The sequence below is a fragment of the Salmo salar genome, chromosome ssa13 (genome assembly GCF_905237065.1).
Source record: "Salmo salar chromosome ssa13, Ssal_v3.1, whole genome shotgun sequence".
NCBI lineage: Eukaryota > Metazoa > Chordata > Actinopteri > Salmoniformes > Salmonidae > Salmo > Salmo salar.
In genome coordinates, this window is record NC_059454.1 from 36,234,319 (window position 1) to 36,356,214 (window position 121,896).

General features: G+C 45.1%; 8 protein-coding genes and 1 pseudogene across 17 annotated transcripts in view; 6 read left to right on the top strand and 3 right to left on the bottom strand.

Moving 5' to 3' along the window:
* LOC106567215 (DNA (cytosine-5)-methyltransferase 3A) overlaps positions 1–17,026 on the top strand; it is a 30,141-nt gene extending 13,115 nt beyond the window's left edge. The window contains exons 7-25 of one of the 4 annotated variants that reach the window (XM_045693224.1): positions 2,684–2,751; positions 3,801–3,812; positions 3,920–4,069; positions 4,719–4,796; positions 4,897–5,049; positions 5,144–5,251; positions 5,518–5,653; positions 5,908–6,027; positions 6,144–6,185; positions 6,309–6,388; positions 6,551–6,663; positions 6,771–7,039; positions 7,243–7,388; positions 7,516–7,606; positions 8,042–8,190; positions 12,389–12,474; positions 13,469–13,538; positions 13,752–13,870; positions 14,144–17,026. In XM_045693224.1, coding sequence (XP_045549180.1) covers positions 2,684–2,751; positions 3,801–3,812; positions 3,920–4,069; positions 4,719–4,796; positions 4,897–5,049; positions 5,144–5,251; positions 5,518–5,653; positions 5,908–6,027; positions 6,144–6,185; positions 6,309–6,388; positions 6,551–6,663; positions 6,771–7,039; positions 7,243–7,388; positions 7,516–7,606; positions 8,042–8,190; positions 12,389–12,474; positions 13,469–13,538; positions 13,752–13,870; positions 14,144–14,285 — 2,132 coding nt within the window. In that variant the 3' untranslated portion in view covers positions 14,286–17,026. Of the gene's footprint in view, positions 1–2,683; positions 2,752–3,800; positions 3,813–3,919; positions 4,070–4,718; positions 4,797–4,896; positions 5,050–5,143; positions 5,252–5,517; positions 5,654–5,907; positions 6,028–6,143; positions 6,186–6,308; positions 6,389–6,550; positions 6,664–6,770; positions 7,040–7,242; positions 7,389–7,515; positions 7,607–8,041; positions 8,191–8,333; positions 8,540–12,388; positions 12,475–13,468; positions 13,539–13,751; positions 13,871–14,143 lie in introns of those variants that run through there. The other 3 variants (XM_014136242.2, XM_014136239.2, XM_045693223.1) reach the window with 3 other exon arrangements.
* A 4,253-nt stretch (positions 17,027–21,279) lies between these two features.
* Positions 21,280–30,403, top strand: mare1 (Microtubule-associated protein RP/EB family member 1). Of its 3 annotated transcripts, none has more exons than XM_014135584.2 (8): positions 21,280–21,452; positions 21,927–22,054; positions 24,152–24,297; positions 24,395–24,587; positions 24,708–24,755; positions 28,619–28,731; positions 28,927–29,079; positions 29,239–30,403. In XM_014135584.2, the coding sequence occupies exons 2-8, from the start codon at positions 21,934–21,936 to the stop codon at positions 29,287–29,289; spliced, it is 825 nt and encodes a 274-aa protein (XP_013991059.1). In that variant the 5' UTR covers positions 21,280–21,452; positions 21,927–21,933; the 3' UTR covers positions 29,290–30,403. The 3 variants fall into 3 exon arrangements, with proteins under 3 accessions (XP_013991059.1, XP_013991060.1, NP_001167105.1); XM_014135585.2 differs by having other exon boundaries at positions 21,321–21,452; positions 21,931–22,054; NM_001173634.1 differs by lacking the exon at positions 24,708–24,755 and having other exon boundaries at positions 21,373–21,452.
* A 6,251-nt stretch (positions 30,404–36,654) lies between these two features.
* On the top strand, positions 36,655–41,399 carry LOC106567213 (WD repeat-containing protein on Y chromosome). Its single transcript, XM_045693225.1, has 10 exons — positions 36,655–36,776; positions 37,604–38,757; positions 38,916–39,120; positions 39,195–39,374; positions 39,457–39,540; positions 39,839–39,991; positions 40,114–40,317; positions 40,561–40,711; positions 40,918–41,086; positions 41,264–41,399. Exons 2-9 carry the CDS (start codon positions 38,672–38,674, stop codon positions 40,953–40,955), a joined length of 1,101 nt encoding a protein of 366 aa, XP_045549181.1. The 5' UTR covers positions 36,655–36,776; positions 37,604–38,671; the 3' UTR covers positions 40,956–41,086; positions 41,264–41,399.
* Positions 41,400–44,013: 2,614 nt separating this feature from the next.
* On the bottom strand, positions 44,014–70,206 carry LOC106567212 (protein SOGA1). 2 transcript variants are annotated; one of them, XM_014136235.2, is made up of 10 exons: positions 69,208–70,206; positions 67,927–68,151; positions 66,244–66,282; positions 51,336–51,494; positions 49,145–49,210; positions 47,861–49,045; positions 47,587–47,727; positions 46,918–47,004; positions 44,778–46,055; positions 44,014–44,566 (listed from the first exon to the last, which is right to left on the bottom strand). In XM_014136235.2, the coding sequence occupies exons 1-10, from the start codon at positions 69,958–69,960 to the stop codon at positions 44,396–44,398; spliced, it is 4,104 nt and encodes a 1,367-aa protein (XP_013991710.2). In that variant the 5' UTR covers positions 69,961–70,206; the 3' UTR covers positions 44,014–44,395. The 2 variants fall into 2 exon arrangements, with proteins under 2 accessions (XP_013991710.2, XP_013991711.2); XM_014136236.2 differs by lacking the exon at positions 66,244–66,282.
* Positions 70,207–71,199: 993 nt separating this feature from the next.
* Positions 71,200–77,376, top strand: LOC106567211 (oxysterol-binding protein-related protein 2). 3 transcript variants are annotated; one of them, XM_014136233.1, is made up of 14 exons: positions 71,200–71,291; positions 71,684–71,810; positions 71,956–72,070; positions 72,163–72,238; positions 72,471–72,605; positions 72,724–72,821; positions 72,992–73,174; positions 73,298–73,405; positions 73,519–73,608; positions 75,098–75,221; positions 75,513–75,632; positions 75,732–75,855; positions 75,966–76,056; positions 76,193–77,376. In XM_014136233.1, exons 2-14 carry the CDS (start codon positions 71,774–71,776, stop codon positions 76,293–76,295), a joined length of 1,404 nt encoding a protein of 467 aa, XP_013991708.1. In that variant the 5' UTR covers positions 71,200–71,291; positions 71,684–71,773; the 3' UTR covers positions 76,296–77,376. The 3 variants fall into 3 exon arrangements, with proteins under 3 accessions (XP_013991708.1, XP_045549182.1, XP_013991709.1); XM_045693226.1 differs by having other exon boundaries at positions 73,519–73,530; XM_014136234.2 differs by having other exon boundaries at positions 71,239–71,291; positions 71,684–71,831.
* A 3,511-nt stretch (positions 77,377–80,887) lies between these two features.
* LOC106567210 (proteasomal ubiquitin receptor ADRM1) lies at positions 80,888–85,686 on the top strand. The gene is made up of 10 exons (XM_014136232.2): positions 80,888–81,015; positions 81,257–81,472; positions 81,597–81,713; positions 83,464–83,587; positions 83,783–83,869; positions 84,049–84,130; positions 84,290–84,534; positions 84,755–84,912; positions 85,129–85,231; positions 85,458–85,686. Exons 2-10 carry the CDS (start codon positions 81,266–81,268, stop codon positions 85,553–85,555), a joined length of 1,221 nt encoding a protein of 406 aa, XP_013991707.1. The 5' UTR covers positions 80,888–81,015; positions 81,257–81,265; the 3' UTR covers positions 85,556–85,686.
* A 1,974-nt stretch (positions 85,687–87,660) lies between these two features.
* On the bottom strand, positions 87,661–113,643 carry LOC106567209 (CDK5 and ABL1 enzyme substrate 2). Of its 2 annotated transcripts, XM_045693227.1 has the most exons (9): positions 113,061–113,643; positions 112,049–112,144; positions 94,740–94,817; positions 94,498–94,603; positions 94,248–94,419; positions 94,006–94,103; positions 91,662–91,768; positions 89,672–89,876; positions 87,661–89,509 (listed from the first exon to the last, which is right to left on the bottom strand). In XM_045693227.1, exons 1-9 carry the CDS (start codon positions 113,633–113,635, stop codon positions 89,369–89,371), a joined length of 1,578 nt encoding a protein of 525 aa, XP_045549183.1. In that variant the 5' UTR covers positions 113,636–113,643; the 3' UTR covers positions 87,661–89,368. The 2 variants fall into 2 exon arrangements, with proteins under 2 accessions (XP_045549183.1, XP_013991705.2); XM_014136230.2 differs by lacking the exon at positions 94,740–94,817 and having other exon boundaries at positions 87,662–89,509.
* On the top strand, positions 107,104–108,398 carry LOC106567310 (deoxynucleotidyltransferase terminal-interacting protein 1-like; annotated as a pseudogene).
* Positions 113,644–115,242: 1,599 nt separating the features above from the next.
* Positions 115,243–121,311, bottom strand: LOC106567208 (XK-related protein 7). Its single transcript, XM_014136229.2, has 3 exons — positions 120,760–121,311; positions 118,299–118,498; positions 115,243–117,710 (listed from the first exon to the last, which is right to left on the bottom strand). Exons 1-3 carry the CDS (start codon positions 121,290–121,292, stop codon positions 116,752–116,754), a joined length of 1,692 nt encoding a protein of 563 aa, XP_013991704.1. The 5' UTR covers positions 121,293–121,311; the 3' UTR covers positions 115,243–116,751.
* Positions 121,312–121,896: the final 585 nt, after the last annotated feature.

Sequence of the window (121,896 nt, forward strand, 5' to 3'; positions counted from 1 at the left end):
CCACCAGCTTTCATATGTTCTCATGTTCTGAGGAAGGAACTTAAAACGTTAGCTTTTTTACATCGCAGATACTGCACTTTTACTTTCTTCTCCAACACTGTGTTTCTGCATTATTTAAACCAAATTGAACATGTTTCATTATTTATTTGAGACTAAATTGATTTTATTTATGTATTATATTAAGTTCAAATAAAAGTGTTCATTGTTCATTCAGTATTGTTGTAAATGTCATTTGTTACAAATATATATATAAAAATCGTCCGATTAATCGGTATCGGCCTTTTTTTGGTCCTCCAATAATCGGAAATTGGTATCATAAAATCATAATCGGTCAATCTCTAATTCCAATGCAAGAACCCAAAAAAATGTTGCCCCCTCGCCGGTTTCAACTTCCCCATTAGTCACTTTATCATGGCCGGGCCTGGTGTGTGGTGCCATTAGCATTGTCTAAGCATTGTCTGGAATGCACAAGCCTTGAGATCAAAAGTGCATTTTGGCATGATACCCTAATCAGCACTAAACAGAAAAAAATCTCATGGCTTCCAATTGCATCATATAATATGTTGTAGTTGTGGTGGGTGGCACATAACAGTAGTAAATGGCAGCCATACTCAACAGGCGGATAGTAGAATAACAGTATAATTGGCAGTGCATGGGCAGTTTTCCTCTTGTTACTGTATGTCATTCACTGACAGACCTTAGAGAGCTGTTTATAACCTGTCAGAAAATTCCAGTTGATCAACTAGCCCATGTTCGCTAGGTAGGTCAATTAGGTTAACCAGCTATCTAAATCTTGTAGTTATCATGGCAAGATTATGTGCCAATGGGAGCCTCAGGAATCATATGAACACACATAAGACATAGCAAAATTAAAATTGCAGGAATTTAGCTAGAAAACTGCAAACAAATTCCCCCCCCCATGGGAAAATGTATAGAATTGCAGAAAATGAGCTTATAAATAGCAAAATGTTGATTCCGCCAACAAAAGGGGTGTGAACAGTTTGGGGTTGCATGGGTCGTGAGGTGAGGGTTAATTACTACGTCGATAAGTGACAATATCCATACGGACCTTTCCCACCTAGGAAATGTCCCACTGGGCACATATGTCAATTCAACGTATATTCCATGTTGGTTCAATGTAATTTCATTGAAATGGCATGGAAACAACATTGATTCAACTGTGGGTTGTGTGACTGGACCTTCTTAAATAGTAGTTGAGTACCCCTGGTATATGGGTTGGAGTCTATCTATACATACAGTATCCCTTATGATAACCTCAATTTAATTTTACACTGTCCATTGATTCTCTCAGGGTTTCACATACATCTATCATAGGATCCCTGTTAATTACGGAAGCATCAATGTGTTGTTTTCCAGAGGTGAATTACCTTAATGGGACAGTGAAGCCATGCACAGTGCGGCTGCAGAAGATAATCAGTAAGAAAAGATATTGACAGTTAGTGAAGATGATCATTGGTATTCATCTATATCACTTAAGGCCAGTCACCACAGGCCAAAATGACTTTTGTTTTGCATCTACTCGTCCATTTAAAGAGTTTGGGGTATTTTTGTCCATTAATGTTAGTATTTTCAAAAAGTAAAAAATTCAAATGTCAAAATGTTGATGAAAATTTATATTTTCTTTAGTTTATCATACAACTGTCATCAACATTTCATGAATTGTAATTTATTTGAAATGGTCATACATCTTTAATTTCAAAGTTCACTACATTGAATCACACATAATTTAAAAGCCAATTTCATAGAGAATGTTACAAACTGGACTATATGTAGTAACTTACGGTGATTGGGTCTAAATAAGGTTTTGGCATTTGGTAGTTTAAATGCATTGTAAGTTTGTCTTTAACTGCCATTTCCCCAAAGTCAGACTCTTCCCACAAGCCAACCATTTTTCTCTGCCTCAGAAGCATCTTCATTCATCAACTTTCTTGTGGTTATCCTTAGACATATTCTTTAGACTTATACATAGGGAATTGTTGATATGTTGTCATGTTTTTATTCTAGATGACATTTTCTTTAAAAACATTTGCCAAAAATGCATTTTACGTATCTTTCTGTAGTATTTTACAGATAGAAAGATGAAAAGATATTTATCCACAATCTGCTACATGTAAGTCAGCTCCTGGGAGTGTATTAACAAAATGAAACCAAAATATTTGGGCTGACTACATCCAGTGTCCAGAAAATTGGATTTGTGTGATATGCTCATATTTAATGACATTACCTAATTTGCATATTTATGTATGATATTTCAGAAACATTTTAATATAAAAAAGTATTATATTTGTGTCCACATTCTACTGGTAAAAGTTGATTATGATATGATTAAGGGGAACAAAATACCCTATTAGGGTGTGGTGCCTGGCCTTAAACTCAATTGAATTGATGTACAGGTGACACATTACCAGAGAATGCTTAACAATCCACCTTCCATGGTTGAGGTCAAATCAATTCCATTTCAATTCAGTCAATGCAGGAAGTAAACTGAAATTGGAATTTCAGTTTACTTCCTGCATTGACTAAATTTAAATGAAATTGACCCCAACCTTGCCTTTTTACTTATATATCTGCTGTCTTTTCACCTTTTGACAATTTCAGGCAAAACGCTTGTATTTTCTGCATCAAAACATAGATTTTGTTTCTATGAAACTTGTTTATGTAGATGGGCCAAAGAATGAGGACGATACTGTGTTCGTTGAGGACAACGTCCTTTGGACAAATTCTATGGAGGTAATGTTTTAAATTATTTTGTTGATGTTTTTTTGTATCACATTTCTTGCCTAGTAGGATTGGGTGAATCAATTAAATAAATACGGTAACTTAAGATTTAACTAAGTGGGGCGTTATTGTTTTCTTGTGACTCATAATCAACTACGCATAACAGAGCTTTAAAAGACAGCCAGGCCTCCTGAGTGGCGCAGCGGTCTAAGGCACTGCATCGCATGGTTGCGGTGACACTATAACCTGGGGTTTGATCCCAGGCTGTGTCACAACCGGCTGTGACCGGGAGACCCATAGGACGGCACATAATTGGCTCAGCGTCGTCCGGGTAGGGGAGGGTTTGGCCGGGGGGGATTACTTGGCTCATCGGGCTCTAGTGACTCCTTGTGGCGGGCCAGGTGCCTGCAGGCTGAATTCGGTCATCAGTTGAGTGGTGTTTCCTCCGACACATTGGTGCAGCTGGCTTCCGTGTTAAGTGGGCAGGTGTTAAGAAGAGCGGCTTGGCGGGTCATGTTTCGGCGGACGCATGGCTCGACCTTTGCCTCTCCCGGGCCCGTTGCAGTGATGAGACAAGATTGTAATCATGAAATTTACATGCTGTAGACATGCTGTAGATATTGTAGCCTATGTTTGTTTTTACCTGTTCTGCTTTTACGTGTTCTTACCTTGCTATAGTGGGGGTGTGACAGATCAAAATAAACTGCACGTGACAACACCTGACAATGGAAACAATATCATTCTTTGGAATCAAACAAAGCAAAACATGCATGGATCTTTTGCATGTCTCCAAAGCTTGACATTATGACAAAACTTTCTATGCAGGTTTTGTGAAGTAGAGTCACTAGTATGCTTTGCTTTGCTGTTGCTTGTGCAATCAACCATTCTCTATGCTTTTAAATCATTTTTATTAAAACCGTAAATGCTTGGGACAAGTTCATACTAGCATCTCACCTGTGTCTAACAAACTAACCTTGTTAGTAACTTTTTTATCCTGTCCTTTATCTTTCTTCTTCTTCTTCTTTTTTCATGTTGGTCTACTTTATGCTTGGTTGTCATAGCAATTCTCGGATGTGAGTGCATGACTGGGTGTGTGTGTGCTTGTGCCCACGTGTGTGCGCTTGTACAATGTCTGTGAGCAGTGTGCGTAATAGGTGTGTGCATGTGTGTTGTCCCTCAGGGCACCATTAGGGGCATTTATGGTTGGGAGAGCAGCTTACGCCAGAAGCCACAGGCGCGCACTGTGTTTCAGGCTGGTGCCGGCACCTGGGTCAAGCCACAGGCGCTTGACAACGACAGCAAAAAGGACCAGGAGTCCAAGGCTGCATCGGTAGGTACTCTCAAAACACCTACCAGTGATGGCTGGTGCGCTGAGATATCGGATGACGGGCTCATTGTAATGACTAAGATTTAAACTATGTGTTTGATACCGTCCCATTCATTCCATTCCAGCCATTACAATGAGTCCATCCTATATATCTGCCCACCAGCCTCCTGTGGCTCCTACGCTTGAGGGGAGCCCTTCTGACCTCTGGCGAATAGGACAGTGAAAGGCGCAATGCAATCAAAACACAAAACAAACCATATATTTTGCTCTAAAGGTGTGCGTGGCTGTCAACGACACGTCATTCTTTCTGTGCATGGCTCTTGTGATTTGCTTCTAACGTTCTAATTTCCTTTTTAACCCTTTATATGGACTTACGTGGTCTCCCATTTTCTTAACTCATTCTCACTGCTCTGAAATTGGGTCACTTGAATTAATTTTGACAAAACCTGACAAACCTTACAAACAAAGGGCCAATATTTGCTATTACATGTAAAGAAGGATATGTACAATTATAGTCACCCATAGGAAAACCATTATTTCTTCCAATTTTCAGGTTCATCAGATATCAGTGGATGTGTTCGTCACTGTCTTCAGGCATGCATTGTCAACTATTTTATCTGTGTATTCAAGCATAAATATTTTTGACTTTCAGCCCCCGAAGAAGGAGAATCATACATCCAACGTGTCTACAACGAGTCCCAGGGGAGCAAAGAAGGGCATTGATTACCAGGTTCCTACTTTCACAAATATTTGCTATGCATGCCAACATGCGTCCATATCATATAAACCCATGTGAATAACCCTCCATCTCTCTGGTTTTCACCCTGTAGGATGGGAAGGGTTTCCCCACTGGAGAGCTGGTGTGGGGAAAGGTGAAGGGCTTCTCCTGGTGGCCTGGACTGGTGGTGCTCTGGAAGTCCAACAAGGCACCGCCTGTATCCAAGCGCCGGGTAGAGTGGTTCGGTGACGGCATGTTTTCCGAGGTGAGGACTTGACTTGACTCATTGTAAATAGCAAGATTGACTTGCAGCACAGATTGGTGTTTGGACAAAATTGTTCCTTTGTTTTGTGTTGCAGATCTATACAGAGAGGCTTCTGCATTTAGCAGCTTTTGCAAAGTGCTTCTGCAAGAATTCCTATTCCAGCTTGCCTACCTACAAAGATGCCATCTACCAGGTTCTTGAGGTGGGACATGAATGCTATTATCTATCACGACCTTAACATTTTAATGTACGACTCTGTAATATACTAGCCTGGTCCCAGATCTGTTTGTGCTGTCTCTCCAACTCAACTTTCATGGTCATTGCGTGACATTGGCAAGACAGCACAAACAGATGTAGAACTATGTTACTACTGCACTGTTACATCCCATATATCACAATATTCCATACTGTATAATACCACAAAGCACCACATCACTCACTCACCACTCATATTTCATGTCTATGCAGTTGGCTGGGGAACGCTGTGAGAAGTCCTTTCTTGCAGCAGGGAATAAGCAGGAGTTGCTTAAGTTGATGCTGGACTGGGCCTACAGTGGATTCCTGCCCACAGGACCAGATGGGTTCAACCCCCCACCACCTGCAAGTATGTGTGGTTTAGGGTGAAGTTTCCCCTAGATGCTTATCTTGGGTCAGTTTAGCATTTTCCCTACTAATGATTAAGGTCAGGATTGGGGCCGGGGAAGTTGATCCTAGATCTGTACCTATGGGAAATTTCACCCTGGCGCGTTTTGTGTTGCTTCCATTATATTTCCACAACAGAGTAACACTTATACTTGTATAGTACACTAGTAACAACAGGTGTTCTCATGTTCCTTTTATTTTGTTTCATTACCAAAGATGCCAAAGACTCAAAGGCAGAATCTTCAGACTCGTCTCTGGCAGACTACCAGCCCCCAGCTAAGAAGAAGTATTTGAACAAGAACAGACCATCCTATGGGAATCAGAGCTACAGCAGAGGTAAGCCCTACACCTACAGCAATCCATATTCATTCATATGGGCCGTTTTTCTAGTTCCTCTGTCACTATAGAATTATATTTGCATCAATTAAATTCCTTTATTTTGTGGTTCACAGAGGCAATGGTACAAGAGGTTATGAAAGGCAAACATGTTAAAGGTATTTAACATTCTTTGAGCTGTAATTGTACTTTTTTGCTCTCTATTTGTCTACACTTTAGAAAAATAGTATATACTGGAATCAGTCATTTTACTAATGTATACAATTCATTATTCACCTCAGAATTCTGTTTATCATGTGGAACCCCCCACATCCACACCTTCCACCCACTGTTTGAGGGGAGTCTTTGCCTGAAGTGCAAGGTAAACTAACTACATCTTCTCATAAATTGAATGACTGTTCAGTTTATTTATGCAAGTGTATCCACGTATACATGTTAGATCATGTCTGCTTATCATCTGAAAGATTGTTGACATGAATGGCCCTCGTCCCCATGGTAAAGCTGTCCCTCCTAACCTTTGCAGGAGAACTTTATTGAGACTTTGTACAGATACGACGAAGATGGCTACCAGTCCTACTGCACGGTTTGTTGCGCTGGCCAAGAGGTCATTCTGTGTGGCAATGCCAGCTGCTGCAGGTTAGCACTGCTCAAGAGTACACTTTCCCCTCTCTCTTCTTTTACTCCCATTTCCTCTTTCACTCGCTTATCCTCTCTGTCGTTCTCTCTCTCTCTTCCTCGCTCAGGTGTTTCTGTAAGGACTGCCTGAACATTTTGGTTGGTGATGGAACCTTTGACAAGCTGAAGGATGTTGACCCATGGAGCTGCTTCATGTGTTTACCATCCCAGTGCAACGGATCACTCAAGCTGCGAACTGACTGGAGCGTGCGAGTCCAAGAGTTTTTCGTCAACAACAGTGCTCTAGAGTTTGAACCCCACAGGGTGTATCCCTCCATTCCTGCCCATCAACGCAGACCCATCAGGGTGTTGTCTCTCTTTGATGGGATTGCCACAGGTTTGTACATTCTCAATATGGGCTTTCATTTATCTTTGGGAGATGGTTGCAGATAAGTGATTGTGATGTGTTTTATGAGTATGCAATGGCTTGTGTTTCTTCTGTATTCTGGCAAATTACTGTGTGCAGAAAGGTCAGGATTCAGTCGTTTTGGTTTGTGTGTCAGTGACTGATAATCTTCTATGCCCATTGTGCTCTTGCAGGATACCTTGTGCTCAAAGACCTGGGCTTCATCGTAGAACGCTACATCGCCTCTGAGATCTGTGGGGACTCAATCGCTGTGGGTATGATAAAACACGAGGGCAAGATAGAGCACATCAATGACGTACGCACCATCACCAGGAAACATGTGAGTTCAGCATACACACACACATTCATGTTCAAACCAGTTACAACACACCCACAATCACACACACACACACACACTCCTATGATCATTCTCTAACCTGTGTGTGTCTGTGTTTGCTGTGTTTCAGCTGGCTGAATGGGGTCCCTTTGACCTCCTGATTGGAGGAAGCCCCTGCAACGACCTGGCCTGCGTCAACCCTGCTCGGAAGGGCTTATTTGGTAAGGTACCTCCTGACTTCAAAGTAAATGGAGTGTTTCCACTTGACCAGTGGTTCTCAAACCTCTCCTCGAGAACCCCCAGCCGTCCATGTATTTGATATTTTCCAGAGCTAGCACACCTAATTCAACTTGTTAACTAATCAGCAAGCCCTTGGATAGTTGAATCGGGTGAGCAAGTTCAGGGCTACAACAGAATTGTGAAACTTCTGAGGTAAGGAGGAGAGGTTTTAAGAATCACTGTGCTAGACAATGTAGAGAGCTAATGTCTGGAGAACTTTATCAAGTATGTTATCACATCGTTTTATTAGCAGTTAACATGGTAGCCTACTGGTAGATGCATGTGTCTGTACACGCTAACCTATCCATTGGCCTAGTAAATGGGTTTAAATGGGTTTTTAATGGTGTTTCATTGGTTTTCTCGGTCTCTGTTTCCAGAGGGCACAGGCAGGCTGTTCTTCGAATATTACAGGATGCTGACCATGATGAGGCCAAGGGATGATGACGACCGTCCATTCTTCTGGCTCTTTGAAAATGTGGTGGCCATGCGCGGTCATGACCTGGCCGACATCTGTCGCTTTCTTGAGGTAAAGACACTAGCAGCTATTTCATGGTCAATGAGGCCTCTCCCTCTTCCTTTCTCTCTCTTCCTTTAACTCTCTTGCTCTTTCTCCCTCTCTCTCCCTGGTCAATGCATTTGGGCGGTATGTTTGCGTCTTCATTTCATTAGTACTAATACAGTTGAAGTCGGAAGTTTACATACACCTTATACCCTGACTACACAGTTTGCGTCGCATGCGCAAGCGTTGCAAAATAAATGTAGAAGGCCTCCAGTGCGTCAGCCCAGTCCAGCTCGTCCTGCTCCTCGCACTAGCCCTGTGGTGCGTGTCCCTAGTCTGGCGCCTCCTAAGCCAGCCCCACACATCAGGCCTTCAGTGCGCAGTCCCCGTCCAGAGCTTCCGGCAACAGTGCCCCGTCCAGAGTGTCCGGCAACCGTGCCCCGTCCAGAGTGTCCGGCAACAGTGCCCCGTCTAGAGTGTCCGGCGACAGTGCCCCGTCCAGAGTGTCCGGCAACAGTGCCCCGTCCAGAGTGTCCGGCAACAGTGCCCCGTCCAGAGCTTCCGGCGACAGTGCCCCGTCTAGAGATGGCCCACAGTTCGGAGCCTGCAGAGACGGCCCACAGTTCGGAGCCTGCAGAAACGGCCCACAGTCCGGAGCCAGCCGAGACGGCCCACAGTCCGGAGCCAGCAGAGACGGCCCACAGTCCGGAGCCGACAGCGACGGCCCACAGTCCGGAGCCAGCAGAGACGGCTCACAGTCCGGAGCCGGCAGAGACGGCCCACAGTCCGGAACCGACAGCGACGGCCCACAGTCCGGAGCCAGCAGAGACGGCCCACAGTCCGGAGCCAGCAGAGACGGCCCACAGTCCGGAACCGACAGCGACGGCCCACAGTCCGGAGCCAGCAGAGACGGCCCACAGTCCGGAGCCAGCAGAGACGGCCCAAAGTCCGGAACCGGCGCAGCCAGAGTCGCCCTCCAGTCCGGAGCTCCCAGAGTCGCCCTCCAGTCCGGAGCTCCCAGAGTCGCCCTCCAGCCCGAGGTCTCCAGCGACGCGCATCAGCCCGAAGTCTCCAGCGACGCGCATCAGCCCGAGGTCTCCAGCGACGCGCATCAGCCAGAGGTCTCTAGCGACGCACATCAGCCCGAGGTCTTCAGCGATGCACCTTAGTCCAGAGACTTCGGGAGGGGTCAAATATAATCAACAGTTGTTAGCGGGGGTGGACAGGTTAGGTTGGGGAGTAAGGCCGGAGCCTGAGCCACCTCCGTAGTAGGAGGTTGGGGGGGGGTGTAGCACAAGAACCGTGGCCACCCTCCCTTCCCTCCCTTTAGTTTAGGATTATTTTTTGTTTTGGGGTTTATTTTTTGTGTTTATTTTTTGTGTGAGGTGCTTCCGGGGTCTGCACCTTTGGGGGGGGGGGGGGGGGACTGTCACGTCCTGACCAGTAAAATAAGGTGTTTGTTATTGTAGTTTGGTCAGGGGGTGTTTGTTTAGAGTGTTTCGGGGTTTGTTGGGCAATGTTCTTTGTTAGTCTATTTCTATGTTAGTTCTAGTATGTCTATTTCTATGTGGTGTTTATTGTGTTGACCTTCAATTGGAAGCAGCTGCTTCTCGTTGCTTCTAATTGAAGGTCCTATTTAAGAGGTGTGTTTTTTCTATGGGATTTGTGGGTAGTTGTTTCCTGTTTTGTGTTCGTGCACCTGACGGGACTGTTTAGTGTCATGTGTTGTTTTTGTATACGTGTTTCTTTTGTTTTCCTTCTTTAATAAAATAAGATGAGTTTACACGTTCCCGCTGCATTTTGGTCCAATCCTTACGACACCCGTGACACACATGGGTGATTGACAGATTAAAGTTTAGATGCCAATCACCAAGTTCAAAGAAGAAAAAGCCTAGAATGAGGAGAGATGACTAGAAACGATCCAGTTGACCGTTTTATGTGTGGATTAATTGTCGGAGTGAGGACCTTTCAGGTAAAATAACATCAACAGCCAGCTAGCTAAATAGGACAAATTAGCTAGCAAGTGCAAGCTAGCTAGCTAAATTGCCATAAATGTTTAATGCTTTTCGACCTTTTCCCAAATTAATGTAATTGGTTCAGAGTTTGTTTTGATATTTTAACCTGCGTGTCGTGATCGCGTTTGGTGTCGTGGAACAAAATACATTTATGCACGATGGTGCACGATGGGGCACGCGCGCAGCCGGTTTGGGTTCCGTGTTAGCCAAATACATTTAAACTCAGTTTTCACAATTCCTGACATTTAATCCTAGTAAAATCCCCTGTTTTAGGTCAGTTAGGATCACCACTTTATTTTAAGAATGTGAAATGTCAGAATAATAGTAGAAAGAATGATTTATTTCAGCTTTTATTTCTTTCATCACATTCCCAGTGGGTCAGAAGTTTACATTTACTCAATTAGTATTTGGTAGCATTGCCTTTAAATTGTTTAACTTGGGTCAAACTTTTATGGTAGCCTTCCACAAGCTTCCCACAATAAGTTGGATGAATTTTGGCCCATTCCTCCTGACAGAGCTGGTGTAACTGAGTCATGTTTGTAGGCCTCCTTGCTCGCACATGCTTTTTCAGTTCTGGCCACAAATTTTCTATAGGTTTGAGGTCAGGGCTTTGTGATGGCCACTCCAATACCTTGACTTTGTTGTCCTTAAGCCATTTTGCCACAACTTTGGAAGTATGCTTGGGGTCATTGTCCATTTGGAAGACCCATTTGCGACCAAGCTTTAACTTCCTGACTGATGTCTTGAAATGTTGCTTCAATATATCCACATATTGTTCCTCCCTCATGATGCCATCTATATTGTGAAGTGCACCAGTCACTCCTGCAGCAAAGCACCCCCACAACATGATGCTGCCAACCCCGTGCTTCACGGTTGGGATGGTGTTCTTCGACTTGCAAGCCTCCCCCTTTTTCCTCCAAAATAATGATGGCCATTATGGCCAAACAGTTCTATTTTTGTTTCATCAGACCAGAGGACATTTCTCCAAAAAGTACGATGTTTGTCCCCATGTGCAGTTGCAAACCGTAGTCTGGCTTTTTTATGGTGGTTTTGGCGCTGTGGTTTCTTCCTTGCTGAGCGGCATTTCAGGTTATGACGATATAGGACTCGTTTTACTGTGGATATTGTCACGTCCTGACCATAGAAAGCTGTTATTTTCTATGGTAGAGTAGGTCAGGGCGTGACAGGGTTTTTTTCTAGTTTAGATTTTCTATGTTGTTATGTTCTAGTTTTTGTATTTCTTGTTGGTTTTTTGGGATGATCTCCAATTAGAGGCAGCTGGTCATCGTTGTCTCTAATTGGAGATCATACTTAAGTAGTTGTTTTCCCACCTGGTTTTGTGGGAGATTGTTTTTGAGTTAGTGTATGTTGCACCTCTTCATCACGATTTGTTGTTTTTGTTCTTTAGTTTATTTGTATATCTTGCATAGTTTCACAGTGAAAATAAAATGTGGAACGATACACACGCTGCCCGTTGGTCCCATTCTTCAGACAGCCGTGACAGATATAGATACTTTTGTACCTTTTTCCTCCAGCATCTTCACAAGGTCTTTTGCCGTTGTTCTGGGATTGATTTTCACTTTTCGCACCAAAGTACGTTCATCTCTAGGAGACAGAATGCGTCTCCTTCCTGAGCGGTATGACGGCTGTGTGGTCTCATGGTGTTTATACTTGCGTACTATTGTTTGTACAGATGAATGTGGTAGCTTCAGGCATTTGGAAATTGCTCCCAAGGATGAACCAGACTTCTGGAGGTCTACAATTGTTTTTCTGAGGTCTTGGCTGATTTATTTTGATTTTCCCATGATGTCAAGCAAAGAGGCAATGAGTTTGAAGTTAGGCCTTGAAAGACATCCACAGGTACACCTCCAATTGACTCAAATTATGTAAATCAGAAGCTTCTAAAGCCATGACATCATTTTCTGGAATTTTCCAAGCTGTTTAAAGGCACAGTCAACTTAGTGTATGTAAACTTCTGACCCACTGAAATTGTGATACAGTAAATTATAAGTGAAATAATCTGTCTGTAAACAATTGTTGGAAAAATGACCTGTGTCATGCACCATGTAGATGTCCTAACCAACTTGCTAAAACTATAGTTTGTTAACAAGAAATTTGTGGAGTGGTTGAAAAACGAGTTTTAATGACTCCAACCTAAGTGTATGTAAACTTCCGACTTCAACTGTAAATCTCATCTCATCTGTTTCCAGTGTAATCCCATCCTGATCGATGCAGTAAAAGTGAGCCCAGCTCACAGAGCTCGCTACTTCTGGGGAAACCTCCCTGGCATGAACAGGTAAACATAAATACGACTAACACATAGACACATCCCCATATCCCTTCACATACTCCTACTGATAAACACTAACACATAGACTCATCCCCATATCCCTTCACATACTCCTACTGATAAACACTAACACATAGACTCATCCCCATATCCCTTCACATACTCCTACTGATAAACACTAACACATAGACACATCCCCATATCCCTTCACATACTCCTACTGATAAACACTAACACATAGACTCATCCCCATATCCCTTCACATACTCCTACTGATAAACACTAACACATAGACTCATCCCCATATCCCTTCACATACTCCTACTGATAAACACTAACACATAGACTCATCCCCATATCCCTTCACATACTCCTACTGATAAACACTAACACATAGACTCATCCCCATATCCCTTCACATACTCCTACTGATAAACACTAACACATAGACACATCCCCATATCCCTTCACATACTCCTACTGATAAACACTAACACATAGACTCATCCCCATATCCCTTCACATACTCCTACTGATAAACACTAACACATAGACTCATCCCCATATCCCTTCACATACTCCTACTGATAAACACTAACACATAGACTCATCCCCATATCCCTTCACATACTCCTACTGATAAACACTAACACATAGACTCATCCCCATATCCCTTCACATACTCCTACTGATAAACACTAACACATAGACACATCCCCATATCCCTTCACATACTCCTACTGATCAACACTAACACATAGACTCATCCCCATATCCCTTCACATACTCCTACTGATCAACACTAACACATAGACACATCCCCATATCCCTTCACATACTCCTACTGATCAACACTAACACATAGACTCATCCCCATATCCCTTCACATACTCCTACTGATCAACACTAACACATGCACTCTCAATATCATGTTGTTTTTCTTATGTTCAACTCATCTACATGAGAGAGTTCACTTGTCTGTATGTGTTTCTCTCCTTAGACCTCTAGCTACCTCTCTGGATGACAAGGTGAACCTGCAGGATTGTCTGGAGCCTGGACGCACGGCCAAGGTAAGACTGATAAGCTCTTGCTTCTAGATTTTCTTATAATTCAGTACTTTACTGACAAGAGAGGTTGAAGTTAAAGGGTTGTTTAGGTTACTTCTGTTGTCTATTTTGTTATTTCTGAATGAGTTTCTAGCATCAGGTGTGACTGGTGAGTATGTCCATATTTGAAATATGGTTAAAGCTGTGATTGTTATCTGTTGGTTCTTTCCCTTACAGTATAACAAAGTTCGTACCATCACCACCAAGTCCAACTCCATCAGACAGGGGAAGATGGGATCACTACCTGTCGACTTTAATGGCAAGGAGGACTACCTTTGGTGCACAGAGATGGAGAAGTAAGTCTTTATTATTGTGTAAAAGGGTAGAGGTGGAACAGCATAGAATATAGAAGTGATCACAGTGTAATTGCATTGTTTTAAAGTTTTATAGTTAGCATTATTCCTATACCGTGACTGATCATGGATACTGCTCTCTTGTAAAAGTCAATGTACTTACAGTGTGGTAGTTAAGTGAATGTAATCTGTAATTTCTAAAACAAATACACTTACCCTCAGGTTGTTTTGAAATTGTTCTAACATTTTCCATGTTATGTGATTGACTTACTGCAGGATCTTCGGCTTTCCAAAGCATTACACTGATGTCAACAACATGGGTCGGAGCCAGCGGCAGAAAGTACTGGGCCGATCATGGAGTGTACCAGTTATCCGGCACCTCTTCGCTCCACTCAAGGACTACTTTGCCTGTGAGTAGGAACCCCACGTTCCTGTGTGCTGCACTGTCGTCAACAACAACAGCAACATGAAATGGCTGATTGTTGGAGAGCGCAGGGTAAAAACAGGATCATTATCCTGCCCTGCTTTTCAGTGAACGGAAATGTCCTGTGTTTCTCAGACTGACCTCACAGAATCATCTTAGTCTTTTTATCACTGGCTGTATTGGCTGTTTTATTAGGTTTTAGATAATGAGCATCTGTTTCAATGCAGTGTGGTCATATGATCATAATATTACCAGAATGCACTGACACTTTTTGGTTCTTTCAGTTTGTCTGGAATAGTTCGCGTTTGTCTATCATTTATTTGGTGTTTGGTTTTGTCAACTTTTGGTCAATGATGGTGAGATCAGACCTCAAACCCTGCCCACTATCTACCTCAATACTAATCTGTGATCGGTCTGACATCTGCAGAAACACAGTTTTATCTCTATTTAATTTAAGGATTTTTGTATCATTTATTTTATATATGAATGTTATAAATAGTCAGATAAATCATGTTCACGTGTAATTATGTGAATAAACCTAATGTTTTGTCACTTGTTTGGAAAAATAGATCTTCCAAGATAATTAAAAATCTAAAAGTCAGATTCAAACCAAGGCAGAAAATGTGCCTTGAGTGTTTGTTTGTATTTTACCTTGGCCAATATTCATCATGGTTACAGTCTGTGCTATGTCTGGTGCTATGTTAAGGTTTTTTATTATATTCTTGTCAAAGAGGTGGTCACAGGACACATATTTTCACTAACTATATGCAGGTTTCCATTGACACAGGTTAATTAGACAAAAGCAATGTCGCAAAAACATCATTGCCACATGTGTAATGGAAACGGCAGATGTAGGAGACATTTTCTAAAGATCTAATACATTTTTATACATTCGACAGGGGTGGATTTTTCTTTCTTGTCTTACGAATAAATTAGGATTGCCGAATAATTTTGAAGGTAGGCCTACGCAGGGCATTTGATGTCCACTCCACATTTAATTCTAAATGCCTACTGCTTGCAAAATCCATTTATTCAACTATAAAAAATAATGTTTCTTTGCATGATGTCCCCTTTGAAGAAACCCTTTTGGTTCCAGGTAGAACCCTTTTGGGTTCCATATAGAACCATTTCCACAGAGGGTTCTACCTGGAACCAAAAAGGGTTCTATCTGGATCCAAAAAGGGTTATCCAATGGGGACCTTTATTTCTAAGAGTGTACAGGCTGTCGCCACATTCTTTAAGCGCAATTTGCTAATTTTACCACATTTTCATTCGACATTCTAGGTTTCTACGAAAAGTGTTATTTTGATCTGGATATCATAAGGTGAATGCACCAATTTGTAAGTCGCTCTGGATAAGAGCGTCTGCTAAATGACTTAAATGTAAATGTTAAGGGGAGACGTCATTACGTCCAGCTGTTTTCATCGACACAAGACAGTTGAATGGAAACGCAGCATTTTTAAATGTCGACAACAAAAAAATGACTGTACAAGTTAATGGAGGCATAACTATTGTCTCACTTGTTAGAACATGCCGCTTATAGGCTTTAATTTAGGTGATATAGTCAAGCATGTGAATGCTATATGTACATGCATGCTTTTTCTCTTCAAAGAAAAAGTTGCTGAAACCAGTCCTTACCAGTTTGATTTAAATAGTAAGATGTGTGCCTTCTCCCTTTCTTGGAGCAATGTGGAGAAGAACGGTTGTAATCGCAAGTGCCTACTAAACAACTGTTAAAACCTAGATACAATATACGTAGAACTATTTTTCTTCTGTAATTATTATTAATTCTTAACTATTTTAAAGGGAGCTGGACAAAGTTCCGAGGAAAGGAGTACATCATCAATGTCTTCACGTAATTTTTTCAGTAAAACAGACAGGCAACATGTAAGTTTGCCTTTAAAGTGGGCACTTTTTCTGAAAGCAACTGTTTTAAACTGACCTTGTATGTTCTTGGAGTGTTGATGAAGGTCACATGGAGGGCCTAGTCATAACATACCCACTTCAATTTCATGCATGTGACGTGTGTTGTTATGACAGGTAATCTGTGTGTTAAGTTGAAGTGATGGCTTTAACTGCAGTGTTCTGTTCATCTCGCTCTCAACAAGTTTGTCGATGATACCACAACACAACCAGCTTTCATCAAAAACTTGAAGTGACGCTACATTCAAAAATGAGTACTGTTTGTCATTTGGGGTTATTGAGATTTTAAACTCATCAGTTTTGAACCCTTGTTCCCCTCCACCACCCATACCTTCCTGTTGTACTGTATGAAGTGTGTCAGTGTGGTGACTGATCTCAACTCAGAGGCAGAACAGATACTGTATACCAAATGTGTTTTTCTTGCCATTTCTATTTTTAATAAGCACAACCAGGTGAACACCGTCTGGACAGTGATATACATAGGATGCTGGCCTTATGAATAGTTTTTTTAAATGAAACAAAAGGAATGAACAATTGTTTTGTGTACTGTATGTTTTCTACAATACTTTAATAACAATACCTTTAAAATGATGTTATTCGGGTCATCACTAGACTCCTATTGGTGCTATATTGTTTTCTTATTTTTCATATTTTTTTTGCATGGTATGTTAATATTGAGTCAAGCTGTATATAACATGTTTAGCTGTCCCCCGGCTTGTTTAGTGTATAGTTGTCATAGTCTCATAACCACATGTAAAGCTTTTGATCATGTTAGAGATGAGAAATAAACTGCCCTAATTGTATTATTTGTACTTTGTCTCTGTTGTCAGTCTGTCAATTGATGTATATATTATACTGTGAATACTGTGTGTCCGGTGTGTGTGAGCTTGTGGGCGGTCTCTGGCAAGCTTTTGACAATACGATATTTTTATTTAGCCTTTATTTAACTAGGCAAGTCAGTTAAGAACAAATTCTTATTTACAATGACGGCCTACACTGGCCGAAGCTGGGCCAATTGTGCGCTGGGTCTCCCAATCACTGTCGGTTATGATACAGCCTGGATTCAAACCAGGGTGTCTGTAGTGACGCCTCTTGCCCTGAGATGCAGTGCCTTAGACCGCTGTGCCACTCGGGAGGCCGAGTGATGCATCCTATTGCTGAGATTATGGAAGTGTCTGTAAATTCAACAGGTCATAGTTCAGGTGGTAAAAAACTAAATCCTATTTCTCCTAGTGGGGCCTATAAGTGGGAACCATGAGTGGTCGTGCCGAGGTACCATGGAGGGAGAAAATGGCGGAAGTGGATGTTCTGTTTGAACCAGATTGTGTGTCGAGTGGAGATGAGAATAATTGTATTACAGTGGCAAATGCAAAAGGAAATAAGAGAAGTAAAGTGGTAGTGGAATCTAGTAAATCCAACCTAGTTCTGATTATTTTTTGGAGATCCGATTAAAACCTCAAAAAATATAGTGGATGCGTTGGATGAGGTGGCGTCCATGAGAGTAACGAGAAGTGGGCTTGTTTAGTTTTTTTGTGTATCTATGGAACAGAAGGAGAGTGCTCTGCGCTTCAGGAAGATATCAGATTGGAATGTGTCTTGTGTGGATCTTTGAAACAGGGCACCTATCAAGGGTTTTATCTCTGGGGTGGCGCTAGAAGTAAAAGGAATCAAGTGTTTGGTGCACACCGACTGACCCATATACTTTTTTGATGAAGAATCTCTCCCTTCTCACGTGTATTTGGGTTTTACTACATATCCTGTGAGAGCCTTCGTGCCCAAACCAATGCAGTGTGATAGATGCAAAATATTTGGTCACGTGTCAAGTGTATGTAGACGGGAGAGGTATCATATGCCAGCTGAGCCTAAATGTTGCAATTGTGGTGTGCATGCACCCACATGTCTGAAGTGTCCTGTCTGACACTGGTGAATGAGACAGAGGTGGTAAGAATAAGGGGCGAAAAGCAGGGCCCATCGAGCTTGCCTGGACTTGAGACGCTTGGCGGTGCGGAGATATTCCAGGTTCTTGTGGTCTGTCCACACAATGAACGGATGTTCCACCCCCTCCTCCAGTGCCTCCACTGCTCCAACGCCATCTTCACTGCGAGAAGCTCACGATTCCCCACATCGTAGTTCCTCTCCATGGCGTTGAGGCAATGGGAGAAGAAGGCGCAGGGATGTAACTTGAGGTCCAAGGCAAAACGCTGGGACAGGGCAGCCCCTACTCCGACATTTGAAGCATCGGCCTCCACGAACTGGCGGGACGGGTCAGGATGAACCAAGATGGGAGCTGTGGTGAAACTTTGTTTAAGATCCCACAGCTGGGGACCACGTGAATGGAACCTTGGGAGATGTGAGTGCAGACAGGGGGGAAGCTAGGGTGCTGTAACCCTGGATAAAGAGGCGATAGAAGTTGGCGAATCCCAGGAAACGTTGCAGTTGCACTCTTGATGTAGGCTGGGGCCAATCCACCACCGCTCTCACCTTCCCGGGATCCATCTGTACACTCCCTGCAGCGATGATGTAACCCAGGAAGGGGATGTTGGAGTGATGGAATTCGCACTTCTCTGCTTTCACAAAAAGCTGGTTCTCCAGGAAGCGTTGGAGAACCTGTCGGACATGAAGCACGTATTCTTGGGAGGAGCGGGAGAAAACGAGGATGCCGTCTAGGTAGACGAAAACGAACCAGTTCAACATGTCGCAGAGAACATCATTCACCAGAGCCTGGAACACAGCAGGGGCATTGGTAAGGCCAAATGGCATGACCAGATACTCGTAGTGACCGCTGGGTATGCTGAAGGCAGTCTTCCACTCGTCCCCTTCCCGTATCCGCACCAGGTGTTAGGGCAGCTTGGAGAACACGACGGCCCCCTGGGGCGTCTCCCCCGGAACGCTTCAATGGTATGTCGGGCGTTTCTCTCTGTGTTCCCTCATCATCGCGCTGCAGCCCTCCTCCTTCCCCTTGGACCGCTCTAAGATAGCGTACCTCATCTGGAAATGCCCAGCTCGGACGCCAGTGTAGCGTCCATAAAGCTCTCATCGGCCCCAGAGTCGATGAGTACACGGAGCGATTTCGACTAGTTCCCCCAGAGCAAGATTGTATGAAAAGGGGTGTGAGTAAGGGGAGAGGAAAAGTTCTCCGTATGGCCCACCAGACTACTTGCTCCTACCGGTGAGCCTGGTCTTTTCGTGGACAGGTGGCCACAAAATGACCAGTAGTCCCGCAATACAGGCAACTCTTCGTGTGAAGGCTGTATAGCCGTTTGGCTGGGGACAGCCTAGGTCTGCCTAGTTGCATTGGCTCGGGAACTCAGGTAGCCTCGGGTTCTCTCGGCAACGGAACAGTCAGGGACTTCCGGGATGTCTCGGAGGCGAGGTGGAAGCCTTGGGCGGGCAAGAGAAATCAAACCTCCGTTCCTTCCTTCGCTCCCGTAGTCTCCCATCTATCCGAATGGTCAAGGCGATGGGCAAGTCGAGATCCGTTGGTAGTTCCTGGGCTGCAAGCTTGTTCATTACTTCCTCTGATACTCCGTGCAGGAACATGTCAAACAGAGCTTCCAGGTTCCAGGCACTCTCAGCTGCCAAAGTGCGGAAATCCACCGCATAGTCTGCCACACTGCGGGAGTCTTGCCGAAGCTGAAGTAACTTCCAGGCAGCCTCTCTCCTGGACAATGGAGCATCTTCACCTACGCCACGAACTCCTCCAGACTGAAGCATACGGCCGACTGTTGTTCCCATACTGCCGTAGCCCAGGAAAGAGCTCTCCCGGACATCAGCGTGATGAGGAATGCTATCTTAGTGCGGTCCGAGGGGAAGGAGGAGGGCTGCAGCTCGATGATGAGGGAACATTGAGTGAGAAACGCCCGACTCTCCATCGAAGCGTTCTGGGGGAGGTAAGCGGGGTTACTGGGAAATCGGGGTGTCTGGGGAGGTGGCGCTGCTAACAGCTGGGTTACTGAGGGGCTGGGAAGTTACCATCGTGGTAGGCTGCCTAACAGACAACCCGCAGAATTGCTCCAGCAATGTGTTCACCGCTCGGTCATGGCGTTCGGCCAAGGTCTGGACCCCTTCCATAAGGTCATGAAGCTACTCCCTGTGCCTTCCAATGGTGGCTCCTTGGGAGGAGATGGTGTTGCGTAGTTGGTCCGAGTCTGCTGGGTCAGTCATGGCCAGTTCATACTATCACGTTTCAGGGAAGACCCAGATGCAGACAATGTCAAAGCAACAAAAGTTTATTACTAGAACAAGGGGCAGGCAAAACGACAGGTCAAGGGCAGGCAGAGGTCAGTAATACAGATCAGAGTTCAAAAGGAACATAACGGAAGGCAGTCTCATGGTCAGGCCAGGCAGAGGTCAATAATCCAGGGAGAATGGTCAAAACAGGAACTAGAAACAGACAGGCGCAATGGGATACCACTGGTAGGCTTGACGAACAAAACTAACTGGCAACAGACAAACAGAGAACACAGGTATAAATACACTGGGGATAATGTGGAAGATGGGCGACAGCTGGAGGGGGGTAGAGACAAGCACAAAGACAGGTGAAACAGATCAGGGTGTGACATGTCCAGCATGTCTCCTATGCAGAGGGGATGAGAAGGCTGGAAGAAAGGAGTGAAGTTGAAAAAATAATGGCAGTAGAAGTAGAGACCCTGGATAATATTCCTTGTCAAAAGAGCGATTCTGACATGTTGCATGTTAAGAAGGTCGACTTTGTAACGTTTATTACATTGGTTATCAACTGCACAGCGCAAACAGAGAGGAAATCTGAGAAAATAGGGATCATTGTGAGTGCGGTTGATTGTTTTTTGGGACTCAGGGATTTTACAGCAGAGGCATTACAATGAATTCTGTCGATGAATGCTCCGTCCTCACAGGCAGCTAAACCTGTTTAGGGATGTGATTTGAACTGTTACTGAAGGAGTGAGATGTTTGCCCCTCCCCCCTCAGTGGGATATTTTTGGGTTCAGTAGACCGTACAATAGGTGGCGGCAGTAGACCAATAGGTGTAATCTGCTATAAAACCTTAAAGAAGAAGAAGTGGGAGCCAAAGCCTGTTGTGTATACTCCAAGCCTTTAGGTGGCAGCAACGTTAATGTTCAGCTACCGTCTAACAAGAGCCAAGAGGAAGGAACAAGGCACGTAAGAATTAAAACGCCGGTGAACGGCGAGAAAGTTTGGTGTATCCACAAGTTTTAACCTTTTTGTAATTTGATTCAACCAGTGGAAGATTAAGAAAATGTAAGTTCAAAAGCGTGTTTCACGGAAATGGATAATGCACAGTAAAACTATCCAGCTAAAATGGATAGCGTATCTAGTATTAGCGATGATGTCGTTGTTGACGGATAGGTGTGTTTGATAGCTAACAGCTAGCTATCGTATTGTTAGGTTAGCTGTTCCGGATTAGCTCAATATTAGCTAAGCTGGCAAACTCTATAACGTGATGCTAACATTATATGACTAACGTTAGCTGGGAATGATCACTGTCAACTACGTCAAAGTTGATGGTTAACACGGTAATTTAGCTAATAGGGCGTAAAGTTAACAAACGTTAAGCGGAAACGTTGACTAGCTACTAGTAGCTGTCTAGCCATAAAGAACATTGATCGTGCGTTTCTTAGCTAGCTAACTAAGATGTAAATTAGCTAGATGTTTCTTTGTTTGCCCCTTCTTCCCTAAAACTTACATTATTCTCATGTCTTCCCATATACCAAGCTAGAAGATGGCTGTCAACGTTTACTCCACATCTGTGACCGGCGACAACCTTAGTCGCCATGATATGCTATCTTGGATCAACGAGTCTGTACAGATGAACTACGCCAAGATTGAGCAGTTGTGCTCAGGTCAGTAAGAAAGAACCTTAGCTAGCTAATTTAGCTGATCTAGATCAAACCAGAAATATGTCCATCGGCATAGCTAACTAGCCTGTGATGGCCGTTCTGATGGTTCATTCAAAGCGTGGTAACGTTATTTTCGACACACCTTTATTTGGAGATGCATACCTTGTCTTTTAAACTTCTGTTTCCAGTTGCAGATGGAGAAAAAAAAAGAGAATATAAAGAAAAAATATAATTTCTGACTCAATACAGAAAGTGCATTTAATATTTAATCAGAATATTAAATTGCAAGTTCCACCTGCAACTGGAAACTGACGTTTTATAAGACACCTGTGGCATCAGAATCGAGAACCAAGAAAGTATCACCAGGAAAAGGTTGGATGGAAGTTTTTTTTAAATCGTATTGTCAATGCATCCTTTAAGCGATCAATTAAGACGTATATCTATAACGAGTCTGCACTATGCTCAATTAAGACATAACTATAACGAGTCTGGACTATTTTAGCTATGTGCTGGAGGTTCAAGCCCGCTTGGCAACTAACTACAACACCACCAGCCTGTATGTGTAGGCCTATACCATGCATTTGAAAGTATTCAGACCCCTTCATTTTTTCCCCAACATTTTGTTACGTTACAGCCTTATTCTAAAAGGTATTAACATCTTATCAAAATACCCAGAATGACAAAGCAAAAACAGGTTAGAAATGTTTGCTAATTCATATTAAAATAAATGAAATTACATTTACACAAGAATTCAGCGACTACAGCTTCAAGTCTTCTTGGGTGTGACGCTACAAGCTTGGCACACCTTTATTTGGGTAGTTTATCCCATTCTCTGCAGATCCTCTCAAGTTCTGTCAGGTTGGATTGAGAGCATTGCTGCACAGCTATTTTCAGGTCTCTCCAGTGAGGTTAGATAGGGTTCAAGCCTGGGCTCTGACTGGGCCACTCAAGGACATTCAGAGACTTGTCCTGAAGCCACTCCTGCGTTGTCTTGGCTGTGTGCTTAGGGTCGTTGTCCAGTTGGAAGGGGAACCTTCGTCCAGGTTTCCTCCAGATGTGACGCTTGGCATTCAGGCCAAAGAGTTCAATCTTGGTTTCAGAATCCTTTAGGTGCCCTTTGGCAAACTCCAAGTGGGCTGTCATTTGCCTTTTACTCTACCATAAATGCCTGATTGGTGGAGTGCTGCAGAGATGGTTGTCCTTCTGGAAGGTTCTCCCATCTCCACAGAGGAACTGGAGCTCTGCCAGAGTGACCATCTGGTTCTTGGTCACCTCCATGACCAAGAATGGGGTATTGTGTGTAGATTGAGAAGGCTGTAACGTTAGAAAATGTGGAAAAAGTCAAGGGTTCTGAATACTTTCCAAATCCACTGTATATTCACCTACCGCCATCTTGGAAACTACTCCTCGTATAGGGAAATTGTACTCCCTACAGGTAAGTGGCTTGGGCTGTCATTGGACATTTAGGCAGGAGGTAATGTCAGGAGCAGAAGAAAAAGTACCCCGATTTCTATACTTGAGTAAAAATAAAGATGCCTTAATAGAAAATGATTCAAATAAGTGTCACCCAGTAAAATACTACTTGAGTAAGTTATAAATTATTTGGTATTAAGTATCAAATGTGATTGCTAAAATATACTTATGTATCAAAAGTATGGATCATTTCAAATTCCTTATTAAGCAAACGACACCATTTTCTTGTTTTTTTCCCCCTTTATTATTTACGGATAGCCTGGGGCACACGCCAAAACAGACATAATTTGCAAACGAAGCATGTGTGTTAAGTGTGTCCACCAGATCAGAGGCAGTTGAGATGACCAGGGAGGTTCTCTTGATAAGTGTGTGAATTGAACAATTCTCTTGTACTGCTAAGCATTCAAAATGTTACGAGTACTTTTGGGTGTCAGGGAAAATATATATGGCGTAAAGTACATTTTCTTTACGAATGAAATAAAAGTTGTAAAAAATACTGAAGTAAAGTAACCCCACAAAAAATGACTTAAGGAGTTTTACTGAAGTACTTTACACTGATTAAAGCCTATAAAAGTTGAGACATGATTAGCTGGTAATTTAATAAATGATCTTATCACATTCACACAGGTGCTGCTTACTGTCAGTTCATGGACATGCTTTTCCCTGGATGCATCCCTTTGAAGAAGGTAAAATTTCAGGCAAAACTAGAGACTGAGTTCCTCCACAACTTCAAACTTCTGCAGACCAGTTTTAAGAAGATGGGGGTTGACAAGGTGAGTGTTTCCGAGTGTAACTCGATGTGTACTTTCGGCTATTGCAGTATTCCTAAAAGATCACGTTACAGACTGACACTTTTTAATCATTTTCCAGATCATTCCTGTTGATAAACTGATAAAAGGCAAGTTCCAGGACAACTTTGAGTTTGTGCAGTGGTTCAGGAAATTATTTGATGCCAACTACGATGGGAAGGATTATGACCCACTCGGTGCTCGCCAGGGCCAGGACACTGCTCCTACGCCCAACCCAGGGCAGGTCGCATCCAAGCCAAGGAAGCCCACCACTGGTGAGTAAGGAAAATGTATAATTTCCAAGTTACTCCCAGTCAGCCGGTGGGACAAACAGTTATTCCTGCGTCTTTGATGCTTGATCCCTTAAATGCATACTGTATGCATCTCTATTTCAGTACAGTTCCACAGCTCCCCACCTCTTATCAGACCAGCGGCGAGAGTCGGTAAGGTGGTTTAATGGTCAAACTGGGATCTCCAATGGGCACCTATGGTGGGCTTTCACAGTCATGGTCACACTGTGGAAAGGACTTTTTTGTTGTAAGGCTAGGTCATAGATGGCCTCGTAATTTAGTAGGGTATGTCATAAACATCAAAGTTCCAGAATGGGGTGAAAATGGCAGCCATGTTGGTCAGGGAGAAATCCAATAATCCTGATTATACTTATGCAGGAAAACAAAAGGAGTGATCTATCATCAGCTGTTAGTGGCGGTCTCAGACGATCCTGCAGGTGAAGAATCTGGATGTGGTCCTGGGCTGGTGTGGTTACATGTGGTCTGTGGTTGTGAGTCCTGTTGGACGTACTGCCAAATTCTCTAAAATGACATTGGAGACGGGTTATGGTACTGAATTGAACATGAAATTCTCTGGCAACAGCTCTGGTGGACAACCCTGCAGTCAGCATGCCAATTGCACTTTCCCTCAACTTGAGAGATCTGTGGTATTGTGTCGTGACAAAACTGCACATTTAAGAGTGGCCTTTTGATTTCCCCAGCACCAGGTGCAACTGTGTAATGATCATGTTTAATCTGCTTCGTGATATGCCACACCTGTTAGGTAGATGGATTATCTTGGCAAAGAGAAATGCTCACTAACAGGGATGTAAACAAATTTGTACACAGCATTTGAGAGAAATAAGCTTTTTGTGTGTATGGAACATTTCTGGGATCTTATTTCAGCTCATGAAAGGTGGGATCAACACTATCCGTGTTGCGTTTTATACACTGCTCAAAAAAATAAAGGGAACACTTAAACAACACATCCTAGATCTGAATGAAAGAAATAATCTTATTAAATACTTTTTTCTTTACATAGTTGAATGTGCTGACAACAAAATCACACAAAAATAATCAATGGAAATCCAATTTATCAACCCATGGAGGTCTGGATTTGGAGTCACACTCAAAATTAAAGTGGAAAACCACACTACAGGCTGATCCAACTTTGATGTAATGTCCTTAAAACAAGTCAAAATGAGGCTCGGTAGTGTGTGTGGCCTCCACGTGCCTGTATGACCTCCCTACAATGCCTGGGCATGCTCCTGATGAGGTGGCGGATGGTCTCCTGAGGGATCTCCTCCCAGACCTGGACTAAAGCATCCGCCAACTCCTGGACAGTCTGTGGTGCAACATGGCGTTGGTGGATGGAGCGAGACATGATGTCCCAGATGTGCTCAATTGGATTCAGGTCTGGGGAACGGGCGGGCCAGTCCATAGCATCAATGACTTCCTCTTGCAGGAACTGCTGACACACTCCAGCCACATGAGGTCTAGCATTGTCTTGCATTAGGAGGAACTCAGGGCCAACCGCACCAGCATAGGTCTCACAAGGGGTCTGAGGATCTCATCTCGGTACCTAATGGCAGTCAGGCTACCTCTGGCGAGCACATGGAGGGCTGTGCAGCCCCCCCAAAGAAATGGCACCCCACACCATGACTGACCCACCGCCAAACCGGTCATGCTGGAAGATGTTGCAGGCAGCAGAACGTTCTCCACGGCGTCTCCAGACTCTGTCACGTGCTCAGTGTGAACCTGCTTTCATCTGTGAAGAGCACAGGGCGCCAGTGGCGAATTTGCCAATCTTGGTGTTCTCTGGCAAATGCCAAACGTCCTGCACGGTGTTGGGCTGTAAGCACAACCCCCACCTGTGGACGTCGGGCCCTCATACCACCCTCATGGAGTCTGTTTCTGACCGTTTGAGCAGACACATGCACATTTGTGGCCTGCTGGAGGTCATTTTGCAGGGCTCTGGCAGTGCTCCTCCTGCTCCTCCTTGCACAAAGGCGGAGGTAGCGGTCCTGCTGCTGGGTTGTTGCCCTCCTACGGCCTCCTCCACGTCTCCTGATGTACTGGCCTGTCTCCTGGTAGCGCCTCCATGCTCTGGACACTACGCTGACAGACACAGCAAACCTTCTTGTCACAGCTCGCATTGATGTGCCATCCTGGATGAGCTGCACTACCTGAGCCACTTGTGTGGGTTGTAGACTCCGTCTCATGCTACCACTTGAGTGAAAGCACCGCCAGCATTCAAAAGTGACCAAAACATCAGCCAGGAAGCATAGGAACTGAGAAGTGGTCTGTGGTCTCCACCTGCAGAACCACTCCTTTATTGGGGGTGTCTTGCTTATTGCCTATAATTTCCACCTGTTGTCTATTCCATTTGCACAACAGCATGTGAAATGTATTGTCAATCAGTGTTGCTTCCTAAGTGGACAGTTTGATTTCACAGAAGTGTGATTGACTTGGAGTTACATTGTGTTGTTTAAGTGTTCCCTTTATTTTTTTGAGCAGTATATTTTAATTCAGTGTATGTGACACAATATCAATACTTGTTGCATTTCCAACTAAGTCCAACTATGTCTATCAACTGATTTCAACCAGTGTATGGCTGTGTAGGGTCCTATTAAAATCAGCGTTAAATCCACGTTGCGGAGAAAGTGGACAGAATTATAGAATCCAGACATTAAAACGGAATTCAATATTCCAAAATGTATGAATTTAGTAGGAAATCAACTAAATATCGCGTTTATTAGAAAATGCGTTAATTTGGTCAAGATTATCATAACACGTGAGTAAAATGCATCAGTGATTTTTGTATTTTCCTCGCCCTGTGCGTCCATTTGTCTACCACTTTGTGTAGCCATTAGCGATGATGCTAATGTAATGTCAACCATGTTCTGGTAGATGGAAAGGTTTTCCCCAAACATTTCTTAGTTAACTGTTAACTACAAAGTGGCCCATGCCTACCTGGCAGAATATGATTATTTGCACCAATCCAGTGGCCATTTGTTTTGCAAACTCTGGAATCACATGAGCGCTACAGAAACATTGCTAACCAAACAATGATCTCTGGCTGTTGCACAGTTGAATTAAAGGGTAACTACACTAAATATCTTAGATTTTTCCCATGAAGACCTCAAATGGTCTCCTGATGTGGTTTAAGCATTGCTGTTAACTTAGAAAAACTAAATTGGATGGTTTATTAAAAAAGCAATGTTGAGCCAAAACTGGGAAAAATGGAAACCTGGTTTAAAAAAAAAAATACGGAATTTGGGCAATTTTTTTTGTTTTTTGAATCACGCAAATTAAACAGATTTTATAGGATTCTAGCTGTGCATTGACTGCATTTGTTTGAATGGCATATTGACAGTTAATTGGAAAATGTATGGAATCATTCCTCTAAAACTGTCTGGCTAACAGAGAGCGTGCAGATATGTTTTTCAAATTCATTATTTTACACTCATCACAGCACTGGAAAACCATTTAAGTCATAATTCCAGAGAAGCCGGTGTTTGGAGGATATATTGGCACAGGTGTTAGGCCCGAGACAAATGTCGGAGAGACACAGCAAGGTTTATACAAATCTCCACTGTTGAAAACTAAATGTTAGTCTAAAAGAAATGTGAGAAAGTCTAGATTTTTTTTATAGTGGAGATCAAGTTCATAAATTGCCTGGCTGGGCTGATGAGACAGTGGATTGTCCAGTCAGATGGAACAGAGTAAATGGGCATTTTAACGTCATAGATTTAGCCGGTGGTAACTTGTGGAATAGACACCAGCTGGAATACTGTTTTAACCAATCAGCATTCAGGATTAGACCCACCCGTTATATAAAGTTGACTGACCCCCTGACAAATGGCTGACCTTTATCCCATCATACGAAGGTTCATATCCATTCCAGTATTCTATAGGCTAGAAACTGGAATCAGTGGGTATAAATGTGCAGTTGTGTCTTAAGGTTGAGTGCATGTGCACAGTCCACTGTTATTATTCAGTCCTAGTTTGCCAACTGTGATTTGTGTTGGATCCAGCTCCCACGAGGTCTACAACGATGGTAACCAAACCCCCGCCCAGGTCAGCAGGGAGTGCCTTGCGGAGGCCCGGAGGGGCAGAGGACGTGGAGAGGGTGGAGCTAGCCCAGGAGGTATGTTCTTTTGGAGGGTCACTGCTAAAATGACTTGTTGTGATGAGACGCAATGAGATTTCCCCTCCATCTCCTGTACGGCTTTTGTGTGCTAGGTGAATAGTTTATTGAAATTGAAGCTTGTTTAGTTGTAACATAAGTCATGACAGCCCCGCCCAGTCGTTCCCCTATCACTTATGTATTCTCTCGTCTCAGGTCAGTTCCCTGAAGGCCACTGTCCAGGACATGGAGAAAGAGAGAGACTTTTATTTTGGAAAGCTGAGGTCCATTGAGGTCATCTGCCAGGAAGTGGATGGAGAGGCAGATACAACTATGCAGAAGATTCTGGACGTTCTCTACGCCACTGATGTGAGTGTAACTTCACAGGAATACTCTGACAGACACGTCTGAGAGACTCCGTCTTCTGCATTTCTATCCATGTTTCATAACTGATGATTATCTCTAGTAGGAAACAAATGTAGCGTTGTATTTGAATATTGAAATCCCCATTTTGTTTCCTGCTAACAGGAGGGGTTTGTTATTCCTGATGCTGAAGGAGAAGAACCAGAAGAGTTCTGATAAATGGACACAACTGCAGTTCATACCTTAATCACACACTTTTCAATACACACACAGACACACACACACACACACACACGTTTGCATGTGCAACGTTCATACGCACTCTTTGGGTCTAATGAACGTGCACTTACACTGTGGATTGTTGCCTCTGGATTATACACTGCCTGCCACCTTGGTCCAAGTGTTTGTTGGACCAAGTGTTGTTTGTTTTTGTTTTTTTGGACCATAAAATAAATTTCAGAGACCCTGCTGATCCAGCCACCAGAGAAGAAGAACCCTGGATAAAATTCCAATGGGTCCTTATTTTCTGGGGGTTTTCTGCCTTGTTCTTATTCTGGCCTTTTCTGTGCCTTTAAACTTAGGCCTGTTACTTTTGAAATATGTTCAGGTTGTCTTTTTATTCCTTATATTTCCAATTTACCTGAACAGTACTGTACTAGATTATTTTGATATGATATTTGCAAATATGAGTAATTCTTAAATATATATGAATGTTTACTCTGCCAATTGAAATTATTGTAATTTTTATGGTATGTTTACACACATTCATTATATACTTAAGAGTTCAAATTTGTGGTTTAGGCGATCAGCATTTGTATTTAGTTTGTTTTTATCTCTGCAGGTATTCATCACATTAGTTTTTTGATTTCAATGAAATTAAGTGTTTTTATTGAGCACCTTAAATAAAATTAAAAAAAATGTACTTCTTACTTAAAAGCAAAATTATAAGACTCATTCTGCCATTTGTGTATTGTATGTAGGCAAGAGTTACACTCCACTGACCTATGTTCTAATTTACTTCCTCATGTAAGCCAAAGACAGGATGTATGGTTGCCAGTCCACACTGAAGAAATACTTCCCTCTAGTCTAGTTAGAGCAGAACTATACACTCTTAGCAGAGGAACTGAGAGCTCTCTTTTAGTAGGAAGTCTGTTTGTGAACTTAGTAGCAATATAAGGCTTCTACAGGCATAATTTTTCTTAAAATAAGGTTTGATTGGGAAAACTAAATGTGTTTTTAGGTTGAAGAAATAACTTAACTTCTATGTGATGTTAACTCAAATTGAACTAGAATGTGTATATTTATCTGCTCATTAAAATGTCCTGACATACTTTTGCATTGCTATTGACAGCTGGTTCTTGGTAGAATAACTGCAGTAAACCAGAATCAGAACAGTGATATAGGCTAATTCAAAATGAATGTTAACATGCCCAGAGTAAAGGGCCATAAATAAAAACGTCTAGAAACCCACTGCGCCATAGACGTGGGTGGCAGGGTGTACTTGTCATACTGGGTGGTGTCAATTCTGCCACCGGTGGGCAACATGGCAGCCCTTTCTATGGGCTGGTTGCTGTTCCTGATCGGGCTCCCTGCCTGGACCCTGGGGGTTCGCAATAGGGAGCACCTGCCTTGTGGGGACCACTGTGAGGCAGGGGACCTGAGCGGTGGTGGTGGTGTGGACCCTATCCGTGTCTTGATTCTGTCTGTCCCGTTGAGCCAGCTCCATCTGCGTCTTCATGTTGCCCTCTCCCTCCGCTGTTGGCACCAGGGGCTTCCTGACGACCGCTCTCCTCATTCTGAGCTGGGCCGTGTCATCTTCTCTGATCAGAATATACAGGTCCTCGTCTAGATCCTCCGTGTGGGGTTTTCCTCTGTCTCTCTCTGACCCCCATCCTTGCATGTTGATCTGGCATCCGGTTTCTGCTTCCAGTCACTTGGCCGAAGTATTCTGCCTATAAAGTTATAGTCGGGCTATTATTTTACAGGCACAAAGCTTCTCCTGCAGGTGAACGATGAGGTAACTGCAGAGGTTGGGCGGCTTGGGTAACTGGGGGGCCTTGGGTAACTGCAGAGGTTGTTTGTCTACAACATGTCCTTGGACATGTTATCCTGCACTCTATTGATCTCTTCATCCATAAGCTTCTCTGTGTCAAGATGCAAAACAGATTTGGATAACTGGTCATAATCTTTTCATGTAACGATTGTGTCAAATAGGCAGGACTCTGTCTCTCCCCTTCTGTCTCCCTATTGTCATCTTTCTGTCATCAAGAGTGCAAGGTTTTTTTATAAGCAGAAAAAAGCTTGGAAATCTGGTCAGAATCTGGTTAAGTTTGATCTCCATAGATATCAATGATTTATGTTAGGAGCATCTGTCTCACATTGTGACCACCAAAAGAGCATTGTTCTTCTGTGAGCATTTGTGCCTGTGTTAAAGTTGGAAAGCCATGACCAGTGTGAGCTTGTGGACTGTCACAGGGGAACTGTGAAGATGGCCAGCCTTACAAGGTCAGACAGTAATATCAATATAAAGCTAGTTTACATTAGGACTTTAAATGTGTTTGATCACTAAGTCACATTTTGAATTGCTGGGTGTTCATTGTATCCATTGCCCGTGTTATCACAGTTCCACCTCCGATGACAAGCAGAAACACACCACAGCTCAGGTAAATCCAGAACAAAATACATCTGCACACTTTTTATGCTCCCCAAAGTGCTCTGTTTTATTTACACAGACATTTCCATTCAAATTACCTGGGTTTTTGCCGACTTGTCACCCACATTTTCTACACAGTTTTTAATTAATCTTGCCCTCCTAAGACATTTTCAAGTGAAAGATGGTTCATGTTGGTTTTAATATCAAATGTGGAGTTAAGTGTAACTGAGGTGCTCTATATTCTCCCTCAGCAGGGTATTTCAGGGGAGGCGGAGCGTTCAGGGAAGAGCAGCGACCTTGCGGAGGAGGACATGCCGGCTCAGGGGGGAGTGGAGAATCAGATCAACGAGCAGCACCTTCCCCGCATTGAACGCATGTTCAGAGAGGCTGACACGGATGGAGGAGGGGGTGAGGGACTCCAACACATTATAACACCTCCACATAACTAATAGTATACCACAGTATCATTTTTAGCCCAACCCAGTGGAACCCTGCCAGTTTCACCAACCAGCTGCACATTTCTACATCGTGTTGTCATACAAACACACATGGGTCATTCCATGAAATTAGTCCCTGTTGCACCCATTTGATATTTTAAGTCAAATTTATATGCTAAAGTGCCAAAATTCTGCATTGTTGGGTTTAGAGCTTGCAAATAAGGTATTTTACTGTACTTGTGCATGTGACATTAAAACTGGAAAATTCTGCATTTTGGCATGTACCTCTATGCACCCTCTGTGACTTCTATTAAGATTTTAACCCACTTAACCTTAAAATTCCCCCAAGTGTTCACCATCATTGTAAAGCCCTCGTTATTTTGTTTCTTTGACACAGTCATTTCTGGAGATTATTATTTATTTTTTGTGATATATTTTTCTTAGTGATTCATTATGAGGGAAAATAACAAAAACAATCCGTCCCTCATTTTAAGGTCGATCCTGTTACATGAACTGAACTCTCATTTTAATATGGTGAAACTATTCCTTTTTAAATGTTTTTTTCAAAAGAAACATTGAACATCTAATAGTAAAATCATAGTGATAAAATCAGGTGAGCTGGTTCTATCCCCATTAAAAAACTGCAAACATGACTCTCCACCCTATGGCAAAATGTGTAGAATCGCAGGAAATTTGTCACAGAATTGCAAAATCTTTTCTCCACCCCATGGAAAAATGTTTAGATTGCAGCAAGCTTGCTTTAAAACTGCAGCATTTTCTCTACGCCCCATGGCAAAATGTGTAGAATTGCATGAAAGGAACTTCAAAACTAAAAATATTTTGCTTGCAAGGTGGGGGGTGGCTCCCTAACAAAATTTTGCTAAGGGCCCTGAATAGGCTAGGGCCAGCTCTGACTGCATGTGTGGGTATGGAGGTGGGTACGCAGACCCGCCAGCCACTGCGGCCCCCCATGATAAGTTCAGATTTTTTGTGGACCCCACCCCAATCTAAGTTGCCCATCCCTGCCATACATACAGGCTAGAAATGTTTTAACAATTTCAACTTTTTTGTGAAGCTTGCATTCAATTGCCCATCCCTGTTGCACACGACAAGCTTCCATTCCTCCTGTAACAAGGGGATTTATGGCTGATTTAAGATGAAATCGTCAACCCTGTTGAGGTCAACCCTGTTACTTTATTTGGCACATAATAGGCACTTACTATAGTAATTTTTATTTGGTTGAACATGTGCTCTTTATGACAGAATGTGAATAATAAAAATAATCATCAAGTTACACTATCCAAAAGGGACACATTTTCTTGAACAATGTCTCATTCTCTCTGTCAGGGTTGGATATGGATCAGTTCCGAGATGCGATGAAGAAGATCATGGGCGATGTGGATGATGAGGATGTGGACATCATCTTTATGAAGGTGGACACCAACTGTGACGGCAGAATGGACTGGGTGAGAGAGCAAAACGACAATGAACAGGAGTGCTGTTTTGTCGTCAGTGAACACATTTAAATTCTTACTCTCATAAACAAAAACTTTGTGTGGTTTCATACAGGTTGAATATCTGAACTACATGCTTTTAGAGTACAGAGAGAAAGACTCTTTGCAGCACCAAAACAGGCCAATCTACTTTCCCAAACCACTCAAGATTGTGCCTGTGTAAGTGGTATTTTATTGGCTATGTTCTACAGGTTTCTAAGTAGTACATGTGCAGTGTATGCATCCTTTAAGTTTTCTGTGTGTCTGTCTGTGTAGTGCACACTGTGAGGCCATTGTCCGCCTCCAGTTCTACCCATTCCAGCCCCCAGCCGGGGAGAAAAAGACAGACTCTGGGGAGCATGGCAGGGCCTCGGGGGGGTACTAAGGGCCGCGCCCACAGTGGGCGCTACCTGTCAATCAGCCGGGATGGCGTTCTCAACTACTGGAGCGAGAGGTTCTAGCTGCTGCGCACTGTCAATGTGCGTATCAGCCATGTTCTAGCATTATATCATCAATAATCAATCAATTAATCTATTACAATTGAATTGAATAGCAATTCCTATGTTTTCCCCAGACAATAATGTTTGATATGATGAGAAAACTCTGAAGTAATACATGATGTTGACAGAGATGGAGAATAGACAGTTGTGAAACACTGCTAGGTAATAGAACATCCCACCAGCAGGTATGCTTCATGTCATGCTTGTGGACCAGCAGGTATGCTTCATGTCATGCTTGTGGACCAGCAGGTATGCTTGTGGACCAGCAGGTATGCTTGTGGACCAGCAGGTATGCTTGTGGACCAGCAGGTATGCTTCATGTCTTGCTTGTGGACCAGCACGTATGCTTCATGTCATGCTTGTGGACCAGCAGGTATGCTTCATGTCATGCTTGTGGACCAGCAGGTATGCTTCATGTCATGCTTGTGGACCAGCAGGTATGCTTGTGGACCAGCAGGTATGCTTCATGTCATGCTTGTGGACCAGCAGGTATGCTTGTGGACCAGCAGGTATGCTTCATGTCATGCTTGTGGACCAGCAGGTATGCTTGTGGACCAGCACGTATGTTTCATGTCATGCTTGTGGACCAGCAGGTATGCTTCATGTCATGCTTGTGGACCAGCAGGTATACTTGTGGACCAGCAGGTATGCTTCATGTCATGTTTGTGGACCAGCAGGTATGCTTGTGGACCAGCACGTATGCTTCATGTCTTGCTTGTGGACCAGCACGTATGCTTCATGTCATGCTTGTGGACCAGCAGGTATGCTTCATGTCATGCTTGTGGACCAGCAGGTATGCTTGTGGACCAGCAGGTATGCTTCATGTCTTGCTTGTGGACCAGCACGTATGCTTCATGTCATGCTTGTGGACCAGCAGGTATGCTTCATGTCATGCTTGTGGACCAGCAGGTATGCTTGTGGACCAGCAGGTATGCTTCATGTCATGCTTGTGGACCAGCAGGTATGCTTGTGGACCAGCAGGTATGCTTCATGTCATGCTTGTGGACCAGCAGGTATGCTTCATGTCATGCTTGTGGGATGTTCTATTCTTTATCTGTGAAACATTCTTTGCATGTTTTTCTCTGCTCTCGATAAGTCAGATGCAGCACACAGTGTCTCAGCCCGTCTGGGTGACAGACATGGTCTGCCTGAGCAACATCAACCAGCTCTCCATCTCCTCCACAGGGCGAGACGTAGGTGCGTCTGTGGGAATGTCTGTACAAACATTTGTACACATGAAAACATCTTGTTATGCAGTGATATTATGTTGTACAATGTAATACCTACTGATTTATAGCTACTGTATGTTTGTTGAAGTGTTTGTACAGTGTGTTTGTTTTTCTGTCACCAGAATTCTATGACATCAGTGCCAGTAAGTGTGACATAGTGTTCCCCCTGTCGGAGCTGGAGGCCAATGTGGAGGTGATGGACTACTGGTAGGCTTTGTGTGTATTCCAAATGGCACCCTATTTCCTAGTGCACTACTATTATTATTGATTATTATTTCTGTTTAATGGAACATAATAACTTTTGCAGGCCTTTTGTGAGAATAACCTTTTTCTCTCTGCTTCCTTTCAGGACAGATGGTAAGAGAGGAGTGTACTCCATTGGTGATGCCTGTGGCACCATATACATCTTTGTCTCCTCTGATGTGGTCCATAATGGCCTGTTCAACAGTGCTGCCTTCAAGACAGGTACTGGGTGAAAACATGCAGGTAAAGATGGTAGGTACATACATTCATGCCGAAGACCAAACTCACTTCTTTGCCTCTTTTTCAGGAACAAACTATCGCATCCCTGTGTCAGCCCTGCTCAAAAACACCTCCAGCTCATTTCTCTGCTTTAGGGTCGTAAGTAGCCTATATAACTTTTGTTTTTCCTATTCACGCTCTTTTTTTCCCCTCTTTAGTTAGTTCTCTGTTTCATATCTTCCCTTTTTTGTTATGTTCCAGCCCAGCCATAATGACTGGATCCACCAGATCCGCTACATCCCAGAGTTGAATGCCATCGCCACCTGCTGTGCGGCAGACCAAACTTCCATGATCCTGACCACGCTGCCCCACTCACGCAAGTGTAAAATTCAGTACGCCCCCTTTCGCGGTTTCCCGTCTTTATTTTTCATTATTTCTATCGCGTTATCTCAGAGTTTTACAGGACTGTTTAAAGACGCACTGCAGCTATATTTGAACTTTTCGTGTTGAAATACAATATCCCACGTATAAATACAGTAATATACACACACTTAAAGTTAACAAAATATGTTTTGAGCAAAGTTTTTTGTTGTTGTTGACACAGCCGCATCCTTCAAAGATTAGGCCATACAAGGAGTTGGTCTGATGTGATGTCATCGGGCCTCCATCCTTGGTTGTGGGAACAACTTGTGCCATGTAATGTCATACCTACCACCTATTGAGATGTGCCTTTTGTTAAGTAAAACAGGTGCTAAATGAGGTAAAGAAGAGACTGGAGTGCCTCTTTAAAATCCTCTCAAATCTGTCATTTCTAATGTTCATTTCACGGACTAATTTAATCCTCTTGTTTTTCTTTCTCAGAACTGCACTCTTTCACCGGCAGAAAGGAATTCTGTGTTTTGACTACTCACCTGAGCTCAACGTTCTGGGTATGTGTAGAAGTAATACTCCATACAGTGCTGTTTATGACGTCTAAACCAATTACGTATGAAGTCAGTTCCAAAATTATTGGTACTGTTGATAAAGATTAGCAACAAATACTGTATAAAATATATATTGCGTGCTCCAAACATTTTAAAATTATATTATTTTATACTAAAATCAAAAGCATATTTTGATTCCACTGGTCCTGGGGCCCTTGTTAAGGTCAATAGCATCAGGAACTTTAGGAGGCTGACACTTCCAGCACCTCCAAGCACACATCAAAATCCACAAAGAAATTGTTCATTGACCACAAAAATCAACATTTTGCAATAGCCATTGACTTGAACCACATTGAAAACCTGTGGTGTGAATGGAAGAAGGCATATAAACAGTCCCGTAAACAGTCTATAAGCGCAAACGAAGGATATCTAGGATCTGGAAAGGTTCTGTATGGAACAATGCTCTAAGATCGCTCCCAATGTGTTCTCCAATCTCATTAAACATTACAGAAACATACTAAGTGTCATTATCCTCACAAGGGGAGGGTGCTGGACTATTGAAAACAGAGGCGCCAATAATTCCGTCCCCTATCTTTTGAGTTTTTTTTATTTTTTATTACTTGTTAAACGAAATCTCTTTCTCTAAGCAAATGTATTAGTATAAAATTATATCATTTCCCTTTTTTTATCATGCAATATAGCTGAGTATTTATATTACTTATTTTATACAGTATTCTTTGCTGATCTTTCTGTAGCTGTCAATCTGAATATTATTATTTTAATGCAATATCCCATGATGTGTCTGTGTCTACGCTTGTTTTCCAATGTTCCAGTGACTGGATGCTTCGATCGGGTTGTGAGGGTCTGGAACCCCTATCTGACCAATCAGGCCACATCACAGATGAAAGGTCACAGCACCGTCATCACTCACATTGCTGTCAACGGCAGAGACAACAAGATCATCAGTGTGTCCAAAGACAAGGTCTGATGTCCAGCATTATCACTATAGTGACACTCAATGTCACCCGTTGACTACTCAGATTTGTAATGCTCATTTAGACTACAAAACAGGTAAGGGTCGTTTCTTTCTGTTCCAGAATGTGCGGGTGTGGGACCTGCAGAACAGTGTCTGCCTCCAGAACATCCAATCCAGGAACGTCAACATGGGCTGCTTCCCCATCACCAGCACCTACTATAACCACACCAGTAACACCATGGTGATGGCCACGTCCCTAGTGTGTGTTCGATATTGCCTTTAACATGTGTACTCATACACACTCTATTGGTTGTACAAGGTTCTTTGGTATTGCTGTGTATTTATTTCCTCATGTTTATGTTGTGCTGGGCAGATTGGAGTTCTTCGAGGGTCTGTGGAGGATGCAGACAGCTCTGTACCCACAGCTACAACATCACATGAACAACCACTCTGTGCTGCTCTCTACAACTCCAATTTCAAACAGGTTGGTGATGGTTCGGTACTTGGGAGTGAGGTAAGGTCAGCTAAGAGATGATCATACTACTTATTGAAGCTAGGTAAACCCACCTTCTCTCCACTGCTCTGTGCCCAGGTGGTAAGTGGGTGTCATGCGGGCATGGTCAGTGTGTGGGACATCCTGATGGGGGAGAAGGTAATGCAGTTCCAAACGACCCCTGAGCGACCTGTTGAGGTCACTGCCATGGCATTCGACGGGCCTAAACGCCGCCTCATCACTGGGTCTAAAGACGGCACCCTGCGTGTCTGGAACTTCAACAACGGGGCTCTTATCTCTGAACTGCCCCTGGTGGACAGCAATGAGGTACTACGCTGTATCCTGCAGGGCACTGATCCCTAGTGACAGACCAGACTTGTCTTTCTTACCACCAAGCACTGCCATTCGAGGACAGAAACAATACTTACTGAAATGACTTGTTGGCAGGTTACAGGGATTCTGTACATCAACGAGAGGATTTATGTATCAGGCTGGAGCAAACGGGTTATGTGGTATCTGTGAGTGCTTCGTGTTTTTACATCTTTGACTGTATGCAACTTTGAAGCACTTTTCTGGCTGGCAATTGGTCAACTTGTGTGGCTTTTGTATGTTGTATCTGTATTGTTTGTGTCTGTATGTTTACTTCTTCACGTCTGTCTGTCCGTCCGTGTGTCAGGGACGATAAGGAGGAGGATACGATGGAGCACCGTGTGTGGGACCAGTACCACTCAGACGACATCTATTCCATGCACGCCCACGGCAGCAAGATGCTGGTGACTGCCTCCTACAGCGGTGACATCATTGTCTGGAACATAGATTCAGGACAAGCCTTCTGCCGTTTCAACGCTAGCGAGAGCCCCCTGCCCCTCATACCCATACGGGTGAGACGAGACACAGTGGAGCACTGACATTTTTCTGTTTCTCTGTTGATTTTTCATGTTGAGTTTCTAATCAGGTGATAGAGAAACCAGGCCAGGTGGTGACTGTTATGAGTCCAGACGGTTTGGGGAAGGAGGATGAGGACGATGTGTGGCTCCGCTCTATGGTGGAATTTCTTGAGACCGTGAGCCAGACTCTCAACCCTCAGGCTCGTCGTCCCAGCTGTGCCAACCCTGCCTACACCAACGTCATACAGGTACACATGGAGTGGGTGTGTACACTGACTTTAATTCATATGTGTGTACTGATGTAGAGGTGTGTGTGCTTGTGTCCCTCAGCAAATCAATCAAGCCCGGCGTTGCAGTATTCCAGAGCCCCCTCCTGATCCTGTGATTCAGGGGCCTCGCGCCAACATGCGACATGTAATAAGAATGTTTCAATGCTTCATCTCTTTTTGTATGTTGACCATTGTGTAAGCGTTTCCATTACAGGAGGTTGGTGGCACCTTAATTTGGGAGGACGGGCTCGTGGTAATGGCTGGAGCGGAATGGGTGGAAGGGTATCAAATACTTCAAACACATGATTTCCATGTGTTTGATGTCATTCCATTTACTCCGTTCCGGCCATTATTATGTGCCGTTCTCCCCTCGGCAGCCTTCTGTGGTTTCCATGTATTGATGTGTGTATGCATGGGTGTGCATGTTTCTATGCATCCCACAGGGCCGGAGGGGTAGCATCTCGGCTCCAGTCTCTGCTTTACTGCCCCAGTCGGTCACAGTCTCCATGGGCAGGCGGACGACACTGCTGCCCAGACACAAGACCAAGACCATCAACCTAGACGAGCTGGAGAAGCCTCGGTTTGCAGTGGAGAAGGTACTGACTGACATGTACACTGTAACCTATCTGATGGTTTAATATCGTTTTACCTTGATTACCGACAGAGGATGTCAATGACTGTCTCTCCCTCTCTCCCTATTTCTCTTTCTGACGAGCAGGTGTTGTTTCTGGCCACCCGTGAGCGTAGCCCTGACACGGCCATCCTCCTGACCAGCTCAGCAGACGGCTACATCTACGCCTGGTCTATCAGCCGTAACGGAGGGCTGCTGGGGAAATTCCGTGCCGTGCATAGCAAGGGGCCAATCATCTGTGCCATGTCCACTGACAGACAGGACCAGATACTGCTCACTGGAGACAGCAACGTATACATCACAGTAGTACTGGAGGGGTTACAGACCATAGAATAGTCGATGTGTTGTTTATCTATGTTGGCTACACCAACTGATGTCTTTGAGTGAAGGGGACAGTGGTGAGAAGTGGTCAGGGTGGAGACATTGGCAGGATGTTTTACAGATCGACTATCGACTGATAGTGTCTTTCTTTTCTTTTCTCTCTGTTTTTCTTTGTTCACGTGTATTTGTTCACCTGTATGTCCTTTTCCGCAGCTGTGGGACATTGAGAAGTACTGTTACCGTATGAGGGGCAGGGTGGCTGAGGAGGAATCATCCAATGAGGACTCTGAGGTTGCCTCAACTCATACCTCCGTACTGCAAAGTGGAGGGACCACGGAGACTGGTGGTGGAGCAGGACAAAGAGGTAACTCAACAACAGTACACACAGAACATAATGACACACCAAAACATTTGTTCAGGTTCCAGAGCTTTAGAGAGGGCAGGTTAGGATGAATGTGTAACAGATGTGAAACTAGCTAGTGGTCATTGATGATGTCACCTTCCGGTCGACGGAACAGACTCTGTCATAAATCGGTTTCCCACTCATTTCTATTATCCCTCTCTGACCAGATTTTGCGGGGATGGAGTGTGTCCCTGACCCCCCCTAGGCCCCTGAGTTCCTGGCGCTGCCACCTAAAACGGATTGTTCATCTTGAATATGTGGAGCGTTTCCGCCTCATCGTCACATCCAGCCTGGACTGTAACGTACGTCTGTGGACCATCGCTGGCAGTTATATCGGTAAGCACCACCACTACCACCACTGTAGTTACGTGTGGTGTCATTAGTTTGAGAACGTCTTATGGTTCTATTAAATATGTTTTATCATCAACCACAAGAGGGCAGCGTTGGTATGCTCCAACTACTGTATGTGTACTAATCCTGACAACCAATACCCGGTCTGTCTCTACATCTCAGGTACATTTGGGCAGGGCCTGTGGCGGGTGGGCGACCCCAACGCCCTCCACACAGAGCTCCCTGTGGACCTGAAGAGGATGGGGTCCTGTCAGACACTTAAAGTCCTTAATGAGGGGAAGTACCCGCACTGGAGGTGAGGGGAAAAGTCCAAATGCAAGTAATGTGAACTATATGGCTGATGAAAGGGACTTTCTACACACAAAAACATTCTAGTCATGCACTGTACCCATCCATGCACTGTACCCATCCATGCACTATTACTCAGTCTGATGTTTGTCCGGTCAGGTCATCTGTCTGCATCTGTTTGATGTCCTCCTATGCCTTCTTAGCTGTGCCGAACGCATCCTGGAGGGCCTGACTACACAGAAGAGTCAGCAGTCAACAAAGTTTGGTGCGGTTACAACGCAGCTGAGGGAACTGGTTCCTACCGACCCACGGATCGTCAAGTACACCGACGAGCAGATCAACAACACATGGAGACTGCGGCAGGAGAAGGGAAGGCAGGTGAGTTACAGATGCCATCCACACTCACAGTAGCCTGCGCACATCAGAGTAAAGTAAAGGACTGACAGCAACTCACTTGTGTGGTTACTGTGCCTAACGATTGAGTGTTGCTTCAACTGTCCTTCCCTCAGACCAGCAGCATTTTAGGACGAGCATACAAACAGAAAGTGAGACATCACCTTCCGTCCTGTACCCCTGACCTCCAGACAACCTTCAGCAGTCAAGAGCAGGTAAGACTCATACCTTAAAGAAATACAACTAACTCTATGGGACCGTTTCCTGGCCTTAGTTGTGTAGTTCTGTCATTTTTGAGAGAGTATAAGGCACCATCTCTGTTGTTTGAAGTCAAAAGGGATAATGATGTGTCTGTTTATTTATTTCATCTGTTTCTCTGTAGTTGAGGGTGTATAAGGCCTTGCCCTACAGCGTTCTGCGGCCCGTCACCCTGCCGCCCATCCCAGAGCTTCTGAAGGACCATCAACACAGGTTAAATGAGGGCACAGACACTGCCAACAAGCAGAAGAGGAGCACTAAGCACTTACCCCACTCACACACACGCTACCTGGCTGCTCCTCCACGACCAGCAACTCCCTGGTGCTAATATGACCCTCGCTGATTACACTCACAAATAAAATGAGTCTGGCAGGCACTATTTCATGTGTTTGGTGTAGTTGTTTTAGACGGATCAGGTCAAGACACTTCTACAGGACACGTGCAACGCTTTTTATCATACGTGATGAAATGGTGAAGAGCACATAGATTTTTTTTATTGCACGTTTAGAGGACATCAAAAAATATAAATTGTCTCAAAAATGTGGACAGTTTGAGGGGGAAAGTAATATGTACAAGTCATGTGTGTCTAGGAGTTTTCCCAGGGTCGAGGTCTCCTCTCCATCTCAGAGAGAGTTGCAGTTTGGTTATTAGGTTTCATGTCCAGCTTTGACAGGCCTGGGACCTCCTCTCCTGCTTGGACCAGCCGGATCACTTTGTCGAATGAGAGGGGTGCATCTGTGTTTGCTGAGGTCCCACCAGTGGCACTTAAAGAAAAACCAAAAGGTCAGCAGCAGAACATACCGATTGTAAAATATTAATTGAATCCCCAAAACAGTTTCCCTGCTGGGATCCTGAAGATTCTTCAAACCACTCGAGAAATTCTGATCCCCCCTCTTGCAGTCAAATGAATCAAACCGACAGTATAGACTCCATTCCACTCGTAAAATATTATTGCCTTTCATGAAGCTGAGGCTTATTGAAATCTGAAAATATATACTTTCATCTACTACAACAATGTATCTGAGTCAACTTTTTTCTTGTGAAAGGGAAGACAAATAAGAGGGTGAGGGTAGGAACAACAGGAGAAATATATAGAGCGCTCCCCCATTGGAGAATTTAAGTATTTTTGTTGATTTGCTGTCTTCTTTTGTTTGGCCTGTCATGGGTTCCACTACTTATGGAAGATGTAATGCAATTTGAGCTTTGGAGAAAGGGGAAAAGTTCATGGTAAGCAGAAATGTGACACTATGGTGTGGTTGAGTGACCCTGCCCCCGAACAAAGCCAGCTGCCAGCCACACCTTGGAGTGGCACCGCAAGGCCTTGGGTAACTGCAAGAGGGTGGCGGATCATCGCTCTATGATTTCAATTTCAATGTAACCTACACCGGCCAAACCCGGATGACGCTGGGCTAATTGTGCGCCACCCTATGGGACTCCCAATCACAGCCGGTTGTGATACAGCCTGGAAATGAACCAGGCTGTCTGTAGTGACGCCTCAAGCACTGAGATGCAGTGCCTTACGCGGCTGCGCCACTCAGGAGCCCGAGTGACTCTCTTGTTTACTGCACTATACAATTGGATTAGCAGCCCGTTAGCAGATCTGGGAAAAGCATTGTTGAAATCAGGAGGGGGGAAAGTCAGAGTGGGAGGTAGAGAGTGGGGGATGTACAGTAAGACTTTCCTGACTGCACAGTGACAGGACATCTGATCTCATCAACTGCTTAGTGTGGTCTCACCTTAATTTGTCTGCATGTTACACATAATGAACAGCTGGCCATATACCCTATCCTATTCTAAGACCCACGTGTCTGTGGCCGAGGTAGGTCTCAAGGTGAACTGTCAATTTTGCTCTTATATGTCATGAATTTGTGACACTGGTCAGATGAGCTCAACTAACCCAGAGGGTTAACAGACAGCCACAGGACGACAGTACAGTACGTACACTACAAGCATGGACAACATGGATTACAGTACAGCATTGCATAGTATAGTTTATTCATTCTGACAATATTCATACAAAATATTATTTAGTTCTATAAGCTAATACAAAATCAATGAGTACTGACAACTTTAACTGCTTTGGTGGATCCAAAAAAGGTTGTTTCATATTGTAAAAGGATGAAGTGCCATGGGCTGAACTGAAAGGAAAAAACGAATTCTAGAACAAATAATAGGCATGTATGTATCTGAAATAACTGTAACCCTTATCATAATGGGTTCTAAAGTACTTCCATTCTGTCCCTTCATCCTGACTGCTGAAGGCAGAATTCCAGAACACAGGCCTTGGATTCACCATGTCCCTCGTAATCTTTATCAGCTGTCCAGTGGTGTCAATGTGTTACTGCCTCCACCCCCTCATTCACAGCTGGAGTTGGGCTCTCCTGACCCACCACCGTTTACAGCAGAGGAGTATCTATGTCGCTGTAGCTTGGTCGGGGTCAAGGCGTTTCGTTGGGTGGAGGAGCGAGATGATCGGGCGAAGCAGAAGGACAAGGACTTGGAACTGCTACAGTCATAGTTCCTATCCTAAGGGAGGGAGAGAATGAAAGAAAGACTGTTATAGCATGTTAATTTATTGTGTATATTTTATTATTTATGCCTATTCCTTTCTCAAAACCAAGCAACAAACTAGTATGTCATGTGGAATAACATACATTAGCCACTAAATTGAATATGAGTGAAGTATAGTATGTATTCAGTGTGTGGATCCTGTGTTGGGCAGGCCTACTGTACTTACCTCAAGTGTCACGTTACTCTCCAGGCTCGGTTCTTTTCTGACAGCCTGGTTCTGACTGTGGGCCTGACTGGCCCGGCATGCTTCCTCTCTCTGCTTCATGAACCTCTGGTTCACAATCCTGGTGACACTGTCGTTCCTGTGTACTGGTGCAGCAGGGGTACGAGAGGGCACTCGCTCTAGGGTTTTATGAGTTGGACTGCATTTCCCCTTCTGTGCCCCGCCTGATGCTGGGGCTGGCTTGTCTGCCCGACCACTCATTTTGCGTAGGAACTCAGTGACTAGGCCGTACCGGTTGGCCCCAGCAGGTTTGCTGGTGGGTTTAGTGTTTCCACCACTGCTCAACTCACTGTTTATTGTACTATGGTGGATAAGCCCTGGACCGGTTCTGGGATTGGTGGGGCGGGCCCACGTCGACCCAGCTGGACCACGATGGGACAAGCCCCATAAAACACGCTCGCTGCCAGTGGTGGCAGAGGAGGCGGTGGAGGAGTTGGGGGTTGTGGTGTTGGACATGGTGGTGGTGAAACCAGTTGTGGAAGAAGGGAAAGAGGAGGAGGGGGAGATGGAAGATGCAGAGGCGGAGGCGGAGTGTCTGCGATACAGTTTTGGGGAGGTGGAGCCAGACTTGGGCCTTTCTGTCCTACCTGGGAGCCTCTCCAGGGAAGTAGAAATCTGTTGAGCACGGGCAGAAAGCCGTGAAGGGGAGGCTCTCACTGCACCTATACTGTAGGGCCCATCCGTCTGTAGACCCACACTCACCATCTGTGGGTGCATCTGGGTCTGAGTCCCTGAGGTGGCCACATCCACCGTCCACCCCCCACTCATGATCACCCTCCCCTTCCTCCTCTCTGGCGAACTGGAGTGAACTGCCTGTCGTAAGCTAGCTGTCATCTCCTTCATGTCGTCGCTCAAGTTAGCGGAGAGCCTCAGACATAGGGGAGTGAGAGAGCTTTGGGACGTACTAAGCCTGGTGGAGACTACACTGGTAGTACCATTTCTATCAGTGTTGGTGCTGTGCCTAAGATGAACCAGATGGACTCTCCGTGCAGACAGGGGACTGTAGTAGATGCGGAGGACGGTCTTCTCTGGGGCAGTGTGGCTCCTGTCCAGGGACAACTGGTCCAAGTGCAGATTGCGGAAGCTAGGGGGCATGATGGGATGGTCCCAGGTCTTAAACGGGTCCCCTCTGTCCAACTGAGCTGCCTCATGGCTGAGATAGCACCAGTTCTTCTTATTGGACCCAAATGTAGAACTTTCTGGTCTGATCATATTTCCTGTCTGTGAAGAAATAAGAGTCTCTGCAGATTATGGTGGAAAGAACAGAGACATGGAAAACAGCCATGTAAAAAAATGTCTGCTCTTCCTAATTCACAGACTCAATGGGCCTTGTCTTGTATTTCTGTCTTTCTCCTGGCAACAGTTAAAATATTTGGAATTGTTTTTATTAGATTTAAATTGCTATTGTGTTTGCCACAAAAATAATATTCTATACATTAAAATGTAATCATGGAGACCAGAAACCTGTTTTAAGTTATCATTCAACATGTGGTGGGAGAAACCACTTCCCTGTTTAGCGGTTTGCATATTTATAGACATACATAGGATAAACAGAATGTGAGGGTTTTACGCTCGAAATGTAGGCTACTATTGTTTTTGGACAACTATCCTCAGACCATCAGCTCATGAAGTAGAGTGAGTCACGAGTTCAAGGCACTTTCTTTTCTACCCACACTTCATTCCAAGTTTCTTTCCCACAGTCTGCTTCTTATCACCCTCTTTCTCCCTTTTACCCTCTTTCTGCCTTTTACCCTCTTTCTCCTTTTCCCTTCCTTGCTCTCACTTTCTTGCTCACACATTTCCCCCCTCTGTCTCTGAGTCTTGTAATGTAGTCAATGCACATGCCGGTCCAGCAGTGCTGCTTTTGGCAGTAACCCCCACAAGAGCTTAGCCTAAATACTATGGCACAATTGATCTTATGATGGCTGTACTGATTGCAGGCAGGCCAGGGGGAAGCCCTGCCAGATAGAAGCCATCAGCTGGACTTACTGCTGAACCACATCCCATCACATGCTACCAAACACAACACAGGACAGATGAACATGGGCGGCTGGAGGAAATAGAAAATAAAATACTTCCTTACCTCAGTCATCTCACTCTGTGTGACCATAGGGTGACTTGGCTGGATTGAATAACCCTGTGTCCTAGTCTTACCAGTGCTGCACTCCATCTGAGTTATTACAAGAAATGGGAAGGTATTACAGTCTTTGATTACTCAGAATCAGGATATCTGTCTGATCCACTCCTTGCCTTAGAACATAACAGTGGTGTATCCCTCATTCTACGGAACAATGTACTTAAAGGGCAATTCCACCACTTTTCAACCTCGTATTCAATATCTCCAGCACAATACCAGTGTCTACATATGTGAAAACGGCGGGTTTCTATGTTTTGTAGTAAAACATATAAAGTTACAAAGTGTTTATCAAAAACAAAAATAGATTCGCAGTGACGTGGGGAGAAAGAAAATTCCCTTCCTCTGGCTAAAAACTGTTTTTTTTACTTTTAATCATACACTGTGATGTCATTTGATGACATTTTTTCTTGTTGGTGATAATCGTTTCAATCACAGATCATAGAAATCTGCCGTTTTCACATATGTAGACACTGGTATGGTGCTGGAGATTAAGAATATGAGGTTGAAAAGTGGTGGAATTGCCCTTTAAGTACTATATCACAGTCATATCAACTTATGTAATTGGACAGTCACTTCATAGGCTGAGCCCACAGCGTGACAGTAGCATTAGCTTACCTTGGAGATTAAGCCGTTCCAGTCTGATGCCCATGTGGCCTTGGAATCCTGTCCTGCTATGCTGTCCTCTGAGTCCTGCAGCTCTGTACCCAAATACTGCAACAGCCCGTGTAGCATAGACATGGTCGTGGGATCTCTGCTCTGCAAAAACCAACAGTAAAACCTACTTTTAATCTTGGCTTTCATGATTACTTGCAGAAAGAAATTGATTTATGAACATTTCAGTTACAGTATGTTGCAATTCATGTTCCCCTACATTCCCCTCCTCTCATACCTCCTTGCCCTCCAGGCCACATCCCTTCCTCAGACAGTGCTGATGGAGGACCCAGAGCATCTTTAAGGTCAGCTGCATCATGGGGTCCGTGCAGCTGTCGAGGTGATCTGACTGTGTTGCCCGTTTCACTTTCTCCTTCAGCACTACTGTGCACAGGCCTTCGCCAGTTTCCTGCTTGGCTAAGACCTCTGTGTTGTTCTTTGTGTCCTGATCAGTCAGGGAGGGGATGGCGATGGGATCCCCTTCAACGCTCAACTGTCCTCCTGGTGTCACCAGGCTCTCCACCCTCACAATTAAGGCCAACAGCATGGCCTTCAGAAGCTCCAGAGCCTCATACAGGTGGCCTTGCATGAGTGGGTCCAGAGCCAGAGGCTGGGCTTTACTCTCAGGGTAAGACTTTGCCCGGGGGAGGTGGGGAGATAAGGCAGGGGAGCTGTGGCCATTTTGGGTTGGTGAGGCAAGAAGCTGGATAGCTGAAGTCACAAGGCAGGCATGATCTCGCAAGGCAAGGAGGGCCTCATGATCTTTCGCATTCAAGGCATTGGCAACACTGCCTCTGCATGTATCACTCTGCTGGTTGTCCAGGGGCTCCCGTTCCCCACCTACAGGCCCCTCTCGAGGGATCTGTTTGAGGGGACCCAGCCTCTCCATCTGGGATTGGTCTCTATGCTGTATTTCAATCACCTCCTCCTGAGAACACTTAATCACGCATCTCCTCTGTCTCTCCCTCGCCGCCGCCTCAAAGTGGATGTACTCCATTGTCAAACCCCTTTCACCTTCCTCTGCATCCCTAACATGGGCTGGTGGTAAATCCCCATGTTCCCTGACACCTTCCTGCAGTGACTCCTCTTCCTCCTCTCCTCCTACTCTTCCACTATCCCTCATGTCGCTCATCTCCGCCCGGAGGCCACGGTTCTCCACCTCCAGCTCTACGATACGGCGGCTCAAGAGCGTTGCTTCCTCCTCCACCAGCCGCAGGTGAACCTTGACCTCTGCCTCCCTGGTGTGCGGGGACTCCTCAGAGGAGTGGGCAGCAGCGTCTATATCTCCGTAGGCTGAGCGGTACTTTGCCAGTTCCTCACGCATGCCCTCACTCTCCGACACCATCTTGGCCAGCTTCTTGCACATGAGAGCTGATTCCTCCTTTGCGAAGTGGAGCTGGCACTTTAGATCAGTACTGTCATCCTGAGGAATCAAATCACACAGACATAAAGAATCCTAACTTGTGATATGCAGTCGTAAGCTATTTAAGATGTTAATAACATGATAATAACAAACTTTTACCTGAGACGACAGTTTCTTCTCAGTCTTGTTGGTTGGTGATCTGACATTTTTTCTCTTCAAAGAACTCTGTGGAGTAGAACAAATGTCAAAGAATGTTGAAGATTCAACAGTACTATTCACAGCATCGTTACCACCCCATGAAAACATGCCGGAGGAGGAGAAGATATATTTGTCAAATGTCATCCAACAATGAACCCCTCTTTCTTTCAGCTCTCCTCTCCCGTCTCCTTCCTATCTGTCACTCCTGTCTGTCTTTGACCTTCATATAGACATTCTTACAGGAAATCAGTGTTTTTTCACAACATCTGCAGTGTCCAAGAGACACAAACCAAGAGAGTCTAAGTATATATGTACACAAATTAGCTCCATTACAAACTCACTATTTTTCTCTCTCTTAGAAAGTTCCATTACAGTGCAGCACTTCATGTATGAGTTGGTATGTTTACAGAGCTGAGTATGAAATGAATGTAGGCTGGTGTCACCGTGTCAGTCGCTGTCTGCAGCTTTGTCTGGTGGCAGGCAGGGGTCAAAGAGGTTAAAAGAACTAAAAATAATAATCTTACTGAGGCGTTGCAGTGGGAGTTACGAATAAATAACCACATTAATCTAACCCTATCTGTTGGTCTGTAAATGAACGAACCCAGAGACCGTGAATAGCAAAAAAACTATAATCGCCAGTAGTACTGTATGATTCTGTATTTTATATATAAATATTATGTGAGTAATACTACCCTTCTGGATTCAGTTCCATAAGCAAGGCAGCAAACCACACAGAAAACTTGCAGTAACAGCAGTTCTTCCATGTTGACTAGCTTCCCTTGTACTTGTCTGCCCAGATTAGGTAATCTAAGTGGATTTCCTAGTCAGGATCAGAGGGAGTAGCAGCTGAGCTGATGCCAAAGCACTGAATCCTGGATTAAACTAAAGCATGCGTAGATGGACTGCACTGCACTATAATAAAAGACATGGGCTCCTCCATGGCCACCAGTTGATGACATTCAGTGATAGTATGCCAACATGCCAGTACCTAAACCACTGTCATTTTGATGCTGTAATACATCCTCCTGACCCAGATTTACCCATGCTTAAAATAACCAGAGGAGAGGGGAGTCTTGAGAGAGCTATTGCTCTATTTTGGTCCATCTTTCTCTCTCGCTCTAGTCCCTGGTGCAACCTGGTCTCAGAGAATTTTGTATTATTCTGTACATAAATCCAGGACACTCCGTTTAGTATGATATGTTACATTTTGTATGGTATGTATTCATTTGTGAATGTCCATCACCCATTTCATATGATATGTTACAAATTACAATTCGTATTACGTTACCAATTCTAGCTAGGTGGCTAACTTTAGCTAGCTTGCTAATGTTAGCTAGGCTTAAGGTTAGGGTTAAATTTATGAGTTAGGTTAAAGGGTAATGGGAAGGGTTAGCTAAAGGGGTTAAGGTTAGGTTGAGGGTTAGCTAAAAGGGTTAAGATTAGGAGAAGGATTAGCTAACATGATAAATAGTTGCAAAGTAGTAAAAAGTTACGAATTAGTTAAAATGATAGTTGTCCGTGATGAGATTCAAACTCGCAACCCTTGGGTTGCTAGACGTTCGCATTCGCATTATATGCCCACCCATCCATCCAACCAACCAACCAACCACCCACCATACTTTCGTTTTTGCCTTAAGTAACCATCTGTCTTATGTAATCATACCAAACATAACATATCATACTAAATGGAGTGTCTCGGATTTACGTACAGAATAATATGAAATGCCCTGAGACCAGGTTGCCTGGTGAGAAGAATGTCAGCTGTGCCCTCCATGTTCAGCCTCCTACATGCCACACACCTCTACCACACCCACCGCCCAGCAGTCAGCTGCTAGCAATGTCCTCATTCTTCATCCCAGCAAAGCCCTAGGATCCAGTCAGGGTCATGTGTCACCTCACTTCAGAGTGACAGCAGGATGGTGGGGGAGTACCAAACTGGGTGGGATGGGGCAGCTGTACTGTATATACTAGTATATGAAGAAATAGGACTCTGGACCAGAGCACTGTGGGTTAATGGTGGGGTTATGTTTAAAAGGATACCACTGAGGGCAGTGGGTTAAACTAATACAGTGGGTGGTAGATAGTAGTAGTAGTAGTAGTAGTAGTAGTAGTAGTAGTAGTAGTTGATGGTGGTGTATAAAAGTAGTAGTACCTCTCTGGCTTTCTCCATCTCGGCCTGCAGAACTTGCTTCGCCACCTCCAGCTCCTGCTGCATCTCTCGCAGTGCCTCATTCTCCCACTCTAGCCGGGAGTTCTTCTTCTGCACTGACTCCAACTCATTGTGTAGGCGGAGGGATACACTCTTTGCTACCTGTAAACAGAAAAACCTGATAAAGCAATGACTGGCAATAATTGTCCTCACTATAACTGCCTTCATTAGCGGTCGTTATTGTCGTAGTAGTGCATTCATTTCGTATATTTTTTTTATTGGAAAACAAAAGGTCCTTTCTCAGATATCAGCCTTCAGAACAACAACACTGTTATTGATGTCGTCATTGATGTAATAAGGTGAATGAAACATCCCTGGAGGGGCAACCTGTGATCACACACAGAAATGCCTAAAAGGTCCTCCCTTTTGCAAATCTGACAATAACTCTATCCTCCTGATTCCTGCTTACAAGCAAAAACTCAAACAGGATGTACCAGTGATGCATTCAATACAGAAGTGGTCTGATGAAGCAGATGCTAAACTACAGGACTGTTTTGATAGCACAGGCTGGAATATGGATTCAGCCGATAACATTGAGGAGTTTACCACATCAGTCACAGGCTTCAGTAATAAGTGCATCGACGATGTCATCCCCACAGTGACCGTGCGTACATCCCAATCAGAAGCCATGGATTACAGGCAACAGCTGCACTAAGTTAAAGTCTAGAGCTGCTGCTTTCAAGGAGTGGGACACTAATCCGGACACTTATAAGAAATCTCCCTACGACCTCCGACGAGCCATCAAACAGGCAAAGATTAAATACAGGACTAATATAGAATCCTATTATGCTGGCTCTGACGCTCGTCGGATGTGGCAGGGCTTGCAAACTATAACAGAGGGAAACCCGTCTGCGAGCTGCCGAGCGATGTCGAGCCTACCAGAGGATCTAAATGCCTTCTATGCTTGCTTCAAGGCAAGCAACACTGAACCATGCATGAGCGCACCAGCTGTTCTGGGTGACTGTGATTTCACACTCCGTAGCTGATGTGAGTAAAACCTTTAAACAGGTTAACATTCACAAGGCCGCGACGCCAGACAGATTACCAGGGTGCGTAATCAGAGCATGCGCTGAAAGTGTCTTCCCTGACATTTTCAACCTCTACCTGACCCAGTCTGTAATACCTACATGTTTCAAGCAGACCACCATAGTCCCTTGAAAGTCATGAGCAATGGCTCACATCAACACCATCATCCCAGACACCCTGGACTCCAATTCGCACACTGGCCCAACAGATCCACAGATGACACAATCTCTATTGCACTCCACACTGCCCTCTCCCACCTGGAAAGGAAGGACACCTACACTACATGACCAAAAGTCTCATCGAACATCTCATTCCAAAATCATGGGCATTAATATGGAGTTGGTCCCCCCTTTGCTGCTATAACAGAATCCACTCTTCTGGGAAGGCTTTTCACTAGATGTTGGAACATTCCTGCTGGGACTTGCTTTCATTCTGCAATGAACATTAGTGAGATTGAGCACTGATGTTAGGCGATTAGGCTTGGTTCACAGTCTGCTTTCCAATTCATCCCAAAGGTGTTCGATGGGGTTGAGGTCAGGGCTTTGTGCAGGACGTGCAAATTTTTCCACACCAATCTCGACAAATAATTTCTGTATGGACCTCGCTTTGTGCACGGGGGCATTGTCATGCTGAAACAGGAAAGGACCTTCCCCAAACTGTTGCCACAAAGTTGGAAGCATAGAATTGTATAGAATGTCATTGTATGCTGTAGCATTAAGATTTATCTTCACTGGAACTAAAGGGCCTAGCCCAATAAACAGCCCCAGACCATTATTTCTCCTCCACCAAACTTTACAGTTGCACTATGCATTGGGGCAGGTAGTGGGTTCCTGGCATTGGGCCAAACCCAGATTCCTCAGTCGGACTGTCAGATGGTGAAGCATGATTCATCAGTCCAGAGAACGCATTTCCACTGCTCCAGGGTCCAATGACGGCGAGCTTCACACCACTCCAGCTGACGCTTGGCATTGCGCATGGTGATCTTAGGCTTGTGTGCAGCTGCTCAGCCATGAAAAGCCATTTCATGAAGCTCCCAACGATAAGTTATTGTGCTCACATTGCTTCCAGAGGCAGTTTAGAACTTGATAGTGAGTTTTGCAACCAAGGACAGACAATTTTTATGTGCTATGAGATTCAGCACTTGCGGTCTCGTTCTGTAAGCATGTGTGGCCTACCACTAAGCAGCTGAGCCGTTGTTGCTCCTATTTGTTTCCACTTCACAATTACAGCACTTACAGTTGACCGGAGCAGCTCTAGCAGGGCAGAAATTTGACGAACTGACTTGTTGGAAAGGTACAATCCTATGACAGTGCCACTTTGAATGTCACTGAGCTCTTCAGTAAGGCCATTCTACTGCCAATGTTTGTCTATGGAGATTGCATGGCGGTGTGCTCAATTGTATACAGCTGTCAGCAACAGGCGTGGCTGAAATAGCCGAATCCACTAATTTGAAGGTTGCGTCCACATACATATAAAGTACATTCGGAAAGTATTCAGACCCCTTGACTTTTTTCCCCATTTTGTGACGTTATTATTCTAAAATGATTTAATTGTTTTTTCCCTCATCAATCTACAGACAATACCCCATAATGACAAAGCAAAAACTGTTTTTTAGAAATGTAAATATCATATTTACACAAGTATTCAGATCCTTTACTCAGTAGTTTGTTGAAGCACCTTTGGCAGTGATTACAGCCTCAAGTCTTCTTGGGTGTATGACGCTACAAGCTTGGCACACCTGTATTTTTCCCATTATTTCTCCCATTATTCTCTGCAGATCCTCTCAAGCTCTGTCAGCTTGGATGGGGAGTGTCGCTGCACAGCTATTTTCAGGTCTCTCCGGAGATGTTCGATTGGGTTCAAGTCCAGACTCTGGCTGGGCCACTCAAGGACATTCAGAGTCTTGTCCCGAAGCCACTCCTGCATTGTCTTGGCTGTGTGCTTAGCCTCTATGGGCTAGCCTACTCAACAGCCAGTTGAATCCTGTGGCGCGTTATTCAAATCCTTAGATATGCTATTACTTCAATTTTTTTAAAATATGACTATTTTACACCATTTTAAAGATAAGACTCACGTTAATCTAACCACACTGTCCGATTTCAAAAAGGCTTTACAACGAAAGCAAAACATTAGATTATGTCAGCAGAGTACCGAGCCAGAAATAATCAGACACCCATTTTTCAAGCTAGCATATAATGTCACATAAACCCAAACCACAGCTAAATGTAGCACTAACCTTTGATGATCTTCATCAGATGACAACCCTAGGACATTATGTTATACAATACATGCATGTTTTGTTCAATCAAGTTCAGTATCAAAAACCAGCTTTTTACATTAGCATGTGACTAGCATGTGACTAGCATTCCCACCGAACACTGCCGGTGAATTTACTAAATTACTCACGATAAACGTTCACAAAAAGCATAACAATTATTTTAAGAATTATAGATACAGAACTCCTCTATGCACTCGATATGTCCGATTTTAAAATAGCTTTTCGGTGAAAGCACATTTTGCAATATTCTCAGTAGATAGCCCGGCATCACAGGGCTAGCTATTTAGACACCCAGCAGGTTTAGCACTCATCAAAGTCAGATTTACTATAAGAAAAATGTTCTTACCTTTGTTGTCTTCGTCAGAATGCACTCCCAGGACTTCTACTTCAATAACAAATGTTGGTTTGGTCCAAAATAATCCATCGTTATATCCAAACAGCGGCGTTTTGTTCGTGCGTTCTAGACACTATCCTAAAGGCTAAATAAGGGTGACGAGCATGGCGCAAATCGTGACAAAAGAATTCTAAATATTCCATTACCGTACTTCGAAGCATGTCATCCGCTGTTTAAAATCAATTTTTATGCCATTTTTCTCTTAAAAAAGCAATAATATTCCGACCGGGAATCTGCGTTTAGATAAGCAGACAAAGGAATACAAAGCATTTGGTCGAAGCGGGCATGCGCCTAAGCCCATAGTACTCTGAGTGGCCACTTGCCAAAAGCGATAAAGTGTTTCAGCCAGAGCCTGCCTCGATATCGTTCAACGTTTTCCCGGGCTCTGAGACCCTATGGAAGACGTAGGAAGTGTCACGTTATTGCACAGATCCTGAGTCTTCAATAAAAAGAGCCAAGATGAAACACTACTTCTCAGACAGGCCACTTCCTGCTTGAAATCTTCTCAGGTTTTGGCCTGCCATAGGAGTTCTGTTATACTCACAGACACCATTCAAACAGTTTTAGAAACTTTAGGGTGTTTTCTATCCAAAGCCAATAATTATATGCATATTCTAGTTACTGGGCAGGAGTAGTAACCAGATTAAATCGGGTACGTTTTTTATCCAGCCCTAACAGGTTAAGGTCGTTGTCCTGTTTGAAGGTGAACCTTCGCCCCAGTCTGAGGTCCTGAGTGCACTGCAGCAGGTTTTCATCAAGGATCTCTCTGTACTTTGCTCCATTCATCTTTCCCTAGTATTTCTGTTTTTTTATTTTATAAATTTGCAAAAATGTATAAAAACCTGTTTTCGCTTTGTCATTATGGTGTATAGTGTGTAGATTGATGAGGAGTTGTTTTTCACACCGAGAGTGTGCAAAGCTGTCATCAAGGCAAAGTGTGGCTACTTTGAAGAATCTCAATTATAAAACACATTTTGATTTGTTTGACACTTTTTTTGGTTACTACATGATTCCCATATGTGTGATTTCATAGATTTGATGTCTTCACTATTATTGTAAAATGTAGAAAATAGTAAAAATAAAGAAAAACCCTGGAATGAGTAGGTGTGTCCAGACTTTTGGCTGGTACTGTATATATACTCTACTCTGACATTGCTTGTTGTAAATTTTCTATATTTCTTAATTATTTTAGATTTGTGTGTATTGTTAGATATTACTGCACTGTTGGAGCTAGGAACACAAGCATTTCTCTACACCCGTAATAACATCCGCTAATATGTGTATACAACCAATAATATTTTAGTTTATTTTGATTTGACATTATAGTGCATGGAGAATGGTCTTATTTCGATCAGGAAAAAATAAAGTAGATGCTATTTCCACTTGGAACCGGTAGGTTCGATAGAGCTTATTTATGGTTTCAACGCATGTGAAGGTGGTAGAATTATTAGGGAATTAAGTAAAGGTCAGAATAGGGTGTATCTGTAGACACACCTCACCTACAACTTCATTTATTCGATCTCCCCCCCAAACGAATAGCGGGTGAAAAGCATGATATTCTCATGCTTAAAGGGAAACTTCAGGATTTTGGCAATAAGGCCCTTTATATACACTGCTCAAAAAAATAATGGGAACACTTAAACAACACAATGTATCTCCAAGTCAATCACACTTCTGTGAAATCAAACTGTCCACTTAGGAAGCAACATTGATTGACAATAAATTTCACATGCTGTTGTGCAAATGGAATAGACAACAGGTGGAAATTATAGGCAATTAGCAAGACACCCCCAATAAAGGAGTGGTTCTGCAGGTGGGAACCACAGACCACTTCTCAGTTCCTATGCTTCCTGGCTGATGTTTTGGTCACTTTTGAATGCTGGCGGTGCTTTCACTCTAGTGGTAGCATGAGACGGAGTCTACAACCCACACAAGTGGCTCAGGTAGTGCAGCTCATCCAGGATGGCATATCAATGCGAGCTGTGGCAAGGTTTGCTGTGTCTGTCAGTGTAGTGTCCAGAGCATGGAGGCGCTACCAGGAGACAGGCCAGTACATCAGGAGACGTGGAGGAGGCCGTAGGAGGGCAACAACCCAGCAGCAGGACCGCTACCTCCGCCTTTGTGCAAGGAGGAGCAGGAGGAGCACTGCCAGAGCCCTGCAAAATGACCTCCAGCAGGCCACAAATGTGCATGTGTCTGCTCAAACGGTCAGAAACAGACTCCATGAGGGTGGTATGAGGGCCCGACGTCCACAGGTGGGGGTTGTGCTTACAGCCCAACACCGTGCAGGACGTTTGGCATTTGCCAGAGAACACCAAGATTGGCAAATTCGCCACTGGCGCCCTGTGCTCTTCACAGATGAAAGCAGGTTCACACTGAGCACGTGACAGACGTGACAGAGTCTGGAGACGCCGTGGAGAACGTTCTGCTGCCTGCAACATCCTCCAGCATGACCGGTTTGGCGGTGGGTCAGTCATGGTGTAGGGTGGCATTTCTTCTTCTTTCATCTGTGTCCAGTATGAAGGACGTTAGAGGTAGTTTTGTGAAGCAATGCTAACTAGTGTTAGCGCAATGCCTGGAGGTCTTTCAGTCCGTTGCGTTAATGCTAGTTAGCAATTGCTCTAGGGCTACTTAGCAATTCCTTCAAACTGCACACCGAGACATAAAAATGGTATCCACGAGTTCATCTGACTCTGGGGAAGTGGATAAAAAGGCCTTATTGCCAAAATCCTGAAGTATCCCTTTAAGTTCAAGGTCAGAATACTCATATAGAGAAAAGTGCATAAAAAGGGTTTCATTTGCACGCACTTAACTCGGATTGGAATTTCCCCCTAAATGATTATATTGTGGGAGATATTCATTCTCCCAAAGAGAAAAAATATTAAACACAGATACTATACTTTTGTTAAAATACCTACTTTTTAAACTTGGTGGGAATACACAGAAAGAGAAAATCCATGTGTTTGAAAAATGTAAGGAGTGAAGAAGGGGGAAGCCAAGGGTATCAAATTCACTGGCATGCTGCTGGTTGGTATTCTATTACTACACACAGCTGTGCAAATAAACTCAGCATTGCAACCTCCATCAGAGGAATCAGCCCACATACCAGTAAACTTTCCACAGTGATCTGCTCAGTGCTCACTCAACCCACAAAGTCTTCAGAGTGATGATGGGTTATTTGGTAACCCAGCATTGGGTAAATATTGGACAGAACACACACTGGGTTATTCTGACCCAGCCAGTTGGGTTGCGTGAATATCCATACATATTCATGCATGTAGGGGATATCCTGCTTTCACTGGAACAGGCCCAGATCCACGCCTTTTGCGTGAAGAAAATACGCCGGAAAAGGGGCCTGAAAATCCGAAGGCGAGCGAGTAAACTCCCACTCCCTTCCATTCATTGGAAAATAAAATTGATGACCTACGATTAAGATTATCCTACCAGCAGGACATTATAAACTGTAACATCTTATGTTTCACCGAGACGTGGCTGAATGAAGATACGGACAATATAGAGCTAGCGGGATTTTTCATGCACCGACAGAACAGAGACCCTACCTCTGGTAAGACATGGGGTGGGGGTGTGTGTCTTTTTGTCAATAACAGCTGGTGAGTGATGTCAAATATTAAAGAAGTCTCGAGGTATTGCTCGCCTGAGGTAGAGTACCTTATGATAAGCTGTAGACCACACTATCTACCAAGAGAGTTCTCATCTGTATTATTCGTAGCCATCTATTTACCACCACAAAATGAAGCTGGCACTAAGACCGCTCTCAACCAACTCTATAAGGCCATAAGCAAAGAAGAAAATGCTCACTCAGAAGCGGCGCTCCTAGTGGCCAGGGACTTTAATGCAGGCAAACTTAAATCAGTTTTACCACATTTTTACCAGTATGCAACCAGGGGGGAAAAAATCCTAGACCACCTTTACTCCACACACAGAAATGCATACAAAGCTCTCCCCTGCCCTCCATTTGGCAAATCTGACCATAATTCTATGTTCCTGATTCCTGCTTACGAGCAAAAACTAAAGCAGGAAGTACCATTGACTCGCTCAATACGGAAGTGGTCAGATGACGCAGATGCTACACTACAGGACTGTTTTGCTAGCACAGACTGGAATATGTTCAGGGATTCATCCAATGGCATTTAGGAATACACCACCTCAGTCATCGGATTCATCAATAAGTGCATCGATGACGTAGTCCCCACAGTGACTGTACGTGCATATTCCAACCAGAAGCCATGGATTACAGGCAACATCTGCATCGAGCTAAAGGATAGAGCTGCCACTTTCGAGGAGCGGGAGACTAATCCGGACACTTCTAAGAAATCCCGCTATGCCCTCAGACGAACCATCAAACAAGCAAAGCATCAATACAGGATTAAGATTGAATCCTACTACACCGGCTCTGACGCTCATCGGATGTGGGAAACCCAGACGTCAGCTGTCCAGTGACGCAAGCCTACCAGACGAGCAAAATGCCTTTTATGCTCGCTTCGAGGCAAGCAACACTGAAGCATGCACGAGAGCACCAGCTGTTCTGGATGACTGTGTGATATTGCTCTCGGTAGCCGATGTGAACAAAACCTTTAAACAGGCCAACATTCCCAAAGCCGCTGGGCCAGACGGATACAAGGACGTGTACTCAAAGCATGCGCAGACCAACTGTCAAGTGTCTTCACTGACATTTTCAACCTCTCCCTGACCGAGTCTGTAATACCTACATGTTTCAAGCAGACCACCATAGTCCCTGTGCCCAAGGAAGCGAAGGTAACCTGCCTAAATGATTACCGCCCCGTGGCACTAACGTCGGTAGCCATGAAATGCTTTGAAAGGCTGGTCATGGCTTACATCAACAGCATCCTCCCAGACACCCACTCCAATTCACATACCGCCCCAACAGATCCACAGATGACGCAATCTCAGTCGCACTCCACACTGTCCTTTCTCACCTGGACAAAAGGAACACCTATGTGAGAATGCTGTTCATTGACTACAGCTCAGTGTTCAACACCATAGTGCCCACAAAGCTCATCACTAAGCTAAGGACTCTGGGACTAAACACCTCCCTCTGCAACTGGATCCTGGACTTCCTGACGAGCCGCCCCCAGGTGGTAAGAAGAGTAGGCAACAACACGTCTGCCACGCTGATCCTTAACACTGGGGCCCCTCAGGGGTGCGTGCTCAGTCCCCTCCTATATTCCCTGTTCACCCACGACTGCGTGGCCAAACACGCCTCCAACACCATCATTAAGTTTGCTGACGACACAACAGTGGTAGACCTGATCACCGACAACGATGAGACGGCCTATGGGGAGGAGGTCAGAGAACTGGCAGTGTGGTGCCAGGACAACAACCTCTCCTTCAATGTGAGCAAGACAAAGGAGCTGAGCGTGGACTAGAGGAAAAGGTGGGCCGAACAGGCCCCCGTTAACATCAACGGGGCTGTAGTGGAGTGGGTCGAGAGTTTCAAGTTCCTTGGTGTCCACATCACCAACGAACTATCATGGTCCAAACATACCAAGACAGTCGTGAAGAGGGCACGACAAAACCTTTTCCCCTTTCAGGAGACTGAAAAGATTTGGCATGGGTCCCCAGATCCTCAAAAGGTTCTACAGCTGCACCATCGAGAGCATCCTGGCCGGTTGCATCACCGCCTGGTATGGCAACTGCTCGGCACCTGACCGTAAGGTGCTACAGAGGGTAGTGCGAACGGCCCAGTACATCACTGGGGCCAAGTTTCCTGCCGTCCAGGACCTATATAATAGGCGGTATCAGAGGAAAGCCCATAAAATTGTCAGAGACTCCAGTCACCCAAGTTATAGACTGTTTTCTCTGCTACCGCACGTCAAGTGGTACCGGAGCGCCAAGTCTAGGACCAAAAGGCTCCTCAACAGCTTCTACCCCCAAGCCATAAGACTGCTGAACAATTCATCAAATCGCCACCGGACAATTTACATTGACCCTCCCTCCCTTTGGTACACTCGCTGTTTGTTTGTTACCTATGCATAGTCACTTCGCCCCCCACCTACATGTACAGATTACCTCAACTAGCCTGTACCACCGCACACTGACTCGGTACCGGTGCCCCCTTTATATAGCCTCGTTAGTGTTATTCTTATTGTGTTACTTTTATTATTAGTCCCGTGTGGCTCAGTTGGTAGAGCATGGTGTTTGCAACGCCAGGGTTGTGGGTTCGATTCCCACGGGGGACCAGTACGAAAAAATTTAAAAGTATGAAATGTATGCATTCACTACTGTAAGTCGCTCTGGATAAGAGCGTCTGCTAAATGACTAAAATGTACAAAAAAATTATAACTTTTTTTGTCTACTTGGTAAATATTTTCTTCATTATGAACTGAACTGTTGGTTAAGGGCTTATAAGTAAGCATTTCACGGTAAAGTCTACACTTGTATTCAGCGCATGTGACAAATAAAGTTTGATTTGATGTTGGGTTGTTTGGATTATCCAAACATGGGCTATTTCCAGGGACGAAAATCTAACATCAACTTTGGAGGGGACAATTACATGAAATTTTCTCAAGAGCAATTCCTGAGGGGGACACCAAAAGTAGTGCTGTAACACATAGCCTACATTGTAATATGGTAAATGTATATTGAGGAACCAAAGAAATAAGGTGTTTGCCGTACTCCTAACTACCGGTACCCAAAACTACACAACTAATCACAACAGCAATACCATTGCCTTTAACAAATCTTAGTTCAGTCACCAGTTTAAGTTGTGAGTGGGAGTATCCATGGCATTTTCCAATTATGTTCCTATTTTACAAGTCAAAAAAATTGAGAACCTTTCATAATGTTGCCAAACAAAGACTCAACAAACTTACCTGAGACTCCCTGTCTCTGCCAGTCTGTCCCTGCATATCTGTCCCCAACTCTGCTGTCTGTGTGCCATCTGTTGCCTGCTCTGCCTAATGACATCATTGTGAAACATTTCCATTAGAATTTCATTTCTTTCCTATGAACATTTTATCAACTAGTCTTTGAGATATTAGGCTACTAGGGTTCTTACTATGCGTTTTGGTGTATTGAAAAATACTCTGATGTCCGTCTTTTATTTTTCTGCCATTTTTCTACCTGGCTGGCTGGCTACACACACAGTGTGTAGGTTATTTACAGTAGGAGATGGGCTTCTATCATCTTCAATCATTCTATTTGGGCTTCGATCTAAAAGGTAGCTAGCAAATGTGAAACGGATTAAAATGACAAGAGTTGACAGCTGTATGAGTTCACCATTTACACAACATATGCTGCAACCTTTTGTAATTTTAATAGTTTGTTTCATATTGGCTGGCAACCAACAATAGCTGAATTTGCAAAGCTAGCGAGCACCAATTCCGTTTCAGTGGTGTTTGCTATAATCTTTGCTACCCGGGTTAAATAAAGGTGAAATAAAATAAATAAATAAAAGTTCCCTTGCGACAATTTAGCTTTTGCAACGAGACCATTAAATATATTTAAGACAATGGTAGAAGAGAGTGTAGTTCTGTTCAGTTTGGATTTCAGTTTATCGCTAACCTTATCACAGGGACTTTGAAGCACTAACTTACATCATCTGCATGCTGATCTTGGAATAAATTGACGATAGCAAAGATTCCATCTTTGACGACGCCACATAAATGGAATAGGTACTAGCTAGCTTAATAGTTAATATTTGCGCGCTAGCTCTGCATATTCAGCTAGTGTGTGTGCGCGATTGACTGGATTAACCTCACGTCAGTTACGTGCATTGAGTGCCTTTCAGACAGTAGATACAACCTCTCTGTTACCTAGCAAGCTAAGGAACTGGCAGTGGATCAAACCATTGTGAGGCAAAGGGTGGGGGGGGGTCGCAATCTTTTGAAACGTAAAAACGCGCTATTAAGTGTCTATAATCAGCACAATTGCTTTCATTGCGTATTATTAATATTATTTAAATTACATAGTTATGTTTCAGTGATATATTGGGGGGGACAAATCATATTTTTCCCAGGATGGGGGGGTCGTCCCCCCCCCGTCCCCCCCCGGGATTTCCGCCCCTGGCTATTTCAACCATTAGTTGGCTTTTTATTCACTTTCATGCTGGGTTGACCCAGCAGCTGCTTAATGTAATCCATAGGTTATTTTCAGAAGGTGTGGCCTATTAGGGGTGTGGCGTTCAGGTAATCCCACCAATGAGAGTAAATGTCATTCCTGTTCATCAGGTTAAGTTTGTATATTACAAATAAACATTTCCTTTAATATTTTTGCACATTATATATTTGAATATAAAATGAATAACATTATTGCACTGAACAAAAATATAAATGCAACATGTAAAGTGTTGGTCCCATGTTTCATGAACTGAAATAAAAGATCCCAGAAATGTTCTATAAGCACAAAAAGCTTATTTCTCTCAAATTCTGTGCACAAGTTTGTTGTGCCCTCTTGACAAGAGTGGTGGTGTTGTTGGTCCATGACAAGTTCTCAATCCCGAGGAATTTAACTTGTGACTCTCTCTACTGCAGTCCTGTTAATGTGGATTGGGGCATGTTCCATCCTCTGCTTTTGAAGTCAACAATCACTCCTTTGTTTTGCTGACATTGAGGGAGAGGTTGTTGTCATGACACAATGCCACTTCACTTAGCTCCTCCCTATAGGCTGGCTCGCCTACAACCGTGGTGTCGTCAGCAAAATGGATGATGGAGTTGGTGTCGTGCAAAGCCATGCAGTCATGGGTGAACAGGGAGTATATCAGAGGACTGAGGACACACCCCTGGGGGGCCCCTGTGTTAAGAGTCGGTGTGGAGGTGGTGTTGTTGCCAATCCTGACAGCCTATGGTCTGCCCTTCAGGAAGTCCAGGATCCAGTTGCAGAGGGTGGTGTCGTGACCCAGGGCTCTGAGCTTGGTGTCGAGCTTGGAGGAAACAATGGTGTTGAATGCTGAACTGTAATCAATGAACAGATGTGTTACGGCCGTGTGAATAGCAATGGAAATGGTATCTTCTGTGGATCTGTTGGAGTGTGCCTGGCATGCTGGCCTCGATGTGGGCCATGTCCAGCCTCTCGAAGCACTTCATCATGACCGAGGTTAGCATTACAGGACGCTAGTCATTTGGGCATGTCACTTTGTTTTTCTTGGGCACTGGGATGATGGTGGTCTCCTTAAAGCATGTGGGGACTACAGCCTGGGACAGGGACAGGTTGAAGATGTCCGAGAAGACGCCCACCAGCTGGTCAGCACACACTCTGAGGACGCGACCAGGGATGTCATCTGGGCCAGAGGCTTTGTGAGCATTCACTCTTTTGTGCATTTTCAACTCAATATTAGGAAGGTTTACTTCATGTTTTGTACGCTCAGTGTTCCTCAATGTTGATGGATGAGTCCTGAGTGGGTGAATCTTTGAACATATTCCAATCAGTATTCTCAAAACAATCCTCCAGCATCTCAAAGCGCAGCTCCTCCATCTCATCCTGGACATGACACCAATGACATCCTCTCAATCAGCATCTTCAACAGCGCCTCACTTTTCTCTGTGTTAGTGGCTTCCTCTTGTGTTGCTGCTTGTAGGTGTGGAGTAGGAACAGAGAGATATGATCTGATTGGCCGAAGTGGGGACAGGGGATGGCTTTGTATGCGTCACGGATGTTTGTGTATACATGTTCATGCACGCTGGATCCTCTTGTGGGGCAGGATACATGTTATTGATATTTTGGGAAAATTTGTTTTAGACAGGCTTGGTTAAAGTCACCCGTGACAATAAAGACTGCTTCCGGGTGAGAGGATTCTTGCTGGCTAATGATCTTGTAAAGTTCACTGAGTGCCGCCTTGGTGTTTGCTTGAAGCGGTATGTACAGAGCTGTGATAAGAACACACATGAATGCCCTCTGTATATAGTGTGGTTGGCATTTTAGCATCAGGAAACTCCAGGTTGGTTGAACAGGAGCTCACAATGTTTTCAAGTTCAGTACACCAGTAATTGTTTATGAGGAAACGTAGCCCCCCCCCGACTATTACCAGAAGCTGCCGTTTGATCCATTCGGAATATGGAGAAGCCATCTGGTTGATTAGCAGAGTCGAGAGTATTGTCCGTAAGCCACATCTCACTAAAAGCAAAGACACAGGATTCCCTGATGTCCCGCTGCAATTGCAGCCTTACTCGGAGTTCACAATATTTATTTTCCAGCGATTGGACATTAGCCATCAGGATACTAGGTAGAGGAGGCTGTGTAGGCCGTCTTTTAAGCCTAGCTAGGAGTCCCCCTTTCCTTCCTTTTCTTTGTTCCCAGCATTGCCTTAGGTTATCTCGGCCAGGAGTAACAGGTAAGCTTGCTGTGTGGGGAACAAAGAAGCCAATGTAGTATTCTAGATCTGGAAGGCTGAGAGATAAGTTTGTAGCTTCCAATTCATGATCCAGACGTGTTCTCAGTCGTAGAAAACTATTGCACGAACATTCTGAGCAAACAAACTAATAATTAATGCAAAAATAGCCTTAAAAAAGGAAAGTCAAGCAGGAACCGTCAAGACACGCGCTCTCCTCAGCGCCCCCATCTCATCACAGGTGCCCAAAAATAACTATCTGAAAGCCACGTCCCTACTAAGACGCCTATAGTCTTCTGATATGTTTTTTTTTGTTTGTTTTTTTAACAACCCAACTAAGTGACCCCAATGCCTGTAACTCAATAGTTAGGTCATCCAAACAACGCAGTATTTTGTTATGTGCTTGATTTAATGTCTCTGTCACACAAGTTAACAACTTCCACCACAACAAATAAACACAAACAAAAGCTGCCGCACACACAAGGATTCATTAAAATACCTACTCCAAATATTTTGAAGCCCATCTGACAAGATTTGATGGGCCATAACATTGTTAAATACTGTAATTACAGTTTAATGTGCACTTATAAAACTGAGACATAGGATGTACGCAGTAGAGTTGCTCTAAAACGTTTTGGACTCATGACAGTAGAGTGGTATTTGGTACAGCCATTCAAAGGGCTTTTCAAGGGGCTTTGTACATTGACAGGAATACTAATGATTCACTCGACCCCACTGATACAATTGTGCAACATAGCAAGAGATGGATTACGGTACAATCCTTATAGGAGAAAGATGCCTGAAAATGAAAAGTTGCTTTGAGTGAGCACTCCACATGCACACATACCTGGTTGAAGTAGGAGTGCTGAGGGTGCTGCAGCACCCCCTGAAAAATCGGGCAAAAAAAAAATGAATTAAACTTTTTCACAAAAGTAGTGCACTGTGCCTTTACCAGTCTTGTATTAGCAGTTCAATATAGCCTTCTGTAGCAGCAGCAAAAATTAAAAAAAATGTAGCTTGGCCTTGTAAACCTTGTTGTAATCTGATAGCCAGGGGTTCATTTAATTGGGAATTGGGAGGTGGGGAACCCTCCTTTTTGGTGACCAATCGAAACCAAAAGCTGTTTTATTGCTATTAAAATATAGGTTGTGATAACTGTAAACCTAATTGTATTTCCATTTATTTGCCCAGTAGGCTAATGCAATTTTGGTTTCATGTAGGCGTATTGGTATGAAAATAAACAACTGAACAACTTGCTATTTAGAGCGTTTCCCCAAAATACATTTTTGGCTTCGAAGACAATAACAATTGTAGGCTATAACAAATGTGCATTTTCATGCAGTGACAGAATGAAAATTGAGATAATGCAAATAATGAATGATTAGTTGGGATAACTTTTTTAACTTTTACCTGCCTGCATTTCCACCTCTCACTCTATCAGTCTTCCTGAATTAAAATGAGACCTCTCACTCTATCAGTCTTCCTGAATTAAAATGAGACCTCTCACTCTATCAGTCTTCCTGAATTAAAATGAGACCTCTCACTCTATCAGTCTTCCTGAATTAAAATGAGATATTCTAACAGATCAATCTTGCTGGAAAAACATTATTAAATATTGCTAAGTTATTTAGCTATAGTGTGGATGTAGAGCTGTTTATTTGTATAGAATGAGCACCCAGATTACAACCTTTTGGTTGGAAGTGCATGAGACAGTGACACTGCTGTCATAGTAAACGGTATGTGCCGTTCCACAAGGGGGACTTCATTTAGCCTATAACAAGGGGTCTGCAACCTTTTTCATATGCGTGACAATTTATAATTGATCCTACAATTTCTAAAGATCTGCGTGCCAGTTATGATTTTCACATAAGCATTGTAGGCTACTCAACTGTGCTCAAAAAATTGATCACATTTTTCTTCATTCCTTGATTGAGTTTGTTTGTCTTTATGCATCCTTGTCGATTGTAGGTCTAAGTAATTCCTTTGATGGATGCCTTTTATTTAAATGCGTGTTTAGGATTTATCTGGCATAGTTTGCATTCGCAGTCAGCTTTTTTTTTAGCTCGGGTTACTTTCACATTGATGTCGGTATTTGAAGTCGGCCTTGATAGCGTGTATTATGCATCTATTTCATGTTGCATTGTATGCACTGTTCCACAAGTAGGCTAAATGAGTCAATGTTGCCTATGTATGATGAGGTTGAGTAGTACATTGTACACGCCATTCCACAGACCTTTAAACCGAATATAAACCTAATATTGCGGTGATGTCTGTGGGACATTTTTGTTTATTTTTGCAGTTTTGCAAATAGCATTTTAGAGTTTGAAAATTGTGTAGAAACCCAGTAAATGAGCTTCAACTGTTGGGTGTATTTCTACACACCCCACTTTACTATAACCTAGGTTTAGCTGAACTGAAGCCACACACACACACACACACACACACACACACACACACACACACACACACACACACACACACACACACACACACACACACACACACACACACACACACACAGCTGCTTCACCTTGACGTCGTGTTCCAGGGAGCGGACTAGTTCCCCGTCCACTTGGCCAGTCTGGGCCACCCTGAGGCTGCGTCGCTCGGCCTTTCGGAGGCGGTACTGCAGGATGCGACACATCTTATTGGCCTGCTCCAGCTGCAGCCGCAGCTCCTGCAGCTGATACACCTCATCCTCCAGGAAGAGGTCCCGCATCTCCAGCATCTCACAGCGCAGCTCCTCCATCTCATCCTGGACATGACACCAAAGACACAATCTCAATCAGCGTCCTCAACAGCAGCATCATCATCAATAGCAGTATCGTCATCGCCATCATCATCAGGCTACTTTATTAGGCTTTATTATGCTACTTTATTAGGATTTATTAGGCTACTTTATTAGGCTACTTTATTGAGCTTTATTAGGCTGCTTTATTAGGCTACTTTATTAGGCTTTATTAGGCTACTTTATTAGGCTACTTTATTCAGCTTTATTAGGCTGCTTTATTAGGCTACTTTATTAGGCTGCTTTATTAGGCTACTTTATTAGGCTACTTTATTCAGCTTTATTAGGCTACTTTATTAGGCTACTTATTAGGCTACATTATTATGCTACTTTATTAGGCTGCTTTATTAGGCTACTTTATTAGGCTACTTTATTAGGCTGCTTTATTAGGCTACTTTATTAGGCTACTTTATTAGGCTGCTTTATGCACAACCAAGTGTCAGTTCTAAAGGTGGAACTGTTTAATTCGTTTTTTTCTTAGTCAAGCTCCTAATGTTTGTGTGTGTGTGTATCAAATCAAATTTTATTTGTCACATGCAGCGAATACAAAGAGTGTACACGAATGCCCTTTCAGCAGTTTTAAAAAGCAAGATTCCGGGAGTACCAGTACCAGATCAATGTGCAGGGTTATACGTTTTTTTGGTGCTTTATCCCAACCTTGAACTACCCAGGTTTGGGGATACACACCCACTGTGGATAATGACTTTTGATGCTCCTTGCGTGAGCATGCTGCTCATGCAGTCACGTGCAAGTAATTAAGGTTGACACGGCCAATTACATAAAGTATTTAATCCACTCTGCTAAGGAAAGTCTGGCCCTCTTACCCTGACAACAACTAATGTCACGAGCTTGTCTGCGTTGTTGTTTCAATAGCCTACTTCAGAATTAAACTCGATTCAAATCAGTCGATATTCAACTTATTTTATTTATGATAAGGGGGGTCAAGACTTGAGGAAATGTGTTAAATAATAAAAGGCCTCGTTTTTACGGGTAATGACATGACAATTAAGTGAATCGTCTTACTTTCAAATACTCATTTTCTGATCTCAAGTCGTCGTTTTCTCTGACCAGATCCTCGTGCGTCTCGTCCACGAGCTCCCCGGTCAGTTCTGAAAAAGACGGGGATGCTACGCTGACATTCAGCGAAGGAAGAAGAGACCCTCCGCATCCAGGATAATGGTTTCCATCCCTACCAGAATGAATGATGGAATTGTCATGTGATATGCCTATCCGTGTGAATGGGTTGCCTCCAGTACTCATATCGGATACACTGTTTAGAGCATTCCCACTCAGCCTGTCACTATTTGCGTCTCCGTCTCGAACACTTGATCCAGTCTCGCTGCTTGGAGACAGAGTGTCCGCAGAAAGTTGGTTTTCCTCTGATGCAGTCAGAAATCCCTCCGTGCAGTCAGACATTTCAGAACTGCTGTCCGAGGATGATAGCTTCCCCGAGACGCAATCTGAGTCCTTGCTCAAATCCCCCGAAGCATTTCTGGCATCAGATAGTTTCTTAAGTGTGCTTTGATTCTTTTGGCACTCGGTAACGGATGGCACGCCATTTCCTGTACACGTCTCTTTCTCCGATTTAATCTCATTCCCTTTGCCCACGATGCGCCGTATAGTCCCGGTTGACCTGGATGAGCCTTGAGCATCTTTGGTTTGCACACTCGATGGGGCTCGATTCTTCTTCATGCTGAAAACCTTTTGCGCCTTGGGCTGTCTTTGTCCTCGGTGCGCCTGTTTTGGCACGGGACTGTCACCATCCCTGCTGTTCATTTCTTGTCCGTTTTTATTGAAAGGAGTGCATAAAACGAAGAATTTCCCTAAATTAATCTATAAAGTCTATCATGTTTTGTTGAGTCCAACAAAATAAACATAATGAGTTATAACAGAATTGCCACAACTATTTTCTGTGGAAGCCAAAATCCAGACTTTACGCACAGAGCACGCATGAACAGAAGTACGCTGTGGATCTCTCCTTTCGGTCAGTCGATCAAGTGGGCTGTCACACTGCTTAATTTAAACCGGGACAGATATTTAAGCACACCCCGCCCATATTTTACTCGTGCACTGTGGAAAATTATGGGGTGCGTCAATGGCATTGTCATTGGAATCCCAATTTTAATTTATTCTGTTGCTGTGATGGGCTACATTTTGCCATGGAAACAGTTTATTATTTCTGGACAGATGTATGGGAAAATGAAAAAGCCCATTCAACGTGTGTAGTAGGCCTACTCAATTCAGAGGCCTTATTCAATTCAGCCCCGTCTTCTGAGGTCCAGTGCGCCCATGTTCCTTTTTTTTTATCAATGACGCCCTCACGTGGCCAGAATAGAAATTAAAACATTTGCAACACTGACACTTGAACGCACAACTGTCAAGATAGGCTATCAGATCACGTGATTTATAATAGCGCTTATAAATAGCACCCGTTATCCTGGCCTTTTTTAGTGTCTTGTCCGCGGAGAGGCACTGTAGTCCATCCTACCCATCATGCATCACTATTCTTCCATTGGACATAATGGTAGGAGGGTCAAGAGATTCTTCTGTGCCAAAAAAATTCAAGTCTAATGTCAAAAATTTAGGATATTGTCCATTAAAATCTGAATTTGAACTGGCTTTCCAAGTAAACAGCTAGACCTATATGGACCATTACCGTTCAAGAGGGTCACAATGGAAATACTTTAAATAACTTTTTTGTGTCATCTTCGACGATTTTAATGCCATTGTACTGTATCCACGTGTGGTTTTACTGTGTTTAAAATGGTCCAATAAATCAAGTAAAATAACATATTAGGCTTCTGAATAGATACCCATATTAGGCAATATGGAATTGGTGTCCATCACTAAAATCGCTGAGAATCTGGTGCATGTCTTACTGATCAATGCATTAATTATTTTTAGACCTTTAGCCGTTCTATCCATTCTATTTCTATTTTTCTTGCACTGTCCATGATAGGACTAGAAACCGAGTTTGGGATTGGTTGACAGGCCTATCAGTAGCATCGTCCTTACCGCCCACTTCCGCCCCCTAGAGTTCTTCATGCCTAGTACACTGTTCGTTGTTTATGTTTTGTACAGCAACACATTTGGACTTTGAAACGCTGGTAAATCACATTTACTACATTCCTTCAATTCTTTACATTGTATTTAGGCACTTCCAGTCGTTAGCTGACGTTTGCTAGTCGTTTGAATGTTTGATCCAGCACCAGCTCACTTGGCGCGCAGTTGTCGCAAAATCCAAAGACATTGGAGATAACTGGCTGGTTGGCTAACATTAGCTGTAGCTGGCTACAGTAGTACTGTAACGTTAGCTAGCTAGTGGTCCTAGTTGCTAGCCAGCCATCACAGCTCAACAAGCTAGGGTATTTCGCAATAAGTAAATGGATTTTCTCATGGATAAAAAAGAACTAAAATTATATCAATAACTGTAACTATTTTCGTATTATTTTTCTTGTGCCACTCACTGATGGATGGTAATGTGTGTTTTTGTTTCCAGGTGTCTGTGAGGCTCGGATAGCCTGAACCACAAGTACCCGGCCAAAAAATAAAGATATGTTTTGAGTGACATTGCACAATACTGCTCAGAATGAACAGCGAGGAAGAGTTCTACGATGCTGAGACAGGTGGATGCATGCTTTAGAAATGTAATTAAAAATACATGAGCTAATTGGTGGGAGAATAATAGCTATGTATTTATAATAGCAGACGCCCGTGACTGTCTAAGGGGACTTCTTAGTGTGTGTGACCCTTTTTTCTTGTATTTCTCAGGTCTTGAATCAGATGATGACTCTTGTGAGGTCAATTTTGAAGATGCCCAAGTGTATGACAGCAAGCATTCATCCAATGCCAGCACACCTCAGGAAAATGGGGTGTGGGAGCGCAGGTGAGGTTGCAAAGGAAAGATCTATGTCCTGTAGCATCACAGTTTGCATGTGTATTCAGTGCCCATAGTTTTTGTGTTGGTGTTTATTACAGGAAAACCCTGCCTGCTCCAATGATCTCCAGATGTGACTACAGTGTATGGGGCATACTAAAGAAATGCATTGGCATGGTGAGGACGTAGCTGTAATAAGTTTAAGATGTCTGCAACACTTCTATGCCCCCAACACCATCCACTATACAGACGCACAAACAGAAATCATAACAAAGCTACAAATTGGATGACATTCTGTTTTAGCCACATCTTACAGAGGAGTTCATACAAACGCTTTAGGGTAAATGTAATAAACAAGCTATTATCTATTAATGACACTATTAATTTGTTCTTTGCTGCGTTTACACAGGAGCTGTCCAAGATAACGATGCCCATCGTGTTCAACGAGCCCCTGAGTTTCCTCCAGAGAATGTCAGAGTACATGGAACACACTCACCTCATCCACAAAGCCTGCACCCTGTCAGACTCCATAGACCGCATGCAGGTAAACAAAACAGATGGGATACACTGACACCCTCCCCTCACAAAGCCTATTGTTGTACCTGCTCTTACGGGGCTCACACAATGACAGACTTTGTTTTCTCCTGTGTTATCTCTATCAGGTGGTAGCTGCTTTTGCAGTTTCTTCTGTGGCATCTCAATGGGACAGAACTGGAAAGCCATTTAATCCTTTGCTGGGAGAGACCTATGAACTCACACGGTACAGTTCGCATTTTTCAAAAGTGTATCATACTGTACCTCTTTTTCTGGAAACCTTTTTGAGATTCTTATTGATTTCAGAGGACAGTTTAAATAAGTCGAATCTCTTTGGATAATCTATTTATTGAGGTGTCGAGTATGCTCTTTTTAACATGCTTTTGTCTGCCTTAGTGAGGACGAGGGGTACAGGTTGATCTCAGAACAAGTGAGCCACCATCCACCTATCAGTGCCTTCCATGCCCAGTCTCTGAAGCAGGAGTTTGAGTTCCACGGCTCCATCTACCCCAAACTCAAGTTCTGGGGCAAGAGCGTGGAGGCGGAGCCTAAAGGCACCATGACACTGGAGCTGCTCAAGTGAGTGACTGCGTGTAAGAAAGTGTATGCAGTATGTATGTTGACATCTGTGTGTACTAAGCACACATCCAGACTCTCTCACATCAACTGCTAGTGACCTAATAACAACTTGTTTTGTTTCAGACATAAAGAGGCGTTTACATGGACAAACCCTCTCTGCTGTGTACATAACATCATCATGGGAAAACTCTGGATTGAGCAATACGGAACTGTGGAAATAGTGAACCACAAGTAAGACAGCAAATGCCAAACTTTTATTCAGAACAAACGTTTATTATGATTTATTTGATTGAATTTACAACAATAAGTCAATATTCTCTCTCCCACCTCTTCTGATTGGTCAGCACGGGGGACAGGTGTGTGTTGAACTTCAAGCCGTGCGGCATGTTTGGGAAAGAGCTGCACAAAGTGGAGGGCTACATTCAGGATAAGAGGTGTTAGAACAATAGAGTCAAACATCATCAGCCTTAACGAGCCCACAATTAGTCATTTGTTAAGTCATAGTAATACACTACCTTTCAAAAGTTTTGGGACACTGAGAAATGTCCTTGTTTTTGAAAGAAAGTTGTTTTTTTTGTCCATTAAAATAACATCAAATTGATCAGAAATACAGTGTAGACATTGTTAATGTTGTAAATGACTATTTTAGCTGGAAACAGCAGATTTATAATGGAATATCTGCATAGGCGTACAGAGGCCCATTATAAGCAACCATCACTAATGTGTTCCAATGGCACGTTGTGTTAGCTAATCCAAGTTTATCATTTTAAAAGGCTAATTGATCATTACAAAACCATTTTGCAATTATGTTAGCACAGCAGAAAATTGTTGTGCTGATTACAGATGCCTCACAAGTCCTCAACTGGCAGCTTCATTAAATAGTACCCGCAAAACACCAGTCTCAACATCAACAGTGAAGAGGCGACTCCGGGATGCTGGCCTTCTAGGCAGAGTTCCTCTGTCCAGTGTCTGTGTTCTTTTGCCCATCTTAATCTTCTCTTTTTATTGGCCAGTCAGTGATATGTCTTTTTCTTTGCAACTCTGCCTAGAAGGCCAGCATCCCGGAGTCGTCTCTTCACTGTTGACGTTGAGACTGGTGTTTTGCAGGTACTATTTAATGAAGCTGCCAGTTGAGGACTTGTGAGGCATCTGTTTCTCAAACAAGACACTTTAATGTACTTGTCCTCTTGCTCAGTTGTGCACCGGGGCCTCCCACTCCTCTTTCTATTCTGGTTAGAGCCAGTTCGCTCTGTTCTATGAAGGGAGTAGTACATAGCATTGTATGAGATCTTCAGTTTCTTGGCAATTTCTAGCATGGAATAGCCTTAATTTCTCAGAACAAGAATAGACTGACGAGTTTCAGAAAAAAGTTATTTGTTTCTAGCCATTTTGAGTCTGCAATCGAACTCACAAATGCTGATGCTCCAGATACTCAACTAGTCTAGAGAAGGCCAGTTTTATTGCTTCTTTAATCAGAACAACAGTTTTCAGCTGTGCTAACATAATTGCAAAAGGGTTTTCTAATGATCAATTAGCCTTTTAAAATGATAAACTTGGATTAGATAACATAATGTGCCATTGGAACACAGGAGTGATGGTTTCTGATAATGGAACTCTGTATGCCTGTGTAGATATTCCATAGAAAATCTGCTGTTTCCAGCTACAATAGTCATTTACAACATTAACAATGTCTACACTGTATTTCTGATCAATTTGATGTTATTTTAATAGTCAGAAAATGTGCTTTTCTTTAAAAAACAAGGACATTTCTAAGTGACCCAAGCTTTTAAACTGAAGTGTATGTAATCTGTTATGCATTCTGTCAGCATTGACATACAATAACAACTGCATGTTTTAAGTTGTATCTCACTGTTTCGTGTGGTTGTTCCTAAATTAACTTTGGTTGCATTGTTTTGGGAACAGTAAGAAGAAGCGACGTGTGCTGTATGGGAAGTGGACAGAGTGTATGTATAGTGTGGCGCCTAAGGTGTATGAAGCCAACAAGAAGAAGAAGACAGAAAAGGGAGATGCTAAGAAAAATAAACCGGTGAGCACTCAGAAGTGATTTGTCCAAGAACCAGCCCAATGGCAACAACAAAAAGGTGAAATCGTTTTCCTAAAATTGTGTTTCTTCCTTTCACATAAACATGCAGTGGCTTTAGGTGAAGGTATTGGTGATGGTCTTGTAAGTACTGTAGGCATAGTGTGCTACAGCAGTTCTAGTTATGACTGATCTATAGTGTATTATGGTAGATGGCTCTTTATGTTGCTTTAAAGTTTGTGTAAATGCAACTGTCTGTAGTTTATAGTAGACTAATGTGCATAGTCTTGTATGTAGGAGCAAAGTGCTGGAGAACAGGAGACTGAAGATATGCCTGGGGGTCAAGAGACCGTCTCTGTGATAACAGGAAGTGCCTTATTGTGGAGAATAACCCCACGACCTGCACATTCTGAAGAGGTAACACACACACACACACAGGGAGCCATTAGGGATATGGTGTTTCTCCTGTGTACCTAATTAACCCTGACTCTCATCCTTGGTCTCTCTGTGGTATAGATGTATAACTTCACCAGCTTCACCATGACACTGAATGAGCTGGAGCCTGGCATGGAGAGGCTGTTGGCACCCACAGACTGCCGTCTACGACCTGACATCAGAGCAATGGAGAATGGAGACCTGGGTAATGACTCACATTGAAACACAGACGTGCGCACACACACGATGCAATAACAACATTCAAGATGAATCGATAACCAAACAAAATGGAGCACATTGGTTTGTATATTGCAGACACAGCAAGTGTAGAGAAGGACAGGCTAGAGGAAAAACAGAGAGCTGCACGCAAGGAATGTTCCAAGGATGAAGAAGAGTGGTCAACCAGGTGTGTTCGCTAGGCAACAATAATAAGTATACGTATGCCCTGAGATGTGAATGTGTTGTCATGTTACTATAATCCAATTTTGATTCAATCATTTCCCTAAAACAAATTCCTGTACCATTTCTTTTGGACTTTACAGGTGGTTTCGGTTGGGAACAAACCCTCACACAGGAGCACAGGACTGGCTGTACACAGGGGGATATTTTGATAGAAATTACACAGACTGTCCCAACATTTACTGATGGGGTAGGAGGGACTAGAAGGGTTTCCATCACCACCCATAGTAGATTGATGTATGCCCGATTATCCTGTTCTCAGCCTTAGAATGTTAGGCAGCTAAGCCCACAATTATTACAGTTTTCCCAACCTAGACAAACCTCTCCCGCAATACAACAATGGAATCAAGAAATTAATATGTATGTGACAAAAATTATTTAAATCCCATTTTGCAAGTGACAAAGGGAAAATTTGAGCATTGTGAAAGACTTAAAATCGAGGCTAAGGCGGTTAGATAAGAGAATATTCAGTCTTCCTAAATGGCTTGGGCCGCCTGGCTAATTAACTGGAAGAATCCCACTCATCTCTGATGGTTTTATTTATTGTACCCATGGCTTTATGAAACTATGTCTGATAATGTGACATTTGTGGGGGTGGCCATTGTTCAGCAGTGGAATAGTGTACTATGCTCTGATCGACATACATTATCATGTTGAGCTAGATTGAAAGGAGGAGTTTGTACATACTCACTGTACAAACACAGTTACATTCAAATATCAGGCTTCATTCACACTTTTTCCATAAGTTGTGTGAATATTAAGACTTTTATTTGAGATGTTTCTAAAACATGATGTGCACATTGTTAACGTGCTGGTTCATTCTTTAATATTAAGGATTTTAACGTGTTGTTTTGTGACTAGAAGTCTAGAACTAAAAGCTGCTAATGACCATGTTTATACTAACTTAGTAAACTAAGTATTAATTATAAATGATTGTTATGAAAACTGTAACAAATGCAGATGATAATTTGGTGTGGCGTGTGTGTGTGTGTGTGTATATGTGTGTGTATATGTGTGTGTGTGCATGGTCACCAAAACAATTCTTTACACAAACGAAAGCCATACAACACTTGAAAGATTGTTTTTCCAAATCGCAGCCCCTTTTTCATTACGTAAAACTCTGGTATTGATCACAGCGACATGAAATAAAATTGAGCACCTTTTAAATGTCAGCCATCGTAAATCTATGCAAACAAACAGTACCATTTTTGTCTGTCTACTGCACAACTAGAAGACATAGAATGTGAAAATAAACAAACACCACTTATGGGCCTCCCTCATTGGTATCTGACCGCTGAAGATTCTGTGCTGAACATACAGTACTTATAGATTTGTGAGGGTGTCATACTCCGATGGGATAGCACTAGTTATCTCTTAACACTACAATCTGAGTATGCTTCCAGTCCTGTGCACAGAATTATGGTATCTGATCTGCTTCCCCCACCCTCACATCTTCACAACACTTATTATCTTTTGTTACCCTTCATAATTGTTATTTTTTTATATAGAAGTAGGGTACGTTTGGCATGTTTGTAACATTGTATCCCCTCAGATATTGATAGGTATCATTAATTAGCTGTCAGGGTTATGGTGTAAAGTGGAACACTCAAAGGTCTGGTTAGATATACTATATATGCGTACAAAAATAGGTGGACACCACTTCAAATTAGTGGATTAGGCTATTTCAGCCACACCCGTTGCTGACAGGTGTATAAAATCGAGCACACAGCCATGCAATCTCTATAGACAAACATTGGCAGTAGAATGGCCTTACTGAAGAGCTCAGTGACTTTCAACGTGGCAGCGTCATTCGTTAAACTTCTGCCCTGCTAGAGCTGCCCCTGTCAACTGCAAAGTGCTGTTATTATGAAGTGGAAACTTCTAGGAGGAACAACGGCTCAGCCTCAAAGTGGTAGGCCACACAAGCTCACAAAACGGTACTGCCTTGTGCTGAAGCGCATCTGTGCTTGGTTGCAACACTCACTACCAAGTTCCAAACTGCCTCTGGGAGCAATGTCAGCACAAGAACTGTTCGTCGGGAGCTTCAAGAAATGGGTGACCATGGTCGAGCAGCCGCACAAGCCTAATATCACCATGCGCAATGCCAAGTGTCAGCTGGAGTGTTGTAAAGCTTGCCGCCCATTGGATTCTGGAGCAGTGGAAATGCGTTTTCTGGAGTGATGAATCACGCTTCACCATCTACCAGTCTGACGGACTAATCTGGGTTTGGCAGATGCAAGGAAAACACTACCTGCCCGAATGCAAAGTGCCAACTGTAAAGTTTGGTAGAGGAATAATGGTCTGGGGCTGTTTTTCTTGGTTTGGATTAGGCCCCTTAGTTCCAGTGAAGGGAAATCTTAATGCTACAGCATATAATGACATTCTAGACTATTCTGTGATTCCAACTTTGAAGCAACAAAGCCCCCATGCACAATGGTTTGTCGAGATTGGTGTGAAAGAACTTTACATCGAATGCCTTTGGGATGAATTAGAACGTCGACTGCGAGCCAAGCCTAATCGCCCAACATCAGTGCCCGACCTCACTAATGCTCTTGGCTGAATGGAACCAAGTTCCCACAGCAATGTTCCAACATCTAGTGGAAAGCCTTCCCAGAAGAGTGGAGGCTGTTATTTAAAAAATATATATATATTTAACCAGGTAGGCCAGTTGAGAACAAGTTCTCATTTACAACTGCGTTATAGCAGTAAATGGGGGACCGACTCCATATTAATGGCCATGTTTTTGGAATGAGATGTTTGACGAGCCACATACTTTTAGCCATGTGTAGTCTTAACATTCTGTATACTCCCCTTGTCCTAAGGGTAAAAAAAATGACCCGCCTTCACTAAACCCCTAAAATAAAGCAGCTTAATTGAAATTTAAACCCCAAATCTATTTTGCATGAAGAAACAATCTGTCATTGATCACAAACTTGGTGAATATCTGGGTTTTCCCTCTTCACAATGCACAATCAGTGGACACCACTCGTTGTTATTACAACACACCTGTCATAATTGTTGTCTTTACTAAAGTAGAGGTTTATTATTAATATTGCTAAAGGTACTGCATAGGTGTAAACACATTTTTTACCCTTAATAAGACAACGCTAGGGAGTTTTTCCTCTACACCTGCATTGCTTGCTGTTTGGGGTTTTAGGCTGGGTTTCTGTACAGCACTTTGTGACATCAGCTGATGTAAGAAGGGCTTTATAAATACATTTGATTGATTGAAATGTATACATGTCAGTCCTAGTCAATGTACTGGCACATATACTATTGTTTCTGTTGTTTTCCTGCACTTGTACGGAGCTTTTGCGAATTATTACACACATCGATCGCCAGGTTACAGAAACACGGCTTACTCTACTATATTGTGATGTTCTTACTGTACACTGGTAATTTGCAAAGAAGCAACATTTATGAATTAAGTATCAGGACCCATAATTGAGAATTTTGTGTTTGTTAATGATGTCAAAAGAAGATGTCATTTTGATTTCACTTTCGAATATACAGTCTAGAAAATGTGAATGTACAGTAAAATAAAGTTATTATATTCTATATCTGCCTGAACAGCACAATTATTTTTATTTTTTTAATTATCGTTTAAAGGTATAACATTGACGCTTGTTCTAACCAATCACAGCCATGCAGTGGTGGTAGTCAGCCAATCACAATCTTTTTCAGAAAAGTTTAGTTTCACCCTCCTGTCAGATTGTTTTCTGCTCTAGTTGATGACCGTTCTCCTAGCAGCAGGATATTATGCTGGCAGCACGATCACAGATTTTCCTTCTTCAAAATAAAGATTTCCTCCAAAGACATGCTAAACTTTGGAAATAGTTTTTTTTTAGTACTCTAGTGCAGTTCAACTGTTTTTCACAGAATTGCAACCACCTTTGAAAAAATAAATGGATAATTTGACAAATTGTATTTTTTATATTGCATTATTTATGCCAGCATTTCTTTTGAAAGTTTACACAAATGCTGGTATGTTGAAAGGTATTGTGTAGGCTATATTTAAAGAAATACACTTTCAATAAAATACAAATATATGTTTTTGGAACTACTCAATAGTCTGCTAAACCTAAATTGGTCTCTTGTGCTGGGCAACAGGTTGAATACAGAGTGGTGGGGACTCCATTTACTGCAATGCAATACTCGTAATATGGGATACTTATTGGCCTGTAAAGAAAAAACTTTACTACCTGTCTCAGCTAAAGTAGGGTGGAAAATACTCCGTAGGGTGTCCCATGTACAGTCTATTACAGTTTATGGCATTGGGGGTTATGTGGTGGAGGTGGAGAACGGTGTTGCTGGATATGTACGACACAGTCTCCCCCAAAGAAACTACACATATTTGGTCAGTAGAGACCCTACAGAAAAGTTATCTCTCTACAAACCAATATGTATCCCATGTGCAGTCTATTACAGTGTTATGCATTGGGGGCTGTGTGAAAAGCCAGCAGCAGGCCGTGTGACACATCCCCCTCAAAAACCAACCATATTTGGTTAGTAGAGACCCAACTGAGTGTTTTCCATCCCACTTTAGCTGGGATAGGTAGAAGAGTTTTCTCTCTACAGCCCAACATTCTGAACATACCAGTGTCAAAAATGTATTATTTCATTATTGGTCTTATTTTTTTATTTTATTTTTTTGTAATTCGTTTTTATAAATTACTCATTGGCTTTTCTTGTTGGCACAATACAAGTGGCCATTGATTAGAATTCAATATCTTTTGATTGAGTTATCCTCATTGCAATGTTTTGAAATGCAGGCATTTATTTTGAAGGTTTCCTCATTACCACAAAAACGTGATGTTATCGTTTGTGCTGCTGCTACTAGTCTCTAGTAGCTACTGGTGCAATCTGATTCCAAGGCCATCTCGCATCTTCGATCTCAAAGTAAAATGTAAGTTGGTGTTATATTTATTGCCTCTATTAGCTAAGAGAGTAGCTACGTTTTGAATTCAGGATAATAATGCAATTTAAGGTTCGATTGCTCCATCGTTTACATAGGTAGCTAAATTCGGTAACGTCGTTAGCTGACTCACTGGCTAACGTTAGCTAACGGAGTAACGGTAGGCTAGCAGCTAGCTATAAACTGCAAACCAACGTTTGTCATAATCTCGCTCCTATTTGCACAACGCCAGATCATCATCATGTCGGGAGCTCTGTTTCCCAGTCTGGTGTCGGGGTCCCGCGGCTCCTCTAGCAAATTCCTGGTTGAGTTTCGGGCCGGGAAGATGACCATGAAGGGTAGCACGGTGACTCCAGACAAGCGCAAGGGACAAGTCTATGTTCAGCAAACCGACGACTCCCTCATTCATTTCTGTTGGAAGGATCGGACCTCTGGAAACGTGGATGATGTCAGTGGCACTTTTCTGTTGGTGCTGAAACTGCGCCACCATATTCTCTTACACCATCTCTCTCTATCCTTTGTGTTGTCATGGCTAACTAACCCTTGTAATGAATATGGTTGTCCCTGTTCAGGACCTGATCATCTTCCCAGATGATTGTGAGTTCAAGAGAGTGAACCAGTGCACTACTGGTCGGGTGTTTGTTCTGAAGTTCAAGGCTGGCTCCAAGAGGCTGTTCTTCTGGATGCAGGTGTGTATGGCAGTTTAAAGATACTAACTAGAGGTCGACCAATTAATCGGAATGGCCGATTTGATTAAGGCCGAATTCAAGTTTTCATAACAATCAGCATTTTTGGACACCGATCATGGCCGATTACATTGCAGTCCACGAGGAGGCTGCGTGGCAGGCTGACTACCTGTTATGCAAGTGCAGCAAGGAGCCAAGGTAAGGTGCTAGCTAGCATTAAACGTCTCTTATAAAAAACAATCAATCTAAACATAATCACTAGTTAACTACACATGGTTGATGATATTACTAGTTTATCTAGCTTGACCTGAGTTGCATATAATCGATGTGGTGCCTGTTAATTTATCATTGAATCACAGCCTACTTCGCCAAACGGGTGATTTAACAAGCGCATTTGCAAAAAAAGCACTGTTATTGCACCAATGTGCAACAGGGTCAGGGTATATGCAGCAGTTTGGGCCGCCTGGCTCGTTGCGAACTGCGTGAAGACTATTTCTTCCTAACAAAGACAGCCAACTTCGCCAAATGGGGGATGATTTAACACATGTGCATTTGCGAAAAAAGCACAATCGTTGCACGAATATACCTAACCATAAACATCAATGCCTTTCTTAAAATCAATACACAGAAGTATATATTTTTTAATCTGCATATTTAGTTAAAATAAATGTTAGCGGGCCATATTAAACGAGGGAAATTGTATCACTTCTTTTGTGTTCATTGCACGCAGAGTCAGGGTATATGCAACAGTTTGGGCCGTCTGGCTCGTTGCCAACTAATTGGCCAGAATTTTACATAATTATGACATAACATTGAAGGTTGTGCAATGTAACAGCAATATTTAGACTTATGGATGCCTCCCATTCGATAAAATACAGAACGGTTCCGTATTTCACTGAAAGAATAAACGTGATAGTTTCTGGATTTGACCATATTAATGACCTAAGGCTCGTATTTCTGTGTGTTATTATATTATAATTAAGTCTATGATTTTATAGAGCAGTCTGACTGAGCGGTGGTAGGCAGCAGCAGGCTCGTAAGCATTCATTCAAACAGCACTTTACTGCGTTTGCCAGCAGCTCTTCGCAATGCTTCAAGCATTGCACTGTTTATGACTTCAAGCCTATCAACTCCCGAGATTAGGCTGGCAATACTATAGTGCCTATAAGAACATCCAATAGTCAAAGGTATATGAAATACAAATGGTATAGAGAGAAATAGTCCTATAATACCTACAACCTAAAACTTCTTAACTGGGAATATTGAAGACTCATGTTAAAAGGAACCACCAGCTTTCATATGTTCTCATGTTCTGAGGAAGGAACTTAAAACGTTAGCTTTTTTACATGGCAGATACTGCACTTTTACTTTCTTCTCCAACACTTTTTGCATTATTTAAACCAAATTGAACATGTTTCATTATTTATTTGAGACTAAATTGATTTTATTTATGTATTATATTAAGTTAAAATAAAAGTGTTCATTGTTCATTCAGTATTGTTGTAAATGTCATTTGTTACAAATATATATAAAAATCGGCTGACTAATCGGTATCGGCCTTTTTGGTCCTCCAATAATCGGTATCGGCGTTGAACAATCAGAATCGGTCGACCTCTAATACTACCGTAACGTAATCCACACCCCTGCATCCTTTGTATATTTCTCTGCAGAGGAAGGTAATGTTATCAGCAGCTGATTGTATGAGAAAGTAAGTTCCTGATGTAATACACTTATTTATATTTCCCTGTTGTAGGAGCCCAAAACTGAAAAGGATGAGGAGTACTGTCGTAAAGTGAATGAGTATCTGAATAACCCTCCCATGCCTGGAGCCCTTGGCAGTGGAGGCAACAGCGGGCATGAACTGTCTGCTCTTGGGGGTAAGGATTAAGGAAAGGGTGCACGGCACAATGCACACACTCACAAACAGAACAAAGGTACTGTGGCATGTTGACACAGGAAGATGGCAATTGTTTTTAGCAATGCATTCTCAGAGATGATAGTTCCTTTCCCACTCAGCCTCTCCTTTGTGCATGATCCGTTCTGAACATTTTGCATTCTTCCTCCTGTCCTAGGTGAGGGTGGACTGCAGAGTCTGCTCGGTAACATGAGTCACAACCAGCTCATGCAGCTCATTGGACCGACTGGACTAGGTGGTCTTGGTAAGTCTTGGCAGTCTGCAGAGTAGTCTGTACAGTAATATTTTTACCCCACGTAGCAATGTGCTTACAACAGCTGACAGCTGGATTGATTAAGAATGTGTTTTGGACTGGAGTACCTGACTTTATTGGGTCGTCATTAATTGCAACATGTCTGAATGTGTCCACCTGTCTGTCTGTAGGTGGTCTTGGGGCTCTGGCTGGACCTGGCCTGGCCAGCCTGCTCAGTAGTGGAGGTCCTGCAGCCGGCAACTCCTCTTCAAGGTACCACAAGCCTACAGAGTCACTTCACTAATACATTCAATCATTTTGTACATATATGCACTTTCTCTCCAGCTCAGACTACACATTTACTACTTATTAACCAACTTTTACAGATGGCTTATTCTACAATTTAGTTTCTCTCTTTCTGTTCCCTCTCAGTCCATCTCAATCTCCTGCTGTCACTCCCACCTCTACCTCTGCTGCCACCCGGCTGGGCTCCTCCCAGGTGCCAACCACACCCATCACCCCGTCTGCCACCAGTGTAGCGTCACCCATGGCCTCACCCACCATCCCGGTTGCCCCCTCCATCGCAGCCGGGGCAGCCAGCCCCACCCAGCCCATCCAGCTGAGTGACCTGCAGAGTATCCTAGCAACCATGAACGTACCTGCGGCTGGGCAGGGAGGTGAGGGACTAAACATATAAATTATAGAGCAGCGCACAACAGTGGACAGAAAGAGCAATTAAGAGTCTCTTGAATCATTTTACATGGGAAATAAGGAACTTTAGTCATGCTGTTACCAGTTAAATAAAAAACCTTGCAGCAGCAGATCCATGATCTAGCCTTCCGTATGTGTCTCTGTCTGTATGAAATATGAATGACTGACTGTTTGTTCTCGCTACAGTGGACCTGGCCAGTGTTGTGACCCCTGAGATCATGGCTCCTATCCTGGCCAATGCTGAGGTCCAGGAGAGGCTGCTGCCCTTTCTGCCGTCAGGAGAGTCCCTGCCTCAGAGCACCGACGAGCTCCACAACACACTCACCTCTCCACAGTTTCAGCAGGTATAACACACTGCTCTGAGTGTGTTGAGCAGTGCTCTCTTTCTGTGTAGAGTACAATAGAGCATTAGTTGTCAGACTGTGTAGCAGTGTTCTCTCAGTACACTATTAGTATGTCTAGACGTGATCTTGGTTGCTTTTCTTTTAGCTAGCGCTTGAGTGCCACATTTGGTCTACTACTGTGTGTACAACATAAAGCAGGTATTATTCTTTCTGTAGGCCATGAGTCTGTTCAGCAGTGCCCTGGCGTCAGGGCAGTTGGGGCCTTTAATGAACCAGTTTGGTCTGCCAACAGAAGCTGTGGACGCAGCTAACAAAGGAGGTCAGTGTCCTGTATCTGCGTACAATACATGAACGTAAACACAGGGGCCTTGTCTGTACGTTCCATTGTTTAAAGAGAACACAAGCATGCAGTCTCCTGCCTGTGCAGACATTCCTGCATAACATTGACATTAGTATCTACCATTTTTAATAAGGATTTCCACATCATTACGGTTATTTCCTGCTGTTTTGGATCATGAGTGAAATTGAACTTTCCTCTATTCCAGACGTTGAGGCTTTTGCTAAAGCCATGGAGACAGACAGCAAGTCTGACCATGAGGATGACGCCAAAGATAAAAAGGATGAAGATATGAGTTTGGATTAGGACCCTCTGTTAGTTCCGTTTAACTTAATGTATTTTATTTAACTTATTTACTGGTTCTGAAGCTGTGGACCATTTACCTCTGTACATGTACTCAGAATAGAGATATTAAAAAGAAAAAGGCATTTAAGACACCCAAGGCTCTATTCAATCTCTCATGCTTCAGCGACACATCGAATAGAGCTCCTAACCTCTGCTGTTCATTTAGAACACATTAATTAAGTACATCCTCAGAGCTTGAATCAACTTAACGTTAAGTGTTTCCCCTGATATACTGCGAACCAGATTACTGCGGCTGGTTAGGACTTGGGCCTTGGTAGACAAGTGACAGCTGCATGTGCCAATCTGCGACCTGAAGCTTCCTGACAAATAAAAAAAAGTCCAGTCACATGGTCAGAAAAAAAACGTTTTATAATTGAACACTACTTTTACAAAATTGAGACCATCCATAAAGCACAAAATTTTCACATTCTAAACAAATGACAGGAGGTAATTTAAGCATACATTTGCAAAACGGAGACCAATTCACACCACAGCAGAAATTAGCAATTCTCCATGTTACTGTACAAAACATTTTCTCCAAGATCACACACAATGAGATTCACATAACAGTAGGTCTGTCCAGATACTAAGATACATTAAGCAGTCTGCAATTTTCCATGATTTCCACAGGTGCGGTGGAACACTCAACAGCAACAAGACAAGTGAAATAAGCGGGAATAACATCTGGATAGGACAGATCATTATTAAACTGTGGTTTTAGGCACTTCTTACTGTATGATGAGTGGCATGAGCCAACACTGATGAAAATAAATACGAGAAATACTGTAAAATAGCTAAATACATGTAACTTTAGGACATTTCACACACAAATAACTGCTTTCTACCTGCACTCAGTCCAGAGATCTCCTTTTGTTTGTTTGATAAATCCCATGATCCCAGATCCATGGGGGGTGGGGCTTTATTTCAAAGATATTTCCTGAGAACTTAAAAATATGACAACTGGCTCGTGGATGATCCAGCACATTGAACAATAAGGTAAGAAGTCTTATTGCAAATCCTATCCCTGGATGTTGACAGAACAGCAACCAAGTAATGATAGGAAGTTTGATTTAACAACCGTCACAGAAGAAAAGTCATTTGTGGTCTAGATCGACACTGCCAGCAAATAGGCAGTGGTTTGCACAGTGAGTGTGGATTTAAAGTACAAAATCAAGTGAGTGTGGATTTAAAGTACAAAATTAAGAAGTTAAAAGCAGCTACAGTGCCAACCCAAGAAGGCAAATACAAAAACATCCAAGCTGTACAAAACCACAAGTTCTAAACAAATGATACAACGGAATGGCTGATGCTTCTACAGTATAGTTTAAAGTGGCACTCTGGCCAGCCCAGAACTCCCTCCCTCACAAACAATCATATTGAGACTTTAAGACCAATGATTGATGTGTCATTTTCACAGCAAGTGAAGAAATAGTCATATCAACAAGCTAGCAAGTGCGCACACGCACGCATGCACACACACACACACGTAAAGTGTGGGCCTATGCTCAGGAAACATGGGACCAGCACTTTACATGTTGTGTTTATACTTTTGTCCTGTATGTATGCATGCATTCACGCACTGAGATATAAACAGTACCAGTCAAAAGTTTGGACACACCTACTCATTCAATTGTAGAATAATAGTGAAGACATCAAAACTATGAAATAACACATTTGGAATAATTTATTAACCAAAAAAAAAAGTGTTAAAACAATTCAAAATATATTTGAGATGAGATTCTTCAAAGCAGCCACCCTTTCCCTTGATGACAGCTTTGCACACTCTTGGCATTCTCTCAACCAGCTTCATGAGGTAGTCACCTGGAATGCATTTCAACTAACAGGTGTGCATTGTTAAAAGTTAATTTGTGGAATTTCTTTCCTTCTTAATGCGTTTGCACCGGTCAGTTGTATTGTGACAATGTAGGCTGGTGTACAGAAAATAGCCCTATCTGGTAAAATACAAAGTCTATATTATGGCAAGAACAACTCAAATAAGCAAAGAGAAACGACAGTCCATTACTTTAAGACATGAAGGTCAGTCCATCTGGGAAATGTCAAGAACTTTGAAAGTTTCTTCAAGTGCAGTCACAAAAACCATCAAGCACTATGACGAAACTGGCTCTCATGAGGACCGCCACAGGAAAGGAAGACCCAGAGTTACCTCTGCTGCAGAGGATCAGTTCATTAGAGAGTTACCAGCCTCAGAAATTGCAGTCCAAATAAATGCTTCACAGTTCAAGTAACAGACACAACATGATCTGTTCAGAGGAGACTGAGTGAATCAGGCCCTGGTCAAATTGCTGCAATGAAACCACTACTACAGGACAACAATGAGAAGAGACTTGCTTGGGCCAAGAAACATGCGCAATGGACATTAGACAGGTAGAAATCGGTCCTTCTCAAATTTGAGATTTTGGGTTCAAAATGCAGTGTCTTTGTCACAGAGTAGGTGAACGGATGATCTCTGCATGTGTGGTTCCCATCTTGGTGCTTTGCTGGTGACACTGTCAGTGATTTATTTAGAATTCAAGGCACACTTAACCAGCATGGCTACCACAGCATTCTGCAGCGATACGCCATCCCATCTGGTTTGCACTTAGTGGGACAATCATTTGTCTTTCAACAGAACAATGACCCAATACACTTCCAGACTGTGTAAGGGCTATTTGACCAAGAAGGAGAGTGATGGAGTGCTGCATCAGATGACCTGGCCTCCACAATAATCCAACCTCAACCCAATTGAGATGGTTTGGGATGAGTTGGACCGCAGAGTGTAGGAAAAGGAGCCAACAAATTCTCAGCATATGTGGGAACTCCTTCAAGACTGTTGGAAAAGTGAAGCTGGTTGAGAGAATGATAACAGCTTTGCACACTCTTGGCAACAGGTGGCTACTTGATTTGATTTGTTTAACACTTTTTTGGTTACTACATGATTCCATATGTGTTATTTCATAGTTTTGATGTCTTCACTATTATACAATGTAGAAAATAGTAAAAATAAAGAAAAACCTTTGAATGAGTAGGTGTCCAAACTTTTGACTGGTACTGTATCTGGGTGTGTTGTTTTGCTAGACATTACTGCACTGTTGGAACTAGAAACAAGCATTTCGCTGCACCTGCGATAACATCTGCAAATCAGTGTACGCAACAAATAAACTGATTTGAGCTATAAATGAGCAAAGACAACACCACCAGGCACCATTTACACATAAAAATGACTTTTCTGCACCTTTGGACAGTAAATTAAATTATTTCAAACTGATATGGCAACCATCAACATCAAAGCCTCCTCTCTGTGTGTACTTAAAGACGCCCCCATTGGTATGCCACCCCACACCCAGTTTGAGCTATTTTTCAATAAATATTTAACTTGTACTGTTTGTACAACATGGTTTAAAAAAAATATATATTGATCAGAATGCAATACACACCACAGAAATAAGTTTGGTACAAGTGGACGCAATTAGAATCAAAACAAAGAAAAATCAGTCCAATATCTTTGCGGAAAATACTCTTAATCCGTCATATCAAGTCATATCATGATAAAGAACAATTCAAAATAAATATTGAGCACCTAAACCATTTTCCCCCCCCAATTTGAATAAGGGACATGTCAGCTGGGCTGACCTGCTACACCTAAACATATTCTAGGGAAGAAGATGCATCCCTCCAGGTGATGATCCAGGATCAGCATTTCCAATCAATATCACCAGGACTTAAATATCCAAACTGGCCCAAGGCCAGTGATTCAGGCCACCTCCAGGCTCCAGCCTAGCCCTGCTGCACCAGCCTGCGGTAGTGCGGCATGACCTTGCTGTCAGGGAGGTAGAGCCCCATCTCCAAGGCAACCAGGACAGGGAACTCCAATGGAATCAACTCCCGGCGGTTTATACGAAAACGCTCCTCCAGCTTCTGCTCAACCATGGACGGCGGGGGGGGGGGGGTAGTGTTAAGATGGCTATGAATCTAACTACGATCACTAACAATTAATAGAGAACAAACTTAGTTAACCAGTGAGCAAAAGTACATGTAAGAAATTACTAAAATATACATGTAAGAATTTACGTCACTCACGTCAATCAGCTGTCGGACCTCCTGCTTCTTCAGATCACTGCTGATCTTGGCTGCCAGCAGGACGCAGGCAGCAGACACCAGCTTCCTGTTTTGCTTGTTCAGGCGGCCCTGCAGCACCAGCTTCTCAAAGTACACAAAGGCCATGGCCACCGTGACTGGCTGCAGACTGCACTCCTCTCCCACCGCACGCATGTCCCGCTTCAGGCTGTCAAACAAGAGGGAGGTTATCAGTTACACATGGGTGTTCATGGTAGGCAGGTATGCAGGATTTGCATTTGTAAATGCATGGTTTGGAGACAAAGATACAAAGGGGAGTTTCAGACATACAGTGGGGGGAAAAAGTATTTGATCCCCTGCTGATTTTGTACGTTTGCCCACTTACAAAGAAATGATCGGTCTATAATTTTAATAGTAGGTTTATCTGAACAGTGAGAGACAGAATAACAAAAAAATCCAGAAAAACGCATGTCAGAAATGTTATAAAATGATTTGCATTTTCCTGAGGGAAATAAGTATTTCACCCCTCTGCAAAACATGACTTAGTACTTGGTGGCAAAACCCTTGTTGGCAATCACAGAGGTCAGACGTTTCTTGTAGTGGGCCACCAGGTTTGCGCACATCTCAGGAGGGATTTTGTCCCACTCCTCTTTGCAGATCTTCTCCAAGTCATTAAGGTTTCAAGGCTGACGTTTGGCAACTCGAACCTTCAGCTCCCTCCACAGATTTTCTATGGGATTAAGGTCTGGAGACTGGCTAGGCCACTCCAGGACCTTAATGTGCTTCTTCTTGAGCCACTCCTTTGTTGCCTTGGCCGTGTGTTTTGGGTCATTGTCATGCTGGAATACCCATCCACGACCCATTTTCAATGCCCTGGCTGAGGGAAGGAGGTCCTCACCCAAGATTTGATGGTACATGGCCCCGTCCATCGTCCCTTTGATGCAGTGAAGTTGTCCTGTCCCCTTAGCAGAAAAACACCCCCAAGCATAATGTTTCCACCTCCATGTTTGACGGTGGAGATGGTGTTCTTGGGGTCATAGGCAGCATTCCTCCTCCTCCAAACACAGCGAGTTGAGTTGATGTCAAAGAGCTCCATTTTGGTCTCATCTGACCACAGCACTTTCACCCAGTTGTCCTCTGAGTCATTCAGATGTTCATTGGCAGACTTCAGACGGGCATGTATATGTATTCTTGAGCAGGGGGACCTTGCGGGCGCTGCAGGATTTCAGTCCTTCACGGCGTAGTGTGTTACCAATTGTTTTCTTGGTGACTATGGTCCCAGCTGCCTTGAGATCATTGACAAGATCCTCCCGTGTAGTTCTGGGCTGATTCCTCACCGTTCTCATGATCATTGCAACTCCACGAGGTGAGATCTTGCATGGAGCCCCAGGCCGAGGGATACTGACAGTTTTTTGTGTTTCTTCCATTTGCGAATAATCGCACCAAATGTCACCTTCTCACCAAGCTGCTTGGCAATGGTCTTGTAGCCCATTCCAGCCTTGTGTAGGTCTACAATCTTGTCCCTGACATCCTTGGAGAGCTCTTTGGTCTTGGCCATGGTGGAGAGTTTGGAATCTGATTGATTGATTGCTTCTGTGGACAGGTGTCTTTTTTACAGGTAACAAGCTGCGGTTAGGAGCACTCCCTTTAAGAGTGTGCCCCTAATTTCAGCTCGTTGCCTGTATAAAAGACACCTGGGAGCCAGAAATCTTTCTGATTGAGAGGGGGTCAAATACTTATTTCCCTCATGAAAATGCTAATCAATTTATAACATTTCTGACATGCGTTTTTCTGGATATTTTTGTTGTTATTCTGTCTCTCACTGTTCAAATAAACCTACCATTCAAATTATAGACTGATCCTTTCTTTGTCAGTGGGCAAATGTACAAAATCAGCAGGGGATCAAATACTTTTTTCCCCTCACTGTAGATATAGACAGTGGATTTTAAAAAAATAGTGTGTTGACATGTTACATCTGTGTTCATGTCTGCACCTTCTTATCTTGCTGAGGGTCAGTTTGATATGGGGGAACTTCTCCTTGAACGTCTCATTCATGTCTTTTTTCAGGTCCGACGGCTTCACATACTCAATAACAGTCGTCTGGAAGACAGGGAACAAGATAAATAAACTTCAGTTAGTGCTAAACACAGCTGTTAGAATCTTGACTAGAACCCCACAATTGTATCATATTACTCCAGTGCTAGCCTCTCTACACTGGCTTCCTGTTAAGGCAAGGGCTGATTTCAAGGTTTTACTGCTAATCTACAAAGCATTACATGGGCTTGCTCCTACCCATCTTTCCGATTTGTTCCTGCCGTACATACCTACACGTACGCTACGGTCACAAGATGCAGGCCTCCTTATTGTTCCTATAATTTGTAAGCAAACAGCTGGAGGCAGGGCTTTCTCCTATGGAGGTCCATTTTTATGAAACATCCGACTATCCATGTGAAAGCGCAGACTCGGTCTCGACCTTTAAGTCTTTATTGAAGACTCATCTCTTCAGTAGGTCCTATAATTGAGTGTAGTCTGGCCCAGGGGTGTGAAGGTGAACAGAAAGGTACTGGAGCGACGAACCGCCCTTGCTGTCTCTGCCTGGCCGGTTCCCCTCTCTCCACTGGGATTTTCTGCCTCAAACCCTGTTACAGTGGCTGAGTCACTGGCTTACTGGTGCTCTTCCATGCCGTCCCTAGGAGGGGTGCGTCACTTGAGTGGGCTGAGTCACTGAGATGATCGTCCTGTCCGGGTTGGCGCCCCCCTCGGGTTTGAGCCATGGGGGAGATCCTCGGGGGCTATATTCAGCCTTTTCTCAGGGTAGTAAATTGGTGGTTTGAAAATATCCCTCTAGTGGTGTGGGGGCTGTACTTTGGTAAAGTGGGTGGGGTTATATCCTGCCTGGTTGGCCCTGTCTGGGGGTATCGCCAGACGGGGCCACAGTGTCTCCTGACCCCTCCTGTCTCAGTCTCCAGTATTTATGCTGCAATAGTTTGTGTGTCGGGGGGCTAGGGTCAGTCTGTTATATCTGGAGGATTTCTCCTGTCTTATCCGGTGTCCTGGGTGAATTTAAGTTCTCTCTCTCACACTCTCACCCCCTTCCGGAGGACCTGAGCCCTGGGACCTTGCCTCAGGATTACCTGGCCTGATGACTCCTTGCTGTCCCCAGTCCACCTGGTCGTGCTGCTGCTCCAGTTTCAACTGTTCTGCCTGCAGCTATGGAACCCTGACCTGTTCACAAGACGTGCTACCTTGTACCGGAACTGCTGTTTTCGACTCCCTCTCTCTACCGCACTTGCTGTCTCTAACTCTGAGCGCTCAGCTATGAAAAGCCAACTGACATTTACTCCTGAGGTGCTGACCTCTTGCACCCTCTACAACAACTGTGATGATTATGATTATTATTTGACCCTGCTGGTCATCTATGAACGTTTGAACATCTTGGCCATGTTCTGCTATAATCTCATCCCGGCACAGCCAGAAGAAGACTGGTCACCCCTCAGAGCCTGGTCCCTCTCTAGGTTTCTTCTTAGGTTCCTGACTTTCTAGTGAGTTTTTCCTAGCCACGGTGCTTCTACATCTGCATTGCTTGCAGTTTGGAGTTTTAGGCTGGGTTTCTGTATAGTACTTTGTGACATCGGCCGATGTAAAAAGGGCTTTATAAATACATTTGATTGATAAATATGAGAACTTTGCTTTCATCCTATTTATAGAGATTCCATGTAAGATATTCCATCATCTACAAGGGGCTGCGTGTTCTGCATTATTTTCCAGAAAACGAGTAGAGCCCCGAGTTGATTATCCCTTTTATACCATGGCTATAATTTACCACTAGAAATGTTTTCATTTGCAAGTAGAAATGTGTTCAACATCCACTGAAGTAGCTAGCAAGTTGACAGTAGTTGCCTTAGTAACCAAATAGACTTGGTAGTTTAGCTAACCAAACCATCAGTCCTAGCTTGCCATTATGAAAATCAAATTCAACAATGCCAATAAATGTGTTCAATTCGACTTTCACTTTTAAAAGCAGTTCCAACACAGAACATGTAAGATATATAACCATTTAATTGTACCGTGTGTTATAGGGAAATAACGCATGCTCTAGAATGCCCTTCAAGCCAATCAGAATCAATTACTCAACAATGCCATGGTATAATATGTCATTTTTATTATGTGCAGTAAAGTTTACTAGTCATAAAATTGCTTTATCGTTTTAGTTTATAATGGTGCCACTGTACAAAATAAGTGTATTCTGGACTGTCAGTGTGTCTTGTGATGTATTGTCTAGTCAAAGTCATGTGTTGAGGTGTGTGTTACATGTATAATTGTATATGAATGCTTACCATATAGGATGCAAATATAAGAACTCTCTTGTGTCTCCCACAAGGCCACTGAGGGTCACTGAGTAGGTAGGGATCATAGTCTGCCAGGTCTTCTATACCTGTAAAAATGGGGATTAAATCGAATGAGAACACACACACACACACACACACACACACACAGTAATGATTGCAAAAACAATTTGCCAGAGGAGAGAGAGAGAGAGAGAGCATGTAAGCCTCTATTCCAGTGAAGTGGAGCATACTTGGGTCCTGTCCTATGGTGCTGTTGAGTCGAGACGGGTTGGTGTAGTTCTTCTGGCCATTGCCTCGGTAACGGGACAGGGGTGTCTGTGTTGTGCTGGGCTCTAGTGGTCCACTGCTCTTCGACCTCACCAGGGCATTAGTTGGGAAAAGGAATCGGGCGTACGATACCGTCTGATGAGGAAAGACATGTTAACTATCACAAAGCACCGACCTGAACGTACGTAATCGCACTCTCCAGTTCAACCTTACCTTTCCATATGCCCCTAGCTCCACCCCAAGGCCCTCCAGGCCAGGGAACAGGTCAGAGGCAACCCCAGAGGACAGCCGTTGTCTCTGAGCCTCCAGCTTTGGGTCACTGGGTGGGCAGGAAGAGAAACTACTCATGTCACCATCATGCAGCTCCACATTAAAGCCAGAGATCATTATAACACAACTCCTTTCCTGAGGGCGATACATGACACCTGTAGTTGGTTGGGGTTGTGTGTTTGTACCTGAGGTGAATACATTCTCCATAGGGCAGCACTGAGAAAGCAGCACATAGAGACCGCTTGGCACAAATCAGCATAATCCTGCAGGACATAGATAGCAAGTACAGGCACACAAAACATGCGCAGTGTCAGGCTACAGAAACAGCATTAGTACTGCACTTATTAGTACAATAAGTACACAAGGCAGGCAATACGCTTGACATCTTTACTAGAGGCTGTTCTCCTACTAATCTCACTGCAACCCCCCTCCAGGTCTCTGTTCTCCTACTAATCTCACTGTAACCCCCCTCCAGGTCTCTGTTCTCCTACTAATCTCACTGCAACCCCCTCCAGGTCTCTGTTCTCCTACTAATCTCACTGTAACCCCCTCCAGGTCTCTGTTCTCCTACTAATCTCACTGCAACCCCCCTCCAGGTCTCTGTTCTCCTACTAATCTCACTGCAACCCCCCTCCAGGTCTCTGTTCTCCTACTAATCTCACTGCAACCCCCCTCCAGGTCTCTGTTCTCCTACTAATCTCACTGCAACCCCCCCTCCAGGTCTCTGTTCTCCTACTAATCTCACGGCAACTCCCCTCCAGGTCTCTGTTCTCCTACTAATCTCACGGCAACCCCCCCTCCAGGTCTCTGTTCTCCTACTAATATCACGGCAACCCCCCTCCAGGTCTCTGTTCTCCTACTAATCTCACTGCAACCCCCTCCAGGTCTCTGTTCTCCTACTAATCTCACTGCAACCCCCCTCCAGGTCTCTGTTCTCCTACTAATCACACTGTAACCCCCCTCCAGGTCTCTGTTCTCCTACTAATCTCACTGCAACCCCCCTCCAGGTCTCTGTTCTCCTACTAATCTCACTGTAACCCCCCTCCAGGTCTCTGTTCTCCTACTAATCACACTGTAACCCCCCCTCCAGGTCTCTGTTCTCCTACTAATCTCACTGCAACCCCCCTCCAGGTCTCTGTTCTCCTACTAATCACACTGTAACCCCCCTCCAAGTCTCTGTTCTCCTACTAATCTCACTGCAACCCCCCTCCAGGTCTCTGTTCTCCTACTAATCTCACTGCAACCCCCCCTCCAGGTCTCTGTTCTCCTACTAATCTCACTGTAACCCCCCTCCAGGTCTCTGTTCTCCTACTAATCTCACGGCAACCCCCCTCCAGGTCTCTGTTCTCCTACTAATCTCACGGCAACCCCCTCCAGGTCTCTGTTCTCCTACTAATCTCACTGCAACCCCCCTCCAGGTCTCTGCTCTCCTACTAATCTCACTGCAACCCCCCTCCAGGTCTCTGTTCTCCTACTAATCTCACTGCAACCCCCCTCCAGGTCTCTGTTCTCCTACTAATCTCACTGCAACCCCCTCCAGGTCTCTGTTCTCCTACTAATCTCACGGCAACTCCCCTCCAGGTCTCTGTTCTCCTACTAATCTCACTGTAACCCCCCTCCAGGTCTCTGTTCTCCTACTAATCTCACGGCAACCCCCCTCCAGGTCTCTGTTCTCCTACTAATCTCACTGTAACCCCCCCTCCAGGTCTCTGTTCTCCTACTAATCTCACTGTAACTCCCCCTCCAGGTCTCTGTTCTCCTACTAATCTCACGGCAACCCCCCTCCAGGTCTCTGTTCTCCTACTAATCTCACTGCAACCCCCCTCCAGGTCTCTGTTCTCCTACTAATCTCACTGCAACCCCCCTCCAGGTCTCTGTTCTCCTACTAATCTCACGGCAACCCCCCTCCAGGTCTCTGTTCTCCTACTAATCTCACTGCAACCCCCCTCCAGGTCTCTGTTCTCCTACTAATCTCACTGCAACCCCCCCTCCAGGTCTCTGTTTTCCTACTAATCTCACGGCAACTCCCCCTCCAGGTCTCTGTTCTCCTACTAATCTCACGGCAACCCCCCTCCAGGTCTCTGTTCTCCTACTAATCTCACTGCAACCCCCCTCCAGGTCTCTGTTCTCCTACTAATCTCACTGCAACCCCCCTCCAGGTCTCTGTTTTCCTACTAATCTCACGGCAACTCCCCCTCCAGGTCTCTGTTCTCCTACTAATCTCACTGTAACCCCCCTCCAGGTCTCTGTTCTCCTACTAATCTCACGGCAACCCCCCCTCCAGGTCTCTGTTCTCCTACTAATCTCACGGCAACCCCCCTCCAGGTCTCTGTTCTCCTACTAATCTCACGGCAACCCCCCTCCAGGTCTCTGTTCTCCTACTAATCTCACTGTAACCCCCCTCCAGGTCTCTGTTCTCCTACTAATCTCACTGTAACCCCCTCCAGGTCTCTGTTCTCCTACTAATCTCACTATAACCCCCCTCCAGGTCTCTGTTCTCCTACTAATCTCACGGCAACCCTCCAGGTCTCTGTTCTCCTACTAATCTCACTGCAACCCCCCTCCAGGTCTCTGTTCTCCTACTAATCTCACTGCAACCCCCCTCCAGGTCTCTGTTCTCCTACTAATCTCACTACAACCCCCCTCCAGGTCTCTGTTCTCCTACTAATCTCACTATAACCCCCCCTCCAGGTCTCTGTTCTCCTACTAATCTCACTGTAACCCCCCTCCAGGTCTCTGTTCTCCTACTAATCTCACGGCAACCCCCCCTCCAGGTCTCTGTTCTCCTACTAATCTCACGGCAACCCCCCTCCAGGTCTCTGTTTTCCTACTAATCTCACTGTAACCCCCCCTCCAGGTCTCTGTTCTCCTACTAATCTCACTGTAACCCCCCTCCAGGTCTCTGTTCTCCTACTAATCTCACTGTAACCCCCCTCCAGGTCTCTGTTCTCCTACTAATCTCACTGTAACCCCCCTCCAGGTCTCTGTTCTCCTACTAATCTCACTGTAACCCCCCTCCAGGTCTCTGATCACTACGGTTTCCTTTTCTGTCTCATGTTCCCCAACCCTAGCAACTCAGCCCCTATTCAGATAATCATGCGCCATTGCAATCGTTGCGCTCTCTCTCCCTCACTACTCTCTCTTCTATCATCTCTCCCTTCTGCTAAACCCTTCTCCCTTCAGTCTCTTGATTCTGCCTCTTCGACCCTACTCTCCTCCCTTTCCACATCCTATGACTTGCACTGTCCCCTTTCCTCCCGGCCGGCTCGACCATCCCCTCCTGCTCCGTGACTGAGTGACTCATTGCGAGTTTACAGAACAGGGCTGTGGGCAGCTGAGTGAAAACTTCCTGAGGACCTATCATCCTTTCACTCCCTCCTCTCTACTTCTTCTGTATCTGCTGCTAAAGCCACTTATACCACTATAAATTTCAAGCTTCTGCCTCTAACCCGAAGAAACTCTTTTCCACCTTCTCCTCCCTCGTTAATCCTCAACCCTCTCTGAGGACAACTTTTTCAAACCACTTTGAAAAGAAAGTTGACAACCTCCACTCCTCATTAACTCAGCCTATTGAGTCCACTGGTCTCACTCACACAGAACTACCCTATGCCTCGACCTTTCTCCCCTCTCTACAAATGAAATTATGCGACTAGTGAGGTCCAGCCGCCAGACAACCTGCCACACTACCCCATCCCCTCCTCCCATTCCTCATCCCTGACCACTACCCCATCCCATCCTTCCATTCCTCATCCCTGACCACTACCCCATCCCATCCTTCCATTCCTCATCCCTGACCACTACCCCATCCTTCCATTCCTCATCCCTGACCACTACCCCATCCTCCCATTCCTCATCCCTGACCACTACCCCATCCTCCCATTCCTCATCCCTGCCACATTACCCCATCCACTCCCTCATCCCTGCCACACCACCCAATCCCCTCCACACTACCCCATCCCCTCCTCATCCCTGACCACTACCCCATCCTCTCCTCCCATTCCTCATCCCTGCCATACTACCCCATCCCCTACTCATCCCTGCCATACTACCCCATCCCTCCTCCCATTCCTCATCCCTGCCACACTACCCCATCCCCTACTCATCCCTGCCATACCACCCCATCCCTCCTCCCATTCCTCATCCCTGCCACACTACCCCATCCCCTACACATCCCTGCCATACTACCCCATCCCTCCTCCCATTCCTCATCCCCTCCACACTACCCCATCCCCTCCTCATCCCTGACTACTACCCCATCCCCTCCCTCATCCCTGCCACACTACCCAATCCCCGCCACACTACCCCATCCCCTCCTCCCATTCCTCATCCCTGCCACACTACCCCATCCCCTCCTCCCATTCCTCATCCCTGACCACACTACCCCATCCCCTACTCATCCCTGCCATACTACCCCATCCCTCCTCCCATTCCTCATCCCTGCCACACTACCCCATCCCCTCCTCCCATTCCTCATCCCTGCCACACTACCCAATCCCCGCCACACTACCCCATTCCCTCCTCCCATTCCTCATCCCTGCCACACTACCCCATCCCTCCTCCCATTCCTCATCCCTGACCACACTACCCCCACTACCCCATCCCTCCTCATCCCTGACCACTACCCCATCCCCTCCTCATCCCTGCCACACTACCCCATCCCCTGCCACACTACCCCATCCCCTCCTCATCCCTGACCACTACCCCATCCACTCCTCATCCCTGCCACACTACCCAATCCCCTCCACACTACCACATCCCTGACCACTACCCCATCCCTCAACCCTGCCACACTACCATATCCCTCCTCATCCCTGACCACTACCCCATCCCCTCCTCATCCCTGACCACTACCCCATCCCCTCCTCATCCCTGACTACTACCCCATCCCCTCCTCATCCCTGACCACTACCCCATCCCCTCCTCCCATTCCTCATCCCTGACCACTACCCCATCGCCTCCTCCCATTCCTCATCCCTGACCACTACCCCATCCCCTCCTCCCATTCCTCATCCCTGCCACACTACCCCATCCCCTCCTCCCATTCCTCATCCCTGCCACACTACCCCATCCCCTCCTCCCATTCCTCATCCCTGCCACACTACCCCATCCCCTCCTCCCATTCCTCATCCCTGCCACACTACCCCATCCCCATCCTCCGATTCTCATCCCTGCCACACTACCCCATCCCCTCCTCCCATTCCTCATCCCTGACCACACTACCCAATCCCCTCCACACTACCTCATCCCCTCCTCATCCCTGACCACTACCCCATCCCCTTCTCCGATTCCTCATCCCTGCCACACTACCCCATCCCCTCCTCCCATTCCTAACCCCTGCCACACTACCCAATCCCCTCCACACTACCTCATCCCCTCCTCATCCCTGACCACTACCCCATCCCCTCCTCCCATTACTCATCCCCGACCACTACCCTATCCCCTCCTCCCATTCCTCATCCCTGCCACACTACCCCATCCCCTCCTCCCATTCCTCATCCCTGCCACACTACCCCATCCCCTCCTCCCATTCTTCATCCCTGCCACACTACCCCATCCCCTCCTCCCATTCCTCATCCCTGACCACTACCCCATCCCCTCCTCCCATTCCTCATCTCCGCCACACTACCCAATCCCCTCCACACTACCTCATCCCCTCCTCATCCCTGACCACTACCCCATCCCCTCCTCCCATTCTCATCCCTGCCACACTACCCCATCCCCTCCTCCCATTCCTCATCCCTGCCACACTACCCCATCCCCTCCTCCCATTCCTCATCCCTGCCACACTACCCCATCCCCATCCTCCGATTCCTCATCCCTGCCACACTACCCCATCCCCTCCTCCCATTCCTCATCCCTGCCACACTACCCAATCCCCTCCACACTACCCCATCCCCTCCTCATCCCTGACCACTACCCCATCCCCTTCTCCGTTCCTCATCCCTGCCACACTACCCCATCCCCTCCTCCCATTCCTAACCCCTGCCACACTACCCAATCCCCTCCACACTACCTCATCCCCTCCTCATCCCTGACCACTACCCCATCCCCTCCTCCCATTACTCATCCCCGACCACTACCCTATCCCTCCTCCTCCATTCCTCATCCCTGCCACACTACCCCATCCCCTCCTCCCATTCCTCATCCCTGCCACACTACCCCATCCCCTCCTCCCATTCTTCATCCCTGCCACACTACCCCATCCCCTCCTCCCATTCCTCATCCCTGACCACTACCCCATCCCCTCCTCCCATTCCTCATCTCCGCCACACTACCCAATCCCCTCCACACTACCCCATCCCCTCCTCATCCCTGACCACTACCCCATCCCCTCCTCATCCCTGACCACTACCCCATCCCCTCCTCATCCCTGACCACTACCCCATCCTCCCTCCTCATCCCTGCCCACTACCCCACCGCCTCCTCCCATTCCTCATCCCTGCCACACTACCCCATCCCCTCCTCCCATTCCTCATCCCTGCCACACTACCCCATCCCCTCCTCCCATTCCTCATCCCTGCCACACTACCCCATCCCCTCCTCCCATTCCTCATCCCTGCCACACTACCCCATCCCCTCCTCCCATTCCTCATCCCTGCCACACTATCCCATCCCCTACTCCCATTCCTCATCCCTGCCACACTATCCCATCCCCTCCTCCCATTCCTGCCACACTACCCCATCCCCTCCTCCCATTCCTCATCCCTGACCACACTACCCAATCCCCTCCACACTACCCCATCCCCGCCACACTACCCCATCCCCTCCTCCCATTCCTCATCCCTGCCACACTACCCCATCCCCTCCTCCCATTCCTCATCCCTGACCACACTACCCAATCCCCTCCACACTACCCCATCCCCTCCTCATCCCTGACCACTACCACATCCCCTCCTCATCCCTGCCACACTACCCCATCCCCTGCCACACTACCCCATCCCCTCCTCATCCCTGACCTCTACCCCATCCACTCCTCATCCATGCCACACTACCCAATCCCCTCCACACTACCACATCCCTGACCACTACCCCATCCCTCAACCCTGCCACACTACCATATCCCCTCCTCATCCCTGACCACTACCCCATCCCCTCCTCATCCCTGACTACTACCCCATCCCCTCCTCATCCCTGACCACTACCCCATCGCCTCCTCCCATTCCTCATCCCTGCCACCTACCCCATCGCCTCCTCCCATTCCTCATCCCTGCCACACTACCCCATCCCCTCCTCCCATTCCTCATCCCTGACCACTACCCCATCCCCTCCTCCCATTCCTCATCCCTGCCACACTACCCCATCCCCTCCTCCCATTCCTCATCCCTGCCACACTACCCCATCCCCTCCTCCCATTCCTCATCCCTGCCACACTACCCCATCCCCTCCTCCCATTCCTCATCCCTGCCACACTACCCCATCCCCTCCTCCCATTCCTCATCCCTGCCACACTACCCCATCCCCTCCTCCCATTCCTCATCCCTGCCACACTACCCAATCCCCTCCACACTACCTCATCCCCTCCTCCCATTCCTCATCCCTGCCACACTACCCAATCCCCTCCACACTCCTCATCCCCTCCTCATCCCTGACCACTACCCCATCCCCTCCTCCCATTCCTCATCCCCGACCACTACCCTATCCCCTCCACCCATTCCTCATCCCTGCCACACTACCCCATCCCCTCCTCCCATTCCTCATCCCTGCCACACTACCCAATCCCCTCCACACTACCCCATCCCCGACCACTACCCTATCCCCTCCACCCATTCTTCATCCCTGCCACACTACCCCATCCCCTCCTCCCATTCATCATCCCCGCCACACTACCCAATCCCCTCCACACTACCTCATCCCCTCCTCATCCCTGACCACTACCACACCCCCTCCTCCCATTCCTCATCCCTGCCACACTACCCCATCCCCTCCTCATCCCTGCCACACTACCCCATCCCCTCCACACTACCCCATCCCCTCCTCATCCCTGACCACTACCCCATCCCCTCCTCCCATTCCTCATCCCTGCCACACTACCCCATCCCCATCCCTGCCACACTACCCCATCCCCTCCTCCCATTCCTCATCCCTGACCACTACTCCATCCCCTCCTCCCATTCCCCATCCCTGACCACTACCCCATCCCCTCCTCATCCCTGACCACTACCCCATCCGCTCCTCCCGTTCCTCATCCCTGCCACACTACCCCATCCCCTCCTCCCATTCCTCATCCCTGCCACACTACCCCATCCCCTCCTCCCTTTCCTCATCCCTGCCACACTACCCAATCCCCTCCACACTACCTCATCACCTCCTCATCCCTGACCACTACCCCATCCCCTCCTCATCCCTGCCACACTACCCCATCCCCTGCCACACTACCCCATCCCCTCCTCATCCCTGACCACTACCCCCTCCTCCCATTCCTCATCCCTGCCACACTACCCCATCCCCTCCTCCCATTCCTCATCCCTGCCACACTACCCAATCCCCTCCACACTACCCCATCCCCTCCTCATCCCTGACCACTACCCCATCCCCTCCACACTACCCCATCACCTCCTCATCCCTGACCACTACCCCATCCCCTCCTCATCCCTGCCACACTACCCCATCCCCTGCCACACTACCCCATCCCCTCCTCATCCCTGACCACTACCCCTCCTCCCATTCCTCATCCCTGCCACACTACCCCATCCCCTCCTCCCATTCTTCATCCCTGCCACACTACCCCATCCCCTCCTCCCATTCCTCATCCCTGACCACTACCCCATCCCCTCCTCCCATTCCTCATCTCCGCCACACTACCCAATCCCCTCCACACTACCTCATCCCCTCCTCATCCCTGACCACTACCCCATCCCCTCCTCATCCCTGACCACTACCCCATCCCCTCCTCATCCCTGACCACTACCCCATCCCCTCCTCATCCCTGACCACTACCCCACCGCCTCCTCCCATTCCTCATCCCTGCCACACTACCCCATCCCCTCCTCCCATTCCTCATCCCTGCCACACTACCCCATCCCCTCCTCCCATTCCTCATCCCTGCCACACTACCCCATCCCCTCCTCCCATTCCTCATCCCTGCCACACTACCCCATCCCCTCCTCCCATTCCTCATCCCTGCCACACTACCCCATCCCCTACTCCCATTCCTCATCCCTGCCACACTACCCCATCCCCTCCTCCCATTCCTGCCACACTACCCCATCCCTCCTCCCATTCCTCATCCCTGACCACACTACCCAATCCCCTCCACACTACCCCATCCCCGCCACACTACCCCATCCCCTCCTCCCATTCCTCATCCCTGCCACACTACCCCATCCCCTCCTCCCATTCCTCATCCCTGACCACACTACCCAATCCCTCCACACTACCCCATCCCCTCCTCATCCCTGACCACTACCACATCCCCTCCTCATCCCTGCCACACTACCCCATCCCCTGCCACACTACCCCATCCCCTCCTCATCCCTGACCTCTACCCCATCCACTCCTCATCCATGCCACACTACCCAATCCCCTCCACACTACCACATCCCTGACCACTACCCCATCCCTCAACCCTGCCACACTACCATATCCCCTCCTCATCCCTGACCACTACCCCATCCCCTCCTCATCCCTGACTACTACCCCATCCCCTCCTCATCCCTGACCACTACCCCATCGCCTCCTCCCATTCCTCATCCCTGCCACACTACCCCATCCCCTCCTCCCATTCCTCATCCCTGCCACACTACCCCATCCCCTCCTCCCATTCCTCATCCCTGACCACTACCCCATCCCCTCCTCCCATTCCTCATCCCTGCCACACTACCCCATCCCCTCCTCCCATTCCTCATCCCTGCCACACTATCCCATCCCCTCCTCCCATTCCTCATCCCTGCCACACTATCCCATCCCCTCCTCCCATTCCTCATCCCTGCCACACTACCCCATCCCCTCCTCCCATTCCTCATCCCTGCCACACTACCCCATCCCCTCCTCCCATTCCTCATCCCTGCCACACTACCCAATCCCCTCCACACTACCTCATCCCCTCCTCCCAGTCCTCATCCCTGCCACACTACCCAATCCCCTCCACACTACCTCATCCCCTCCTCATCCCTGACCACTACCCCATCCCCTCCTCCCATTACTCATCCCCGACCACTACCCTATCCCCTCCACCCATTCTTCATCCCTGCCACACTACCCCATCCCCTCCTCCCATTCCTCATCCCTGCCACACTACCCAATCCCCTCCACACTACCCCATCCCCGACCACTACCCCATCCCCTCCACCCATTCTTCATCCCTGCCACACTACCCCATCCCCTCCTCCCATTCATCATCTCCGCCACACTACCCAATCCCCTCCACACTACCTCATCCCCTCCTCATCCCTGACCACTACCACACCCCCTCCTCCCATTCCTCATCCCTGCCACACTACCCCATCCCCTCCTCATCCCTGCCACACTACCCCATCCCCTCCACACTACCCCATCCCCTCCTCATCCCTGACCACTACCCCATCCCCTCCTCCCATTCCTCATCCCTGCCACACTACCCCATCCCCATCCCTGCCACACTACCCCATCCCCTCCTCCCATTCCTCATCCCTGACCACTACTCCATCCCCTCCTCCCATTCCCCATCCCTGACCACTACCCCATCCCCTCCTCATCCCTGACCACTACCCCATCCGCTCCTCCCGTTCCTCATCCCTGCCACACTACCCCATCCCCTCCTCCCATTCCTCATCCCTGCCACACTACCCCATCCCCTCTTCCCTTTCCTCATCCCTGCCACACTACCCAATCCCCTCCACACTACCTCATCACCTCCTCATCCCTGACCACTACCCCATCCCCTCCTCATCCCTGCCACACTACCCCATCCCCTGCCACACTACCCCATCCCCTCCTCATCCCTGACCACTACCCCCTCCTCCCATTCCTCATCCCTGCCACACTACCCCATCCCCTCCTCCCATTCCTCATCCCTGCCACACTACCCAATCCCCTCCACACTACCCCATCCCCTCCTCATCCCTGACCACTACCCCATCCCCTCCACACTACCTCATCACCTCCTCATCCCTGACCACTACCCCATCCCCTCCTCATCCCTGCCACACTACCCCATCCCCTGCCACACTACCCCATCCCCTCCTCATCCCTGACCACTACCCCCTCCTCCCATTCCTCATCCCTGCCACACTACCCCATCCCCTCCTCCCATTCCTCATCCCTGCCACACTACCCCATCCCCTCTTCCCTTTCCTCATCCCTGCCACACTACCCAATCCCCTCCACACTACCTCATCACCTCCTCATCCCTGACCACTACCCCATCCCCTCCTCATCCCTGCCACACTACCCCATCCCCTGCCACACTACCCCATCCCCTCCTCATCCCTGACCACTACCCCCTCCTCCCATTCCTCATCCCTGCCACACTACCCCATCCCCTCCTCCCATTCCTCATCCCTGCCACACTACCCAATCCCCTCCACACTACCCCATCCCCTCCCTCATCCCTGACCACTACCCCATCCCCTCCACACTACCTCATCACCTCCTCATCCCTGACCACTACCCCATCCCCTCCTCATCCCTGCCACACTACCCCATCCCCTGCCACACTACCCCATCCCCTCCTCATCCCTGACCACTACCCCCTCCTCCCATTCCTCATCCCTGCCACACTACCCCATCCCCTCCTCCCATTCCTCATCCCTGCCACACTACCCAATCCCCTCCACACTACCCCATCCCCTCCCTCATCCCTGACCACTACCCCATCCCCTCCACACTACCTCATCACCTCCTCATCCCTGACCACTACCCCATCCCCTCCTCATCCCTGCCACACTACCCCATCCCCTGCCACACTACCCCATCCCCTCCTCATCCCTGACCACTACCCCCTCCTCCCATTCCTCATCCCTGCCACACTACCCCATCCCCTCCTCCCATTCCTCATCCCTGCCACACTACCCAATCCCCTCCACACTACCCCATCCCCTCCCTCATCCCTGACCACTACCCCATCCCTCCCTCATCCCTGACCACTACCCCATCCCCTCCCTCATCCCTGACCACTACCCCATCCCCTCCCTCATCCCTGACCACTGGCTGCATCCCCTCAGACTTCAAAAAGGCCTGAGTCACTCCTTTCCTCATGAAACCAACACTTGACCCCTCTGATGTAAAAAAAAAACTACAGACCAGTATGCCTTCTTTCTTTTCTTTCCAAAACACTTGAGCGTGCCGTCTCTGACCAACTATCTCACTAACTCGCTCAGAACAACATTCTTGACCCTAACCAGTCAGGCTTCAAGACGGGTCACTTAACCAAGACTGACATAGAGATGAGCACTGTGTCACGGAGGCTTACAGCACTGCCAAAGCTGATTCTCTCCTCTGTTCTCATCCTCCTAGATCTATCCGCTGCCTTCGACACCGTGAACCATCAGATCCTCCTCTCCACCCTCAGGGACTGGGCATTTCAGGTTCTTCCTCCTGGGGAAGGCCCGTCAGCTCCAAGACCGCTCCATCATGGTTGACAACTCCACGGTGTCCCACTCCAGAACGCAAAAAACCTTGGCGTGACCGCAGACAATAAACATCAAAGCAGTGACTTGCTCCTGCTCGTTCATGCTCTACCACATCTGTAGAGTACGACCCTCTCTCACACAGGAAGCGGCGCAGGTCTTAATCCAGACACTTGTTTTCTCCCGTCTGGACTACTGCAACTCACTGTTGGCTGAGCTCCCCGCTTGTGCCATCAAATCCCTACAATTTATCCAGAACACTGCAGCATGCCTGGTGTTCAACCTTCCCAAATTCTCCCATGTCACCACTCCTCCACTGGCTTCCAGTAGAAGCTCGCATCCACTACAAGACCATGGTACTTGCCTACGGAGACGCAAGAGGAACTGCCTCTCCCTACTTTCAGGTTCTGCTCAAACCCTACTAACACAACCAGAGTACTCCGTTCTGCCACCTCTGGTCTCTTGGTCCTCCCACCCCTAAGGGAGGGCAGCTCCCGCTCAGCCCAACCTCTTCTCTGTCCTGGCACCCCAATGGTGGAACCAGCTTCTTCCTGAAGAGGAACTTTGAAGAGGACATACAGACCGAGCAACTGATACGAGAAGCCTGCAGAAACTGCCAAACAGGTCTTCTCAGATGGGGACAAAGAGGCAGTGGCAAGTCCTGGTCCTGAGCCTCCAGGCAAGCGGGCGTAACTGGAGGATGAGGCCAGTCAAAGGACCAGCCCTGTTCCAAAAAAGCGGAAAGGGCGCACAACAGCTCCTGTCAGTTCCTCTGACAAGCTTGTTACATATAGCAATATGCCTAAGCCAAACATCAGAGTCCATAGCGCATGAGGGACCAATATGGGACCCTTCCAGACTGAATGAAGAGAGCACATTTGTTCTTGGGTCCAGAGCAAACAAGGCTTTAGGAATGGGTGGCACCAGAGGAAGGACTTACATCAAACATGCTGACCTCAAGTATACAGCCGATGCCCAGGACAAACACTGGTTGGCAGAGAGACAGCACATGAGAGCCACAGGTGGAAATGGCCCATCTTCTTATTGAAGAGTATGTCCAGGACCTGTCTCTGAGTAACGATTACAAACATTGCCCTGACCTGAAAATGACCACAGTTGTACTGAAGCATTTTACAGTTCCCGGGAAGATGATTGAGAAGATGCAGAAGGCCACGGAAGCCCAGAGTTCAGGGAAGAAATAAAGTCCTAGTCAGCAAAGGGCACCCTGTTCTCTGGCCCTATGGGCCCTGTACAAAAGTAGTCCACTAAAGGGCACCATTTTGTGGGCGGCAGGTAGCCTAGCAGTTAAGAGCATTGGGCCAGTAACCAAAAGGTTGCTGGTTCGAATCCCCAAGCCGACTAGGTGAAAAATCTGTCGATGTGACCTTGAGCAAGACGCTTAACCCTAATTACTCCTGTAAGTCACTCTGGAGAAGAGCATCTGACTAAAATATAAATTAAGCTAGGACAGCAAAGTCCCTGACCATCTTCCAAAAACATGTTAAATAATCCCACAGCACCTCCCAAAAAATAAAAAACACAATCACACTTGACTCTTTTCCCTCTTACTAGCTCAGACTTTGCTGATAACTACACTACAAGGCCAAAAGTATGTGGACATCCCTTCAAATCACTGGATTTGGTTATTTCAGCCACACCGTTGCTGACAGGTGTATAAAATCGAGCACACAGCCACGTAATCTTCAAAGACAAACATTGGCATTAGAATGGCCTTACTGAAGAGCTCAATGACTTTCAACGTGGCACCGTCATAGAATGCAACCTTTCCAACAAGTCAGTTCATCAAATTTCTTCCCTGCTAGAGCTGACCCGGTCACTTGTAAGTGCTCTTCTTATTGTGAAGTGGAATTGTCTAGGAGTAACAACGGATCAGCCGCGAAGCAGTAGGCCACAAGCTCACAGAACTGGTGCCGAACCTCGTAAAAAAAATTGTCTGTCCTCGGTTGCGACACTCACTACAGAGTTCCAAACTGCCTCTAGAAGCAACGTCAGCACAAGAACTGTTCATCGGGAGCTCCATGAAATGGGTTTCCATGGCCGAGCAGCCGCACACAAGCCTAAGATCACCATGCGCAATGCCAAGCGTTCGGCTGGAGTGGTGTAAAAGCTCGCCGCACATTGGACTCTGAAGCAGTGGAAACTCATTCTCTGGAGTGATGAATCACCCTTTACCATCTGGCAGTCCAACAGACAAATCTGGGTTTGGCGGATGCCATGAGAACACTACCTGCCTGAATGCATAATGACAACTGTAAAGTTTGGTGGAGAAGGAATAATAGTCTGGGGCTGTTTTTCATGGTTCGGGCTAGGCCCCTTAATTCCAGTGAAGGGAAATCTTGCTACAGCATACAATGACATTCTAGACAATTCTGTGCTTCCAACTTTGTGGCAACAGTTTGGGGAAGGCCCTTTCCTGTTTCAGCATGAAAATGCCCCTGTGCAAAGCGAGGTCCATACAGAAATGGCTTGTTGAGATCGTGTGGAAGAACTTGACTGGTTTGCACAGAGCCCTGACCTCAACCCCATCGAACACCTTTGGGATGAATTAGAACGCTGACTGCAAGCCAGGCCTAGTCGCACAACATCAGTGCCCGACCTCACTAATGCTCATGGCTGAATGGAAGCAAGTCCCTACAGCAATGTTCCAACATCTAGTGGAAAGCCTTCCCAGAAGACTGGACGCTGTTATAGCAGCAAAAAGGGGGCCCAACTCCATATTAATGACCATGCTTTTGGAATGAGGTGTTCGAAATGCAGGTGTCCACATACTTTTGGCCATGTAGTGTACTTTGAGGAAAAATGTACTTACTATGAATGTGATATGTGGTTGTCCCACCTCGCCATCTTAAGTTGAATGTACTAACTGTAAGTCGCTCCGGATAAGAGCGTCTGCTAAATGACTAAAATATAAAATGTACATTACCAGGACAAAAACAATGTAAACAGCGTCAGCCAACAAAGCTACTTCAGCCAGTCAACCGCAGCACGGGAGAAGACATTTTTGAGTGAGAAACTACACAAAACGTGTATGCAACCAATGCAGTATACATCTGCTAACAGTTTACAGAGTAAGCTCAAAGCAGCTGTAAACACCCAGCCATAGCACTTAGGCCTATCTATAAACAGCCTAAATCTACACACAGCCGCTAAAGGCGCCAGTCCTCACAACACACCGGTCAATAACATACAACGTCAGCCAGCGCCGCGGCCTCTCCTTTGGGATTTCAGCCTTGCAGCTAAAGCTCGGGCCAGACCTTGGATAAGAGAAGCTTATCTCACCAAGGGGGAAATACATACACTTTTTAAATCCCCTTTCTCATCCACTCCAGTAGTTTTACAGTTACTTCAATGCTCTGTATAGACTAAATACAAGTTCATAAGCAGAATTGTTGGGAAACTGGTTATTGCCAGAGCCATATATTAAAGAGTTGGGCCACCTTTTAGAATGTTTAATATTGTTCCAATTCTAGACATTCAGTTACATAATATTTTTTTATTATTTCCCCATGCTAATGGAGCACTAACATGGCTCCATATCATTTTGAAGTGTCATGTAAATGTACTATAATGCTCATTTTAGACATTACACCATGTGTACAAAACATTAGGAACACCTGCTTGTTCCATAACATAGACTAAACAGGTAAAGGTGCTACCTTATAAATGTCACTTGTTAAATCCACATCAATCAGTGTAGGTAAAGGGGAGGAGGCAGGTCAAATGAAGGCTTTGTAAGCCTTGAGACAATAGAGACATGGATTGTGTATGTGTGCCATTCAGAGGATGAATGGGCAAGACAAAAGATTTAAGTGCCTTTGAATGGGGTATGGTAGGTGCCAGGCGCGCTGGTTTGTGTCAAGAACTGCAACCAACAGTTTCCCGTGTGTATCAAGAATGGTCCACCACCCAAAGGACATCCAGCCAACTTGACAACTGTGGGAGGCACTGTAGTCAACACGGGCCAGCATCCCTGTGGAACGCTTTCAACACATTGTAGTCCATGCCCCGACAAATTGAGGCTGTTCATGGGGCGCTAACATGGCTGCAGTGCCATATAAAAATGGTCACATAATGCAGAAACCTCAGTGTCCCAACTCTAAATACATGGGTCTGGTTATTGCTAAACGATCTTACAACGTTCAGCAACATGCGATACTGTATTCACATTTTGGACACATGATACACAGGAGACTATGGGTGTGATATTGTCTATGATGAAGTAATCTTCAGGTAGGGTGAAATGAGTGGGGTTCTAAAACTGTTTTTGCCTTGTTGAAACAGATTAGATGCATGTCTTATATGCATGTCCCCAGGGGAACTTTTCTTTCTAAAGACAACCTAACAGCTGTAGCCGTAGCCCTATACTCACTCACGAAAACACATTGAGTAAGAGACAAAGTTCAACGGAGATAGAATAGGCTGGGTGCAGCCTGAGCGTGGTATTTCAGTCCCATCTTACATAAGGGTTTTACTGTTATTGCCAGAGAGGGTTATATTTCCACAGGACACCTCTTTGGTGTTTTGATTTGTTTCCAAGAGTGATTCAATTCACACAGTCCTGCTGTTACTCATTTAGGGGTCTAGCCAAGTGAGCGATCTAAGTTCCAGCAGGTCTCTTAGTTAAAAGCCAAATGTATACGTTCGCATTGCAACAGGGCTTAGTATGGAACTGGCTGTGAAGTAACTTCATGGACTAAACTCTTAAGGCCTTTGCAATCTTCTTCCCTCTGTTCTAGACATTACAATGATCAATTCATTGTAACTAATTGACTGTATGTCATGGAGTTCACAAAAATGCCACTTAGAATGCCTTTCTTGATCCCACTCACTGAGTCTACAGAAGAAAGTGTTATGTTTTGGTTGTCAATTCCATTAGAATAATGGTTTGCTCAACATCTTCTGCATTCTCATCTACTACTTTAACTCACCTGCTGCCTCTTGTGTCATATTGCCTCATACTCTTGATAAAGTGGACCTTCTTGGCCACCCTTGCGGGTCCTGGAGAGCCCGAATGATTCCGTGATCTACGACAAAATGGAGTACCCCAAAAATATGTCAATTAAAACATCAACATTTGTCATGTCTAATGTCTGGACCAACAGATAGCAAGCAGTACCATATCATTTCTCAGTGAGTTGTAGAATATGGAAGTAAACCAAGTCTGTACATGAGGGGAATTAACAATGTTCTTGAAATAATAAATAAAAGGAAGACCTTGTAGATTTCTATACATCACATATTTGAATAACAAAGCCAAAATTACAATCTTATGTGACAGGGAATTGAAGTCATTTAAGTAATTGTCTGTTTTAAAAAAAAAGATGATCAGAGAGAAGGAGAGAAAGACAGAAAAATGTGGGGTGGGGGAGGGAGAGATGAAAACACAGGACAAGATCTGACAATTATTGTAATGTTTACTTACACAAACAGCAGATAAATTTGTTAAAATAAGCAACCCAATAAACAAAATATGTAATAACTATATCAAATAATTGGATGAGCCTTTAGTTTTACTTAGGGATATACTGTGCAGCACTTGTAGCTGCCTGCAAGGTTGTTTTTTTTAATCGGACCTTGACAGGCAGATACGATTTTCTCAAATGGGGCAGCTGACAATATAAAAATATATAATCATAATATTATTGCCTTGAGAAAAACGTTGCTTTTTTTAAACGACAATTTCGAAGGTAGGTCTAGTAAACTGTTCCCATTTGAATAACCATTGATTTCTATAATGAAAGTACCTGTTGGCAATATGCGGAAGTAAGAACACCTTTATAAATCAGGCCTATTCTGTCAAACGTTGAAACAGCCAATGTTTGTTACAATGAATACAAAAGCATTTAGTTACACCTACAGTCCCGACGGATGGTCATCATGACAGATCCCTGATTGTTTACCATCCTAATAAAAATTGAGTATCTAGATAATATGTCCCACCTTTGACGTGTATCCCCCGGCACGGAATTCAGAGTCAGGAGCACAGATGGCGATTTGGCAATTGGATTGAAGGTCTGAGGTCCAGAAATGGGGGACAGGGAGGTATCTGGGGGTACTATAGTGTCTACACCCTCAAACAACACCTCACGGCACCCCACAGCAACACTTGCGTCCGTGTCTGTAGACATACCCAAATTAGGTAGGACTGGGCTCAGTCCCCCAATCCCCGCCACAGTAGTAGCAGCGCCACCGGCCAAGTAGGGTGATACATGGGGGAAGGTTCCGTAGGTGCACGGTGAAAATTGAGGGTGTCCAATCGCCTGTGCCCCGGCGGCGTCTCGACTTCGGAGCTCGGCGGCGTCCCTTTGACCGAGGTTTCCATTGCTGAGATGATATAAAGGTCGTCCGTCTAGAGATATGTTGTTCAAGAAAGAAAGAGCCGCCTGTCTCCGTTGTGAGTCTTTACCTTTTCGCAGGTGTTCTTTTTGTGATTTGGCAGTATTACCGCCTGTTTTACACTGACGACCGCACGCAGCAGTCGCCATTCTAGTACTATAATGATTGATAGTGCGCATTGAGGAACGAATTTAGCCGGCGAGAGGACAACTCCACACCCACCATAAGAGGATTGGTTCAGACGTATCATTATGTAAATAAGTTCGTTCTAGCGGATTGGCTGTGAGATGTACACTGAGTATACCAAACATTAGGAACCCCTTTTGCCCACAGAACAGCCTCAATTTGTCGGGACATGGCCTCTGCAAGGTGTCGAAAGCGTTCCACAGGGATGCTGGCCGATTTTGACTCCAATGCTTCCCACAGTTGTGTCAATTTGGCTGGATGTCCTTTGTTTGGTGGACCATTCTTGATACATAAGGGAAAGCGTTGCAGTTATTGGTACAACCCTGTTCAAATGCACTTCAATATGTTTCTTGCCCATTCACCCTCTGAATGGCACACACACACAATCCATGTCTCAATTGCCCAAGGCTTAACAATCATTCTTTAACCAGCCTCCTCCCTTCATCTACACTGATTGAGGCAGATGTAACAAGTAATATCAATAAGGGGTCATAGCTTTCACCTTGTCAGTCTGTCATGGAAAGAGCAGGTGTCCTTAATGTTTTGTACACTCAGTGTATATATGCCATTTAGCAGAGGCTTTTATCTAAAGCGAACTATGTCCTGTGTGCATATGTTTTATGCATGGGGATGAACAAACTATCCTGGCATCCAAAGCAATGCTCTACCAACTAAGCTTCAGAGGACCACAGATGCTAGAGAGAGATTTGTAACAACTGGTAGATACATCGTTACAATGGATAGAGATACATACTGTAGGTACAACGGATAGATACATCGTTACAATGGATAGAGATACATACTGTAGGTACAACGGAGAGATACATCGTTACAATGGATAGAGATACATACTGTAGGTACAACGGAGAGATACATCATAGGCATAGCCAAGGTATTGTTATACATTAGACCCTATGCATTTATTCAGCAAAACGTTGGACATCTTTGGAAATCTTAACCAATATATTTTTACATAAATTATTATGGTCCTATTACTCATTTCATTTCACCAATCAGTGCACTTCATGGTAAGCATAGGGATCTTATTTATAATCGCCAACTATATTGAGAAGGTCGGTGATCATTTATATTGAATTACATTGTGCTGCAGATTTTCAATATTGTGCCCCTATATGAGATAAGAGTGGCTGGGAAGTGAACTGTTTTCTGTTGAAAATGATGATAAATAATAAATAATTTTGTGCACAAAGCCCCACCTGGCCCAATGACCTCTGGCTGGACTCAGGTGCCAGCAGCCAACAGAGTAGTGTTTCATAATCCACTGATCCACTGCTACATGAGACAGGATTTGAGCTGTTTACCACTGGGCAACCTAATCAGAACAATCTGTCACTTTAGTAGAATGATTCGGTCTCTCTCTCCCATCTGTTTCTGTCCGTCTGTCTAATTGTATGATTCACATTTAAACCATTCTACAGTAGTAGTTTGATAACTGTATTTAACTGACCTAAAAGATGGACTTCCAGTTCCCACATATACTGTACATGTATGTATATTTAGGATAATTAACTATATTTTGGATAACTGTGGATGCATTTGGTTTCTGAAAATCACACATTGAAAGAATGACTTGGTCATAGAAGGTAAACACATTGCTCTTTATTTTCTCAACAACAACATAATGAAAGTCTTTGTTCTTTTTTTCTGCAGTGACCAGCAACAGTCTGGAAAGACCAGTTTAAGGCTTTGATTCTGGTATGTGTGTTTGAGGTACAGCCCAGCCAAACCAGTATGGTTTGATGGATGAATCCAGACCAGAACACTGTATAAGTTAAGCCCTGGTGTTATACACAGACTCAACAGTTAGCACCAACATGGAGTCGTGGCTTCATAGTTCTGTGGCTATGTGGAGATACTGTATTCATCTGCGTGCTAACAGGAGAATTGAGTTAACTGGACAGCATTTAGAACTAACCCGTCAGCATCTTTCTACAACACAATATCATATGAACCCCAATGTACAACATACACATGGGCACGAACAAACGCACCCGCTCCTCACATCAAATTGCTCCCAGTTTCAACCTCTCAGCCACATGGTTCTGTCTTCTTCTTCTGGATTTAAAGTTAGTACGCTCAATTTTTAGTGCTAGACAGATAGAACACTTATTTATGGAGCAATGACAACCTAGATACACACAAAGCACATACTGTATCATCATCATGAAGATTGAGAGATATCTAAACTATTTTATACACGGCATCCAGAGTCCAGACAAGTTAGACATAATATAGCAATCCATGGTGCAGCAATCCTGCACATTCCGTATCCAGCCTACTTCCTATCTGTTGTACTACAGGAATGTTGTTGTAATACCACACCAACTGTAGAAAGCATAGTGCACTGAACATTCACCTCGATCCATTTTTTTCAATTTCCCTCGCTCTTTAGAAATTGTCCTATGGATTTTAGACAACTTATTAAGGCTTTGAGATTACTTAAACATGCATAAATAGCTATGACAAATCACACACAGCAGTAAGATATTCCATTGTCATCTTCAGGTCAAAGTAGCTGAAATAGATGGATATGTATTAAGCATACCCATGTGACTTATTTACTGTTATGGTGTATTATCATAATAAATTAACAGAAATATTGTCATAGGTATTCATATGTTTAGGTATTGTCTCTAATGGTATTTGTCTTGGCTTGAGAGGACATTATTTTGAAGCACGTTCATTGAGGATGGTTTCCCTCTGATTGACAGCTAGCCACAAAGCCCAGCTCCTCTTTCTGTGTCCCTCTGCATGTTCACTGATCCCTAACCTCTGACCCCTGGCCCATAACCCTCCCTGTACCATCCCCCTAACCTGAGAAATTATACTGACACCAAAATACACACCTCACCTAGTCACCTACTTAAGCCACATTAGACATTGTGTCTCTGTCCCAGACCTTTGATGTGAAAACATTTGGACACAGTCCACCTCTCCCTGTCAGTGTACCCTTGATGCTTCACAACACCGACGGGCGACAGCAGAACTGGAGTAGAACTGATCCTCAGAGGGAGTTAGTCAGCTGTGTGCCACTGTGGGGCCTTACCGGCTGGCTGGAAGCCAGTTGAGTAACAGCACTCTCCGCGGTTCACACCGTGGTCTCATACTCCATCACCTCTGTGGGAGAGCCTAGACAGCGGTACTGGATCCTTGGTGTGACCGGAGCAGCACCCTCGAGCACCAGGATGGTTTTGCGCAGCCGGCGGTCGATGAAGTGGGCATCCCAGGCAGGGTACTTCTTCCTGGGCAAGTCAATACGGATGACTGGCCCCTCTGTACTAGGGGCGAGGGGTGGGAGAGTGGCCTTGACTCCTCTTTTAAGTGTTCGTACCAGAAACACGTCTGAATTAGCCCCTCCCATCTGCTCACGGTCTCCCCCTTTAGTCCTCTGCAGGGTCCTGGGGGGGCTCGCTACTACATCTGGAGGGAGAGAGGAAGCTGGGGAAAGGCAGGACTCCACTGCTACCTCCTCCGGCACCCCCCATCCCCACCCTGAGATAGGACCATCAGGGTGCAGCAGGCAGTAGTATACAAACATAAAGAAGGTCCCCAGAGCGTAGCTACTGGCCACCATACACACTGTGAGCAGGGCATTGAAGTCTGACGTCTGTGGGGCGCGGTACAGATACCAGAATGTGGTGAGTGCCACGTTCTCAATAAATACAACCACACTGTAGACGAGCATACGGCAGCGTGTGCGCCCCTCCCTCACGCTAAACCAACAGAAAACATACACAATGCCGACCACCATGTTATAGATGATCTCCTCCCATTTGGACATGCAGAAGTCTGTTTCGCCTTGAATGATCCAGAATGTCATGATGCACCAATGGGCCACAATGAAGATACCGAAGTAGAGCTGGAATACGGAGGCGAACAGGGCGAAGGCCATCGTACGGGCTCCGATGGTAAACAGGTGCCAAAGGATTTGCACAATGACGGCCTTGTAGGACATGGGCAGCTTGTCGTCCCGAGAGTCCCTCAGAACCTTCTGGTAGGAGGCGATCATCCAGGACAGGGACACCAGCGAGGCAGAGGCTGAGAGGCCTGGAGAGAGAGATAGAGGCAGTGAGAGACAGGAGACAGACAGAAAGAGAGAGAGAGAGAGAGAGAGAGAGAGAGAGGAAAAGAAAAGTAGAGGTTTAGCAGTGTAAAAGGGTCTGGCAGTCATGAGATTAAAAGAACTCGCTGCTGAGCTGAGTGTCATGTGAAGCAGAACGCTCCTTTGTAGTTTAAGGAATGCTTCAGGCTGGGGAAACATTCCTACAATCCAGACCAGTATGCCAGAATGTGTATCAGCTTTCACCCATCTTTGTGTAGGCATTTTTAAATGAAGGATGTTGTGGATTGAAAATCTGGCAGTTCTGACTGAGTGATGCCACGTTTGGGGGAGTTTCAGAGGGTGATGTCACTAGTGAGGGATTATTAAGGTATAGGCATAAGCAATATAAATGGGTTTGGGTATAGAATGTGTCAAGATAACTGGGTAGTTTGAGATGGTGATTAGTACGGTAAAGGACGTGTCAATGTCAAGGATAGGCCATCCCAGTGGATTGTATTGGGGAGTTTGAGATGGTCATGCCACTAGTAATTACTAAGGTTCAGGACAGTATTTGTGTTCAGACCGTGACTCACCCTGCAGCGGGAGGACCTGGCTGGCCTGGACCATGATGCTTAGCTGCAGGACCAGCTGGGGGGCGCTCTTCAGGAAGGACTCCAGCAGGCGCAGCATGCTGATGTCAGCGCTCTCAAACATCATGCGCCAGTAGAAGTGACGGCGCTCATGGTCCCCACGCCAGCGACTCTGCACCCCCAAGTACAAGGCATGGACATACCTGTGGAACATCAGACAGGAAGAGGGAGGTGGGGGGATAGGGACAGAGAGGGAAGGGCATGAGTATGATATTGGAATCATGTCACATTTTTTTGCGAGAGAAGAATCTCCAGCTATCATGAAACACTCCATATCAATCTGTTTTATCCACATGCCAGCACCATCCCAAGACAGATGGCTCATTGCAGCCTTAGTCCAGCCTCATTCTAGCAACTGAACTTTAAACTCTCCAGACAACCTGGGAGCTGTCACTCCATCCAGACAGAAAAACTGGTAATAGTTTGTCGTCTCTTAGTAGAGTGCCACTGAGCATGAATCGGTCTGGTCACTTCATCCTGTCCTCTCCAGGCTACAGAAGTGATCACTTTCATAATATAAAATGATACTTTCTCATTTGACTTCAACCTCTCTAAATGTAGTGACTGTTTTTGGCATGCGTCATTACCTCTGACTGATTGTGTGAAAGAGAAACGTGCCTCTGTGATGGTGGAACAGGAACTAAATGTGGCTTGGTGATGGCTAGAGGGAGGATGGGACAAAACAGAGCCCTGTCCTATAGTATCTCAATGAGCCCAGTGAACCAGGAGGGAGTTAGTATAACCCTTTCTGTTCTGGTTTCCTCTGCCTGGGGATGTCATATACACACAGCACACATATACATACATGCTATAGTGTCCCACTGATGATTATTCTCATTCAAAGTGATCCAAAAGCATCCTGCCATGCCACTCCCATCTAATATCATCCAAGCTGATTTAAATATAATGACAACATGCTTTGCTGACCCCAGAACAGCATCATTAGCCTTTACTCGCCTCTATCCCAGTGCACCTGTCTATCTGTGTATCAGTGACAGTTCATTCCTGAGTTAACACCTGAGGGTAAAACATTCAATGGTAATCCTCTTTAATGTGCAGACACGCCAGTCCAAGACCAGCAGCATGGAACAGAGCACACACAGCAGCTTTAATGGCATTACAGCTAATGCCACTTTGCCTCAGAGACTTTCAATAGACTCCACAGACAGGACTGTACCGTGTCTCAATCTATACCAGGAAATAAAGAATATGTAAATCCTGCCCATGGAGTAATCTAAAATCAAATCAAAACAAATTTGATTTATCACATGCGCTGAATTCAACTGGCGTAGACCTTACAGTGAAACGCTTGCTTACAAACCTTTCCCAATGATGCAGAGTTTAAAGACACAGATGCAGTGAAAAAGAGCAGAAAACTGATTTTGCAAAGAAAGAAATGATGGTGTGGTTGCCTATTCAAATAGTGTTTCTACAGTAGATAATGTGCCGGCAGACTCATTCAAGTGACAGTGAATTGACCTAAAGGTCGATCCCTCACATGTAATTGACATACAGTTGCCTAGCTATGTAAACTTACTTTCTGTCCCAGAGGTACAATGATAGAGAGAGAAAGAGAGAGAGAGGGTGGGGGATAGAAGGACATAGAGAATTAATGATTTGCCTTTGAGGTCCATATCACTGGCTGCTGTAAATACTATTAGCCTACCAATCTTCTCACTACAGTTCAAGGCAACAGCTAGAGCCTGTCAAAACCAATCATCACAAACTATGGCTGATTCCGAAGACTACTACTTCTGTATCTGTGGGTGATTCTGAAGACTATTTCTGTATCTGTGGCTGAGTAGACCTACAGAGCAATATATCTGCACTGCGAAATGCAATGAGGCTAAGATATATTTGTTACATTCTCCTAACATGTCTAGTCTATTTTTCACAATAGTTTTGGCATGCATGGCATAGATAGAACATCCATAACATAGGAAATCCATGTCCTGATATCGAATCCTAACACTCCCCATCTCACAGAAGATCATACACTTTCACACTTAAACGATGGAAGAAAGACAAATGGGATTTGTGTGTTCATAAAGCGAATGGTGTGGATGAGTAGACGATTTTCCCCGGGAGATTATTGACCTAGAAGCTAGTGAGGGGGGAGGAGCCTACAACTCCCTAACCTGTTACCAGACGTCAAAGAAAGCGATCCAAAAGACATATGACTTTGTGAATAGAGTAGCCTTCTCTGGGTGAGTTTAGTTTAGTACGGAAAAGGCTGAAATTAGGAAATAGTTTAACAATAATGTTCAAAATTGAGCTATTACAACAAACCCAAACATAGTAGCCTAGTAGGGATATTAGAATGTTTTGATCACCATCTAAGCAGAACCTCGTCTCTCTCACACACGTTCAATCCAGGACAGTATCCGTGTATGAGTGATCTTACCTCCAGACCTGTGCTAGCTGAAATATATGGATGAAGCATTGAAAGAGCCACATAAAGGCTCTGCAGCAGCCCCGGGCGCCTCCCATAGTGCCGGTCGTAGGCAATGCCCCGACCGCAGCATCACGGCCAGCGCCCCCTTGCTCGCTGTCCTTGGTGCTGAAATGTCTCTTCGCTCCGGATGCTGCGACCACGGCAGCTGCGGCTGTGCTACTGTCGTTGGTATCCGAATAATCGTAGGCAAACCACCTAAAACTCAACACCTGAACCACCACAGATGGAACTATCACGAAGACCAGTGTCAATGCAAACCACCAGTAGTTCCGCCTGAGGTAGTAGTCCGCGGCCAGCCACAGGTCTGAGGCCCCGTCCGAAAAGAACACCAAAAGGGCACATATCGTCCAGCTGCAGTCGAGGAGCGAGTAGCGCTTCCTAGCAGGCTGGCACTGAGGCGAACGTTGAGCTGAACCGGACAGGCACTCGGGCGGGATGTCATTTCGCCACGAGACGGGTGCACCATCAGATTTAGCGGCCATGTTTGTTTTAGAGAAGAGAGTGGGCAAGGGAGATGAGAAAATGATGGAAGGGGGGAGGGGTCGCGTATGTGTGTGAATGCATGCGTGTGTGGGGGAGAAAGGGAGGGAGGAAAGGCGAGGGGAGGTGAGGTGAGAAAGCGAAAAGGATATTTCATAATAAATCCTGACAAAAAATGTGATTTATTTAGCCCTACCATACGACAGAAAATAAACAGTAAAATGTTAGCACGCTAGATCATCATACGATTAATGATTATGCAGTTTTCTTCAAGACTGCATTTGCACTAGCAGGGGGAGCCATGATGAAACAGTTGGACGTTTCATCCGTGCTGAACCGAACTGTGCTGAGATGGCCGTTTTGACAACACAGCACAGGGATCATCAACTAGATTCAGCCCCGGGCGATTTTATGTTGAGCAGATGGTCAGGGGGCCGGAACATAATTACAAATCATTTGTAGACTGCAAATTGACCGCAAGAATCCCAAACATATGTAATGTTTAGTTTGACTAAAATATAATAATTTCAAGCATTGCTTACATTTGTATACGATCACCTGTCTCTCTATTGTGAGCGGGAATAATTAAAATCACTTGGAGCTGAT

Excerpts from the sequence above, each read along its gene's own strand:
- mare1 (XM_014135584.2), top strand. The coding sequence starts at position 21,934 with ATGGCTGTCAACGTTTACTCCACATCTGTGACCGGCGACAACCTTAGT. Across the intron at positions 24,298-24,394 it reads AGAAGATGGGGGTTGACAAG|ATCATTCCTGTTGATAAACT; the intron begins GTGAGTGTTTCC and ends ATCATTTTCCAG. Across the intron at positions 28,732-28,926 it reads GGGTGGAGCTAGCCCAGGAG|GTCAGTTCCCTGAAGGCCAC; the intron begins GTATGTTCTTTT and ends CTCTCGTCTCAG.
- LOC106567213 (XM_045693225.1), top strand. The coding sequence starts at position 38,672 with ATGACTTGTTGGCAGGTTACAGGGATTCTGTACATCAACGAGAGGATT. Across the intron at positions 38,758-38,915 it reads AAACGGGTTATGTGGTATCT|GGACGATAAGGAGGAGGATA; the intron begins GTGAGTGCTTCG and ends TCCGTGTGTCAG. Across the intron at positions 39,375-39,456 it reads CCTACACCAACGTCATACAG|CAAATCAATCAAGCCCGGCG; the intron begins GTACACATGGAG and ends TGTGTCCCTCAG.
- LOC106567212 (XM_014136235.2), bottom strand. The coding sequence starts at position 69,960 with ATGAACAGCAGGGATGGTGACAGTCCCGTGCCAAAACAGGCGCACCGA. Across the intron at positions 66,283-67,926 it reads CCCTGGAACACGACGTCAAG|GGGGTGCTGCAGCACCCTCA; the intron begins GTGAAGCAGCTG and ends CCGATTTTTCAG. Across the intron at positions 47,005-47,586 it reads GGAACGGCTTAATCTCCAAG|ATGGAGTGCAGCACTGGTAA; the intron begins GTAAGCTAATGC and ends GTAATAACTCAG.
- LOC106567211 (XM_014136233.1), top strand. The coding sequence starts at position 71,774 with ATGAACAGCGAGGAAGAGTTCTACGATGCTGAGACAG. Across the intron at positions 72,239-72,470 it reads TAAAGAAATGCATTGGCATG|GAGCTGTCCAAGATAACGAT; the intron begins GTGAGGACGTAG and ends GCGTTTACACAG. Across the intron at positions 73,175-73,297 it reads ATGACACTGGAGCTGCTCAA|ACATAAAGAGGCGTTTACAT; the intron begins GTGAGTGACTGC and ends GTTTTGTTTCAG.
- LOC106567210 (XM_014136232.2), top strand. The coding sequence starts at position 81,266 with ATGTCGGGAGCTCTGTTTCCCAGTCTGGTGTCGGGGTCCCGCGGCTCC. Across the intron at positions 83,870-84,048 it reads GACTGGACTAGGTGGTCTTG|GTGGTCTTGGGGCTCTGGCT; the intron begins GTAAGTCTTGGC and ends GTCTGTCTGTAG. Across the intron at positions 85,232-85,457 it reads GGACGCAGCTAACAAAGGAG|ACGTTGAGGCTTTTGCTAAA; the intron begins GTCAGTGTCCTG and ends CCTCTATTCCAG.
- LOC106567209 (XM_045693227.1), bottom strand. The coding sequence starts at position 113,635 with ATGCGCACTATCAATCATTATAGTACTAGAATGGCGACTGCTGCGTGC. Across the intron at positions 112,145-113,060 it reads CCGGGGGATACACGTCAAAG|ATCACGGAATCATTCGGGCT; the intron begins GTGGGACATATT and ends ATTTTGTCGTAG. Across the intron at positions 91,769-94,005 it reads TTATATTTGCATCCTATATG|ACGACTGTTATTGAGTATGT; the intron begins GTAAGCATTCAT and ends CCTGTCTTCCAG.
- LOC106567208 (XM_014136229.2), bottom strand. The coding sequence starts at position 121,292 with ATGGCCGCTAAATCTGATGGTGCACCCGTCTCGTGGCGAAATGACATC. Across the intron at positions 118,499-120,759 it reads CAGCTAGCACAGGTCTGGAG|GTATGTCCATGCCTTGTACT; the intron begins GTAAGATCACTC and ends GATGTTCCACAG. Across the intron at positions 117,711-118,298 it reads CCAGGTCCTCCCGCTGCAGG|GCCTCTCAGCCTCTGCCTCG; the intron begins GTGAGTCACGGT and ends CTCTCTCTCCAG.